The 121896-nt window shown below is 38.0% G+C and overlaps 1 protein-coding gene across 6 annotated transcripts; it reads left to right on the top strand.

Moving 5' to 3' along the window:
- The first annotated feature begins 56825 nt into the window (after nt 1-56825).
- On the top strand, nt 56826-121253 carry LOC117288268 (synaptosomal-associated protein 25-like). 6 transcript variants are annotated; one of them, XM_033769097.1, is made up of 7 exons: nt 56826-58395; nt 79672-79713; nt 96877-96925; nt 99244-99361; nt 100446-100583; nt 101057-101201; nt 104969-113064. In XM_033769097.1, exons 1-7 carry the CDS (start codon nt 58240-58242, stop codon nt 105029-105031), a joined length of 711 nt encoding a protein of 236 aa, XP_033624988.1. In that variant the 5' UTR covers nt 56826-58239; the 3' UTR covers nt 105032-113064. The 6 variants fall into 6 exon arrangements, with proteins under 6 accessions (XP_033624988.1, XP_033624980.1, XP_033624947.1 ...); XM_033769089.1 differs by lacking the exon at nt 96877-96925 and adding an exon at nt 95312-95360 and having other exon boundaries at nt 56827-58395; XM_033769056.1 differs by lacking the exons at nt 96877-96925; nt 104969-113064 and adding exons at nt 95312-95360; nt 119665-121253 and having other exon boundaries at nt 56849-58395.
- The last annotated feature ends 643 nt before the right edge of the window (nt 121254-121896 follow it).

The raw sequence follows: 121896 nt of genomic DNA on the forward strand, positions 1-121896 counted from the left end.
TCTTTTGGGACGGATGCCATGGTTGTGTACTGTACATGTATGTGCATCTCACACAAGTCATGCTACACCCAGTGTATGCCTTCAGAATAATATATTCGAAGGCTCGAACAATATGAAGTTACACGTATACGTAACTAGATGAAGGTAATTTGCTTGGGTATGTGATCAACATGGATCTATATTCAGGCCGGATACTTCACGGAGTCAACGGAGGCGATTGGCTCCAAAGCCTCTGGCCATTGCCTTGGTGCCCTTGAAATGCTTATGTAGAAATAATTACAATTTCCTCGAAGGGTGTCCTTTATCAAGGAGGAAGTTCCTTGGTGCCCTTGCCCTTTCAAAAATGAAGCATACAGGCCTGCATGTTTAATGGTAGTACAAATATTGGATTCATGTGAGTGCATTGTCGCCGTATTAAATCCTAAGCATTTTATAAGGTGGAGCGGAGTGAAATGAAAAAGCAAGAATTACACTGAGTGATTAGATAACATACACATAGTTCCTTGACATTTAAATTGTGGTTTCCACAATACAATATACACAAAATAAACACAGAACGTGTCAGAACACTTTTTAACAAACCTACATGTATCCTAAACAACTTTAGACGACTCCACGAAGACACCAACTTTGTTCGGCGCTCCGTGACACAACGTTGTTTCGTTGGGACGAATGGGTGGCACAGATTTTTGGGGAAACGATGCTACAAAGCTTGAGAAGTTTCTGGAGCAATGCGTTGCGGCAGTATATTCATGTCGAAATAAAGAATGACACATAACTTTAATACTCCAATAAAATGTCACTTGCAGATCTTTGTGTGTGATATTGTGTCAGTACTTTTAAGTTCTCAGTCTTCAATATCTAACAAACATTGATTACATTACTGTACTGAATTACTGAATACCTATCTTAAACAAATGGATTCAGCAAACCAACCTAACCTTATCAGGCTATAAATGCTACAGTATGAACCTGCCTAATTATCAAAGACTAGTCAAAGGCAAACTGATGGGTGCACACAATATGCACATTATGAAAAAAAAAATTGGAATAGTGATCTGTACAGTTGATAAATTTCCATGGTCTGGAAACCTAATTTGAAAATCCATCACAACCAAAACATTCCTTCAAGGCTTATTGCTCATCCTGAACTTGACTATTCTCTTTATTACCTTGTACATAATTCAAAGCTTTAAGCAAGAGGAACCGGGTCCTTGTAGGCAATCGACATGAATGATAGATTACTCTCTGGCAACCTGTAATACCTAAATTATTGCAAGTGCGTCAAAGTTAAGTGATTAGAATACATTGACGCGTGCAGAGTTAATTCAAGATGGAAATGGATTCAATGTTCTGTTTTGTTCGGGTCAGATTTGAAAAGAGAAATTCAAATGAGATTTGATGAAAATGGTCATACGTAGTAATTCCTTGAGATATGGACATTAAAATTCATTAGTTTTTTCCCTAACCAGTCTCAACTTGATTTGGTAACTTTTTGATCGAGTTGTCAGAGATTTTTGACCTAGTGTGACCTTTCCAATTAAAACAGTTGCGCTTCAAAGTTAAAGCAACTGGTTAAAGACAGTGGACACTATTGGTAATTGTCAAAGATTAGTCTTCACAGTTGGTGTATCTCAACATATGCATAAAATAACAAACCTGTTAAAAATTTGAGCTCAATCGGTCGTTGAATTTGCGAGATAATTATGAAAGCAAAAAACACTTTTGTCACACGAAGTTGTGTGCTTTCTGATGCTTGATTTCGAGACCTCAATTTCTAAACTTGAGGTCTCAAAAACAAATTCGTGGAAAATTACTTCTTTCTCGAAAACTATGTCACTTCAGAGGGAGCTGTTTCTCACAACGTTTTATACAATCAACCTCTCCTCATTACTCGTAATCAAGAAAGGTTTTATGATGATAATTATTTTGAGTAATTACTAAAAGTGTCCACTGCCTTTAAAGGGAAGAAATTTGTTTGGTAATCGCTCTTTAAAATAATGGCAGTGGAAAGTTTTGCGTTTAGGAGAACAGCAGCTTTCGATTGTACAAATAATCTTGAGAATCATTTCACTTTGTAGTAATGTGGTTAACAGTTTTTATCACTTAAAATTTTGAATCTGAGAAACCATTCTCAGATTGTGTATTCCAATTGGGGATTTGTATTCTTCCTGTGTTGACATAATCGCTTCAGAGTTATGACAATATCTCAAGTTAGTTTTAGTTTTTACATGTATATAGGACTAAAAAAATGTACTTTCCCTTTTAACTACCGACACCAGTGAAATTAAAGGGATTGGAGTGTATTGATTCCACGTTAATTAAGGACAGATTGGGCATGCCATGACATGGACATGCCATAAGGCTTGATTAGTTTTTTTTCCCCCTGGGAATAGATAACATGGGCACTTCAGAATGGATTTACACATTACAAGAAGCAGCTACTGCTATGGGTGGGAGCACATTTAAGCCATGGCACATGATGCTCAGACATGAACCCAAATTTCCAAGATAGTGAAATCATCCCAGTTTGAAATAACTTGGTTCAAAGTGTTTAGCAAAAAACTGTAGTGAGTCCAGGGGTCGATTTCATAAAGATAGTCGTAATTTAGGACTAGTCAGTCCTAGGGCTCTAAATGCTAGTCCTAAGTTAAAGTTAGGACGAGTAACTCATCCAAACTCGATATAAGACTAATTTAAACTCTTTTTGAAATCCACCCCAGTACCGATAAATATTGAAACTTGTTTTCATGGGCATCCCTTTGGGTGTTTTTGATCATCTACTACTTGACTCCAACTTTGAGATAATTTGATTTAGGCGGATGAAGATTTGTCTAAGTGGATTTAAGATGAATTCCCTGATGAACCCACAAATCTCAAAAACATGCCTGCCTTACACAACGTCTCAAGCCAACCGGAATATGGGGATACCAGGGTATTTATGACAACCCATAATCGGGGTTGGCCTTGTCTTCTTACTCCATGCTTGAGCATATTTGGATGGTCGGAGATAAATCCATTAAAAAACATTGAAGGCACTGGACATATTTGGTAATTGTCAGAGACCAGTGTTCTCAGTTGGTGTATCCCAAAATATGCATAAAATAACATGCCTGTGAAAATTTGGACTTGATTGGTTGGCAAGAGAATAATGAAAGAAAAACACCCTTGTTACACAAATTTGTGTGCTTTCAGATGCGTAATAAAAGACCTCAGCTGAAATATTTCATTATTTGAGTGAGAAAACTATGTTACTTCATAGGGGGCCGGTTCTCACAATGTTTTATACTATTAACAGCTTTCCATTGCTCTTAACCAAGTAAGTTTTTATGCTAACAATTGTGCTGAGTAATTACAAAAAGTGTTCAGTGCCTTTAAACAAAAACACAAACTATTCAGTTTGTTCACCCTTCCATTTAACTAGGGTGAAATCCGTCCCAGCTCTGGAATTCAATATGTGACTATCCTCTTAATTTAAGCGAGGCTGCATTAGGTATTGGCAGTCATGACAATGCACATAAGTCATGAATAATCATACATTTTAATACTGCGGAATTTGTTGTCAATGCCAGCATGCGTAATCGGATAGTACACATAGATTTTGTTTGGAAATGTCTTTGATAAATATTTTAAGTACATTCTCAAGGAAGATAAGCAATAAGCATTGATAATTTTATTCAACCCTATTAAATTAAACAAATTATACTACATGGGTTCCCCCACCACTAAACCTGGTTTTATAAATTAATTTATGCACATTTCTTGTAAACTTTGTGCATTTTATGATACATTTTTATGACCACAAAGTAAAGAATGGTGACATTGTATGTAATGAAACTATGGTGCATTTTTATACCTCAGCTTGGAAAAATCCAATATTCTTCTAGGGGAGTCCAAGCCGAAGCCCTAGTCCCAGCAGTGGTTTCGAAAAAGGCATACAGTGATTTAAAAAAAAAAAAAAGCAGTATCTGCACATTTTGTAATTTGAAATCAGCTTTATATTACAAACATGTACACTGACATTTTACATTACACACCACAACCATTCACCAGAGCCATTAGGGTGACATCTTCGTGTCTACATAATATGTATTTATGATTGTACACACGAGTACTCTCCATTAACATTATTGAATGAGGAACTTCTCCAAATACACGTCATATATGTGTACATGTACTTTATGTTAACGATACACTGTGAACACTCTTTAATTAAACGTTGAGTCCCTGTGACTCGCGCATATTATGGAGACTTAATGAAACCTTGATACGTAATGAAAATAATGGGTGGTTTATATTGTTAAGTAATCATCGTCAAACTGCATTCACTAGAATGTTGATAGTCAGAGAATAAACATTGAACAATTATCCCAGTCATAATAAATGTTTGCTAAGTAGTGCTGCCAATTATGTCGTTAATTTCTTTTGACTGTCATTCCATGGAAAATCCTTGGACGAAGACTGGATGAATTTTTTATAAATAATGCTAACAGGAAGACTATTTCATTTTTGTTACGGTCATAATACGTGCAAGCCGAGTGTAGTGAGAGAGTACGCAATACAGGGTCTGTTTATTCATTTTGACGATGGTGTGGTGTTGGGTTTGTGAAAAGTTGTCAAGCTAATGTATTCTGGCGCGGTGTGAGTTTCATTGCACTGCAAGTATGATCCGATGTGCTAAATCTAACGCTGGCAAGGTGACATCAAGCGTCTTGACCATGATTCGAGCTAGCTCTACATGCACTGAAAAGCTCTTAAATGCAATGCCTCTGTGGAATAAATTCCCTGTTAATGCACATTAATTTATTGCTAGTGTGGAATGATGTCAACCCAAAATTATTGCCTGATGGGCATAATAATTAAAGGAAAAGTAAATTTCTTTTTTTCTCATTTTTGTTTTGAAGAGCAGATTCACACCATACCACTAACCTGAGAAAATATTTGTTTCTTCTTATTTGTCAGTAAAAGTGTGATGTTTATGGATGATTGATTGTTCTTTTTACAAAAAAGGCAATCCAAATGGAAGGAAACCTTATTTGGGTTGGGATCTCAAATGGCTCTCTTCTCTTGACTGTGAAAGTTTTTCAGTAGAGGTGTAAATATTTTTTCTGGATAGTTAATACTGGACTTCTGGTTTGATCTTTATAAGAATGATTCAACTTTCAGATTGAACTCTTCATCCCCGAGGCCCTGTCCTGGCGCCTCTTCCAAAGTGGACCATGGACTTTAAGGTTTTCCATTGAAAGTGCCTATTGCCAAACGCAAATGGTCTTGCCCAAAAGATGAAATTCCAGGCCTGATAATAACCAGTTCTTTATTTGTTTAATTAGCTGAAAATATAGAATATATTGTCGCAGACTACTCACCAACTAAAAGGAACCATGATATGAGTGCAAACAAAGTAGTTACATGTAGTGTCCTGAATAAGACCCTAACAGAGTCTCTCTCAAAGGCTTGTTTTTGTGTTAAGCTTTAAAGGTTTTGAGTTGTGACATCAGGGCATTATAAAATGCAACCGCACTTCAAATGAGATAATAAAAAATCGTTTACATAATTTTTTTATAATGTACTCTATACACTAACTCGGGACAACATAATTTGGCTCATAATTATTGCTCAACATCTGTTAGCACAAATTAGAAATCTGCTGTAATGTTCACTCTCTGAATAGGAATAATTATATGCATACAAAAATACTATACTGTAGGCCTATGCCATTGGAACCTGCATGATATGTTTTCCTATCATTTCATTTGCATTATTGATGCAAAAAGTGAATTGCCAAACATTGACAGTTTTAACAATCTAATATAGCAGCAGTGCGTTTGAATTGAACTATGCAATTCACTTGATGCAATTTACTTGTTGCATAAAGGGATGACAACGTGATATCAGGGTTATTTAATTACACAAGTGGGTGGGGCTTAATTACCAGCCCTCTTGGATTTGGCGAACCTGTAGCAACTATAGGGTCATTTCACAAGATGCAGTTTGCAGGCAATAAGTTTAAGGCAATCTCCAAGCAGAAAAGCCATTCACATTTCAATGTTTAAATGTTTTTCTTGGGGACTGGAATACTTTGTTTGAAGAACAACTCGTGCTACCTAAGTGGTCATGTAGCATGCACTGCAGTGGGTTACCTTCAAGTTGTATGTAAAAGTTGCCTGGTGTGATATTAGGCCCTCTTAACGAAATTAAATAGTGTTTTAACTAAGGGAATCGATGTGTGGTGAAGAGGTTTTCAACTAGTGGTTTAATCCTAACGAGGCCTGGTTCTTGATAAATTTACCGAGACGAAGTTGAGGTAAATAATAAAAAACCAGGCCTCGTCGGGTTTAAACCACTAGTTGAAAACCGATTCAACACACTTTGATTCCCATTCATAAATACCTTTTCGGTCAAAAACATCATCACTATTTGGTCAAAAAGTAAAATAAATGCAACAATTATACTTGTTAAATGATTTCTTTCAACACAACACCCCTTCAGCTATGAAATGGTAAAGCCCTCCGCCGCCCTCGGGTAAACAACTCCTTGCTGTGCGCGTCGAGCGTATCGCGTGATGTGGAACAACTGTTTTAGCCGTTGCCCTCGACCAATAGGAATGAAGAAACTGTCTTATAAGAACAGGTGCAAGGTCGCTTGTCACGCCCATGATTTACCATGTCTGGGGTATTTATGAATTTATAATCAAATAGATTATAAATGGTTATAGGTCATTCCTGTATTGTATTTCACACACATTGCAATTTTGTCCAAGTGCACTCTAACTCTTGCATTTACCACCCCTGGTATCTTTTCTGATGTTAAGCCTTGGAAACTTGTATAGCCTGTGCATAGTGACCACATGTACCCCTAAGCGTAAGTGTTTTGGAGTAGTTTCATGAACCTAACCAACAGCTTGTCACTCCATCTTAGATGAACTTACTCCTGGGTAGCTAGAGAGGAGCCGTTTTATCTAAAGTGTCTTGCTCAAGGGCACGCTCACCATGGTCTTGGCATGGATTCAAGCAAGGCCCGCAAAAATTCTGAAGACTAGAATCGGAGCGCAAATTACAGGCACTTAAAAGCTTTACCATGATACCCTACTCATCATCCATTGCACGTGAACGCAGTTGAGAGGGATTCAGTGACATGCCCCCACGCTGCACGCTTGCAAACATTTCCTGTACATGCATGTACACGAATGAGTTAAGATGGCATCTCCTCTTCAGCAGCCTCCTACAAGTTTCCTCTCATGGTTTGGATGGTCTGTCTTGGTCGTTCAAATTTCACCGCCAAAAAAAAAAGATGATGAGCAGATACTAAACCATGTTATAGATTATGTTAAGAAGTCACTCATAGATGTGCTAATATACATATTTTAAAACTTTAGTGATGAATTAGTCTTTACAATAATAATAATAATACTGCTGATAATGGCCATTTATAATGCATCGGTATATCCATCTTAAGATGCTCATGGCGCAGCAGCACGTTAGAAGAAGGGAATATTTATGCAGTGTTGGAGAAATGTTAATACAAATTAAAGAATAATTTAAAAAAAAGCAGCTCTCTCTTTTAAGATGAACGTTTTTGTGATCGTTAAGATAATAGTTTGCAAAAAAATAGTTAATGGCCTGACGTTTCAATCCTAGCAGAGTCTTTCTCAAAGCTAATATAGTAGCTTGCAGACAGTAATCCTTCTAGATGTAAGAAAGATTGAAATTTAATCCCATTATCAGCTTTACATCATTTTTTTCCTAGTTAAATAGCAGCCCCCTGATTCCCTTGTGTAATTTACATTCTTTAAGACGAAGCCGAGGATTGCCCAAAACATTCCGAATGAGAGCTTGTTGACGCTGCATTCTTGAGTTTCAAAATTTTCCAAACCTCGACTATGGGGATTTGAAACATTCCCCCTGGACTATATCAATAACAAAACTCCATTAAAAAAATCTTCTGGATTCAACTAAAGATTCCGAAAGCCACAGAATGAGAATTACATCTCTTTGATCATCCTTTCCTTTTAGCTTTGGATTGTACTCGGAAGACAGTTAAAGTTGCATTAGATGTCTTTCTACTTGATGAGAATGTCATCCTCTTTGTCTCTGGAGAGGCGCTATACGTGTGATCATCTTGGCCCTGGGTGGATGCCACAGCAAAGGCTTTCCTCCCGAGACACACCATCTTATAAATTACTGGAATGTTTCGTGCATGGGTAGACAGTTCATCCATGTGATAAGTCTCACTGATGATGAATTGGTGTGTAATGGTGATACAAATTAGGGATGTTTGTTAAAGATAGCAGTGGTTCCGTGAAATGTCTTTTTTTTTGTTTTATTTATTTTAAGAAGCTAAAATACAAGTATCTGTGAACCAATTTTTCCATTCAGTGAGTTAGGTGAAGCTTAATAATCATCTTGAAATAGTTTGAAATTCTCAATGGAATTTTTTTATTTATTTAGGGCAAAATCTTCTGATTTATTCATTGCTTCTGTTACACTATTATACCTGGAAGTGTACGATGAGTTGTCATTTATTTAGCATCTGCTAGGGTAAAAACTAGGGTAAATTAGCAATTTTTAAAATTTATTTATTTATAACAATTTTTATAAAGGGAAGAAAGGCAAATGTTTCCTTTTTTTCATTTCATAAAATCATCCATGACTTGACTCAGCCTGATCTTTTATTTTTTTATAGATGTTATTGAACTAGAAATTGAAATGAACTGGTTTTACTGGAAGTCAATCTGTTATTATGATAGACAGAGAACACTGAGAGAATGGTGTTTGTTTATTATAACTTTCATCGTTGTGTATCTTTTAGCTGAAGCAAAAACAAACAAACTTTACAAACAAACATCCCAACAAACAATAATTTTCTAAACAGCTTGAAGGGGTTTTGTTCACATATTTGTTTTAGCGTGATGACATTTGTTTGCACATCATGAGTCTGTGATTTAATTTAAATTTCAAATGCTCTCGGTAGTAGCTTGGCTTTAAAAAAAGACAACTTTAATTATTTGCAGTTTCAACAATTTTATTCGGGAGCAAAATCATCTAATCAATTTAACACTTTCCTTAATCACATACTGGAATTGACAGCGATAACTTTTATGCAAATCTGATATCTTTTGAGAGATCTGCTAAGCTGTTAAATTATTCATTTTCCACTGTGAGAGCACACTCCTCAATTATTCATCAGCGACAGAAAGGGGCGGGGGTCGGGGAGCTTGTGTACTTCTCAACGTCTTTGCTGTTTAGTATGAGCTCTTTCTCTTACTTCACTCTAGGCATTGACCATGCGGTGTTGCATAATTAAGTTTGGAAATGTATGCTTTGGGGCCAGCCGAGGGGGGAGTGTGAAATTAGAAACTTGAATTTATCATCACCGACTTTGAAAGAAAGAGTAACTTTGTTATTTTCCTTATGTAAAACTAGCCAACGATCAAATTGCATACTTCAGAGTCTGTCCTACTTTGAATGAATTATCCAGCACATTTCTTTTTTTTTGCATAATTTTTATTTATTCCTTGTAATTCCTCATTCTAAATGACTTTGCAAGTTACAATTGCTTTTATGAGAGCTTGAGCCTTAATCAGGTACAGTTTTAGTATTAACCATACAAATATAAAACAATTTTGTGGCAAAATATTTTTTTTAAAAGAAGTTCAATCTTTTCAGAGAACAATTTCTGTGACAAGGTATGACTGTTGGATTTTTGTTTGCAGTTTGACTTTGGGTATTTTTCTGAAAATTCAGAAGGTTACAGTCTTCCAAAATACAATGTTGCTTTGTCTCTTGACTAATATGAATCTTAATTGAAAGTGCTGGGATCGGTCAGGCAGCCATATTTCTTGAAATTGATCAGAGCAGATCTGTCGTATCATTAAAGGTAATCAAGCTGTCCAACTACGGTAAAATATAGGCAACCCATCAAATGATTGAAAATGACTATGTGACGTGTACTCATGGACATTCACAATGTAGAGGGAGCCTTAAAAGGGTTGACGTACACAGATAATCTGCACCTGAGTGCAATGGCATGGTTTATCTTTCCTAATTTAATTTGTCGTCCATCTTTCCATAAAGGTTTGTATGGACTCCTCGCGTATCTGACATTTTGGTTTGAGGATAACACTCTCTCTGAATTATCCTTGGAAGCTGTCTTTATAATGGAAGTGTGAATCGTGATGGTTCAACGATTTCAGGCCAACATTATTTTAAGGATGGTTTGTCTGGCAAAGATGCGAAGGGCTTTTTTATATTTTACCAATAGAAAAATAATGTGTGTACACGTGTACATGAAACGTGTGTACATCCATAGAAAGGTAAAAGGGGGATTTAAAGTGGATTTTATGTCTTAGTCACACGCAGAAGTTCATCCAGTATATTAAAATGAAATATCAACTGATGCATGTATAAACAATTTACAAGAAATCTTTGAACGATAATAAATATATCAAAGTGAGCCAGCAATGGTAGAGTCTAAATTAAGATTGAGATGTATTATGATAGGTATTAAGTAATCCAGTATGAAACATGACAAGGATTAAATTTTTGGTCATAATTGTATGATTATGGACCCCTTGCATGTGATGTCACAAACTCAAGTAGTGCCCTCACTGAGGTCAATGCAGACTGATCATTGGCTGAGAGTTGTGCGCGCATGCATGCACGCTTCTATTGTTTGAACTCAGTCATGGCAGCCAATGCCAGTGGGGTATTGAAAACTGGAGGATGGGTATGGAGGTACACTTTAAAAACAAAGGTCATCGTACCTTTAAAAATACTAACTTACTTGATCTTCTAAAGATTATAATTTTCAACGTTTTGTAAACCAAGAAATTTTTATATTAGATGTTAAATTTGCATTGGGGATAAAGAATATTAATTTTGGTTTTTACCCATACACCGATGTGTGTTAGCACTGTATACTCAGTACTTTCCATAGTCCTGTGAAAAAATATCACCTAGGCATGTTACTCGGGTGGGATTCGCACCCACGACCCTTGCAATTTTAGCCGCAGTGTCTTACCAACTAGACTACCGAGGTTGCCCGGTAGCTAGAGGCAGAAATTTTTGTTTATTATCAATCTAGGAGAAATCAAGTTAGTTCATTGGTTTCTTTCCCTTCCTTTGACCTCTGCTGACCTGGGTTCGAATCCCGCCTGGGTGCAAGGGTTTTCTCACACTTGGGGTTTTCTCCCCGCATCTAAAACTAGTCTTCTTCATCTCCTATGCACCCAGTTATTGGGGCTTGTGCTGTTACACAAGTATGTGGGTAGTTTTACCTGTTCTCTGTTTAAAGGGGACATTTCATCACAAAGTTGTTGTACTTCAGTCTCTTTGGTCTTTTCCCATTAACTGGCAAGAGCTAACATTGTAGCCTAAGAAAAAGCACTAAAATTTGGTTTGGGGAAAGGGAAGGCGCCAGGGGTTGGTTTCAGTCGATTTTGTTGTTGTTGTGCTGCACATGATAAAGATTGGGTACACCAGAAGACGATCAGAGCATACTGATCGAAACGTTGAGTTGTAACCAACGGTTCTTATTTCAGAACCACCCAAACTCATTAGAGATAGTCATTACATGGTGTTACCGCAAACCTTTCTATATACACCAGAACAGTTTGTTAAATCGTGTATATGTAAAAGAGACAGGGCAAAAGGTGTATACAAATCTTCCTGTACATAGAAGGTGAATGTATTCGCAAATGAAGTAGGAATGAAGGAAGAAATCAAGTGTACTTCATTTACTTAGACATGTTGCTGGGCACCAAGGAATGCACAGTGTGGAGAAAGATTACATATTGGCCTTTTTTTTTTACAGGAAAAGAAGGATAAACATCTATAGGGTGAATAAAATCATTAATGATAAATGTTTGACATTTTGAGTATCCACAGTGTAATAAAATAAAGGATAAAATGTGTCATGATACTCTGAATTTGCACACTTCTGTACTTAGTTAAGAATCCAGTTCTGCATATTGACACAAGAGGGCAGCAGATAGGCTGTCAAGTGGAGTGGACAAATACATTTAGATGTACAGATGTATGTACAGTATGCAATTTTTTTTATACACATCAGGGTGAAGATTTACATGGATGTGCTGTACATTAATAATGCCACTCCGTTATTGTGTAGGGCTTATATCCTACTTGCTAGATTAAAGGCAGTGGACACTATGGTAATTACTCAAAATAATTATCGCCATAAAACCTCATTTGGCAACCAGTAATGGGGAGAGGTTGATAGTATAAAACATTGTGTGAAACGGCTCCGTCTGAAAAGACGTAGTTTTCGAGAAAGAAGTAATTTTCCACAAATTTGATTTCGAAACCTCAAGTTTAGAATTTGAGGTCTCGAAATCAAGCATCTGAAAGCACACAACTTTGAGTGATAGGGGTGTTTTTTCTTTCATTATTATCTCGCAACTTTGACGACCAATTGAGTTCAAATTTTCACAGATTTGTTATTTTATGCATGTTGAGATACACAAAGTGAGAAGACTGGTCTTCGACAATCACCAATAGTGTCCACTGTCTTTAAGGCACTTTACGACAATATACTACCCCTGTTCATTGGGCATACTTCAGACCATTCCTTAACAGTATAAGCTCTGGCAAGAAGGGGTTAATCCACCACAATACTATCTCTGCCCTGTCATGTTCCCATTTATATAAATACCTGGGTTAAGAGAAGCAATCATGGTTAATTGAAAAAATGGAATCAACATGAATCATCGTTAGAAATGTGTGAAGGAAATAAAATTGTGCATTTTTAATCTGACCCCAATATTTGAAAATGTGCGAGACCCACACAGTCTGTTGATTTAGCTAGCCTGTATTTTGTCTCAGGATGGATGCTAAGAATAGTCTTTTTACCCATATACCGATGTGTTTTTAGCTCAGTACTTTCCCGATTCTGTGAAGAAAAACATACACAGGCATTTTACTCAGATAGGATTTGAACCCTTAACCTTTGCAACTTATCACTAGACCACCCAGATTGCCCGGTAGCTAGAGGCAGTTTGAATTCTATAATTTATCAGCAAGTAACGCAATACTTTATTCAAGAATTGCAAGTGTTAAGGGGTGCATTAAACCGAGTACCTTAAAAAATAAACCTTGATCCAAGGTATGGATACTTTGTTGGATTATTTATGGAGGTGATTATTAGTGCAAGGCGCAAAACCAACTGTATTGACGTAGGACCAGGTTTACACTGGAGGCTGTTATTGTATTCTGTTGAATTCTGATGGATTTAGGAAAGGTCCTTGTACAGATAAATTATTTTTTAATGTCCCCAGGGTTTGGATTAAAGGTTGAAACTTATTAAATTGGTCCTTCCCAGAGTACTGGCCTTCGTTTCAGTCTGGGTGTGTTGCTAATATCCTGATGCTTTTTGTCATAACACTTTTTTTTGCCAGCTCCATGTTAATATAACTAATTCATGTTCACGATTTTGTTTTGATGTCACAAACAAATGTACTCTTGTTTATGAAATTCTCTCATAACAATCTACAACAACATCCCAATAATTGGAAACCTTACTTATATAGCGCCCTCTGTTGATGTAAAAAGCACCCTGCAGTCAGTCCAGATCTACTCGGCTGTTTCATTTGTGTGTTTCCGGGGACTGTTGATTTATGAAGTCAAGCCATCGTGTAAATTTTGAAGTGGAATTTTTCCCACGGCTTGTCAGGGCTTCCTATGGCCCTGGGTCAGACCATGTGCTGATCACCATCATCCCAAACATCAATTATATACGTGTATGACGCAGTTCAGCGGAAGTCTAGTTTCCCTTGAATAATTCAAAGATTTTGGAACACGTAGGGTGTTTTATCATAAGTCAAGAGCTTAGTTTGTAATCAGAACCTTTCATCGACTCCCCCTCTCACAATATCGCTAGGTAATACAATGACAAATCTTGAAGTTGTGGTTGCCTAGCAAGGAATTTATCCAAAGCTTGCGAATAATTGTTTTGTTTTGGATGGTTTTTCTTTTTCTTCTGTTACAAGAATAGGTTTCTGTAAGATAACTGCCATCAAGATGATAGTGAACACAGGAATATATTGGTTCATTTTCACGTGTTGTTGGAGGAGAATGTCAGTTCCAATTCATTATAATTCTCTACATAAGTTGTTTTCTCTCTTATCCAACTGGCCTAATAATAACTGACCCTTTGAAATTTCTCAAGAGAGTTTATATTAAGTACAATGATACAAGATGTCTCAATATTAGTGAATTTTGATGCTGAACGAAAGTGAAAAACTCAATGCCTGGCCATCGGACAATGAGAGGGGGCCATGTGTCAGCTGTCGGCCTTCATTCTTAACTCTTGAATACATTCAAACCAAATCTCTGATTCTCCCGTTCTGCAAAGATAGGGTACAACTTTGTTAATGTCAGCAAAACTCCTGTCTTGGCCGAACAACTGCCAACCTCTTGAATAAAAGAAAACACCTCACCAATCTGTGAACGTTTTCCACTCATTCTGTTGCATGCCACAGAGGCCTTAGTGCCCTTCATATGTTTCCCATTGACTTTAAGAGTTTCGAAATGCCCTTTGCAAAATGAAAACGGCCTTGCCCTTTCAACATGTCCAAAGATAAAATTCCATGCCTGCCTCTGATGTTTGGTTATTTCGGCGTGAGAAAGTAGGTTTCATTGGATTTATTGTGTTAGGCGCCAGTGACAACAATGGAAGGGATATCCTTTTCACTTAAAAAAAAAAATAATTATGGTGGGCAAGGTTTTTTATTCATTTATTATTTTTAATTTGTGGGTTGTTCAAACACATTTAATTGCTTGTGTCGACTCATGGCTTCCTTGTGAATTGACTTGACTTCTGAACATTAAAACTCAACTGAACTTGAATTCCTTTTAAAAAATTAGTGCATTTTTTAAACAAAATTTTCAAAGGGAAAATATTATCATAATAATGGTATAGTATGTGTTTTGGTTTAAAATCTTACCCTGCCTTCAAGAAAGTCGCAAGAGACAATTAATAAACCCACTGGGAAACCTTTTAAATACACTTCTTAAGTAACAAAGCACTCTCGTAAGCTTAAATTAATTTAGGATATGTCATGAATCGGGGCTGCAGTTAATATTTCCGATGAATGTTTTGTATCAAAATTGAATAAACGTTTGCAGTAGGCTAGGCCATTGTTAAGGACTGTACAGATTTACTATACCAGTAAAATTCGCAAACAAAAATGATAACAATCGCCTCTCAATTAAAAACTCAAACACACATCTCGGCGCTAAGAGAAATAAAATGCCCTCTGAGTATTGACACTGCAGCACTTCAATTAATTATGAATACTTTTTGATTAAACAAAACACAAGGTTCCATGCCTGATCATCGGGTCTGGTGACCTTCAAACTCATTGGCGCATACTCGCATTTTATTTGCATTACAGACAGTGACTTCAGTTTACAAACAACGTACTAAAGGGAGAAAGAGCGCATAGCACTTTAGGATAGTCTCTGCCCGTAGTGCATTACCAGGGGGATGTGTAATTAAAAATTGTATGACGAGGATATAATCAATTCCTGTTGACAATGCATTAACTGAATGAGACAGGTGGCTCGCCGTTAGTTGGCGGGAAATTAGTGAGTGGGCTCATTTCATACAGCTTTTCCCCCCTCATTGATCTCCTATTGAAGGGATGCAAGAAAAATGTCTTTGAGCATTGTGTGGGTCCAACATCCCCTCATCATTGCTTACCTTGGCCACTTATCCAAAAAGCTTCTGACTCTCTTTTTTGAATGGAAAGATGAGTTTTGGTAACAGTGACTTATTTTTTTAATAACAAGTCCATTATTGATTGAATGTATGAAAATGGTTTTCTGAGTTTTCCCTTGAGGAGAAATTATTCATTCAATATTATTCCCTATTTGGGGATCAGTTCCCAATTTCATGGAAATGCTTAAAAAGCACAAAAAGTAGCTAAGCATAAGAAACGTATGCATACCAGAATAACGTTACAAGCCAAACTAACATCTCACATGTACACTTTGTGACTGGTATCATGCTCATTTCTGCTCAGCAGAAATATGTTAAGCAATAGTGTATGCTCAGCAGCAGTATTAAGTTAGGCCCAGGCTGGGTCAGTGATTTCTTTCCCTGCCTTTTTACTTTTGTGGATCCTGGTTCAAATCCAACGTCAAACTGGCCTTACATGTAGATACGGTTTCCGGTCCCTACCTGATTGCGTGGGTTTTCCCAATCGGGTTTTCCTCCCACAAACTAAACAGCCGTTGATTTCACCAAACTCTTCCTAACTTAGGATTAATCTTAGGACTTAGGACTGGTCAAAATTCCGTATCCAAAGATGTTAGGATGCATTGAACACATCCAAAGTTAGGATTGGTTACTCGTCCTTAATCCTAGCGTTCTGTGAAGTCGGCTGCTGGTCTTTGGAATGATTCGTACTTGGTGTTTATCTTGGTTTTAAGAGGCCCAACTGTGCAATATGGTGCATTTGATGTTTTTAGTGCACTCATTGGCACACAAAATGTGTGATATTCTAGCCTTGTTTGGAGAAAAACCCTGATAGATGATGCTTGTACAGAATTCCAATGATGATACAAATTAAGGTTTGACGTTCATCATCGCTGCAAGGTTTCTGACTTTCCGCAGCCGTTGAGTCCTGTGAAGTTAACTCAATCAGTGATGTAGAAAAACTTTAAATTGAAAAATTTAATCAAACTTAAAAAGCAATGCTCTGTGGTTCTTTCAGTTATCTCAATTTTTTTGAGTTTTGATTAATGTATTTAGGAACCCATGGACATTCACTGTGAAATTTAGTTTTTCTTCTCCAGGATGACAGAAGAAAACAGGAAAAAAGAAAACCTGAAAGATGATGAAAGAATTAGATTCACAATTTGGCATGAGATTTAATGAGGCAGTGTTAAATATTCCATAACCGGTGATATAAAGGGACCATGTGACGTTCAGAAAAAGTCCTCTACTGAAAATTATAAGGAGAGAGTCTGAAATAGGAATATTTCATAAAAAGCAGACAGGAATATGTGATCATGCTTAGGCATTACAAAAAATGTTATGTTGGTGTAACCGACCTACCCTAAAAATAAGGCCGGCCCTGGATATTTTTATTTTTCCAAGGGAAGAAATTGAATGATTAAAATCTATTAAAGACATAAAAATAAAATAAATGTCAGTTTAAAAGTTTACTATTTGTTATGTGTAGCCTTGTTTTCTTTTGTTATCGCGCTTACTACCGGCTTAAACAATTAGAAAACATGTCATTTCCATTGCTGGGAGGGAAATTAAAAAAACTTAATAAAAAAAATAATAATAAAAAAACCTACGTACCTACCCTATTTTGGGGGGGCCTGTTACAACAACATAACATTTTTTATTGTATGCCTTAGTGTACATCACATACCTGAATTAGCCCCCCCCCCCCCCAAAAAAAAAAGAAGAATTTCTATTAATCTCAGATGAGAAAAGTACATTTTTGAAAATAGCCCAGCCGGTTTTCTTTTAAAATGTGTTGCTCGGCCATTTGGAGTGGAAAAGGAAGAGAGAAAAAATCCCTCTCCTTTTTTGAAAACGCAAGGATGCTAAACATGTTTTTATTTATTTGTCTTTGGCCTTACTACATCGCCTTCTGTTTCTGTTTTGATTTTTGTTGTTATGCCACATTTGTCACCAGCTCCCTCGATATGTAGGTTGGGTTGAACCTTTCACTACAACATCTCAGACCAGTATTTCCCAAAGAGTAAAGGTTAGAACTACATGTAAAACTGGGACATTGTCATTAGGTTTCATCCTCGCATTTGAGTTTTTGTAAAATTGATGTAATAATTTGATCATCTTCAATTTAACATGATGATGATTTGTGTGTGTGTGTGTCTGGTAAGATTACAAGACTCGACAAAATGTAAGAATTTCCATGCCCTGGATCTGAGCAGGAAGCTTTGATACATTGTATATGAGCATTAAAGAAATGTTTTTTGCTAACAAAGCAGTTGCTTGCAGTGTATAAGCTGTAAAAACACTCTATGTAATTCACCATACATATTATAATATTTTATTACTATTATTATTATTATTATTATTATTATTATTATTATTATTATTATTATTATTATTATTATTATTATTATTATTATTATTATTATTATTATTATTATTATTATTATTATTATTATTATTATTATTATTATTATTATTATTATTATTATTATTATTATTATTATTATTATTATTATTATTATAAACCGACAGACCTGTAGAAATTTGAGATTGGTTGGTCATCTGGGTAACGAGAAAATAGTAAAAAATAGATTGCACATTTTTCGTGACATTGGTTAAAAACAATTATAAAAATGAATAAAACACTCACTGAGCGATAAACTCCTAACAGGAAATTAGTTTAATTTGTTTTAATTAGTTTTATTGATTTCTCACCAAATATGACATTTTAGACAGAAATATTTCAAGGGATGTTATCTGTATCTGTCCAATACTGCAACAAACTCCCCACAGGATATTTAAGTTGCAGGTGTGGTGTGGCGAGTGGACAACAATTTGTGGTGAGCTCCCCTTGAAAGTGTTAATTTGGATTTTATCTAGACTAGTTTTGAGTGGGTCTGTTGAAGGAGCTTCTCTTATACATACTGGTAGGCGGTTCCATTCAACAAGTGTTCTTGGAACAAAGGAAATTGATGATGATTTCCTAGTGAGAGTTTGGTTTCCCTGTGGTTTGAGTTGATACTAGTCCATGTTGATAGCAGTTTTATGATGAACCGATTTTCTCCTATCTGTGTTCTTATACAAGTTTTTCTTTCTTACCGGTTCTGTAATGTTCCTTTAAAGGCAGTGGACACTATTGGTAATTGTCAAAGACTAGCCTTCACAGTTGGTGTATCTCAACATATGCATAAAATAACAAACCTGTGAAAATTTGAGCTCAATCGGTCATCGAACTTGCCAGATAATAATGAAAGAAAAAATACACTTGCCACACGAAGTTGTGTGCGTTTAGATAGTTGATTTCGAGACCTCAAGTTCTAAACTTGAGGTCTCGAAATCAAATTCGTGGAAAATTACTTCTTTCTCAAAAACTATGGCACTTCAGAGGGAGCCATTTCTCACAATGTATACCATCAACCTCTCCCCATTACTCGTCACCAAGAAAGGTTTTATGCTAATAATTACTTTGAGTAATTACCAATAGTGTCTACTGCCTTTAAACACATGCTCTCTCACCCCCCCCCCTATCAGCAAACCAAAGGGCTTATTGTCAAAAGCCTTTTCAACAATCCTTGATCCAATTATCAGGGAGTGCTAAACACCTCTAAGAGCAGGGCACCACGCCGGGGTTGTGATGTCATGCATGGTGTGGGAAAGAACTACATGTAGAAGTAATGTGTCTGAATCCCCACCTTAACATGGACAGGTTACATGAGACTAACATTTTTTTACCAAACCAGACTGAATTGGTGTGTAATCTTTTGCTACACAGTTTTGCTACACTGTTTGCCCGATGGCATGCCACATCTCCGTAACAGCATGTAATGAGCATGTCCATCTGTTCATACTGTACCAATTACAAGTAGCCTATATTAAGTTAAGCATTCACTGTAGAGTAAACCCAGTTGGGAATTTGATAATAATCACAGGGCAGAGTAATATTGATTACCCGTCTCCTTAATTGCTACCTAGGATCTATCAAGTGTTCATGATGTCTGCTGGTTTGAGGTCCTGGCACATATAAATAATGAACTCTGGTTTTTGCTGTGGTCTATCCCGTCTTTCTTTACCGAGAAGAAATTATTGCTTTATATGGGATGAAATGTTGTCCCTGGAAAGACAATAAGGCCGTGTCCTAACTGACAACTACAGCTAGGGCTAGTTTGCTCACACCTTTTTGAGGTACGGTGGACACTTTTGGAGTGCACTGTTTAGTTTGGGTGTTATGAAAGTGAATTTACCCAAACCATAGCGGTGTCATAGTATTAACACACCATATCTCAAAATAGTTAATGGCAACTCTCTATTTTTAACACACCATATCTCAAAATGGTTAATGGCAACTCTCTATTTTTAACACACCATATCTCAAAATGGTTAATGGCAACTTTCTATTTTTTAAACAAAACCAGAGTTTGACTGTGAAAAGTGATAGAACACTTCAGTCGAAAACATGAAGAAGAAGATGTTGATACTTCAAGACAAATTTACACTCAAAGATTTCACTTCCGAGACCAAAGATTTACATGTAGAGTGCCATGATCTAAGAGAAAATTTCCATTCAGTTCAATTAAATTCCATTATTCAATTCAATTCAGAAAAGGGTATATTTTGGTGTTGCCCTCACATGATAAAATACATAATTGGTGTTTCATAATTAACTGTGACAGTTATAAACAGTAGCCAACATTATTATCAAGTCAGATTGGCATAACTTAGGATTGGGTGAACCCTTGGCTTTTGTACCCTAATGATCACAGAGTTAAAATTTGTAGATGGATATTTTAATGTTATGACACTCTCAAGGAAATCGATGCTAATTGGGTAATTTAGGGTATCGTTGACACCAGACCACTCTACATGCAACACAAAGTGTGACAGTTGGCAATTAATCAACTTTGCAAGGTCAAAAGGCAATATTCTGAAGACACCATCAAGGGTGTTATATCTAGCCTCTGTCCACCAGCGGTGTTATATCTAGCCTGTGCCACCAGCATGGATAATATTCACAAGTCAAAATGTAGGTCAGGTTAGGTTTGACCATAGTTTATACAAATCACAGAACATGCCGTTGGATTCAGAACTCCGCTTGATCAATACATTAGTATACAATATGTAAGAGCATTAACCAGCCTGTGTGCTGAAACAGAAAATATTGCTTAACAAATTTCTGCTTAGCAAATTAATAGGCAGGAAACCAGTCACCACTGATTTTTCCATTACGAGTGTTTGTTATTGTTAAAATGTTGTCTTAACTTAAAAAGTATGTGTGTGTTCTAAAGATTCTGCCCTACATTAACAAACAAATAGCAAAGCACAACCTTTTAAAGGCAGTGGACACTATTGGGAATCGTTAAAGACTAGCCTTCACAGTTGGTGACATAAGCATAAATAACAAACATGTGAAATTTGAGCTCAATCGGTCATCAAAGTTGCGAGATAATAATGAAAAAAAAAATAACCCTTGTCACCTGAAGTTGTGTGCGTTTAGATGGTTTATTTCGAGACCTCAAGTTCTAAATCTGAGGTCTCGAAATCAAATTTGTGGAAAATTACTTCTTTCTCAAAAATATGGCACTTCAGAGAGAGCCGTTTCTCACAATGTTTTATACCATCAACCTCTCCCCATTACTCGTCACCAACAAAGGTTTTATGCCAATAATTATTTTGAGTAATTACCAATAGTGTCCACTGCCTTTAACAGAAAAATAACCCTTGCAACATGAAGTTGTGTGCGTTTAGATGGTTGATTTCGAGACCTCAAGTTCTAAACTTGAGGTCTCGAAATCAAATTTGTGGAAAATTACTTCTTTCTCAAAAATATGGCACTTCAGAGGGAGCCGTTTCTCACAATGTTTTGTACTATCAACCTCTCCCCATTACTCGTTACCAAGTGAGGTTTTATGCCATTAATTATTTTGAGTAATTACCAATAGTGTCCACTGCCTTTAACAGAAAGAGGTTACCAGCCAAAACACCGTCTGTGACTGGTAGTACTTTTCTCACCTGTTTGTGTAGCAGAAGCCTTTTCAGCATTATTTTCCATTGAAGTAGCTCGTTGAAATTTGGTCCTCGTTTTATGGCTGGAACTATGAGCTAAATATAATTGAAGAATAGAAACATTTAGCATAAACTATTGTCAGGAAATTTTACTTTAAAAATGGGAAAGTCCATTGTGTTATTTTTTTTTTTTTCTCTTGATGTGGAGTTATACTACTCCGTTTATTCAACAACAATTATCAGCAACAACATACATCAATACAACAAGCTCCAATACATACTGCTATTATATAACAGATTAAATGAGCTACGGGTTGTAATACATATAAATTAAATTGATAACATACAAAAACAAGAGACATAAATATTTATATATACATTTTAGTGTGATCTAATCACGGTGATCGAGAAAAACAATGGGTAGAAATTATTTTAGACAATCAAGGTTAATAAAACAAAAATAAATAAACAAAAAGGTCATAAAAAGGAACACGGCGACGGCCTTTGGTGAGAAAAGCAATTAGTAATCGAAATTGACATCATCATTAACATTGAAACACAACGCATTATTTCTAGTGTAAATAGTTTCAAAAGACTCTGGGCTCAATCTGGTCTTTTCCATACGGAGAAAGTACTTCAAGGATTTTTTTAACTGACTGATGATGTCAATTTCTGCTGGTCTGGAATAACTGTTGAACACCTTTTTGCATCTTATATTCCAGATCAGTCTGAGCAGTTTAGCTACGACAATAGCCTGAACTGGTTCTAAATTATAACCAAGAATTCTATTAGAGTCATTCAAGTAATAGTGTTTGTTACCAGTATATTTTCTGAGCAGTCTTTCCACAAAGATCCAAGCCTCCCAAGTGTGGGTACAATAAATAAAAATATGTTCGTGAGTTTCATTGTTAGTGTTACAAAGCGGGCATGTTAGTTCTTTAACGACACCTATTTTCAGCAAAACGTCTTTAGTTGGTAGAATTCTATGTATAAGTTTGTACATAAACTGTTTGTCATCCGGATCCATTAACCCATTTTTCCAATTACTCATCCAAACTGAAGCCCAAGGTAAGTCTTGTCCTAGGTGAAAAATGTGTTTCCATTTAACTTGCACCTTGGGAGAAACAAATTTACACATTATGCAGTTCATATAATTAGACTTCACATTAGTTTCACAGATAGGAACAGTTTTGCTTTGATGATCACAAATGGCAAGCCAGTTACTTGTGTGCACTGCCGGTCCTTCTCTTTTCTCATTGATTAACGTATAATCTATGTGTTTTTCAATTCTCTTCAAAATTCTACCAGCATTAATATGTTTAATTTGACATGCTTTGGCAATATCATGAAAGGAAAATAGTTCTCCGTGTCTGACAACATCACCCACATTATAACAACCCACAGATTTTAGAAGAGGGCTCTTTAAAAGTGATTCATCTCTAGTAACCTTGACATTATTCCACAATGGAACTTCCATGGCTTCCCAAATGCTGGTAAAATTGCATACAAGCTTCCCTCCTGCGTACTTAAAAGCAACGATAAGTTCATGGTAAAACGGGGTGATTTGAAGATTCTAACGAATGTTAGCAAATATGTACCATTCTAAATGATTGTCTGCTCCGGCACATTTCAACCAGTAATCAAGATACAGTTTCCATTTACCATCAGAGGATGGGTACCGAACTAACCATTGAAGCTTAAGACTCATTAATTTACTGTCTACTCTGTCTGTAGTGTTGTTTTAAGGTTATGTCAATGGCATAGCAAACACCATCTCTAGGCATTATTGAGTTCTTAAAGATGTCTCTTATGTGTCATTCATATCGTACTCAAACACATAATATGTAAAAATTTCTGAACATGTTCATGCACCAGTTCATGTAGCCTGATGCATGCCACTTTGGTCCCTCTGGAGAAAAAAAGTGTGCCCTATTTGTAAAAGCAGACGCAGTGTTTGTGAAGTCATTAAGAAACTGTACTGTTCTACTTACTGTTAAAAGTTTGACCTGAAAAAAAATGGTAGAAGCAATTCCAGTCGTTAATTTCAAACGTTATATTTTACGTTCTACTTTCCAGCTCTGCTGTAGGTGGGAATTAACACAGTAACCTAACCCATGATTTCACACTGAAACAAATTACGCCTCCAGACAAGAAAAGCTTAGTATCATAAAGAGTATCTCGAGAATTCCCTTCAGGACTTTTAATCATTTAAAGGATGTCATTGGTGAAATATCTCTATCCTGAGCATGTTGGCCTCAATTCCGATGGCACTGTTGAATTGGGTGTGCACTGCTTTGACACACTTTTAAGGCACTCGACACTATTGATTATTACCCAAAATAATTGTTAGTATTAAAAAGTACTTGGTTACGAGCTATGGAGAGCTGTTGATAGTAGTACATCCTGAGAACCGGCTCCCTCTGATGTAATGTAGTTTTTGAGAATAATAATAATAATAAAAATAAAAAAATATTTTATTAGGTATCTGAAAGCACACATATTTTGTGCAGCAATGATTTTTTCTTCTTTTATTATTCTATTGCAGTTTTGATGACCAATTGATTCAAATTTGTTCACATATTTGTTATTTTATGCGTATGTTGGGATACACAAAGTGACAATACTGGTTTTTGACAATTACTAAACGTTTCAAGTGTCATTATCGTGGAAACTGTAGGCATGGAGGTAGAAATAACTGTTAAAACCAATTTGGGTAATACTATTCTCAATCTAAGGTGGATCCAAAGCTTAATTGTTTACTCAGAAATGAATTGTTATTTTTTGTTGGTTTCATGACTGTAAAAAAGGAACCTTTTCAAATGTCAGGGCTGAGAGAGGCTTCTTATGGTTTTAAAATGAGCTTATTTTGAAAAATTAAATTTTAGGTCCTAAAAGCGCCCTGAAACATGCCACAGAAGCCATACAAGGGCAACCGTGTTTAGAAAAATCTATAAACTGATTTTTTTTTATGCAGTAAAAGGAATTGTGATTAATTTTAATGAGAAGGAAATGTCCTTGACTTTTGATGTAAATGTCATGACTGAATGTCAGCAGATCTTTGATTGAGAACTTTCTATGGCAATTGAATTTGTTCCGTTGAGCATAAATAAGCATAATCTTTTAATTTCTGTTTCAGTCACTCCTTAATAACATTACAGACTTGCGCTGAGCAATAAAAGCTGAGTACATTTTGATAACCATAACGGTGTTCAAAAGCCCAAAATGCTTCAATTTAGCAATCACGTAGCACTGTGCCACCTCTAAATGAGATTTTCCGAATGAAATCTCCAGGCATTTCTTCGAGCGTGTTAGCTGTATTTTCTTAACATTTTCAAAGCGATTTTTGAAAATTTATTTTGTTGTGATAAATGGGTTGAGTTTTTGAATATTTTGTTAATAACTGCTCCTTTTGTTAGCCAAGAACTGAAATGCGTTTGATTACTGTTAAGTTAGAGATGAATGTTCTGTAGAAAGTCTCAGTATTATTAAGCCTAGTGTTAATCATGATGTGATTTTTCTTAATTTTGTAGTTGTTTGGCATTGACTTAAACAGCTACCTGAGCGTAATGTTTTCAACAGAAATGGTATTTTAACTTGTTTATAATGCACTTGTTCACCATTTTAAGGTAATTTTGATATGTGTACACTGCTGAATTTTTCGTAATTATCAGGCCCCAACCTAAAGGTTTTGAAAAACCAAAAACACTTCTGCCGTTGACGGTGCGAGTCAAAGGAAAATGCCGCTGACGTCATGTCTGGGAGTTTGCTTTGTTATACCTCCACGCTGCAACAAAGCAGCTTTACAAGTTGGAGCTCCCAACTATGACGTTTTGAGAGTGGTTACATAACAGGGCTTTTTTGCAAATCTCTCAGAAAAGTGCTGAATAAGGGCATTCCAAAATATTGTTTTCTACACAATTGAAATGGGTTTATCATAAATACATGTATGACTCGATTTCCTTAATCATTGAAAACACTTAAGTGAAATTCAGCAAAGTTCACGACTTGACATATTCATTCAAGCATTTCTTTAATTTAAAGGCAGTGGACACTATTGGTAATTGTCAAAGACCAGTCTTTTCACTTGTTGTATCTCAACATATGCCTAAAATAACAGACCTGTGAAAATTTGAGCTCAATTGGTCATCGAACTTCCGAAATAACAGTGAAAGAAAAAAATACCCTTGTCACACGAAGTTGTGTGCATTTAGATAGTTGATTTCGAGACCTCAAGTTCTAAACTTGAGGTCTCAAAATCAAATTCGTGGAAAATTACTTCTCTCTCGAAAACTATGTCACTTCAGAGGGAGCTGTTTCTCACAACGTTTTATACAATCAACCTCTCCTCATTACTGGTCACCAAGAAAGGTTTTATGCTAATAATTATTTTGAGTGATTACCAATAGTGTCCACTGCCTTTAAGAACACTAGCGGTGGCTTGTTAAACTCAATGTGCACAGCATCTGCACTCTGCAGTATTACAATGTTCTTTTGACATCTTACTGTTCAGTGCAAAGGTTAGCATGTCCAACATATAAAATCAACAGTTGTTTGAATAGACACTGAATATCTTTCATTCTTCAAAGCAGTTACACTTATTGAAAAGTCAAGTATTTAGTCTTAAATGCACAGTGGTGGTGTTGGGGAGTTTCTCATTAAATGAAATTAAATATTTACCCCATGCTAGTATCCCACGCTAGCCTACCCCACGCCGACAGAAACTCAAGTTTGCAAGGTTTGTGGCTTACATCATGGTATCCTCTGGCAATCCAAGAAGATGACGTTCTGCATCTCAAGTTGTAGGGGTCCTCTTTATTGGAAAAGCTACTCTTAGAATGGATTATAACTCTTTTAAAACTGTTTTAAAAGAGTTGTACAATAATGGTGTTAGGAAGAGCACTGCAATTGAAACGATTGTTGTTTTGGAGTATTCTGCCTACATTCTAAAGCAGCATAGTATAGTGATTAAAAAAACAAAAAAATCTTTAGCTGAAAAGATTGTACTTGCGAAGAATGGTTCTGTTTAAAAGCATGACAGCAATGCCTGATGCGACTGGTACAACTCAATAAGAACTTAAGTTTTTGGATAAGTTAAGTTTTGAAAAATGTTTTTGACGTCCCCACATTTCGATCCACCAAAGTATTTCTCGAATTCTTTAAGAAAGACATGAACACCAATAACTTTGATGACCATTTTAGGTTGGTTTCTCTATCTTCAAACGGGTAATTGGACAAATAAGGAAATTACCACAGTCTGTCTAATTAGTAGTTTCCTGGGCATGTCACTGCAGTTTACAGTCAACTGGTATCCGGCAAACAGTTAAATTTTCTTATAATTTACTTGCGAATAGTAATACACTTAGTATAGCACAATGTCTAGCACTTCGATATAGCTTGTGCTACCGAAGTGTGTTCCTTCTGCAAATATGCAAGTGTCCTCCTGGTCGCGTGATGTGACAAGGCTCTTTTAAATTGATCTACAGTTAGTGGTTAGTCCACACTGTGTGAATCTACTACCTGTGTCATTGTCTCTCAGGAATTGATCCATCTCAACCTCCATAATGAACACACTCGATTGTTCATGCTTGAAATGAAAATCTTGCCCCAGATCGTATTGGTTTTTTGTTTCAGAGCATGGACAGTACGTGCGTTGACACCATGCACCCTTAGTTTTTTTTATCTGTCCTCTCTCACTATCGGTAATTAACAAAACGACTCTCCTTATCATGACACCGATGCAGCAGACAATGTTGAGCCCTATCCTCGCGAAAGATTGGCGTTTCTTAGAAAATAGTTTGTATTAAAACAGAGAAAGCACATGAGAGAGTACAATGATTAGTTTTTTCATCGATTACAGAATCGTGACCACATGAGTCCCCATGCATTATACATGACGCACTTATCAAACATAAATGACATGATGTTTGTGACATTATGATGTCATGGATACTGAATGAGTACAAAGGGTCAGGCTACGCTGCTCATTATGTATGTTACATTTGCAAGTAAGGTGTCATATCTTAAAGTTTGATTCCATGGAATATTTTGTTTATGGTTTCACATCAGTTTTTCAATGCTACAGTCATCTGAAAATGGTTTTTGGAACTACGTATACAGTAACTTAAAGGGTAATTGCCAAAGACCAGTGTTCTCACTTGGGGTATCCCAACATATGCATAAAATAACAAACCTGTGAAAATTTGAGCTCAATTGGTCATCGGAGTTGGGAGGAAATGATGAAAGTAAAAACACCCTTGTTGGACGAATTTGTGTGCTTTCAGATAGGAATAGTAGACTTCTAGCTAGAAGTCTTTTATTATTTTAGTGAGAAATTACCTCTATTTCAAAATCTGTGCTACTTCAGTGGGAGTCGTTTCTCACAATGTTTTATACTATCAACAGCTCTTCAATGCTCGTTACCATGTCAGTTTTTAAGTTAATATTTGTTTTGAGTAATTACCAAATGTGTACCTTCCCTTTAAGTAGGATTTGAAACTTTGCATGGTGGGAGTATAATCAGGTGAGGTATGTTGAAGCACCATGTCCAAATCTCTTGGTTGACAACTACAGTAAGGTAGCAAAATGCTACTAAGGGAATCAATGTGTGGTGAAGAGGTTTTCAACTAGTGGTTTAATCCCAACGAGGACTGGTTCTTGATAATTTTACTGAGACGAAGTCGAGGTAAATTATAAAGAACCAGGCCTCGGCGGGTTTAAACCACCAGTTGAAAACCGATTCAACACACTTTGATTCCCATTCATAAATACCTTTTCGGTTAAAAACATCATCACTCTTTGGTCAAAAAGTAAAATAGATGCAAAAATTATAATTGTTAAATGATTTATTTCAACACAACACCCCTCCAGCTATGAAATGGTAAAGCCCTTTGCTGCCCTTGGGTAAACCACTCCTTATAAATAAGGGAATGCTGTGCGCGTAGCGCATATCGCATGATGTGGCACAACTGTTTCAGCCGTTGCTCTTGACCAATAGGAATGAAGAAACTGTCTTATAAGAACAGGTGCAAGGTCGCGTGTTACTCCCATGAATTAACACTTTTTACTGGTCATAAACAAAGGTTTATACACACCCACGTGACCTCTCTCCACCAATAGGAATAGCAAAACTGTCTGAGGTATTTATGAATACTCATTTAAGCAGTACACACTGAAAATTATATGAATCTTAAAACACAAAGCCCTGTTTCATAGAGCTTCGTATCAATTTATGTCAGATGTTATGCAGAATTTTGCAGGATAGGATACCTACTTAAAATTCACTGCAATTTTGTTGGCTACTGGTTTTTGATAGCCCAACACTTGAATGTGGTTATCAGATTTCCAATTCATGACCACCACTGCACCTCTAAAATGTTCGTCACACTTCCCCATCCAGTATATCACATCATACATCGAAGCAATACATAACAATTACAGGGTATAGCGCATTAACATGAGTTTTTTGCTCTAAGGATAGTGCAATAAATTTTTGTTTTTTTTTGTAAGCAGTATAAAACTGTGGCAGACATATTTGAATAGAAGTTTCAAAGAAGTACAACTTTATGGTTATGACTAAACATTTTGTACATAAAACAACAAACCTGTAAAAATGTAGGCTCAATTGTCATCAGAGTCACAAGAGGAACGTGAGTAGCTCTGACATTTTCTCAAAAATTGTGTTTTTACTTTTAACAAATTGGAAGTTTAGTCAATTAATCATCTTGATATTAAAACAATAGTCACGGTGGGCACAAATTACAGATAAGCCTAAAACTGAATAGATTCCCACTGTTAACATTTCATTATCACTACAAACAAAAATATTAAAGATGTTCACAGGTTTGCCCAGACCTCTTTGACATGTGTTACTACAATATAGTTTTCAATGTGGAGAATGAAGTTCCCGGCCGGCTGCCGTGAATAGTAGTGGTAATAACCGTTCACACCCGTGGTGTCATTTGACGGTTAGTCGCAGGCCTCCACAGCAAAGTGGTTTTAGCTGGTGATAGCGTATGATTGAGTACAGGGTTGTTTTACATTTTATAGGCCAAGGTTCCAGCCCTGGATCAGTGTGAAAATCTGAAGGTCCAGTATAGGAGTAATTAGCATGGAATTAATCGCCTGATCTCCTGACTAAAAAGTGTCATTCTGCTGAGAAAGGCAGGCTTATGTGACACAGTGGTTGCGTAATACTTGTTTCAGACAGGCGCGCTAGAGTTATGCTGAACCAAATAGATTAAGAGCGACTCTAGGTCGACCCAAATAAATTTTGGTTCCAGACAGGCAAACTTAACATAACATTTACAATAGCTTGGCTCATGACAAGATCGACGTCTGAAACTAAGGTGCTTCAGAGTCGATCCTTTGACTTCTAGCGTGTCAGACGTCAAATTTTTCATGTACTTAATTCAGAATTTGGTTTGGTTTGACTCTGGAGCACCTGTCTGAAATGGGTGTAAAGACAACTGCACTCGTTCACAACAGCCCTACGTATTGAGTTCCCACACTGGTCCTTACCAATAACTCATTTAATCACTCAGTGCTACAGGGTTATCTCTCTTCACTTTTTGAAATCCACAACTGACCGTAGTGCCTTCAAAGCTATGATGCTATCTCCCTCGTGGTGAACAAGTCACACGAACTAGCTGGTGAGAGAGCCTTTTTCCACTCCTGCCTGTCCCCATGAAAAAGGAAAAAAAAACACGCTCGGACTGTTTTTGTCATTCAAGAAGGGTCTCAAGACTCGCCTCTTCTCCCATATTAATCTTGTATGAAAAATGAAGTAGTTAGTGAGCAATCGCCCCCAAAAACTTGGTTTCCTTTCTTTTGTAGGAGGCATTCTGCATTATTAAGTTTTGTTTCCGAATTCATTCTCAGCTGAAACAAATTCCAGGCTTCTGACCCATTTCAAATTCTACACAGGATTTTCACAAGAGTGTTCACAACACTTACACAGACAGATTGATGTCTAGGTGGGTTGGATATTATGTATTTTGCCTCCAAAGAAGTGTTTGGATTAGCGGTACCCTTGGAAATTGCCTGGATTAGTTACCAATTACCCACCATTTCATGATCCCACTCTGTCATATGCACATGTGGCTTTGTGATTGGGGATGAAAACCTTTAAACTTATTGCTTACTATAAAATAAAGACAGAGTTAAGACAGTGTTAGTCTTTAGTTGCCATAAGGACAGTTTTTAGTTTAGATGACTTTGATGAATTTGCTGACATTCCAGTGATGAATCTTTAAATTAAAAAAAGGGGGAAAAATAGCAACAGATGGACTAGGAATCTTGATATCTCTGTATTATTTTCACATGTGGCATTATCTTATCATGGTATCTATATACTACAGTACAAATGTGTATAAAACTCAACTACATGTACATATATATAAATGTTATTAGAATTTATAACTGCACACATAAATCCATGTCAGTTCATTTGTGAAACATGCCTGAGGTATCTCACAATGCAAGACCTCAAATCATATGTCATACTTCGTTTTGCTATCATGACACACCAACATTTTGTATAGAAATCCAGTATGGCTGCTTTGAAGCGTAGTTTCAAAAATAATCATTCCCGCTCAGGTTTTGGGTCTATCAGACGGTAGGGTTTACCCTTCAGAAGCATCTTTATATTCTGACAAAAATGTATTGATATCTCCATAGTAGCACACACAGCCATAACACATCATTTTGATTTCTTAGCTGTCATCATACACCATCTTCAGATCTTCCTTCCCTCCTTTTCCTCTGCTATCATTTCTTCACCACAAATATTGATTTGACATCTGTCTTCAAGTAAACAAATATCGCAATCAATGAATAATACATAAAAAAAAACTATCCTCTCATGATCATTGTTTGAAAAATCCCAGAATCTGTGTGTATTAGGATGCAATCGTTAATTCAGTGTACAGAGAGAGCCTTATGGTTATGCCCTGACTGTTGACTTATGATTAGATCTATAAAGTGCTTCGATGAAGAACGCAGTGAGCCGTAACACTCCCACGTATAACTTTTTGTACTCTGCCTCCCTACTTAATTATCCTATTAATTTACAGGGTTTTTTTTAGAGTTCAAAGGAAAACCTTTCATCTCTCCTTGGGGTTGTTTGACCCGAGATGTCTGTAGAACCCATCAAACGGATTAGCTCTTTCTGTTTTAGTGTTTTACCGCCATGCATCGTTCCTTACTTCCAACTTTTTGTTAATTACACACTGTGTGTTATATCTTTTCCCGCGTCCACCAGATCTATTAATTGACTCGGGGGTAATAACGCACGACTGATCAGCTGAGTGGTTTCTGGGGCAACAGGGGCCGGTGGAAGACTATGATATGTTTACCTGTGTGTTGGTATGCGTAACTCAGTGTTGGATGGTTTTTACACGTGCGTGCTGCCGTGTGTGATGGCAGAGGTACCCTCCCCCATGAAAGCTGTCTGGCACTGATCCATGCATTTTTAAACTCTAGAGACACAGGAAACTCAAATGCCACAACCTTTTTAGACGCTAATTTGACTAGGGTTTACTGCTGCATGCCCAAGCAACGCTTAAGTTGTGTGAAGCCAGAGGGGGAAAAGGTGACTGACTTGAGACAATCCTTAGCTTGTCTACCGGTTTCCATTTCATCTCTTTATGCTGCCATTTTTGAAATGATCATCAACAATTTAAAACTTGTAGATACCACATTTTTCTTTAAATACATGTTATTTTCCTCCCTGATTCCTCGGATTACAGTGCATGTGTTTGTGAACTACGTTCGTCGTTCATGGTTTTGCAGTGTTTATGGCGTCCCACTGCTCTGCATTTGTTTTCATTTCTTGTGCTGATCTGAAGGAAAGCATCGTGTCTCTGCTTGTTCCATTTCTGTCTGCACGGATCAAGGTTGTCTCGGTATATGCATCTTATCAGATGCTGGGTTCTTAAAAAGACATCACAACACAGATTCGCTAAGCTTGCTTATTCTGGGCTGGAATCAGAGTAAGAGGGCCTTCAGTTCAAGGATATGCAAATATTTCTCTGAAGAACTTAGTCACGCTTTAATGGCACAATCCCCTTGAAATAACTAGCCACTCAAACAAATCATCTGTAAGCTCAAACAGAGTTCAAAGTCTTTACCAGTGTTAATGCTCCTATTGACAAATAAAGGTGTGTAGAAACTTTTGAGGGGCCTTTGTTATGGTATTTAAACAAGATCACTTTCAAGTCCTTCCATGTTAATGATTTATGGCCGAATATGTAGAGAGATGTACATCATTTTTGTTGTGATCACTGATACAGACTAGTACCGTTGCTGATGTATTTGATATCAGTGTGGTGAGTTTTGCCAGCTGATGCTCAGTCAGGTGAGGGTTATCAGTACCTCCCCCTCTGTGAATGAGTAGGACCATGTCATGTGAGTGAGATTTGAAGGGTACCTTGCCTGCAGCTGGTCCCAGTGTCCTTGAGTAATTAACTTCTTCACTGCATTTCGTTAAGGATAGATTTGTTCCGAGCATGTGTTATTCAATCACCAGGGCGCAAAACATAAGTGCAAAGGGAACCCAGGTGCCGTGCTCCCTTCCCGGAAATATTTCCTCATGAATTATGAATGGATAACTGGGGGAGGGGGTTTTGCCTCATAAATAAGAAATGCCACTCAGTGATGTGTGCAGTGGACAGGAGGCCGGCGACAATGATGATGATGAGTTTTAAGAAAGGTATTAGCGTGTGACAGATGCTAATGACTCCGCCATGGTGTGTACTGTTCATAAAGAGCAGCCTTGATACCTGATTGGTTGATAGCAAAGAGCAGTCATGGAAGGGCGGGGCATCTGTCAATGACGGTACTGATGCCCATAACTTACATCATTCCAGTTTGTAATACCCAAGCACAAGATTAACCAGCGGTATATTTAATAATATCAACACGCTACATGGACCGCATGTTCTTCTCCCATGAACAACAACACCAGCGGAATTTTCTTTTCAACCGGCCACAAATGTCAAGGCCTCCTCACATGAATTAGAATTGGAAGTAGTGAGGTACGTCCACGGCTTGTTAAGGAAAAACACTCTGTTTCTTATTTTGTTGTGAGGATGAATCGGAATACAAAAGATAGATGGCTTGGAATGGAGAGTTTCTGTATCCACGTTGGAAGATGCAGGGATTTGCAGTTGATATACGCGGCAACTTCAAGCGAGCATCAACTAGCTGTAAGAGGCAACTGACCAAGGATCTAATTGGATCTAATACGATGGCTTGATGAAGTACTTGTAACACCACTTACACGAAAATTTGAGAATTTTGTATGTGTCTGAGGAAATAGGTTTCTGAACGACCTGAATCAGCTTTGTGTGTGATTTATTAGCGTTTATTGAAATGTAAATTATTTATCCATCAACAGCGTGCAACAAATGCAAGATTTACCAAAGGTGAAATAAGAAAAGAAACAACTTGCAAGTTTTTTTTTACGCTACGCAAAACTTTTGGAAAGAATTTGTGTTCATTGTCCATTGAGAAAAGTGCCTGAATCGGGAAATATATATATATAAAGTCATGCCTGAGCCAAGTGAAACAGCGTGTACGAACCCTCCGAACCTCCAGAATGGAGAGTTGCCATCCAAAGCCCAGCGGCAGCTTCACGGAGGGTCAGGACGGCGGCGGAAACAAAAACAAAAAGGGCCGACTGAAGGTGAAGCGCCGGTTGACGGTGTGGAACAAGTACAAGAATTGACGCCTATTGATATACAAACAATTGAGGTAATTAGTGATGAGTTTTGAGTTTTCTACTTCTTCTTTTTTAAAGTTCATTTGAGTATTAAATTTTATCACCAGGTAAGTATTATTTTGACCGTCTTGAGAAAATGGTTTGATTTCTACCCTTCGATGTTTTCTTTGATATTGCATTTGTATTGTATTTCTCTTCAACATGTTCTGGATTTCTTCTTAGCTTAGGCTTACGTTTCAATTTTGGTTATTGTACATGTAAATATTATTCTTTGTATTTAGCGCCATGAGCACTTTGATGGATTTGTGCGCTTTATAAGTTCTCATTATTATTATTATTATTATTATTATTATTATTATTATTAATTTGTTTTGTTTTTAAGTGGAAAGGAATTTTTGAGTGAAACGCTTTGTATGAAGTAAACTTCAATACGCTACGCATCTCTGTCCAGCGAGTTGTTACGAATAACAAGGCAAACTGTAGTGGAAGCACTTTCCGTGGGTGATTAACATATATTTGATATACAATGAATAATGAATTGAGGAGAGACAATTGAGCAGATGCAGTGGCTGTATATGTCAGCAGGGGTAAATGTCAGGCAAGTTGGTTCATCAAAAATAGCCAGGCCTCAAGGGGTTTACTGGCTGCTGACAAATGATAACCAGTCAACTGTTCTAGTATCAATATTGAGATTGTTAAATCTGTCCGGACATAATGCAATAGGAAGACTGCTATTCTCCGGGCTGGATAGTTCAATTGGAAGAGCACCGGTGTGTAAACCTTAGCGGTCATAGGTTCAATTCCCGCTCCTGTCAACTTTACTTTGGTCATCCCAAAGATGATTTATCGTTAACTCAGCCAGTTTCTTTTTTGAATAAATAGTTCATAAGGTTCAAGCCGAAATATTGCCCTCGTTTTCACTGAGCTAGAAAGCTTTAAAACAAAAACCCAACTTTGCTGGATATAGTGATTGTCAGCCAATCAGTCGTACTGGGAATGGGGTTTAGTTGTTGTCACTTAACTGTGTTCAATTACAAGGATGGGCAAATCACATGATTCCAACCTCAGGCGACTAAAAAGAGAAAGAGTTTCACATTCACACAAAATCCAACCTGTAAAAATTCCTAACCTTGTGACCAAACAGCTTCTAATAAAAACTGTCAACACTTCCAGAATTGACCAATAATCCCATATTTAAGCCTTTGGCCACTTCTGTCAGTTTTTTTGAAAGATGTTGTTTTGAAATTATGGGCCTTTACGTTTAAAGAGAGGGGGCTGTTTTTATCAAGCAACTGTTGTTGAACACTTCCAGAAGTGACCAACGGTCCCATATTTGAGCCCTCGCCCACATCTGTCAGATTTTTCACGATTATTTTGAAGTGACGCCCCTTCATGTTGACAGAGGGGGTCGGGTGTTTTTATAAAGCAACTGTTGTTTAACAAAATAGAATCACTCATGCAGCTGTAAAATGGATTATCATCCCAATTGCCATGCAGTGGTTTTTGTCTTTTGGCTGGTCTTGGGAATGTTGCAGCTCATTTAAGTGAGCAATAGTTACAATGTTGTACGTCTTTGATGTGTTTGGCCGAGATAATCACGGTGATTCCCTGATAAAAGTCTCTGTCCGGATGTGTCTAAACCCCTGCTGAGAATTCAAATCACATGCAGAGTCTGTTTACACCGTTCGAGATAGCTTGGGTTGAGAGAGAAGCTATGAGTTTGACCATTAGTATAAATTAGTTTGCCATGAAGCATTTGGACAGGTCGTTAATAGGTGATTTTGTCTCTGAAGAGTATGATGGTTATCTTCAAATGATATCTTCGAATGACATACGTATCATATTACAGTCTAGCCATCAAGCTAGCCATGGTGCTAATGTTGAATCTGGGAATAATTTCATAGAGCTGCTTAGAAAATATCTGCTCAGCAAAAATTAGCAGGACACCAGTCACAGACATCACATGGGAAAAGGTGTTTTGGCTGGTAACCTTTTTGTTGTGCTTAGCTACTTAGCAGCTTTGTGAACTTGGGCACTGCATTATAATGTCATGTTAGTGTCTAAAAAATGCAAATGTTGAATAATTTCATATTTATCTAGTTTTTCCGCCAAATTCCTAGTTTTTTAAAAATTTCATTAAAAAAACTCTTTATCTAAGAAAGTTGAAGAAAACTCTCACTATTTAAAAAGAATTTTTTTTTTTAAGGTTTTTTTTATTTTTTACTTTGTTGACCTTGTACAATTTGTTTTTAATTTTAAGTCTTTTATTTGCTAAAGTAGTTGAATATTGACGTTGACAAAAAAAGGTCAGTCACAACAGAAGCGATATTATGCACTACAGAATGTCGATATTGGCGGAAGCGGAAGTTATGGCATAATGCACTCGCTCATGAATGTTTTAAGTATGTGGCTGTGTTTAATGAGACATTGCTACACTGGTCTATACCAAGAAACACAATACAGAACTCTAAAAGTCAACAGTGTTCAAAGGGACATGTTACCCTGGATTGGGCAAGTTGGTTTATGAAAAGTGTTTAAAACTGTTATAAAATGCATTATGGTTAGAAAGATGTCTTAATTAACATGGCACGGCAACTTGTGGAGTAAAATTTTGACTGTCAAAATGGCCGACCATGTTAGTTTCGCAAAGTTAAAGGGAAAACAATGCAATTTCGAGGAATATATTTGTAGATCATACTTTAAAACATCTTTCGAATAGTATGCATTTTATAACAAATAAAACACGCTTTTCACAGACCAACTCGCCTGATCCAAGACAGCATGTCTCTTTAATAACTTGTTGACTTTAATGAGCCATGGATAAATGAGGGGGAGTAGGAGATCATTTGGGAAGTGGTGTTTTTCTTTTTATTGTCATTGTGGAAGCCAAGAGTAATTTACCAGGGCTCAAAGTTAACTCAGACTAGAGGCCTGTGGATTTAGCATTGTTCCAGTAAACTCATGACTAGAGAGTCCACCGGTATTTTTCAACTTATAGTATTTGCTTAAAGATACTGGACACTATTGGTAATTGTCAAAGACCAGTCTTCTCATTAGGTGTCTCTCAATATGTGAAAAAAATAACCAACCTGTGGGAAATTTGAGCACAATTGGTCGTCGAAGTTGCGAGATAATAATTGAAGAAAAAACACCCTTGTCAATCGAAGTTGTGTGCATTTAGATGGTTGATTTCGAGACCTCAAATTCTAAATCTGAGGTCTCTAAATCAAATTCATGGAAAATTACTTCTTTCTTCCAGAGGGAGCCGTTTCTCACAATGTTTTCTACCATCAATCTCTCCCCATTACTCGTCACCATGCAATGTTTTATGCTAATAATTATTTTGAGTAATTACCAATAGTGTCCACTGCCTTTAAAATAAAATATTTAGTTGTTGAGTTTGATCCTGGTAAATATCTTACAATTCTGCTGAGTATCAAAGTTTACTAACCCACAAGTCAAAATGAGAACTTGAATAAAGAAAGTTCAATGTCACTGTTTGTTTATGGTCTTTTCTCAATTTCGATTCTTATCTTTTTAGCAAAATTCTGGTCCAGTAAAATATTTGCACTCCCAAATTCAAGGCCTGCTTCTTTTACCATTATTACAAAACGCTTGTTTGTCTCCTCATGGCCAAAACAACACTTAAGATCAAAACAAATTCATCATTAACCGCTACTTTAGCAAATATATTTTTTACGTGGATGCTATTTGAACTTGTTTATAATTTGTTTGTTCTTCGTTTGATTGTAATTTTGTTGTTTTTACACTTCTAAATTGTTCGTAATTAGCGACAACAAATGTTGACCCTCCACATTCAAGGTTGTCATGTATTGGCTACACATCTGCGCTTGTCAGTGTTAGAATACTTTGATGTCATTTGTTAGATGTTCCAACAAAACAGTTATACATAATAGACTGCCAACAAATGACATCGCATGGATGATGACATTACATAACAAAACAGGGCTTTTCACAGGCCTTTTTTTAAAAGTATGAATTTTTTTTACATTTAAAATCTGTTTATACTCTTGTAAACTCCATTTTTGTATTGATTGAAAACATTTTGAATTAATTCCAGCGAGGATCACTTGTTGCCTTTTACGCTCAGACAAACCAGACATCAATAGTGTCACCATAAATGTGCCTTTTGTGGGCAGCTTTTATTAAAATACTTTTGTCTCGTTGTCACTGGGTAAGTTATTGCCAATAGCAACAATTTAAATTTACCAAGAATTATCATAAATTACAACATTGTGTGTTACATTTTGGGCATTTATTTATATATTTTTGAGGGCAATTCTGAGGAATATTGGTAGGTATCAGAATCTCCTACCCTGGAATAATTGTGAGGAGTGCTGCATAAATAATGAGATGTGTTTGATGGATTAATCAAGCGAAACCAGTAATCTTGCAGAGACTGCCCTAATGGAGTCACGTGTAACACTTGACATTTAGTATACCAATATCCTTATGGGTGTCAACATATTTACCATGGACGCAGTTATCCGTTAAGGAGAATGGATGAAAAAGTGTAAATTGGTGGATAGAATAGGAACGAATCTACACTTTCAAGACTATTCTCTGACTTAAACTATTTCCCCCTATTTTTGTACTATGACAAACAACATCATGTGGTCACATTTAAAATAAAATAAAAATTATAGGCTTATTATAAAGTGCGTGCGACATTATTGAGTACTATGTTTTTGTTAGAATTATGTTATTTACTAAAATAAATTGTTAAATTTAAAAATAGGTTTAGGGACATTGAAATATAACATGTTTTAAAGACCTGGACACCATTGGTAATTGTCAAAGACCAGTCTTTTCACTTGGTGTATCTCAACATGCATTAAATAACAAACCTGTGAAAAGTTGAGCTCAATCGGTCATTGAAGTTCCGAGATAATAATGAAAGAAAAATACACCCTGGTCACACAAAGTTGTATGCTTTCAGATGCTTGATTTCGAGACCTCAAATTCTAAATCTGAGGTCTCGAAATCAAATTACTTCTTTCTTGAAAACTACGTCACTTCAGAGGGAGCCGTTTCTCACAATGTTTTATACTATCCAATCATGCAACCTGTCCCATTACTTGTTACTAAATAATGTTTTATGTTACTAGTTATTTTGAGTAATTACCAACACTGTCCACTGTCTTTAAGCTAAATTTGTTACATCATTTTTGGGGGAAAAGACAGTCATTTTCAAGTTGAACTATTACTTTAGTTTGCACACTCAACTGTAGATTCGCTAGGACTCTACAGATTCGTAAAAACACACTATTATCAATAGAGTGACGTCACAGAAATAGTTTAATATCATGTAATATGGGAACGGGTTCAGAACACATTGCACAGTTCTTCATTATAGTGGCAGAAGCTAGTCATTCTGAGGGCCTTGCTTCAATATTGGGACAGAAGATAATATTTCCCTAGACAGCCCAGAATGGGGTATCGTATCAAGCTAGAAATTCTAAATTAATAATAAGAGATCTCTCGCCACAGATGGTTGAGATATGATGTAGAGTATTAGACGGAAATGTACTTCAAGATGTTATAATCAAACTGGGTCAAGCTTCTTCTTTTTAATTAGTCATTGATTCGACTTGATGTTTTGGGGGGTTTTGAAGACACATCATTCTAGCTGCATCTTTTAAATACCTGTAAATTTTCATTTCGGGGGAAATTTAGGGTGGTAAATTTTCATTTCGGGGGAAATTTAGGGTGGTTATTAGCCATAAATGTTCTTCAAGATGAAATGTACATTGTAATAATCAAACCTGGCAAAGTTTTTTTTTTTAATTATTAGTCTTTTATTAGACTTGATATTACTTGATTTTGAATCCACATAATCATAGCTGAATCCATGTCAGGGATCAAATCCTGTCCTTATTTTAAATTATTTTAAAAAGAAATACCTGTAAATTTCTGTTTACATTTTCAGGGGAACCATGCTTTTGTTAATTACTGGTATCCCTAAAGCGCAGTCTGTATGTAGCTTCCGATAAAAGATCTGGCCTTCAACATGTCCAAGTTCACACATTATCACCAATATCAGTTGAAGGCTAGCCGACGACTCCATGGCAAGTAGTTTACTCCCTTATTAATAACTGATGCAGTTAATTAAAGTGAACCATGTGAACAGTTTTGGCTCATAGAACAGTGAGAGAGAGACAGGGAGCACATGAGTAACCTTGGGTTTACCTGAGCATGACGCCTACGCCAAGTTGCCAACCAACCGCTCGCAAAAACCATGTACGTGTTTGGATGTTTGTTGTCACCTTATCGTCATGAGGGAAGGGGAGTAGCCTGGTCCCCCTGTAATGTTCTGAATGCAATCTTGCAATACAGGGAATCCAACGAAAAAGGGGAATTCTGGGTTTTTTTGGTGATGTAAAATGTTGACATAAATGAGAGGGACCTTGTAGAGTGCTTTTTGCTTTCACAAATAACATTAATAATAAGTACTTTTATAACGCACAAAGCATGGGCATCATGCAGTGCCCTTTACAAAGCAAAATTTACTGAAAATGACAAAATGTACACACACACACACCCCCACACAAGAGAAGCAATTACAGCGAAGTGCTTTGCTCCATGACACAAGTGTCATGGCTGGGATTCAAACCCACACCTTGATGACTTAACTACCAGAACTTGAATTCGGTGCTATAAAACCCCTCTGCCATTACTTCCCTTATTGTCCATTTCTAGGGCAGATAGTAACGAATGAACCACATACTTGACCAGAGTGCAGATTTTTTCTCTTTTTTTTTCCTTGTTGTAAGTTGATCCATATCTATGCCCCTCTTAAGTGTGTTTGATGATGAAATGATACTCAATCAATAACCTGTTTACTAATTCAATAAAGGACGGTCAGTAGTCGCTAATTAAAAAGCACTGTGTCAACGCTGCTAATTTAAAATGTCAACTGAAACCATTTAGCAAAGAATGCTTTCTATCTTGTGAATTTAATATGCAAAGGTGATCATATAAAAGGGTCAACCTGGGTTAGTAATGTCATGAAGAAAAATGCAAATATTAAATCGCTGACTGAGTTTGTGATGCAAGATTAGGTACTGAGAAAATTACTTTTTCTTATAGGTTTATTTCTATCATGAATTGTTGACAAAAACTGAATTGTACATGATTTACACTAAAATCTTTGATACAATTTGGGAATACTTTCCCCCCTGAAACAAGAAATTAGAGAGATGCCCGTTTTGTTCATTTTAAAAATGATTTAATATTGGTATTATTTACTTCTTTAAGAAAAAATACATACATTTAAATCATTCTGGTAATAAAACCACTGAGGGACCCTCAAAAGTGCTTTGCACTGCGACCCAGAGGCCTTAAGATACCTTTCGTAGAAGAGAAGCGTTGATACACTTTTAGATGTGGGAGTGAATCATCAAATTGAGAAAATCCACGTAATCAGAAAGGGACTGGAAACTTTGTACACATTGGAAGCTCCTTCCAAGTTGTGATTCAAACTGGGGTCCACTTAAGGGCATCAAGGCAAGATACGGCTTCTAAGTCAACCTGATCCCTCAATAATATATTTTCACAGTTTCGTCATCATGTTAGCATAAAGGCAATTTTACTTGGGAGAATTCGTTTTTCATTTCTTGTCTTTATTTGTTAATTACTGTTGAATAATAGAATTATCAAATATATCACAAACAGTCATCACATGGGCCCAATTCCATTGACCTGCTTAAGCAGAACATATTGCATAACAATTATATGCTTAGCAGAAATAATCAGGATACCAGTCTCAAGTTGCACACGTGACATGGTATTTTGGCTGACCTATTTTGGTAAGCAAAATTTTGTTATGCTTAGCTACTTTTTGTGCTTAAGCAACTCTATGAAATTGGGCCCTGGTGGCAGAATCTTATGGAGAAATTAAGCAAAGTTTAGGCGCAATCAAGGGTGTCATCTAAGGGTGTCATTGCCCTTGTGAGCGGCCAGGCATGGGTTTGATTTCTTTACACCCATGCTTGAATGACCCGTGGCTGACCCTTGCAATGAGGACATGTCTTCGCTGCAGCTGTGAAAATCATTATTAGTTCATTTTGAACTTGCAGAGCGAAGGGGGGGGGGGATACAATCTCAGTGAAAAACTATTATCACTATCAGTTTGATCAAAGATTTACTTTCTTTAAAATGAGCTTGCAGTGGATTCTGATAGAGGAGTCAGGTTTGCTTGGTGGTTTCCTTCCCTGCCCTTACTGCTGTGGACTCCGATTCAAATCTCACCTCAGACGGCCGTCTTGTACTTGACCTGACTAATGGAACTTTTCTGATTAGAATGGTAGAACTGTTTCAAGGATGATATGTTTAAATTCTCAACTCACGGGGGCCTTGCTTGTGGATTGAGAATTTAAATATCTCTCTCTAAGATGTTGGTTAATTTCCTTGGTGGGTAACTTATTTTTCAAATGCAACTACAATTCTAATCGAAAAAATTCCAATAGCCAGGTCAAGTATTAGTGAAAGTGTCAATAATTACCATAGTTTGACAATATCAACCCCCAAGTCAAGTCAACAAAACTCTAACGCTAAGAAACTAACTGACTGACTGGTAAAATTTGTTAGCTACAAAGCACAGAAATTTGAAATTCTGCAGAAATTGGTTACCAAAGTCAAAAAACACAATGGTGATGTTTGTGCATGGGTGTCTTTTGTATGAATATATGCATAGTACCAACATTTCTTGAGCAATGGACGTTCTGCAAATCACCTGTGTAGAAAACTTGGGGCTAATTATGAAAGAACTCTAACAATGGTTCTTCAGGTTAGCTGTCAGATTGGCGTAGTAGTATCTTTCTTCGCCTTCCACCTCTTGAATCCCGGTTCGAATCCTGACGGGGGCACTGTGTTGATTGGGTTTTCATACCCTACCTGACTGCGTGGGTTTTCCCTGGAATCATTCTCTGCATGAGTTTTCCTCCCACATCTCAAACTGAAACTTCTTTGTCTTCTCTCCATTGGGTTCTTGGCTAGCATAGTAAATTTAAAATTTGCTTTTTTTGAGAGTCCCTGCCGTCACAAACAGAATTATAAAATGAAAATGAAATGAAGAATGAAAAAATATCTAGTCACAATAATTACAAGGAAAACTAATTCCAGTCAACCTCTTTTTAAGCAATAATTGTTAATATTCTTGTAGACATAATAGATGTTAAATTTGCATCGGGGATAAAGAATATTAATTTTGTTTTTTGTGTAGACATTCAGTGGTTGCTACCTCATGAACCAGCTGATCAGTGTAGCACAGGATGTATATTTCTGGACGGGTTCATTCGATTTGTTTAACCCCCGCCAACCATCCTCCCCACATGATCATTATCTTAGAATGTTGTTTTATCTCTGCAGACATCAAATATAAAAGCTTTAAAACCATTGAGCATGCCCTATGGCTGTTGGCTTTTTCTTTCAATGGGGATGAATATCATTTTTCTCTTCAGATGGTTCAATAAAGGTTGTTCACTAGAGCTGCTTAATCACAAAAAGTACAAAAAGTTATGCTTACAAGATTAAGGTTACCAACTAAAATACCTTGTCACACGTACAATCAGTGATTGATATCCCGCTTGTTTGTGCTAAGCATGAATATTGTCAAGCAGTATTTTATGCTTAGTTGCTTGATGAAATTGAGCCCAGGTGTTAGTTATTGAAGGTATACACATTGAAGCTAATGGCTTTTAACAGCAGAGGACAATATAACAAAATCCCAGCATGATTTTCTATTTTGTAAAAAAAAATAAAATGCTGCTGTAGCCAGCACAACATGGACAGACATTTGGTTAAAGTATGCAGTTTTAAATTTAATTGGCTAGTCTAGCGTATATTATCATTATCGGAGCCCTAGTGTTTTCAGCTTGTAGATCCAGTGCATAAGAAGCTCACACCTTATTGTCAGGGGGAAGGGTTTCTAGACGGGCTGCAAAATAATCCAAAGTGTTTGGAGTACACGTATGTTACTGGGTATTAAGACCTTGCAAGGTTACACACGGCTACCTCCTGCCCATTGTGTGCCATTTTGGTATTCAAATGTATGGAAAGATATGGCAGGTGTCTTACTGTGAGGGTGTCGGCTAAAATGTGCACTGCACAGTATTACATGGAATCTGACTCCTACAATGGAGCATTTTAGATTCATCGTGTGATGGCGTTGAGTGAATTGGGTGAATAAGCACCTTGAGTTAACTTCGTCAACCCACAGCATGTCATGCTCATGCTTATGCTGTACCAATTTCCCCCAGTGCCATGGGTACCCATTGCTTATGCCGTGGGTACATCTTGCTTATGCCATGGGTACCCATGCTTATGCCATGGGTACAACTTTCTTATGCATTGGGTACCCCTTGCTTATCCTATGGATACCCCTTGTTGATGCCATGGGCCCTTATGTATTATGCCATGGGTACATCTTGCTTATGCCATGGGTACCCATTGCTTATGCCATGGGTACATCTTGCTTATGCCATGGGTACCCATGCTTATGCCATGGGTACATCTTGCCTATGCATTGGGTACCCCTTGCTTATCCTATGGATACCCCTTGTTGATGCCATGGGCCCTTATGTATGTCATGGTACCCCCTTGCGTGTCTCCTTTACTTGTCATGTATGCCTTTTGTGTGCCATGGGAAACCCCTTGTTGATGCCATTGGTACATTGTATTCATGCTATGAGTACCCATTGCTTTTGCCAGTAGGTATGTCATGTTTGCCTTGTTGATGCCGTGGGTACATGACCCATGGTGTCTTGAGGGATTTTCAAAAGTGCCTTACGACACAGCCGGTAGTCCTTTAGAAAACATGTAAAAACAATGAGATAAAAAAAAAGATTATGTCTTTGTTTTGTTGGGACTTATCCCCAAATTTCACGGTTTTGTCATGTATCTTTTTTCACCTAAACACAAAAATTCATCAAATTGGGAAGGTAACTTAAAGTTAAATGTACAAATTTTGTTTATGTTTTTATTTCTTAACATTGAGTTTACTTAAGTAAACCATCTGCAAGTTCAGAAGGGTTTTATCTGTAGCAACTGTTACTCAAATCTAGATTTTTCATTTTGGTATGAACACACCCCAATAATTGTTCATTGGGTAAAAAGGAAACAAATGGGAAAAAATAAAACGCCCACAGAATCAGGTAGAGGCTGCAAACCCAATCAGCATGGCAAGGTTCCAGTTCCATCCCCTGAACAGAACCATTACGACTCTTCGTTTCTCTCAAAGATGAAAACACTCCAGTTGAAAATGTCCGCCAGGATGACGTACCTCGACCAAGTGTCCATTGAGCCTTGAGTGTGCTTTGAAACACCGGGGTGTTTGTTTTTCTTGAAAAAAAAAATTGCATTTGTATCAATTTTAATACCCTTACTTTAATGTTTTGGACCTGTCTCCTTGCCAGTCAAAAGAGTCTTCATTACTTTTAGCTCATTGGGTCCAGTAATGAGTTTTGTGACAAAGTTGATTATACATATATATTAGTAACCTTCCGATGCTTTATGCCTAGAGCCATTGAACGTGGGTAAGAAGACGCAGTTAAAATACGTCTGCTTGTTTTTACCAGACACAGTCAGGAAAAACGTGAAGGTAATAATCTGCACACATCTGGCTGGAATACACACACACTTTTGAAAGTGTTACCAGACTCATTTGCCTTGTGCTAGTGGCATGGAACTTGTGAATTTTCATGTCATATACCAGGGGCCAGACTATAAGCCTCTCCTGGCAGGCCTGGGCACATTTTAAGTGTGTAGGTGCGAAAAACAGGTTGATAAAGGTGTACATTCTCAAGGGAGGTGATGTATTTCAGGAAACTGTATGGGCTTGCCAGGGGGTATTTATAGAAAAGCCTCCCCCTCACACTGAAGCAGGAATGGACTTTAGACAGGTTTCAATTGTACGTGTGCATGGTAAACATAATGTCAGATTCTTCTAAGTAAAGAGCAAGGGTTAACTCATTCTGTATGGTATCAGACCGATTCTTAGAAATAAAAATGAGAAACCGCAGTATGTTGGTTAAAGCCAAGGGACACTTTCGGATTAGAGAAAGAAGGAAAAAAGTTCACAGATTTTACAAATAACTTACAAGGCTTACAGAAGGTAATGGTGAAAGACTTCTCTTAAAATATTATTTCATGAAATGCTTTACTTTTTGAGAAAACATTAAAACAATTATCAATTCTCGATATCGAGAATTACGGATTTATTTTAAACACACGTCATGACACGGCGAAACGTGCGGAAACAATTGTGGGTTTTCCCGTTATTTTCTCCCGACTCCGTTGACCGATTGAGCCTAAATTTTCACAGGTTTGTTATTTTATAAAGTTGTGATACACGAAGTGTGGGCCTTTGGACAATTCTGTTTACCAAAAGTGTCCAATGGCTTTAAATCAAAGAGTAGGGGTTTAATTCTTTTGTATGGAATCGGACTGATTCTGCTTTCTTCCTATAAGTACTGATTCAATTACATGAGCATAAATGTATTGCGATTCTTACAGAAACAAAGACGTTAAACCTATGTGTGTTTGTCAAATCATAGAACAAGGGTTCAATCCTTTTTTATGTTTAAAGGACTGATTCTTAGAAACAAAGATGAGATATCACTGTACATGAATGTTTAGTTAGGTCTACTTCACTCTACTTACCTGTAGAGCGAATACTACAATTGCATTGTTCCCTATGCCGGCAGGCAATTAGATAAGAGTTTTACATACAATAGCGCCCTCAAGAGTCCTATCCCCTACACCCTGTGACATGCGCACCACGTCGGCGTAGAGCAAGGGTTCTGTATTAACTCCTGGTCAATGTGGATGTTCACAGGTGGTAGACCTCTCAAGATGAATATGCGAGATATAACACCAGGCCTGTACAATTGCATTGTTCCCTATGCCGGCAGGCAATTAGATAAGAGTTTTACATACAATAGCGCCCTCAAGAGTCCTATCCCCTACACCCTGTGACATGCACACCACGTCGGCGTAGAGCAAGGGTTCTGTATTAACTCCTGGTCAATGTGGATGTTCACAGGTGGTAGACCTCTCAAGATGAATATGCGAGATATAACACCAGGCCTGTACAATTGCATTGTTCCCTATGCCGGCAGGCAATTAGATAAGAGTTTTACATACAATAGCGCCCTCAAGAGTCCTATCCCCTACACCCTGTGACATGCACACCACGTCGGCGTAGAGCAAGGGTTCTGTATTAACTCCTGGTCAATGTGGATGTTCACAGGTGGTAGACCTCTCAAGATGAATATGCGAGATATAACACCAGGCCTGTATGCTTCGTTTTTAGAGCCGCAAGGGCACCACGGGACATCTTCTCTTTGGTAAAGGGCACCCTTTGAGGAAAATTGTAAATTTCTATTTGAGCAATTCAAGGGCACTAAGACAATGATCAGGGGCATGGGGGCAATAGCGCCTTCATCCTCCGTGAAGTATCAGGCCTGTACCACTATTCACTCTAATTGCTTGCTCAACCCCTACCATCTCTAGGGGATTCAAATGGCTGGACAGGACTGAAGAAATTCAGTTGATGTCATTAGCCTCGTTAATATCTCTGGAAGGAGAGAGAAGGAGGGTCATTATGTATCTTGATTGGTCATGCATGGATAATGTCAATTGTGGACGTGTGTGCGTTAAGTGCTAATAATGTATTAAATGCTTCGGCTGGGGGGGGGACCACAAAGATTGGGATGTCACAAGTTGTGGATGTGTAATTGCAATGAAAGTGGCTGCACACTTTGTTAACAATGTATGTTTTGGTAGCAGGAGATCAAGAAAATAAATGGGAATTTGTTAATGAAATTTTTGGTGATGATGAAGTAATTAACCACAGGGTAACTGAATGGGTTAATTTTTATTCAGTATAAAAAAAATGCATCCCCTTTAATGTGATCCCTAGCCTGTCTTTTCCTAGGCTGTATTGCAAACTTTGGTGTGGTCCCTTGTTTTATATGGCAGTTACAGGTTAAATGGCTTCTGACTGACACCCCTAAACAAAGATATTAGGAAAACAGCCAACATTAGGGCAATATACATGATGTGCAGTTTAGTTGGTTTGAATGCAGTCATGTTAATCTAAAGGTTGCAGGTTCAAATCCTGCTCTAGTCAATTTTGTTTTTGTCCGTCCAAAATATTTTATTACATAAATTTGATCGTTTCCTAGAAATATTATATCTGCCAAAGCAGTGTCATTGACTTCAGCATCCAGTAGATCAGTCCAAGAATTCTAGACATGTCTCAAGTGTCAAAGTGGGACAAGTTTCATGATCTCACAGGTCTGTGGTTCAATGGTATGGGCGCTTGTATGTCAAACTGCAAATCAACGACTTATGTCATGCCGTAGTCACGACTCGTACAATTAATGTAACCAGCCTCATGTACTCAGACCCCAAGTCTGGATTTTAATGGTGGTTTCCTGATCCAAATACAGTACAGCAACACACGGGTCAGACAGTCGACACATTTTTAGAAATTTCCGCATCTTAAAATAGAAAGAGATTTTACTGAAAAACAAAACAAGCATCTTTGTCTTCAAAGGGTAATAGGATTATGTCTTGTAATTCATTTGTGGTTCTTATTAATCTTCTTTACACAACTTCTCCCGGCAGCAGCTGTTTTTGGGGTTGTATTTCTTTATTGAGAAATAAACCTCCAGTTTATTCCTTTACTTTGTGATCCGTAATAAGCGACAATTTCCCCCGGGCATTTCTTCTTGTATTGGAAAATTTAAAGGTAGAGGATTGGTCAGGTTATCAAGTTTGATTGATTTCCTCCCATGGTATAATTGTACCTTTCATATTTCCTGAACAAAGATAAAAGTAGACCGATCAAGCTCAGGAAATGAGGATAAACTATAAATACTTGTTTCCAACGCTCATTCAAAAGAGATGTATTACGTACATGGTTGTGCCTGCAAGTTTACTATTATTTATAGTTTATTATTATTATTCAAACCATGAAAAGCTTCAAACATCACTTAAGCTCATGAAACTTTCTGTAGTCCAGCCACGGAGATACATGTAAGGGAGCACAGTTCGGTTGGAAAACGTAAGACGTTTTGAAGTCTGCTTGGTAATTCTTGAAGTAGCATGGGCAACACTCACTCCTATCAGATCAAACATTCATCAGTCCCCTTAAATGTCCTTTGCATTCGGCCCTCACTTTAGAGATGAGTTCATTGAGATGTAATATAATCGTAACAGCTCATGGGGGAAAAATACTTAGTGCGTCTGGCATATAATTACAATGTTAATTAGTCTGCAAGTACAACTTGCATTCTTTTTCCTTGGAAAATGTATTGAATTTCCTGAAGTGATCCTGCTTTGTTTTATTCAGTGTAGGTAAACCTGGGAATAGTTCTGGGCAAACTATGAGAACGTTGAAGTGGCTGTTGCAAATGTAGTAGATAAACTGGGCAATAATTTTAGCAGAAGGTGTGATGAAGTGTGAATTTTTCACAAAACTCTATAATAGAGGGCGATATTCAGTACACTGCAGAAGCTTTCAGATCTGCCCTTTTACTAAATAAAACGTGACTACTTTTTTCCACGGCCAAATACCATGGCTGTTTAAAGAAACACTTTGGAATAGTTATTTCACGTCAGGTCACTAACTATTTTTTCATGAATAATATGACTAGGTTCAATTTTTAGGCATATCATTCTCCATTCTTAATATGATTTCCGAATATTTGCCCTGAGTAAAATCAGCAAAATTGTTCAAGCTTAGGTCAGCCCTTGTACTCATTAATATTGTTTTACCTTTTTTTTATTGTGCCAAATATTCTGCCTGATGTTTTCTCTTTCTGTATGGTCTGATATAACATCAAAGAAATGGTAAGCCCAGGAGCATTGCACAGAAGATTTGATCAAGAATGAGCTTTGGACAAAACATGTCAATAGAGGGCAGTATTCATCCTAAAAGTAGTCCATTTAGAAAAATTCTTAATGTGAAAACAGCATCTTCTAATGGTTTGGCTCTTCATAGGTTATTTCAACTGATTCAATTTGCACATGATTATTGTGCTCATTGTTTTGTTTGATTTTCATGATAATGTAGTTATACTATACTTGAAATATCTTTGCTTAACCATTTAATGTTGGCAATTTTTGTGCCCACTTGTGGTATTTTGGGCGGGAACTTTTTAGAGCTTCTTAATTAAGTGTTTTTCATTTAAAATATAATTTACCCTGAATTGACAAAAACTGATAATTAGCTCAGGAATTTGATGTTGTCTTGTGAGAAAATATGAGCCGGCTACCCATGATTCGCAGAACATTTGCCATGAGGCATGGACACTGCCCCAGTATGCTTGAATCTTGGAACACTCTGTCTTGCCTCCCATTGAACCAAATACAATGATATACAATTGTGTGTCCATTCTTGTATGCCACATTGTGTACAACAGCAAGACCAAGGTCTGGAATAATCCGCTACACAAAAACAAACAGAAAAGGGGTATTACGAGGGATGTTTTCCAATACCTGGGCTGAGTTTGGGCCCGAGAACATGACCCGACATGAGAACATGACCCGAGAATGATTCACTCGGAACAAGATCACACACCACCTTTCATCGGGGGTTTCGAGAACAACACTTTACAAAATGGCAGCACAACATCAATGCAAATTGACTCTCAAATAGATTGTTAAAGTTAATATTGATAAGTTGAAAGTTAATAGTCATCCCAAAGAAAATAATGAAAGTGTGGTCTGTTTTGTACTGTCGGGTTTCCAACTGTTAAAAAACATCCTATTTAACTGGCGAACCCACGTTGTCACATGACCATTACCGAACCTCTTTTCGTGGCGCTTTTATCACATCATCGTTTGAGAGGATGAAACAAGAACAGCGATCCGTCTTGTTCTCGAGCATCCAAGAACACACTGCCCGAACTCTGCCCTGGTGTCCCTCTTTGTATGAGCGGAACGAAGTATAGGTGCAAGCCAGTGCACGCTACTAAATGGAATGTCAGCCGCCCGGCTGCCTGCCAAAAAATATTGTGGGCGCTCCGAACTTGTTCAGGGTGTAGGCCAGACCGTCCTAAAAAAGGCCAGTCCAGAATAGGCCCAGGCCTGTAGGCCTACATGTCAACCAACGTGAAGTGGTTTATACAAAAAAATACTATAAATTATGGGTGAAAAAATGTAATTTCGTCAACATTAAAGGCAGTGGACACTATTGGTAATTACTCCAAATATTTATTAGCATAAAACCTTTCTTGGTGACGAGTAATGGGGGGAGGTTGATGGTATAAAACATTGTGAGAATCGGCTCCCTCTGAAGTGCCTTAGTTTTCGAGAAAGAAGTAATTTTCCACGAATTTGATTTCGAGACCTCAGATTTAGAACTTGAGGTCTTCAAATTAACCATCTAAACACACACAACTTCGTGTGACAAGGGTGTTTTCTTCTTTCATTATCATCTTGCAACTTTGATGACCGATTGAGCTCAAATTTTCACAGGTTAGTTATTTTATGCACATGTTGAGATACATCAACTGTGAAGGCTAGTCTTTGACAATTACCAATAGTGTCCACTGCCTTTAACGTGGTACTAACTTGAGCGATGGCATTCACAATGATAAGGATGCCTTTTGACTACTGTAATGATGATAAGGTGATCTATTTGGGATTGTCCATGAACATGTTAGAGCGCCCTCTGTTGTCAAGATCCTACTTAGTGTGCTTCCCTTTGATCTCATCACAGTATGCAGCAGACAGAGACCTGCGTCGTGCACAGCGGATGATTGGAACCTCACTCAAGCCATACAAACAACCAATTTATTTTTTTATCGTGGGGAATATGAGAGAATTAAGATTGAATAGGCTTAAGTGAAATTGCCTTGGTTTATTTCCCCTTGACTGGAATGAGTGAAGGATGGCCAAGATTGCAGAATAGAGTCCTCTTATTGTTTTTCTTTTCTGATAATAATGACAATTCTGCGTTTGTTTTTCTGTCATATATTATTCATTCTGGATATGGGGAAAGATGCCCTACATCACTTTAAATTTAAGAGACATGGTTAGAATTTTATTTTCAGTGCAGGGTCCGAATACAGGGTAGCTCAAAATGTTTACTGGACAGGAATGTTTAAACAATTAGGAGAATATTGATCTCATTTGAATTGTGGGAATCTCACTAGACTGCAGGGCATGTAACTAAACAATCATTTAGGAGAATATTTGTGAATATATGTTATTATGTATAATTGGAAAAGATTTATCAAACTGAAAAGAAGAAAAAAACAAAGAAAACAAAAACAGACCTCTGGACTTGTCCAGTCATGAGTTAGTTTACAGACCCGAGGCTAAATGCACTGGCCTCTGGCTTGCGTTCCAGTATAAATTTTGAACTGGAAAAAAAAAACTGGATTAATTTGCAATAATTTCGTCGGGATGAAAATGAACTGTTGTAAGCATTCTCATTACTTATGGTGATACTCAGGTCTTTACAGGTAAACATTTAAATACTTCCTGGAATGTATTGTAGAAAATTCTGTCTGATTTCATTGTATCCTAACTGCTTAGGAATGCATATAGATTCGCTTTTTTGTACGAGATAAAAGAAAGAGAAATAAATAAGTTAATTTCACCCTAAAATGTGCAACATTTTTGTTTCCCAGGAACAATAAGAAGCAATCTAAATGCATTCTCACAGCTAAATGGACATTGTTTTAACAATATTTCACACATCTTTTCGTTAATAAATTTGACGTGCTGTTAAATCGTTTTCAGCGGGGATTTTGTTGAAAATGTCTTCACCAAAAACAACCAACACTCTACTCTGCCTTTAAAATAAATTCTTACTCTAAGCTGAGGGGAAAAAAAGAAAAACAAGATTCAAGCGAGAGCCAGTCAGCGCAAATAATGTATAAGAGGAAATCCATACATATGTTCTCAGAGCCCCTTACTGCCCAGTCTAAACATTTGTATTCTAACTTGAAACCCCTGCGTTCCACGTCTATTCAATTCAAAACCCTTACGAGTTGAAAATGAGTGTAGAATTATAATTATCTTTCACGGGGATTGGCAATTAACCCACATTTATTCAGCCAGGCGTTCTTGTAGACATACAATCAAGACTTGCTTGAGTATACCTACCCTGGCTGTCAATTTGTTTGTATTGCAATAAATGCATTCGCCAATGCCAGCACATATAATTAAATACAGCTAGCAGTCGCTCTCAGTGAGAGGATGTGGATCCGTTTCTATGGAGGTTTTTTTTGTCTTCTTCTTTTTCTAGTTTTTTTTTTTAATTAGGTTTTATTTTTTTGTCTTATTCTTGTATTGTGGTTTATTATTATTTTTCATATAATATATATATATATATATTTTTTTTTTTTTGGGGGGGTCCCTTTTAGTTTCTCAGATAGGGAATGTAAAGAACACTTGCATGACTTAAAGAGGAATGGTGGATGTAGAAATACACCTGTGTTTCACAGGAAATACAAAGAACCTTGTATATTCTGCCAGTTAGTTAGGATTTATAGAATGAGATACAGCAGGTAGAGAGGGTAATTAGCAGTGAAGTCTGCAATATCAAGACAGTTTTTATTGAAAAATTGTGCTTATCCAATGTGGATAATTATTGGACAGTTTACAGCGTCTTTTTTTTTCAAAATAATCCTTCCCCCTCGTTTGTCCCAAAGGTCATGACACGACAGAAAAGGTGGGTGTCCACCATGGGTGCGTTCGTTTAGCTTCCCTGGGTCGACCCCGGTGTGTGGCGTTTTTTTTCATCAGGACGAACGTGGGTAATTATCTGCACACGTTCGTCCTGGAAAAAAAAAAACACACCGGGGTCGACCCAGGGAAGCTAAACGAATGCACCCATTGTTTAGAAGGTGATTTTTTTTAAAGAATTCTCAGAGGGCAGGGTGGATGAGCTAATGCGTCTATAACGAGTTTGTCTTGCAAATAAATGTCAAATAACTCACATCTACGAGTTAAATAAAACAAATATTGAATGTGTTTTGTTTGTGCGTTGTTGCAGAACATAACAACCCGGTGAAATCTGGCATTTCCATTTTACTCGGCTTTGCTTCATGAAAAGGAATAGTCCAGATTTCACATAGGACTTTATTCTGTGACAATGCACTATAAGCATCCAATATCTGTTATAACATTTGAACTTGAGAAAGGTAAGGAATATAAAATTGGTTCCTTTTCTCAAAGAAGGATGACTGATTTTCAGACAGCACTATAAACTTATTTTATTACACATCTAATACCACGATTAGCGCCTACAACAAGATGAGTAGGAAACTAGGTGACATTTTTAGTTTAAGATATGGGATGAAAATCCCCAATGGGAAAAACCCAACTGATCAGGGCCCAATTTCATGGCAGTGCTTACCGTCAAATTCTGCGGTTACGATCACGATTCCCCGCTTGACGTGCAAGCGGCGAATTTCTGCGCTAGCGTTGTAGGCGTAGAATGCCAAGTAACGTGGAGTACGAACGCGCAGAAGCCAAAATTCCACGCTAACCCCTGGTGGGATTTGAACCAGGGTCCAAAGAAGTAATTATCAGGTACCATTCTTTTACTGGAAGGAGTGAACTAGTTCCAATGACTGTCTGCAACCATGATGAACAATAGCACAATGACATAACATTCCAATTCACCACTGATTACTTTAATAAGTCGACATATGAAATACTGATCCTTAAAGACAGTGGACACTATTGGTAATTGTCAAAGACTAGTCTTCACGCTTGGTGTATCTCAACATATGCATAAAATACCAAACCTGTGAAAATTTGAGCTCAATCGGTCGTCGAAGTTGCGAGATATTAATGAAAGAAAAAAAACCCTTGTCACACGAAGTTGTGTGCGTTTAGATGGTTGATTTTGAGACCTCAAATTCTAAATCTGAGGTCTCGAAACAAAATTCGTGGAAAATTACTTCTTTCTCGAAAACTATGTCACTTCAGAGGGAGCCGTTTCTCACAATGTTTTATACCATCAACCTCGCCCCATTACTCGGCAAGAAAGGTTTTATGCTAATAATTATTTTGAGTACTTACAAATAGTGTCCACTGCCTTTAATGTGATGTTTTAGGAAGATTGTGTTTTTCAGATATTCTTTTGAATTGTTTTCTCCTAGTTGCATTAGTAGAAAGGCATATTGGACTTTCTCAATAGACTGTGCAAGCCTCGCGCTCATCGGAGCGAGAAACACCACAAACGAAGAACTCATTTTGATTAGTCAAACCTTCGCTTTAAATTATTCTTTATGCCAAGTATTTATTTTTACTTTTAAATATGTCGTTAATTAGTATACAAATTTTGTTGAATTTATTTTTACTTTTAAAAATGTTGTTAATTAGTATACATTTTCAACAACATATGTAATTTTTATGGTCATCAGTTACGTTAAAGTAAAAAAATGGCAGAAACAAAATCTCCCCAATGTAAAACTCCATAAGGTTGGGACCAAATTGGTCCAGGAAGTACCAATTTCTCGCGAGACTTGCACAGTCTATGTCAAATAAAATGGGTAAAAACTGCTGATAAAATTAAGGTTTTTGTTACTACAGTGAAAGTGATTCAATTGTCACATTAGTTGTGAGCATTGACTGCATCTACTTAGTCATCTTGAGCGGTGTGTGCATGAAAGCGCATTTGTATAAAGCCACAGGCTCAGCAAAGAGACTGACTCCCCTCCAGCCCCCCCCCCCCCCCCCTGCAAAGGATCAAACCATACCCCTGAATATCTGGCGTAGTGTGGAAATTATAATAACGTTACTGAACATTGCGATTAGCCTGATGTATCGTAGAGAACAGACACAGATCCCTTCTCTACATCCTTAAGGGGTTTTATTCCACCGGATGAAGACGAACTATCGACCGGTATCTCATTAAGTCTACGTTCAGACCCCGTTGGAATTCTTCACCATAAAGATGTCACCCGCTAGCATGGACGTAATTCCCTTAGAATCTTCCACTTTTACGGCCGCTGTTGATCCATTATGCATGTACAAGGGGATTTGTTTTCCTTCTTTATCAGAAACTGCAGGTGTGCTGCTAGGCTTTTTTTCCTTCTCACCCCCCCCCCCCCCCCACAGCATTGTAACTGAAAAATCTTTACTTTGAATTATTCAAGTTCAGCGGACGTTAATGGACCATTGAAATCCGGACTGGGGGAGTGGGTTGCTGTTGTCAGTTTATCTATGTTAAACAGAGCATTAGGTAATAAGAGTCCAGACCTCGCCACAAAGCAGGTTGGCAGCATTTGGGGTGGATCTATTTTTAGGAAGGTACCAGGTTTACCCCCTATATTCCTTTGCTACCACTATTGACCTGTGTGTACACACTGCAGCTGACAGACGACAGGCTGATATGTTTATGTACTGGACTGAATCAATTGGCATGTCTTTTACCTACTTCTGAAGCTCCAGTCACTTTGAACACGAACCAGCCGTTGAAGACGGATTTTTGAATACGCTGAGAGACGAATCGCTTCTTCCGCGGTTCCCCGGGAATTCATCAAGACCATCTTCCTCCCTGCACTCAATTGACCATGGACCAACAAAAGATGATGGACGTGTGTGCTTTAATGCAATTTAGGTAACAATGTCTGAGCCAGATGGGTTGCCATGGCAATCCACAGATTTTGTGTGTGTGACAGTCCGTGCAGTAATACAGCGCAGTCAAGGATAGCCGGGGTTGTAATCGGAAAGGCTTCATATCTTGTCATTTTCATTCAGGTTTGGACTGTTCACCTTTTACGTTCCGTGGTGGTATGAAGAGCTACTATCGGATGCTGTAATTATCTAGTTTCTTCTCTTGGAGCAACCAGCTGTGCGTGTGTGTGGTCTCACAGTTTACTCTCTGACTCGAAGGTTTCTTCTCTTTTTTTATGAATGATTTTCAAGTTGCGTGTAGCTCATCAGCATCACTCCGGTGTGTGGCTGCCTCACACTGTGAGAGAGCAGTTGTTACTGTAACCAGTACTATGTGCACTTGCTGTGAATGCAAGTGAGGCGACCAAGCTTTGTCGCACTCTGGATTTACCAGCTGATGGACAAAATTGTCTTGAGGAGAAGGAGGAAGAGAGGCGTACTAGGTCAGAGGTAGAGTGCTTGCATTACTCTATCTTGGTGATTTTATATTACACCAACTGCAACCTGAGTGTAATTGCTTTATTTGATCAAGTGGAATTACAAGACGACTTCCAGTGTTGTACTTTTTTTTAAAGTGCTTTGCTTGCTGGCAAGCTTTATAAAAGACACTCTTTCTCATTCAAGAAGCCGGTGGACAATCTCTGATTTCTTTGTACTGCAAAATTGAACCATAAGAGAATATCGCTGTGATTCAACGTGAAGTTTGAAAGGATTTTCAGAAAACAATATTTTGTTGCCATCCCAAAAGTGACTCTTGGAGTGAAATCATATGAAGTCATTTCATCATCAAACGTTCTAGGAACTACGGTTGTGGTTTTTCACAGCGAAGAAAGTGGATAAAGGTTTTGTGATTTCTGAATATTTATGCAGCACAGACTCATTGTTTTTGCACTTATACTTTGCATACCGGATCAAGTGGCCTGCCAGCTGTGAGCAATCAGTGTTTCCACCAGTAGCAACCAGGTTCCCTTCTCGTGAACTCCATCCTGTAGGGGGGATATATAAATTGTTCACAGTGCGTGTGTGGTGTTGCCAGCACAGGGCTTGCCGGCGATAGGCCCGGCCTCAATGCATGCAAGTACCTGCACCCATCGTCTGTCATCTGTCCAGGCATCTTGTCACTGTACTTTAGCAACATGCCGTCCCCGTCCACGTATCCGAGTCAGGTTGTCATCCCCGAGGTGCAGGTGGAATTCATGCCAGATAATGATTTCAAAGATGCGGCCCTGTCAGATGCAGAGTCTGAAGACTCTGCCTACATTCAGGAACATATTAGGAAGTATTCAATATGTGTAAGTATCCCCCAAAACGCCAGGGTTTAGAATCAAATGACACCAACCTCCCCCCCCCCCCCCTCCCCCAGTGTGGTTGGCCACTGTAACCCCCCTTTCTGGAACTCACCATTGTTACACATGATATATCAAATGATATGTCACATGATATGTCACATGGTATGTCACATGATAGTCATCTCTAATCAGTTATTTGCATCCAGTTTGTGTCAGTGATGCATTCATTCATGGTATTTCCAGAGTACATTGATCAATGCCTGACGACAGCATGTTATTATACTGCAAAGGAATGAACACATTGATGATTTATTGTTGCGCAGTAGTTTTGCCAATTGCAGGGGTTGAGTTCTCCGATGAAATTTGGATAGTAAATTATTATGATTGACTGTACAAATAAGATGGGTAGCATTACCTTTCCCCATGTCTGCGTAATGCACTAGTCATGTAACTAGGCTAAACACTGTATCAAATTGGCACTGATGGACAAATTACATTAGACTAAAAGGGGTACTGAAATTGAGTAACATGTTTGCATACATGTATACATGTAATTCAAAGTTATTATCATTATCAGGTATTGCACTGAACTGTGTTGTAACATGATTTAAAGTGAGATGAGCTGCTCATGTAGGAACATTACCTAATGGACTTCAGTGTTGTTAACGCCCACGTGGTTCATGTAGTGCGATGCTACTGTGACAAGTACAGTGGGGCCACTCTTTAACAGTCACTTTAACTGATTACTTTTCATATTGATTGGTAACTTAAGTAGTGATTTGAACACAGCCGAGGGCCAGATCATAGAAAGCATTGCGCCCACAGTGGTGCTATGAGGGGTAACACTTTAGACCAATCCAATACAGTACCTGAGTCAGCAGAAGGTTAAAAAGGTGACCAACTGATGAAAGAGACTTTTTGTATAAATTTCTAAATTGTGTGTTGGGTTAGTTAGATGCCTTAAGGGAATCTGGCTTGTCAATCCTAACCAGCTGCAGATCAATGAACATTGAAAGCAGATCGACTGATGAACTTGGTAAATACGGGTTGTCAACCCCTGTGTAGATGGTGGTAGGGTTGTCACCCCTGAGGTGTGCCTGATTGGGGGACCAAATATACCCTGATCCGGCACAAGGAAGGTCTAATAAGGGTTAAGTATACCCAAATGTGGATAATATGATGGTTTTTTTTTTTCGTCCAAGGTATTTTCTGATTTGAAATCATTGATAGGGTACCAATCAAGTAAAAGGATAGGTATAGGATATTTATGAGTTGGGATCATTGATGACTCCTTGTTGGCAAAGAGGGTACCAGTTGAGTTATTGTATCCAAACTTGAATAAGCCACTTCGGAATGTCAGTGGCGCATGTCTGTTACTGCTGACAACGGATTTTGTCTATCTCCCGTAACCTTTGACAATACCCGCTGGTACAGACATGCGCAGCTGGAACTCCGAAGTGGCTTATACTTTTATAGAAGATTTCTGAGGGTCTATATTGCCCACTGCTAATTTGCTGCCATTAAAATGTTGTATCTGCTAAGGTTGCAGGTTCAAGTCCAACCCATCCCAGCTAGGTTTTTTTATATTATTAACAAACTTGTTTAAAATCTACCCAGTCAGTTTCGTTTGTGGGTTACTAGTTTGTTAGAAAATAATTGCGGCGTTAGGTCTTGCATGAGAAAGTATACATGCAAGAAATTTGGTTTTCTGTTGTAGGTCTTCTACACGTAATCTTGACCCAAAAGTACATTGTACTCTGAGAGTATGTATTCCTATACAGATGATGCTCTCAAGTACTTATACCATTATTACAGCGAGTGTGCAAATATACACAGCGACAAAACAACACCCTTCATGGCCATGCCTGCGAGCAGATGCCAACAAATATATTGATCTTTATTTTCAAGTACCGTTTTTTTTCCCTCTTCTTATTTGTATTTTTTTGCGGAAACACGTCTCATGCACACTTTTTTCTAGAGTCATTGAATATCACAATTACCAAGGGTTATCACGTAGATGCCGCAAGAAATTAAGACAGGTAACCTGGTCTTCCACTCAATCTGTGGAACCAGATAGTGTAACGCCAAGCTTGGAGCCTGGCTTGCGTTGCGGTTTATCTATTCTCAGAATGCTTTAAAAAGCTGACATAGAGACATGCTTTAAAACAGAACAATGGTGAATAACAGAAAAACATAGCTCTAGGCAGATTTTCTGACAACGATGGCTTGCTTGTTAATTTTCCAACTTTTTATTTGTGGATATCTCAGCTTGATTGAAAGACGTACGTAGCGTTTTAATGGTGACTGTGTGACAATTGCTATCTCAGTGAATGATTTCCCATGTGTAGCTCAGCAAAATGCTCCACAAAATGACTGGGTTGCTACTCAAAAAATAATTCACTGCTTCTCAATACTTTCATTCAGTCTGCACAAAACATGTCTAGTCTAAATCGTTTCCTGCATCTTTAAATCAATTTTGCCTCACTCATAATCTATATTATGTTCTATGGAAAATCTCACTCAAGCAACAGATACAAATTAAGCCCCACACAATAAAGTAAATACACAGTTTTAATTCAAACCAATTGTTCACAATATCTAAAGAGTATAAAGAGACAAATGTCAAAACACTTTCTGGCATCAGAAAATAATGTATTACACATGTAGGGGATTGAAAATAATGTGTTACATTTGTGGGGGATTGAAAATAGTGTATTACATTTGTAGGGGATTAAGACAAGACAGTTTGGCCAACAAAAGGGATGTCAATCATTCTCCCTGGATAGTGTCTGGGGCCAACATTTTAAAGAAAAGGAAGGTCCCTTTTTTCCCCTTGTATGTCAAAGCATGTTTAAAGTGTGGACTTCGTTTTTTGTTCTGCTGTCCGCTTCAACCATCAAGACAGTTAAGAAACTAAATAATAAAACACAAGGCAATTTAGAAATAGATTTTAACATTGTTCTAGCTGGGTTAAATGGTTAACAGGTGAAATGTCCCAACCCTAATTCCATTAGGCCCTAGGGTACTAAGAAAGCCTTGTTCTTAAAATTCTTCTTTGGTTCAATCTTCAGAATTAATATTTACTTTTAAGATAAAGTCACCAGAATTTCACTTGAAAGAACACTTAATGTATGTGTCACCCACTAACTGCACTTATCCCTTCAACAAGATCCTTATCGCTGTATGCATATATCCAATCTTCAAACATGAACTTGTTAAATAGCCACAATAAGTCTTCTCCTTTTCTTTTGCCTTGATGTACGGGTCGAGAGAATCTTAATTATATTACATGGATACGAAGCACAGCGTTTTGAAGGACAGGGCCATGGCCTCTTCAATGTTATCGAAGAAATTGTGCAAAGCTGCTGCAAAATGGTTTGTCATCAGCGGTCATTCGATCTCTTGCTTTTTGTCACTAACGGTCTTGTTATCTTACAGTTTGTCTTGAAGATGCTTCGCATCAATAAATTATATTGTGTTAGGATAGGAGGATGTTGGGATGCACTTCTAAAATGCTTGTTTGTACTGATGCGCTTGGAGTTGGTGCAATAATGGGCTGAGGAACAGCCTTGCAGAGTTGATAAAAATGAAGTGTTAATGGTTGTCTTTTGCAAGAATAATCAAATTTGACCTTCCATATTTAGCACATAGGTATGTGCCAATTGAAGAAACCCAACAACCTCCAAATAATATGTTTCTTAGATTAGTGTTTTTTAGCCTTTGTTTTTTAAGTTATTTCTCTGTGGAGCGCCTTAAGCGTCTTTTAGGCGGACTTTGGTGCTAAATAAGTTTTCGTTATTATTATTATTATTTCATTTTATCACAGCATGCAAAAGAAAGATCTCATTTTCCTTTGTGCCGGTAACTCCTCGAGTCGGGCTACGTCCCGTAGCCTTAGATCTCAAGGGTCTTTCTCAGGATCCTTGCTGTTCCCAAAAGCGCTGCCTTCTGTAACAGATCTACCCTCACATTTGTCCCTATTTCATCTAGATGTTTCCCCAGTGCTTTGGGAATGGTGCCAAGTGCTCCAACCACCACGGGGACTACTTTTACCTTTACCTGCCAAATCTTACGAAGTTCCCTGGCCAGGTCCTGGTACTTCTCGATCTTTTCCATCTCCTTCGAAGCTACCCTTGTATCACCTGGCACAGCTATGTCAATGAGATGACACATCTTCTTCGTCTTATCTAATAGCACAACATCCGGACGCCTATGTTGTATAACATGATCGGTCTGAATGTTAAAGTCCCATAGGATCTTGACCTGGTCGGTCTCTACAACTTTCTCCGGAACATGGTTGTACCATTTCGCAAGCACTTTGACACCATACTTCTTACACAGATCCCAGTGAATCACCTTGGCCAGCTTGTCATGTCTTCCTTTGTACTCCGTCTGGGCCATCTTACTGCATTCGCTAACAATATGAAATACAGTCTCCTCTGCTTTATTGCACATTCTACACATAGGAGAGACGTTTGCTTTCTCTATCCTTGCCTTCATTACATTTGTCCTTAGAGACTGGTCTTGCGCCGCAGTAATCAAGCCCTCTGTTTCCTTCTTTAGTTCTCCACTCTTTAACCAATTCCATGACTTGCTGCTGGCCACTTCCTCAGTACACCTCAAGAACCGGCCATGAAGTGGTTTGTTCCTCCAATCTTGATGTCTTTCCTCCTTCCTTTCCCTCTTGTACTCCTTCGGCCCAACTTCGTCTGCCCTCGTGTACCTTTGTGCAACTTTCAACAAGCTCTCCTCGGTCCTTCTGACATGACAATGCAAGCTTCTGCGCTCGATGTTAACACTGTCCGCCACGCTAAGCAACCCCCTTCCGCCCTCTGACCTCGGAAGATAGAGTCTACTAACATTTGACCGCGGGTGTAGCATGCCATGCATGGTCATTAGTTTTCTTGTCCTCCTGTCAGTGACATCTAGATCTTCCTTAGTCCACTCGACAATACCCGCACTGTACCTCATCAAAGACACGGCCCATGTGTTAATCGCCTTAATCATGTTCCCCCCGTTTAGTTTAGACTTCAAACATTTCTTTACACGCCTGATGTATTCTGCCTTCAGCCTTACCTTTGATTCCTTGTGAAGGACATGGTCCGATTCAAGTACACCAAGATACCGATAACTCTCCTCCTCACCCAAAGCCCTCAACTGTGTACCATCTGGCAGAGCAATGCCATCGGAATGTACCCTCTTCCCCCTCTTCATGGTCATTGAAGCACATTTCTCCAGACCGAACTGCATCCCAATGTCATCACTGAAAATCCTGACGGTCTGCACCAAAGAGTCGATCTCGGCCTCATTCTTCGCAAACAACTTCAAATCGTCCATAAAAAGCAGATGGTTGATCTTACATCCGTCCTTCTTCATTACATAACCTGCACTCACCTTCCTTAGAATCATCGACAGGGGCATCAGTGCAAGAACAAACAGCAGCGGAGACAGAGAGTCACCTTGGAAAATACCTCTTCTTATGCATACCTTGCCCAGATTATCATCGTTGGCTGTCAGATTTGTTCGCCACGTCTTCATGCTCTCACCTAAAAGACGTTTTACTGCATCAGCCACTCCAACCATATCCAGACATTCCATTATCCATGTGTGCGATACCATGTCATACGCCTTCTTGTAGTCAATCCACGCCATTGCCAAATTAGTCTTTCTGCTCCTGCAGTCCTTCAGTACAGCCTTATCGATGATAAGTTGATCCTTCGTACCTCTGGACCGCTTCTTACAGCCTTTCTGCTCCTCCGGAAACAACTGCTGGTCATCCATATGGCGATATAGGTCTTCTGCAATCATACTGGTCAAGAGTTTATACATCACAGGTAAGCACGTGATTGGTCTATAATTACTGGCAACGTTACCTTTCTTGACATCCTTCATGATCAGCACTGTTTTTGCCTCAGTCATCCAAGATAGGACCTTACCCTGTACTAGACAGTCTTGCAATTGTAGGGCCATTCACTCATGCAAACTACGGAAGTTCTTCAACCAGTACCCATGCACATGGTCCATACCCGGGGCTTTCCAATTTGGCACCTTCTTTATCTGTCTCCTAACCTTGTCCACGTCAATCTGGAACCCTTCTTGCTGTTGTACCCCTCTCAATTCATCTTTCACATCTGTTAGCCATTCCGCTTGTCGGTTGTGTTTTACTGGTTTGTCCCAAATACCACCCCAGAAAGTTTTTGCCTCTGTTGGTCTCGGGCTCGCTTGCGTGCTGTCAGCCTTCCCATCCAATTCCTTAAACAACTGACGCTGATTGGTATTAAATAATCTATTCTGGTGAAATTGCCTAACCCTGTCGTCATACCTCTTCACTTTTGCAGCCTTAGCCTTAACCCTTTGCTTAATCTCCTCTATTACAACACTCACACCCTTACGTTTGACGTTGTACTTTGTCATAATTGTATTCCTTAAGTCTGAACTATTCAATAAACCCTTATTCATTTGTTCTATTCTACTGAGATCTCTTCGCAAATCTTTAATTTGACCCTCCAGGCGACGTTTCCACCATGGTGTACTGTTCCCTTGTTGAGACACCTCTACCCCTAACTTTTCCCCTACTACAACTGCCCCTGCAAAAATAAGACGGTTAGTTTCCGATAAATTATCCGTACTTACCGACCCAAGGACTTTACTTACCACGGCTGACATTTCTGTCAGCCTTTTCCTTGGGACCCGGCGCAAAGCTGGAATACTCCACCCGTTTGACCCCTTCGCCGCTTCCATCACCTCTTGAAGCCTATGCTTAATCTGCACTTCCTCCTCCGTGAACTCTACGCCCTCCTCATCGTCGATGCCATCATCATCCTGACCATTTCGCAACCCTGGCTGGTTCACCTCATCTTCACTCTGTGAGCTAGCAGCAGCCGCCTCCTCCGGATCCGGTATTTGGTGGTTAACAATATCTGTTCCATCACTTTCAGCTTGTACTATCCTCCTCATCTCCTCAATTTCCACATTGGTTAACCACTGGTTCCGTTTGATAGTACTTATCTGGTCTGCAAGACGCTGCTCACTAATCTCAAACATTCCTTTATCTTGCCATAGGCTTATCATTCTCCTTCTGTATCCTCTCTTGTCCGGTTCACTCTTAATATAACAGTCCATCGCAATTTTGTTATCGTTCTTACTCCATTTTCTCCTGGTTCCACCACGAATCCCGTTGTGAGCAGTTTGGATACGATCTGGTAGCACCTGCTCAGGCATACCAACCAGATCGGGTGAAGGACTTCCTCTCTGGGAGTTTGTCACTCTTTCACCGTTGAATTGATGCTCCGTAGCACTCATTATTAACATCACAAAATTGTGAGAAAGTTTATAGTTTCAGGGAGAATTACATACAGCAACGCTATAGAATATCCAACCCTACGAAGACTTAACACTGGTTGTAATCAAGATGTTCCAAAGGACGCGGATGATGCGCGCGTCCGTTCACTGATTCAATGCACACGGTGCGGTCTACGTTGTAGAAAGTTTTCCGAACACGAAAAAAATCCAACCTTTTTGCACCAAAAATAGCAACAAGGTGTTGACTAGTTGCCTTCAAACTTACCCTGTGGTGTCTACCAAGTAGTACCAACAAGGAGTTAACTTTTGGTGCAAAACAAACAGCGGGAAACAATATTTATCTTCTATAGAATCGAGAGCCGATCTGAAGCAGTGTTCCTTGTCTCGTCGCCATTTATTATTATTATTTTTATTATTATTATTATTATTATTATTATTATTATTATTATTATTATTATTATTATTATTATTATAACATTATTATCATATTTTTATATTTTTATATCTTTTTGGTAATGATATTAAGGAACCCTCAAAAGTGCCTTGGACTGTAACATGTAGGCCTGAAGATATCTGTGTAGAGAAAATGTTGAACAAGTTTCAGTTATATACTTAAAAACACACTTTATAATGCCAACTGGGTAACAGAAACTCCATGCAATCAGATAAGGACTCAGTCTAGTCAGGGTCCACAGAGGTGAAAAGCATGAAAGAAACCATTAATCCCTTAATTTGTCCACCATGATATTAGTTTCAAAATGTCTACTGATTTGTGGTTAGACACTGAACAATTGATTAGCAATATATCCCTAACATTGGGGGTCACCAGCAGTTTTAAGTAATGTAACTTCTGATTGGCACCCCTGAACAAACAAATAAATAGGAATCTGCCATCATAGGGCTAGGTACTTCAGTTGGTAGAGCGCTGGTACTTTAATCTGGAAGCAGCAGGTTCAAATTCTGTTCTTGTCAAATTGTCTTTTGTTTAACTCGAAATTGAGTTAACTTCACCCAGCCAGTTTCCATCGTGGTTTGTTACTTGATTAATATTTTAATTATAAAAGCAATATGTAATTGTAAAAGGGTATACACAGAGTTGGATAATTCACTCTAAAATTGTGACTGGCTATTGATTTTGTTCAAGGATTCAAATATGTAATCTTCCTTTCCATTTTAATTAAAGAAAATTGATGGAAAGACCATGTGTAGTGGAAGCCTAGCCTGGTTAACTGTCTTATTGCCAATGGCTGTGCATGGCTACCCCTCTATAAAGGGGTCACCAGGCTTGATTGGTCGTGGATACAATGATGTCAAATCCTCACCCCGTATGTACTGTGTTCCACAAGTGAGTCTTGTAGGGCATACTGATCACACCGTCAGGAAAATGCTTTGTAAAGAGGAATTTATTGACATGTTTTTTTCTCTATATAAATAGAATAGAAATACAGAACAAAAACAAGTTTTTGAAAATACGTTTTTAAATATAGGATTTTAAATATAATTTTATTTGTAATAAAAAGAAGTATGTTTTAGTGTATATGAGTACACTATCTCAGAATATAATAGCTATAATGTGTGCTGTCACACTACCTTTACGCAGGTGCTAATAATGCATATAACGCAATCAATACATGCATTGCTCAATGTAAAATCTGTTAGTACGCAGGTAGCATAGCTGTGAAGTATCCCAAGCATCCAATATTTATCAGGGATAGTCCTGTATTTATCAATACAGGACTCCTATATTAAATTTTTGGAATGTCGGAACAGTATACATGCATGGCAAAATAAAAGTATTCCACATGCGCGTGTTCCACCAATCAAAAAGACAAGTGCAGTACTTTTATACAGTAGTCTTTATGCCTGACATGATGAGTACATCAATTAAATATATCGGTTGCATTCGATTTGATTATTGACTCAACCTAAAACTTGATTCAGTGTGTTGCAATTTGCGTTTACTTTTTACTTTGGACGGACAGTGCACATAAAAAAATTCATATATTGGTCTAAACTTTTCAAAGGGTTTTAATATTTTACAGTAGAATTTCTTAGATCAACTAATCACAAAGTCGCTGCGGGGCATTGAACCCCTGTTGGGTAGGATGTGATTAAGTTTTCACTCCCTGTGGATTGACGCATCAGAGACAAAATAAAACAGAAGTCTCCCTCCAAAGAAAAAAGTTTGGAAAGACTTATTCTTTGCCCTAGATTTCATTATAATGAAGTCAGATGATTTAAAATTAGCTTGATTTCAAAGTTAAACAAGCGTATCAGTTTTTCTCAATGAGGCCATTTTCCTGTGGATAAATTGGATAGGTTTCTATGTTTATTAAAAGCAGTCTCTTGACATTGTTTTGTAGATATTTTTTGATCGGTAATCAAACTAGTTAAAGGTCAGATTTTTTGCCAATTTGACCTGACCTGAAAATTTAGATGAACATTTTCAAAAGCTGTTTTAATAGGTTCAAGAAAGTTAAAAGTTTTCATTTAAGGATAAGTGAACAAACCTGCCAATGATAAGTAGTTTATGAAAGTAAAATAATAAACATGAATTATTGTCAGGTTGTAATATATCAAACATTGAGGTTCTTGATTCGGCAGTGCTAGGTTCCTGTGATGTTGGCAAACTGTTTATACTTGACCGATACCTTTGTAGCCATTCAGAGATCTTGAAGATTGATGTCTTCACTTTAACAGGAAGTTGGAAGATAATGATGCTCTATGAAGATCGCCGCTGCGCTGCTGCATAAGAGAGGAGAGAGAGACCATGGGGGGGGGGGGAGATGACCAATGTTTAAACCGACCTAGTTATGGTCTGGCGTCGGGGTCATCTGACAGTTGGTGTACGTCAGCATATGGTGGTCGTGTGGTCACTAGACCCTGAAGGCAAACGAGGATCCTGTTCTTGTCTCCCAGGCTTGTTGAGGGAAAGAAAAACTTTGCCCCCGGAGGAGGCTGAATTTTATTTGCGTTTCTCTTCATTTATTAGAGTTGAATTTGCGCGCCAGGGTTATTTGGACAGGTGAGGAGAAGGTGATCATTTGGGGGCTGAGGTGAGAGTCAGCTGTCTGCCAGTCCCTGAAACTGTTCTGCATGGAAAGCTAAATATCCACGGTCGGGTTGCGCAAGGTGCCTGGGTGCATAGCTTGCAATAGGTGTTTGCTACTGTTGGTTGGTCAGGCTGTTTCATTGTGGCAAATTGTAGGGTACAAAAATATATAGATTAACATGAGATGTCGGTTTGTTTGTTAGTTCAAGTGAAGTTTGTAAATCTAATCATCTGATAAAGGAAAACATCATCATCCTTTCTTACCCCACATCCCCCAAAAATCCATTGTTGGTGTTAATGGATGCAGCTTTGCACAGCCAAACTCATTGTATAATTTGTTGATACCCTGACAGCGATGTATATTATGCACTGCATACTCGAACCTCTCCCGACTCGTGCAAAAAAAATCCCACTGGTGTGGGATTCGAACCCATGACCTTTGCATTGCTAAAGCAGATGTCTAGTTGGTAAGACACTGCTCTAGAATTGCAAGGGTCGTTGGTTCGAATCCCACCCGAGTAACATGCCCGTGATATTTTTTTCACAGGACTCGGGAAAGTACTGAGTATACAGTGCTATTAACACACATCGGTGTATGGGTTAAAACAAAAAATAATAATAATAATAATAATATTCTTTATCCCCGATGCAAATTTAACATCTCTTACAGATGTCTTCAGATCAAGCTTATCAGCTGAAGGGGAAGAGTATACAAACATGCCACAATTTTCTAGACATAATATGCCATTATCATCCAAGGTCCAAGTCTAACAATCATTGACCGGAGAAACAAACTGTCTCAACAGTTCAAATTAACTATAAAATGGCATCACCTTACAACATACAGGCATGTCTTTAGAAGATGAGTACTCTTCCCTAGATTTCTGTCTCAGTTAATTGATTTAATAATTTACCAGTGACCGATTGAAGTTCAAGTGTTACATACATCTTCTCAAACTATGTTGTCATCCTGAAAAGAACAAAATTGAAATGCAATTGGGATTAAATGTTTACACGTAATTTAGTAGATTGGAGATAGTTGAAAGCGCCGACTCCCCCCAGCCCTCCTCCCTCCCTCCCAGCCCTCCTCCCTCCCCCAGCCCTCCTCCCTCCCTCCCAGCCCTCCTCCCTCCCCCCTCCCTCCCAGCCCTCCTCCCTCCCCCAGCCCTCCTCCCTCCCTCCCAGCCCTCCTCCCTCCCTCCCACGCAGTCTTTCTTTATTTTCATCATTTTGATTTATCTTGGAAATCCTCTGAGAGCAAGAGTCTGATTTTAAGGAACAGCTTTGAAGGTCTATAGTCTCTGATTTGTATTCATCATTCCGTTTGGTCGCTGTGTGTAAAGGCAGTCTGGAGTGCTTATTTAATACATCCGATGCTTGCTTTGGCCAAACAATTTGGGTTAGTTCCTGGCCAATACGGGATTTAGACAGCTGATTGCTTGTTTGTGCACGATGATAAAAACCTTAAGGATTGAAAAATCATTCATTTGACGTGGCCCTTCCAGGAAAGGGCAGTGTTATTGTTTTTGTGGAGCTCCTTAAATGACTGAAATGAGGTTATTGGGTCAAAATACAGTATGGATGGTTCATAACACTAACACCACCCTTACGAGCAACTTGGGTTTTGGCTTTGAGCTGCGGCAAGCACCCCCAATTCTCCACATAGCAAAGTGGTTCATTGACCAATCATGCAAGGAATTTGAGAAAGCTTGTGCATGCCACATATAAAGAATAATTAATTTGCCCTTAATTGCCCTCGTACCTTATTTATGGTCAAAGTAAATACTTCTATAGGGCACTAAGTAAGTTTGCCTTAGACACTATACTGTGACTCCAATGTGTTTGAAAGAGACTCCCAAATCCTAGACCTGTATACATTGGAATAAAACGTAAAAATCCCTTTGTATTCTTTAAGATAGAAATTTGGGGGCACATCTCAGTGTTTATTTGGGGGCACATCTCAAAGCAATTCATCTGTTACGTTGTTTTATGTAAATTTTCAGTACAATACTTGATTGAGGTGGACATTTCACATCATAAACAACGTAATATCTTGACTGCACTAGAAGAACTACACTGTGTTGCTTAGGTTCACTCTTGTGTCAACAAGGCGGCGACCGTTCATTTTTTTCTTTTTCTTTTTCTTTTTCCTTTTTTTCTTTCATTATTATTCCGCAAGTTCGATGACCGATGGAGCTCAAATTTTCACAGGTTTGTTATTTTATGCATATGTTGAGATACACCAACTGTGAAGGCTACTCTTTGACAACTACCAATAGTGTCCACTGCCTTTAATTCAGAAACATTCATACATTGTGTTGAAAGCCTTGTATCTCTTTAATATCTCGATAGGACAAACACCAGTGCACATAATGTAATGCAACTCCTGGGTCTTATAGGGGATTTTGAATATATGTGACATAAATGAGAGACGGGAAATGATAAAAATGGATCAGCAATAATCCTATTGAATGAACAGACATCTCTGATTCAGCGATGTTGCATTCACTGTCTGTAACACGATCCCATGCCATTATATATAACAATAGGCACGCAAATAATTGCACCCTATCAAATCTCCGTGGCAACGGAAGCTTATATTGTGCCTGTTTTTCGGCGGAAATGGGATCCAGGTCTTTTGGAAATATTTCATAAGCTTGGTTCCATATTCCTTGGTTTGTTTATTTGACAAAGCATTATTGCAATGCTGATGTTTTGTAGCATGAATATTTAATTAGGTGTAAATCAATTGTATACTGGGGCCAATTGTGGATTTTTTTTTTTAAAGGTAGAATTCTGCATTTGACAATGAGCATTGGATTTGTCACACAGTCGAAAAGTATGTCACAAAAAAGATACTGGATATAGGGCCACCGTAGGATTAGTAACAGTACAACAACAAAATGTAGGTAAAATAATAAGCAATTTTCAAGATCACAAAATGGCTGTCATTGCTTGTTATTCTACATATATTTTTAAAGGACTAAATTGCGATGGCCCTATAGCCAAATTTCTTTCTCATGACATGTACTCTGCCTGTGTGCCAAATTCAATTCTTGTATTATTTAAGCTTAATTCCATTGCCTACCTGCCATACTATTACAGGCAGTGTGTTGATTTCACGTTGCCTGGTTGTATTGAGTGTGTCTACACATGAAACATTGTAATCAAAATATAAGCACCAGGCAAGGAGATTAATGCCAACCAAAGGTGTATAAATTCAGCGGGGAAGTCTCCACTAATCAAGTAATTTGCTATCTATTTGGCCTAACGGTGTACCTGGGGGTCATAAATCTATTGAGTGATTCGATGGACAAACTGGACTTTCACTCTCCCCGCCTGTATGCATTGCACATGATTCATTCTGTATGCACTGTGAATGACCAAAGTACAGTGTCATCCTCACCAATGTAACAATGCGCGACCTCTGTAATATGTGACAGAGCAGACAGCTCTCTCTGATACTGCAGAAAATTCCTTGACTTTAAACCAATTTTACATATTCTGATGAACAAATTTGAAATCTGTCTGATTGTGGAAACTTTTCCCTTGTTGTTAGGCCTATTGAATATATCTTCCTGGTTGTTGTAAACAAAATCTCCCTGATTTCAAGATGCTAATGTTCTGATGTGAAAGTCTTGGACTTCCCTGAACCCCTGTATGGGCTTACTCATTATGTAATGTATCAACCTCAATTAGGGTTATGTTCTGTGGCAAAATACAGATGGTTGGAAAAAACAAACGGAGAAGATTTTTAACACAGGCGGAAAAATTTTCATGTTTAATTATTAACTGTAGTTTCGACAGCAAGTGGTCACTTACAACTGCGAATTTCCTTGCAACACAATTATGGTTTTATCTTATTGTGTCTGTTGGTTTCTTGCAAAATGAAATAATAATAACAACAAAACAGAGGGAAATTCATTTGACTGATTTCATTTGACTGATTTCATTCTGTTCATTTGACTAATTTCATAGAACGTAAATTTGGTATGCCAACAGGTTGACAATTGCTCACGAAAAACAGAAATTGGCAAATGATAGAATAGTTACGATTTTCGAAATATTTTCTGATAACCTTTGCCAAAAATAAACCTTGAGAGTCCAGCACATTTTCAAAATAATTATGTAGATAGGAGACCTTTGGTTCCTTGGTGCATTATACATTGCTTTAACGTGTGAAAACAAACCAATATAAACCTCATGCAACGTTGGAATATGGTACATGTATGCACAAGAATTGCCAAGCCTAGGCGTATTACATTATTTAATGATTTAGCAATATCTTCGTAGCATTACACTGTGTATTAAAAAAGGTTGGGCCCCAAGGTCAAATTTAGTTTTGTGATGAATTAATTTTTCCCTGATAGAGTCCTCGTCAAAGCGGCGAGGGGGGGGGGGGATGACGCGCCTCTACTTCTCAAAAGAGATTTTAACATGGTGTTACCGAAAAACCTCTTCTTAGTTAACCTCCAGCTAAAATGCTGTAGAATTTAATGCTATTTGATTCTCTTTTTGAGCGAAATTTGAAAAAATGATGTCAGCAGACATAAAAAACCAATGTGTTATTCCAAAGAGGAATTTTGACTAGTCAAAAGGTCAAACTCAAGGCTGTTTTGAATAGAAACCTATGGCTGTTAAAGACCTGCAAAATGATTTCAAAGAATAAGGAAATCCAGTCATATGATTATTAATAGGTTTCAATTGTGTAAAAAAAAACAATCATTTTGTATGCCCTTGTCCAGAGCTTTTCTGCGAGATTTGCGAAAAGCCCCGTTACGTAATCACTCTCAAAATGTAGATAAAGCCGCTTTGTTGCAGCGTGGATGTATAACAAAGCAAACTCCCACAAATGACGTCAGCGGCATTGTCCTTTGACGCCCGCTCTCAACGGCAGAAGTGTTTTTAGTTTTTCAAAAAACCTTTAGGTAGGGGCCTGATTTTGTACTCGATAATTACGAAAAGTTCAGAAGTGTACACATATCAAAATTACATTAAAATGGTGAACAAGTGCATTATAAACAAGTAAAAATACCATTTCTGTTGAAAACATTCCGCTTAGGTAGCTGTTTAAGGTTTCCTGAGATTATATTATGGGTTTTCCCGGCTATTTTTGCCAAAAAGGCAGCATATGTCGCTTTCAGGAGTTTGTATAAAAGCGTTTAGCCTCTTCAGTTGAAACCTGTCATTCAACTTCACTTGAGGTATGCAAATTTAGGCAGCATATTCAATGAAACTTAAAATACGTTGTTTTTTTTTAGCCTTGGCAAACTGACATTCTATATTCGTACTGTAGGCGCACTGAGAGCTTTATGTGAAAGCTGCTAGGAATTTAAATGCTGTTCGAGTGGATTGTTAAATCACATGGTTATCTTCTCCTTCTTAGCACCTGGGATACGTAAGAACACTTGCTTGAATGACTCATGAAGAGCTTTTCAATTTCTACTTGAAATAGAATAAACATGATGTTTAAAACTGGCCGCAAAATAACCGGGAAAAGACTCTAAACTCTTCAGAGCTGCCAATTCTCCCTGATTCTGCAAAAATTCCCTGAAAGTAAACCAATCTTTTCCTGTACTGATGAACAAATAAACAAAAACTCTTATTTTGAGGAAAATGAGTCTTATAGTGTTGAATATAATTCTTAAAATCTCCCAGATTTTTTGCATAAATGTTGGCAGCTCTGGTAAAGCAGCCTCAACTTATTAGAGATAGTCATTACATGGTGTTACCGCAAACCTTTCTATATCTTAAAATCTCCCTGATTTTTGTATAAATGTTGGCAGCTCTGGTAAAGCGGCCTCAAAAAGCAAATTGACTTAAGCGATGTTTTTTTTGGTCCTAAATGCTCATTTTGCTTCAATATATATGTGTATAATAATGTCTCTAATAAAGGATGCTGGAACAGCTATATTAAATATGTATAGAGTTGAACCATCTCAAACAGAAATGCTTTCTCCTGAGCACTTTGTATGTTCAAGTAAGCCACTCTTGCCAGGGGCCCATTTTAGAGAAAGAGAACCTGTGTTTGAATTGCTGCTAAGGCTACAGCTATGGCTAGATCAACTCATCATTATGCATTGAAGTATAGGACGACCTTAACAACACCCTTAGCAACAGCCGTAGCCGTTCTTGTAGCTGTCAATGTAGATACAGCCAAACTTCCAGATTAAACAATTTCACCCAGCATAGAGAACAAAGTTTCACTTTCGGTAATAATGGCTTTAAGGCATGGACACTATTGTTAGCATACCAACTTACTTAGTAACGAGCAATGGAGAGTTGTTGAAAGTATAAAACATTGCGAAAAACGGCTCCCTCATCTGAAGTAACATAGTTTTTGAGAAAGAGGTAAATTTTCACTCAAATATTTAAAGACTTCAGGCCTGAAGCTTTTTTAATGCATCTGAATGAACACAATTGTGTAACATGGGTGTTTTTTCTTGCATTATTCTCTTGCTACTTAGATGGCCAATTCAGTCAAAATTTTCACAGATTTTTTATTTTATGCATATGTAGGGATACACCAAGTGAGAGTAATAATAATATATTTGATTTATATAGTGCCTTATATAAATTATCTCTAGGCGCTTTACAAATATCTCAAACAAACAAATAACCTGTTAAATTATAAAACAATTGACTAAATGATCTAATTCTAAGATTAACACACAAGCAAGGAATACTGGTCTGATTAGACCAAAGGTGTCCAGTGCCTTTAATGTTATGCCAGCAATCGTGTGTGAAGGTGAACCGGTTTGTCAATAGAGTCAGGAGGCGCGTCCCTGGCCACTCTCTTGATCTCTCACAATATTGCAGTTGAAGCAAGTTAAATAAATATCAATTGTATGGGTTGTTGAGATTGACTGCCCAACTGAGGTGGAGGTGACCTCATCCTCACATCTTGTAACTGCTCAACATAAAGCACAGATTGGGATGAGGTGTGCTGCTTTCAGAAAAGATAAATAGGAGTGTTTTTTTCTTTCATTGTATATACAAATTTGTTTTGTTAAGGTTTGTTACATTGAATGTTGTGAAGTCTAAAATACCTTATAAATTCAAGCATTAGGTGCCAAGTTTCCGTCGTAACCTGAGCCAAGATTTCATACAGCTGCTCAAACACAAAATATTGCTTAAAAACTCCCTGCTTAGCAATAATGAGCAGGATACCAGTCACAAATTTGCTTTAAGCACTCAAACAAATAAGCATAATAATAAAATTATACTAACCAGAATAAAGGTTACCAGCTAAACTACCATGTCACATGTACAGTTTGTCGACTGATGTCCTGCTTATTTTTACTAAGCAAGCAATGGTTAAGCAATAGTTTCTGCTAAAGCAGCTTTATGAAATTGGACAGTTGCCATTATTTCTTGTAATAAATTTATGACTCCCCTTTGAAGATTCCAGCGTCTCGTCTTGAAGACAAATAACCCAATTCTTTACATGTACGCGGAGACCTCTCATGCTACATTAATGATTATGCAGGAATGAGCAAACTAACCTTTTTTCCATAATGAAATGTAGTAGCCATCTCAAAAGCCTAATACTTTGAAAGAATCCATACCTAGACAGGGTTCGAAGCTGTATCTGTTTTCTGGTTCTAATGGGGGCGGGGATAGAGTATTAGTGAGCTGGAAATCAGCGCGGAGCTTGGTAAGTGGTTAGACTTGCGCCAAAAGCACTTGTCGACATTTGATGGGGGGGTCAGGGTGAGGTTACTGCCGGGGTTTAGAGGGGAACTTGACTCATCTTGTGTACCTAAACACGTACCCTTAGGAGACTCTGGGACCAAGGAATCTATTATCCCATTGAAGCGGCCATCATAGCTTTCTTCATAATGTCATTAAAGGGAATTGCACTCAAATGTAGAAAAGCACACAGCATTTGTTATACATTGGCATGGTGCAAATTGTAATATACATGAAATATAAAGTCAAAGAAATTCAAACTCTCCCTGATTCTGCAGAATGTACCATGAAAATAAATCAATCTTTCTATGTTCTCATGAATAAATTTGAAAAAAAAATCTCCCTATCATTTTGAATGTAGTTCTAAATGTGTCCCTGATTGTTGCACAAAATCTCCCTGATAGCAAGATGCAAATGTTGGCAGCTCTATAACAATGTTTTTGAGTGTAAAGTGTTAACAACAAAAGCTACCTTTGTGAATTCCATCAATTTCCCCGGTGACTGTACCCACAAAGCAAGAACAAAATAAACTTACCAACCATCTTGGTAATCCGTTGTTAATATTGTTGGTTTGCTAATAACCTCTGTGTAGAAGGGGAAACTTAGCCCCAGGCAATACGCTGAAGGTAAAGGTCAACGGTTTACCGTTCGCTGACATTTCAAGATTGTAATCCTTAGCTATTGACTCTATAAGTGCTGCTTCGCATCCATGTAATTCATTTAGGAAGCTTCTCGGAGCAATGTGTTTTAGATTCAATTTCATCCATTTGGATTCACTTCCCACCTTGTGTATTTCCGTTTACGTCATTTGGACGCAGAAATATTTTAAGTAATTTTGGGGGAAAGATTATTGATGTATTGGGAGTGATAGACCGCAAGGGAAGATGAGCTTGTTGTGTTTAATAGGCATGAACTGCTCCTTATTTAAATTTAAATGTGTGATAAATGTGCACACAGTTTTCAGTGAGATGCTGTCAGTAACATGTTTGGTGAACATGGTGAATGTACCCGACTCTTCATCCAAGTTAGTTAATGTTCAAAGCCCTTTGAGATTCCCGTTGGGTGTGTTAAGCGTAATATTAAAAACCGAGTATTATTATTTTTATAACTTAAGTTTACAAATTAAGATAGTATTCGCTGTCAGTTCGGGAAAGTTGTTCAGACTTTTAAGGTTCCAAACTGCCTGTGCAGTGCCGAGTTGCTTGTGTGATTGGTTCAATAAGTTGATCGCTTTTGGTGAAACTGGCCTTTCCAGGGGTAAACTGCAGAGGGCACACTCCATTGTATTGCACGGTGTATTAATAATTCAAGTTGTCGTTTCTTGGGTTTGAATAATCACCCATATTGCAAGGTGTATTAATAATTTAAGTTGTTTTGTTGGGCTCACATTTCATGAACTTTACTAAAGCCCTGTACCATAAAGCCTTCTGATTGCAATCATTGAATTTTTAAATAATTTTTCGTTTGGCACATGTGGTGCAGAGATGGTTTTTGATATATGAATTTGGTGAAAATCCAGCCCTGATACTTCACGACGGCAACGACGGCAATTGCCGTCGTTGCCCCTACCGATTGCCGCAATGCCCTTCAAAAAACCAATTTTTCACGGCAATGATTGCCGTGCCCTTTTCTTATCATTGCCGCCGTGCCCTTCCTCCCGAAAACAAATTATATTCAACGTTGTCAAAGTTCGAAAATAAGCCAAAAAGTCCCGATGTCTGTGTAAATTTCACGCAATGAAATATACCCCAATTTCACGCACGTAAGGCACAACAGCAGATTTCAGGCCCGTTAGTCGTTGTTCTTTGCGTGCGATAAAAAAATACTCGAAACATCGAACGCTAGAGGGCGTTTCGGAACAGAGCGATAGCGTGAGAGTAAACGCCCTCTAGTGGTAAAATTACGCGAACCAACGCTAAACGCCTTGAGAAAAAGACTCGACGTGCCTTTGCATGCTGGGATAGTGGTTTTCCCCATGCTTGGTACATGTGATGTACCATCATGTACAGCATAGTCGTCGCGCACCGCATGCATTTATTCTGTCAACATCGTGTCAAAATGGAGCAGTTACGTGGGAATTTTAGCGTCTCTACGAAAAACTACACAACGTGCATGACCAATAGTAGGATTACGTATGAACAAAAATTATTTAGGAATTGTGTATTGTAAGTAGTTGTTCTTTATTTTGTTGAATTAGAAGAATGCTTTCTTTTTTCATTGGGTAACAGTTAGAAAATGGAAAAATTGGAAGAACTATTTTTTATAGGCAACTCGGAGGTTTTTTTTCAAACTGCCGTCGTGCCCTTCGCAACTTTTTATGATTGCCGTGATGCCCTTCCAAATTTTTGAAAATTGCCTTGGTGCCCTAAATTTTTACAAAAAGTCGAGGCAAAACTGCCGTGCCCCTTAAAAGCCGAAGTATCAGGGCTGAAAATCACTAGAGTGGACATGGTTTTCATGGTTGGACCATGGAGGTACTACCTCCATGGTTGGACAACCCTAGTTTTTTTTTTAGTTTTTTTTTCAGTATCAAAGGTCCATTCCTATTTTAAGGACAATGAAAGATACTGCATTTTTCCTCCAAATTTGTCTTAACATTGCTATGTGTTAAAACAATTTGACCCACTTAAAGGGTTGGGTACTTTTTGTATGACACAAATCACAAACGCCCACAGATTTACATTAGACTTAAACAGTTTAAAGATAATGATAGTAAAAAGCTTCCCTTGAAATATAACTAGCTAAGGTGCTGTAGTTTTTGAGAATCAAGTAAAATAATGTCACAAAAATAGTTTTCTTCTCAGTGAGAAGAAAATTATTTTAGCATGAACAATGGATTTATGCGACTCTCCTGAAAACATTGCCCTGTGGTTTTAATGAAGCTGAAACATTTACAGGTACATTTTATTACTTGCATCTTCATTCACAGTGAGTCAGTAAGTAGAGGTCTATGTCATGGCTGAAAACTTTCTCTACAAAAGGTTCAAAAACGCTTTAAAGAAGGAAGTGCCTCTTCAGCTGGAGGGGCCTTATTGGAATCTCCTTTTCTAGTACTTTCATCATCTTAGACTTCACCAAATCCCCAAGCCCTCTTTGAAAGTCAACAAGAGTTAGTTTGTCTGTTGGATCAATTGAAGTACTTCTTTCACTTAATTGTCATCAACTTTGTGAACTTTAACTGTAAACAATTATTTATTTATCTCTTTTTTGTTTCCTTTTTTCTCTTTTAACAGTCCTTGGAGAGTACGCGGCGAATGCTGCAAATGTCAGAGGAGGTATGTGAGGGCTTTCTGTAGTTGTCATTTTTATTAAGTTGTTGTTGTACATGTATAAACCCCTTGCACAATGCGCAACGCACCTACACGCACCCATCCTGTCCACCATTTTTGGGCGTCAATCTGGGAGTCAAAATGTGTTCAAAGGAGTTGACTCCCTCTAAAGCGAAAATGGTAGACGCACATTGTTTGGAGGTGCGCTTCGCCTTGTGCGAGGGGTCTATTTAGCTAGTTGTATGAATGTTCCTCTTATTTGCATGCTTGCTCACTTTGTGCACATCATTTGACAGAGCCAAACTTCGCTGGTGTAATAAGCAGCGAGTGTTTATAAAAAACTTGGGGGGTTCTGATGATTATGAAAAGAATCATCAGGGCACAATTTCATAGAGCCTGTAAGCATAAAAGTTTGCTAAGCACAGAACAATCTTGCTTAAATGAAACCGGTTACCAGCTAACGATCCATTAAGTTTACAAAGTTGCAACTGGTGCCCCAGGCTTTTTTTTGCTTAGCAAAGAATTTTGTCCAGCGGTATTTTCTGCTTAAAACAGCTTTATGAAATTGGGCCCTGGGCCAGACCTTTGTTAAGCTGAAGCCATCCTGGTCAAGTCTCCTGTGTGCAATTTTAATAATGTATACTGGCTCAAAACTGTACCAGAAAAGGACCAGACTATTTGCCTGCACTGATTTCAATAGGAGAAATACAAGATGGACACCCCTTTGATAAAGGTCTATTGTATGGCACTAATTACCATAGAGTTCTGACTAACGGGACCCTGCCAAATGCATAATTTGACTAGCAATAAAGCAATGCCGTGAAATAGGGAAAATTTTGAATCGAGCAACTTAACAAATGAAAGCAATTTCAAATTTGACTGATAACAACTTGCTCATCTGCAATCAATTCAGTGAGAACACTTGAACAAGTCTATTTCTCACGGGCATGTTCTGAGGCTCGGTTGTCATTGTGTCATTTGGCCGAGTACAAATTCAGTGTTTGTGGCTACGGCTATTGCTGGCGGCTTCAGATGCAGTGCTATAGTATATGCCAAGTTTGCTGTCCAGCCACCGCCTTTTAAACCCAAAGTCACTTCTTTAGACACTTCCTTGATTGGATGTTTGCTTGTGTACACAGGGCTTTCAACTGATGTGCACAAAGTGACGTGTTTCCAGTGTAGTTAATTAAGGGCACTTGTCCTATCGATTCACACTATGTCCTGTGCGTTAATTCTGTGTGTTCCTGTGCGTTGATTTTGTGATTGATTTGTTTGTTTGTGTTATGGTGATTTTTTTTTCACTTTCTGTCTTTTCAAAACAAATTCTGGGTGCCAATTTATTTTAAAGGGGCTCCTTTCCTGATTTATGGATTAGAGAATTTTTATTAAAGACACTGGACACTATTGGTAATTGTCAAAGACCAGTCTTCCCACTTGGTGTATCTCAACATATGCATAAAATAACAAACCTGTGAAAATTTGAGCTCAATTGGTTGTCGAAAATGCGAGATAATAATGAAAGAAAAAACACCCTTGTCACACGAAGTTGTGTGCGTTTAGATGGTTGATTTCGAGACTTCTAAATCTAAGGTCTCAAAATCAAATTCGTGGAAAATTACTTCTTTCTCGAAAACTAAGTCACTGTAGAGGGAGCCGTTTCTCACAATGTTTTATACCATCAACCTCTCCCCATTACTCGTCACCAAGTGAGGTTGTTTGCTAATAATTATTTTGAGTAATTACCAATAGTGTCCACGGCCTGTAAGCGGGTGGGGGGTTCCTTAGAATAGAGAGAAGTTTCAGTGGGTTGCTTGAGAGTTTTACAACCAGTACCACTTTAAAATCCATATATGGCCACCAGCTATCAACCATTGTAAATGCAGTGTACCATGATCATGAATGAGTCTTCTAGCACACTGGCCATGACGAAAAGAAAACTATTGAAAAGTGTTGATATCCACTGTGGTACATGTTCACATTAAGCTATTTGGTGTTTATATTGCTGATACAGTTATGTATAATTGGGCATGGCAAAGAGTATACAACGACCACGAAGGCCTTGGCCTATGTTGCCCTGGTATTGGCCTTGGTGCCCCTTCAAAAGTTTTGACTTTATAAGCTATATTGAATTGCCCTTTCCAAAATAAAGTGACTTTTCTCTCTCAAAGAAGAAACTCCAGACCTGAGTCCCTGTCTTGTACAACAGTCATGTGAATAAACATCAAAGTGATTTCCCCTTTGTTGACAAACACCTGTAACACTGAACAGCTTTATAGTCAACTTCATCATGAACACATCCTTCTAGTATATGAAGAACGAAGTGCGCCCTCAATGTGAATACAAACAGTGCCAGCCTCTGCGACTGTGATTGTAGCACCGCGCCGTGCCCGTACAAATTCGTATTTGATCTTGACCGTCCTACCGTCTGATGTTCAAAGTCTGCAAACAAGCCAAAAGTAGACGACAGTAACATCGAGAAAATAACCCGGAAGATGGACCAGTCGTATTCGCAGACAATCAAAATGCCTGTTAGAAACAGCGGAATGGCGAGGCCGTGGGTGTGAGTTAGGGATGCTCAACTGGGATTACAGAAAGGAGAAATACTCAGAGTTTATAATAAAAAAAAAAGATACTAGTCGTCGGATTGGTCTGGATACTGCCTTCTGGCGGTGGGACCACAAAGTGTGGATGTACCGGTATTCCTCAATTGATACGCTGCATTAATGAAACGGAACTGATCCTGCAAACATTTCTGATGATTTCTGCATTTCCGGGAGCCACTGGGGAATATAGATTTATCCTGTGGTGGAAATCAAATTCCTTTAAAAAAAAAAAGGAGCAGGTTTGCGCTGCAATGAAGTTCGTCATCAATTTACAGGGTCGTTAGTGTGTGAGAATATTCTTTAACTTTATCAAATTGTTGTGGGAGCCACGTCAAGTGGTAAACATGTCTGATTGTTTAGGAGAAAAAAACTTGATGACTAAGGCCGTCTGAAGGGACACATTGTCCTCTTAATTATCCCACTCACGAGGCTATGGTTGATGGTCGTTACAAAAACACCACGTCAATGTGTGGGCAAAAAATTGCAAAAATTACATAACCTTATATGTTGCTATGCGCAACAGGTCATCAAACTGAGTTTATTTTGCGTCATACCGCCTCAAGGGAGGGGAGCTTTTTTCTTTTATAGCGGTGCAGCAGGAAGTGTCCCTGAACCACAATTGGCGAAGACCAAAAAGGATTACAGATTGGATTTGGTCAAAGTATACGGACAAGAGGATTGTACTCTTTAGAAAAATGACATTAGTCCGGCTAAGGAAATGACGTACGTGGTTCTGGTGACATAGGAGTTTTCAATCAGTCTTTGGAAGAGGAAAATACTCCGTGGACTGACATGTGCACGTGTCTGAGTGGCGTGCAGCATGTGGCAGGGGCTTTGTGTAACTGACCTGTAAACACGGCAATCAAGCCGACTGAATGATGATCGTTAAGGAATTAATGGGCGATGATCACTCCTCACTTTACAGGGGAAAACAACAAAATGGCCAGGTGATCTCTGTCCACGTGGTGCACTTGGGCATCGTACTAGTGGGAAGGAGTTATCAGTGCTCTGAACCGCCCGGGGATTGACTTTTTGGTTTTGATCCTGAGAAAATTACTAGGGGGGTATGTTCAGTGTTGAAAAACATGCAGTTTTGGCATCGTGTACAAGTTAACCATAATGTTTTGTGTAAACAACACAAATGGTGATCAAAGTTTATTACAGTTAATGAACAACAATGTAACCTGTTTTTTTACACTAAAATGTCTTTAAAAGAAATATACTTCAAGCAAGGATTTTTGTATTATCTATGTACGACCCTTGAAGAAAATCATATCAGTGCTCTGACCCCACCAAGGATGTGGTTTCAATGTTGATTTAAAAGAGAGTCAACAGCCTTTGAAATGAGATGGAGGGCAATGTGCTTGAGATGGAGGGCAATGCATTACAGCAATATTTCATGGCATTACCAGAAAAGGTGGTTATAGCTCCTCATTAATAAACACTAAAATAAACTGTAAACTTGCAGTCATCATTTCAGAATGTGTGACTATTGTAGATAATGAAGTGCTTGGAAGACTTTCTTCCCATGCTGGGTAATCTGGATACTTCTCATGAAGTTGCGAAGCTCCCTGGGATAACCCCCCCCCCCCCCCAATCCATTTACTCAACGCTGAGATTATACATGGTCACTTTGACCACTAAAGATGTAAACAGCGATCATTTTCTTGCCTTTTTGTGCTGTCTCTACTGCCCGGCTATAAATCATCCTACTAGAGTAGGTTCAGTCCAACAACTGTTTTCTCCTGAGGTACTGGCAATTGGGTGATAGTTTTGGCATGGGGGACAACAATCGTGGGAGGAAAGGACGACAGAAGTTCAAAGAAGAAACAGAGATGGGCCCGAGACATCTGACCCGGGAGGCATAATGGAAGACTTCTTCTGGACTGAAACCCAAGAGCACACACATCGGAGAGGAGAGGCAACGCAGAAGATGGAGAGATGACACCAGGGGAATACATTGAGAATAATATGGGACAGAGAGCACGAGGTGCCTGGCAGTCAAAGATTGATGGAGAAATCGTCCCGCTGTGGGTAAATAGGCTAGACAAACACAAGGACAGACAGACAAATGTCTTGTTTCAACTCGTACACCGTGACAAAAGAAAAGATTAACAACAGTTTAGCGGAGATCAGGTCCCCTAGTATACTGAATGAGTAAACCTTAATAAAGTTGTCTTAGAGGGTTACTTGGTGTAGAAGAATATTTTCAATGATTTAAGAGATACCATTCTGCTTGAGCTGTGAGTTACTAAAAAAGTAACTTCTTTGTTCAACCCCAAATCACTATAAAAAAAGTGTGATTTTTTTTCATCAGAGATCTGTTGTGAACTCAATTCATTTAACATTTATTTCCATCTCGGACAGAACATAAAAAAATGTTATAGAAAAAATATTGTGGGGGTACAATCCTAATTAGCCAATGCTTGTAGGTGGAGTACCTTAAGAATAAAACAGAATGAACAAACTCATTTAAATTTGAAAAAAAACTTACGGAGCCAACTTATTTGAACAATACAAAGATGTACATAGGGACGATAATCTGGCATGAAAGAAGTTGAGATAAGTGACGACTAAAAACTGCAATGGAGGAAACAACTCTGGAGAATAAATCAAATTGAAAAATCTATGCTACATAACTGGAGATATATGTTTTATTGCTGCACGATCCCTTTAAGGTCCTTCTGAGGTTGTGTTATTGTAGATGCGCTTGTGGCATTTTCTCACTGACTATCTGCTCCATGTCTGGTGACGGCCTCTGGTGATTGAACATTAACACATGATAGAGGAAAGGTGATGGTCTGCCCGCAACGCTCTTCAAGCATGTCTGTTTTGACAGCCAAAGATTTTTATTCCTTCAAGGAAGTAGGTATAGTCAGCCCTCTCCACATCGACTTGGATTACATTGCGAGGGGACAATGCAGAGAATACACTATTTTCCCATGGAATAGGCGCTGTAGAATCTCAAAAATACCGCGGCATATAAATATAGATTTTTGTTTTTTCTTTTTTTCTTTTTTTTCTAAGTGCAGGAAGTGGATCTTTCTTTCTTTTTTTTCTAAAAAGAAAATCGCAGATGAAACTGTTTTTGCAATTGATGAGCACCCTTGTCCTTGCAAATTTTTAAGTAAACAGTAATGGTTTATGACAGTTTCTAATTTGGGCTCATGATTTTGAATATGAGAATGATGGTAACATCAGGGCACAGGTCTAGTTTCGTAGTGCCATTTACCGCTGCAGTAAGGACTGCCATTCTCTACTCGGAGGGTATCATCTTCTTCGATTCTGCAGTGGTTAATTAAGCGAGGAAACCTCAGTTATACTATCACATGAAATGCCATGGCATTATGCACGTTTTCCCCCCTCTCTCTGCCATCGGTAAGTCCTGAGTTTCCGCCAGCGGTGGGCAGTGCCATTGCAACACAATACTAACAAATGAAATGGTGGAAGCATACATGACCTATTTGCAATAACTGAGAACTACGAGTATCTATTTTGTCCGTAAATGGTTTCATTTTTCAAGGAGGTTATTTTGCAGTAACCAAACTAACTTAATTCATTTATTGTGACTCAAGTGACAGTAGAGAAGAAGGGCTGTATATGGATTGATGACTTTGGAAGTGGCTACTGTTGGATCGCCGAAAAGACCTACTCTGTAGTGGTATGTCACTAAGAAGAGCCTTAGCCATAGCCAGTCCTGTGGTTTGGACAAGAGTGGACAGGTTTGCATGTCATCGACGTCCCACCTCTAGGACCTTGGTTTGAATCATGCCATGGGCCCGATGTGTATTCGGTTTTTCAGTCTTTACCAGAATGTATGGGTTTTTCTGGGAACTCCCTGGGCTTTTCGTCCAACATCTAAAGCTGAAAGTGCTTTCCTTGTCTTCTCTTCATTTGGGTTCTTGGTTATAGCGATTAAGTTCACTTTTTCTGAGAGTTTTTGGCTTCAAATAAATGAACTGAAATGAAAGGAGCCTACTTGAGCAGAATTTATGAAACAATTTATTATTAGCCAACCTCCCCCCACCCCTCCCTTCAGGATTTATTCTTCAAATCTTGAATTTATTTTGAGTCAAAAACAAAAGGCAACATTTCACTTAATATATTGTGGGGGAAAAAAATCATCAATTGGAGATATTGACTCAAGGTAAATTGGCCCTTAAATTGATCCCAGGCCCCTGTGGAATCCACTAGGTCATTAATCACGATGGCCGGGCCCATCACTCCCGATCCTTACTGATAGCCCCTCTGTACGACTCCCTCGCTCTTATTTGATCGTCATATCTAATGGATTATTGTACGTGATGGTTTATCAAAGATGGTGTGCTAGCTTTAACCAACCGACCTCACACACAGGTCTAGTGCAAAGAGAACACACTGGTAATTGTATACGGCGAGGAACGTTTCCAGTGCATAGTTAACAGCGGGGGAGGTGAGGTGGGGGTGGGGGCTGCTTGTTCCCCCCCTCCCTGTGGGGACACACAGGTTGAGGAGCTTGATGTCTTGGTAGATTCTGTGTATAGATGAATCCATCACTGTCCGAAGCATGGAGATATATGCATCACTCATCATTTTTACAGAAAAAAAGGATAACACTTATTGGTAATTTTTATGAGAGAAAATTCACATTATAGTAAAATATTTTCTTCATACATTTATTCATATTATGAAGTGTCCCCTACCTTTAAGGCAAACTATACCTTTGGCTTTTTAAACCTGTATGATTCCGTTAATCCTTTAATGTAGATGTATACAATATAATTTTATATTAATTTTGGTGTTACCCATACACCGATGTGTGTGTGTTAGCACTGTATGCTCAGTACTTTCCCGAGTCCTGTGAAAAAATATCACAGGCATGTTACTCGGGTGGGATTCGAACCCACGACCCTTGCAATTCTAGAGCAGTGTCTTGCAAGCAGAATTGCAAGGGTTGTGGGTTCGAATCCCACCCGAGTAACATGCCTGTGATATTTTTTCACAGGACTCGGGAAAGTGCTGAGTATACAGTGATTACACAAATCGGTGTATGGGTAAAAACCAAAATTAATATTCTTTATCCCCAATGCAAATTTAACATCTATTAATATAATTTTAAAGAGGTGGTAGAGTTTCTAGGATATCGCTAAAAAATCATATGTTCATGCAAGAGAATAATCCCCCGTTGGGAAACACAATCTGAGAAGCACTACTGCAGTAATGTTTTTCAGATTCAAACTTTGGGGCATAGAAACTGATATCTTTTAACATAACCACATTACTTCAAAATAAAAATATATTCTCAAAATGCTTTTTACTATAGAAAGCCACTACAGGCTTCAAACCAAGTACATTGTTGTTGCCATTAGTTCTAAGGGTGATTACCTCTCCTTTAAAGGCAGTGGACACTATTGGTAATTACATAAAATAATTATTAGCATAAAACCTTTCTTGGTGAAGAGTAAAGCCCGGTTCATACTTCCTGCGAATGCGAAGTGAATGTTGACGTCACAAATTTGCAACTACTAATTCGCAGCAGTTCAACTTTGCTCAACTCACTTGCGAATATCGCTGCGAAAGGAGGGTTATGACGTCAAATTTACGTCAAATTCGCTTCGCATTCGCAGGAAGTATGAACCGGGCTTTATGGGGAGAGGTTGGTAGTATAAAACATTGTGAGAAACGGCTCCTTCTGAAGTGCCATAGTTTTCGAGAAAGAAGTAATTTTCCACGAATTTGATTTAGAGACCTCAGATTTAGAACTTGAGGTCTCGAAATCAACCATCTAAATGCACACAACTTTGCGTGACAAGGGTGTTTTTTTCTTTCATTATTGTCTCGCAAATTCGATGACCAATTGAGCTCAAATTTTCACAGGTTTGTTATTTTATGTATATGTTGAGATACACCAAGTGAGAAGACTAGTCTTTGACAATTACCAATAGTGTCCACTGCCTTTAAGTAAGCAAGCCACTCCTATGACCAAAGTAGCAAATGAGCTCATCCGTGGGTTTTCACAAATTAATGTAACCCTACAAGACCTCTCGAGACACTCTGTCAGGAAATAATAAAACAAATCCAATCCTAAAAAAAATCCCCAATCCGGGACTTGTGCTTTTTGAAGTATTGTCAACTTCCCCGGGGGGCGTATGTAGATGTAGGATTTGCAACAACATTTGATAAGTGCCTCAAGTTGGGATGTACTCGGATTTGTTTTGCAGAAAAAAAGATGTAGAAAAAAGAAAAAAAATCCCTTGATGTCTGCACTGCAGAAGTACTTGGCTGAGAATGAGCTAGAAATCTTTTTGTGAGAGCAACTCACAAAGGACCGAGGCTGGCACTCTCTTTGAATTGCCATCACAATTTGTAACACAAATTCCCATCGTTCAAAGTACATCATTGTCACCAGAGCTTCCCTTCATCGTTTATTCTCTTCATTTGAGATGGTGCGAGGAGGAGGAGGGGGGGGGGGGTCGCAAGGCAATGTGTAACACATGAATATTCATTAATTATCATCAGCCACGCTGCATCTGTGTTTGTACTGGCGAGAAAGCTCTTCAAATTTTGTTTGAGAATGAGGGCATGATTAGGAATCCATCAAAGTGCCGTGGTGCCTGGGATATGCCTGATATGATTAAGCGGGGTACGAAGCAAGGAAATAGTGCAGCCAGGGAGTGGAAATGGACAATACCCGATGAATAAAATTAAAAAAAACTAGCAACATCGGATGACAGGTTCATCGTTTGGCTTTTCTTCTGGCCTGTAAATGATAAAATAGATATGCTTTGTTCGATCCAAGATGTAGTCGATGGTCGATGGTTTTTTGTTCATTTTTAGAACAAGGCAATGTGGTGCATTTTGTAACCTCTACATTTTCTACTGATTCTGGCTAAATCTTTGGGTTTTTTTTAAGTTCAAGATTCTTTTACAAGAAAAGAATCCTTTTATCGGGGATACAAATGGATAGGCCTATCTTTGAAGGGAACAGTTTCTCAAAATGCATTTAACTCATAACCAAAGCTGCTGTACGAGTTTTTATTGCCATTAATTTTCAGAGTCATTCAGGTATTCGGACCCTTAAAAGAATAGTGTAAAATGTAAACAGAAAGGAAGGTAAAATAGTAAAAGAAGTGGGGGGAGCCACCTATTAATAATTGACACTATGAGACTGTTGCTAAGTTACATTCCTGAGCTCATGTATATCCTTATATTGTAACACTCTCTTAGCGCAGAGTATGGTAGAAAATATCATCTAGAATCAGGACGCATTGTAGCGAAGTCTACCTCATCAGGACACCTGGACAAAGCTTCAGCACCTGCTGTTAATACACCCCTAGTCTAATCAAACCTGGCATGTTAAGCTGACAGTTGACAGATATTATACTTTACTCTCATCGCACCATCTTTTCACATTTCCTTGATAAAACGAACGCAGGTTCTTATTTCCAGAGAGAGTGAGTGGAGTCTTCTTCATTTCATTTTTTGAAGTTTCATTATGGACTTGATACTTTGTGAAAAATGTCAAACCCTGACAAGATATTTTGCCGGGGGAAAAATAAAAATGTTTGCCTATTGAGATGGTGAGCGCTTTATCATGTGTCTGGCAACAGACATACTGATTAGAATAATAGACTGATCCACTAAGCTCCGCCCCATTGCGTATTGACCCATCACAACGCAATGAAGGTCCAACAAATAAGGTCCGACATGCTTGTGCGTATCTTGGCGCGCGAGGCAGAGTTGTGCAGAAAGGCATTGGAGAGCCCCACGTGTTCTTGCTCACAAGTGCAGCGTGGGCGGAGCCTACTTGATCGGTCTATTCTGACACCTCAAGCAGCACCCCATGGCGGGACCCATGACGTACCCCAATGCGGCACCCCATCAATTACGTAACTTTATCAGAAAGCTTAGTTGTTAAAAAGATAGTCATGGTGGTACCTAAGCATCCTGCATAATTTTGTCTGAAATGCTCCAGCTGTAACGATTGCACAAAGAACAAACAACAAAAAATGCAAGATTTATGCACCTTTAAGGTGAATTGCTGATATAGAAAAAACACACCCCATTGTATAGATTAAGAAGGTGAATAACTCTTCCCTGGTAATCATTCCTAATTGAATGTAAACTGAATCAACAGCACTTACTTACCAGTGATATATGCATTCTACCCTGAAGATAAAAGTTGTGGCCTCATGAACCTGACAATCATCACGCTGCAAATTCTGGTTTAGTTCCCTGACTTATATTGGAAAAGGGTACTGAAACAAGGTGACTGATGTAGACTACTAATAGTGGTGGCTTCTTATATATAGCACTCAAATCCATCAATCAGTGATGCTTATTGTGCTTTGACACTATTGGATACTTTCGGGTTTTTTGCCTGTATTTGTTTGCGTTTTCAACCTAAAAACAGTCTTTCTTACTTACCAAACAAAATGCATCTTGCTGATTTGTGTTGCATTGGTACATTCATGGAGCAATTGCTCCATGGTACATTCCAAATTCAGTAGTAATTCTTGGGTGAAAGCCCTCTCTTGATAACATGTATTTTATGGGTTGTATATATATGCACAATTTGATAACACTTCTTGGGTACATAAAATAGACTGTTACTTGTTTGATAATGGCGCTTTCAGAATACATAAAATAGATTGCACATGTATGACTTAGGCACTGAAAGAGTCAATTGTTGTCATTGAACAATGCAATGATTCAAAACGTTGAGGAAGTGACAGAATACTTTCAGTAATTCTCTTTCTGCTCAATCATTACTCTTCACTTTTTAGTGTTCTTTAATTTTCAAGCTATGTCAAACTTTGTAAAAACTGCTCCAAAATGAGAATATTTAAAACTTACCTCTTTAATTAAATGCCATCTTGTTTGTAGGACGGTTGTGTGAGATGCTATATAAGTAAAGTTTGTTAGGGATGCTTGCTAGAAAAATGTGAGTTAAATATTATCAACTCAAAGTAAACTGGCCATTTTGTTTTTCGGCCGTAAGTCTTGTCCCCCGTTTCTGCTCAAAATCCCTTTGCACACAAAAAAGTACAACATGCACAGATGGCTCATACTCCAAGTAGTATTTAAGTGTGTATGAATTCATCCTGAACGAAAGAGCAAAAAAAGAGAAACAAATTATGACAACACCTGTAAAGAAAGCATGGCGCATTGGAAAAAAATGGGATCAACATCACGTATTGACACAAAATCCTGTAACGGATATACTTCCCTCGAATTGGACCGTCTAAATTTAACCAAATGTGCTTTTAAAAAGACGAGGAGGGAAGAAGAAGAGAAGAAAAACTCTTAAAATAGACGGAGCGGCTTGAATCTCACTCTGATCGATAGGATCATTCTCAATACTCTGTCCCTCTCCGAAGCTTTGAAAACCCGAAGCTTTGAAAACCGCACGCAGAAACACTACTTAAAATGCCATTTGAGTGTATGCTTAAGGCACTTGCATATCCTCCTCTGACTGTAGAAAATAATAAAAGATGCTATGGTTCATGTGTTTAAACACAGTGCATGTGGTCCTCGACAGGGGGGTTTAGTTTTGAAGGCTGTGATGCATGGAAGCTCTAATCGAACGCTGCAGTCATCATGAAGTCTTGTAGCTAAATAATAATTGACAAGATTGGGATTTCGAGGTTTTTGTTCTTTCTTTTCTTGTTCTCTCCCTACGTTCGGTTCATGCGAGGGAACGGTTTAGTCTAACTGTGTTTGGGTTGCGTTTTTTAAATATTTGTTTATACCATTTATTATGAAATAAATTGAATAATCAACGTGGAATTCGTAAGACCTAATATATATGCGCGTTTTGATAACTGTGAAGGAAAGTGTAAGGAGGACAAAATATAAGAGCTTGCCTCAATTAAAAAACTTTGTCTAGCGTTCTGATTTAATCTGAAGTATTTGGCAATCAACAAATGTATGATATCCAGTACAATTTGGCCGCATAGCATCATTTATTCAAGACAGGAGCCTTCTACTTTAAAAGAAACAAAAAGACCCTCAAGAGATTAAAGGAAAAAGGCTGCAGGATTGAAAATAAGAAAAAGGAAGAAGGGTATATTCGATCATCAGACAAAAGCTAACACACACTCCAAATAGTGCTGGCTGGATGTATTTAGAATCCAGTCTTAGGTGAATTCAGCGTTATTTGTGTGCGTCCATCAAAGGACAATACCCAAGTGAGGAAGTGCTATGCACATAGGCCACCAGAGACCCTGGATGCTGTGATGAATGTAAACCTAAGATGGCTTCAGGTTATTATGGCTCTTTGTCTCCATGCATTCAACGTAACCATCTTCCTCGCAAACATCCCCCTTGGATGCATTTCTTATCCCGTGGAATGTTTTTCACTGTGGTGAATTCTCCCCTATTTCTTATGTTTTTTTTTCTTGAACATTCAAACCCTGGTTGATATCGATAGATGATGTTGACTTTCTGTAAAAATGTTCCCAGGTAAAAATACCTTTTAGACAAGAATATTATAACTTCTTGTCTTGTGCAATGTTTTTCGCTGAGCCAATTTCTCCCCTATTTCATGGTGTGTTTTTTTGTGTTTTTTTGCATTGGTTGATAACGAGGGATGATTTTAGTTAGTGGGGAGAGAGTCTGCATCTTTCTGTAAAATGTTCCAGGTACCTTTTTCTCAAAAGAATAATATATCTTATCATGTGCAGCGTTTCAACGGAGCTATTTCATGTGGTGGGATGGATATTAGGGGGAGTGTTTTTTTATATAACTTTCTGCAAAAGACTTCTGTGTGAATCTTTCAACAAGAAAGACAGAATACTGTACTGCTCTAGGATGTCTCTCTTCTCACTCATCTACCGGTGACGTTTACTAATGAAACGCTAGTAACAGCATTTGAGCTGGGTTCGAGGTGCGGAAAATACGCTTGGCTGATGATAGCCCTAGTGACCAGACGTCAGAGCAACTTAATAAGAAAAACTGACGAGTCAATTGTTTCATGCTCAAAGCTTCTTCATGTGACAGGAGTGTCATCTCTGCAAAGACCTCTGTATTTTGTTACACCTGTGTCATGGGCTTTTATTTCTCAAGCTTTTGAAGCTGCCGATTCAGTCAATTTTGTAAAACTCTCAAGCAACGGACCATAGACTTCACTATCCCTGGACAGTTTTCAGAATTTTTTTTAGAATTGGGGGAGGGGGGGGGGTGTGCACTATGCAAATTTACAACTCTTCAGTAATTTATGCACATGGGGATTATTTGAAATCATGGCTTACTTTGGCTTGGAAAAGAATATGTGACTTGTAAAGTCAAGTCAAAGCCTTAGCTGATGATGGGAGCCATGGTCTGAAAAAGTACCATGTGTCTTTCATTTTTTATGTTACTTAAATTCATTTTGAAGTTTTCAAGGTGTTGTTTGTTTTCACTATATTTTTTGTATTGGTTTTTCTTTCTTTTTGTGTGTGTTTCTTGATTTATTTTCTGTATTTAATTAGATTTTGACATTGCATGGTTTAGTTGTTACCTGAACACACATCAACCCCCCATGATAAAATCCTTGATTTAACAATGCCCTGGGAAAAATCCACAATTACTTAACCACAGCGAGAATCACGCAACCATGGGGTTTCTGTACACATTGGGAATCAAGTACAGCCGCATGCAGACCCACACAATCGTACTAATGCGATTTGCTCGCTGATTTTCGTCCCTATTCCCACCACAATTATGCCCGTAAATTTGATTTCGGAAATGTTTTTAATTTGCCAGAGCTGGTATATATTGGTAACAATGGCTGGTGATTAAACATGCACGGGGGAAATCAAATGTTATTTCAGGATTCTTCTTTTTGTTTCCTTCTTTTTTGGTGGGAAAGATGAAGAGCAAAACAAAAATGAAATCAATCGTTAAATCTAATTTGTACCGATCGAGGGCACAGTTTTGGGGAATTTTCAGGATTTCAAATTTGTCATAGATTCTGCCCTGTGATACTTTGTCCCTTGTGCTTTTTATGATTTCACCAGCATTTGGGGATTCATCTTTTAAGGCAAACAAGTGAAAAGAAGCAATTAAAGATTTCAAAAGCTTGACTTAAATATGCTTAAATAACATTCAATATAATGAGGCCATTAAATCATTGATAAAATCAAATGCATCTGCTTTCTGCCAATGGGAGATTTTGGAATGCTAGGTGACAGCAGACTTACCAGGTATATTTGTGCTTTTTTTAATATGTAGTTTTGAGCATTTGACATTACCAAGAACAATGTATTTTACCTGGTTAGTCTGCTGCCACCTAGAGTCATAAAACGTTTCCACTAAAAGTAGTAAGTGATTCCTTTTTGCTGACCCCCCCCCCCCCGAACAAAGAAATGCGATCTGAATTTTTCACAAATATAAACAGTATATACAGAAAAAAATCAAAATATGTCGGGCATTGTAACATGCAGACATGAATTCTGTACACAATTTTTGAGAAATCAGAATACATTTGTGGACCTAGGGGGACAAAAATGCATACATTTAAAATAAGACGAGAAACTGCATCATTAGTGTATTGTCTCCTGTTGAATGGGGTAATTACTGGCTATTTTCAGCCATTTCAATGTCATAGTGAACGGCATGCATAGAGGTGATGCTTGCATGTACATGAGATGTGTGGTGGGGGTGGGGAGGGGGTTCCCTCGGGGGCTTTTTTAAATCCAAGGCCAATTTCAAAGAGCTAATATGATATTTGTTATCCCCCAATGCTTCTATTACATCTGATAAATATTATTGATGTTTTTGTTTTGAGTTGTTTACAGTTGACAATTACAGTTTATTTATTTTCATTTATGTTGTTTTGTTTACCTTATTTTAATAAGCCATTTTGAGTTATGGCGGGCACACTACTAGAACACTATAAGGTTCGGGTACACTCCTATCACGCCCGCCAGCCATACCTCAAGAAGGCTTAATGAAATATTGTTCTAGTGTGTAATTTGTTGTTGATGATTTATTGTCATGCCTTTGTTACATATTGTATGTGTGCTTGTGTGTAAACATAGAGTCAGGATGTTGGTATCAAGACACTCGTTATGCTGGACGAGCAAGGAGGTATGTATCACACGAGGGCGGTGTTGTATTGATGCACTCTCTGATTGAATTAATTGAACTATTTTTGCTAGTTCAGATTGATTGTGCTCACGATTTTTCTGCGCTGTATTTGATCATGCAGTGTGGTTTTAACTACTTCTAAAGAAAAGGAGCAATTTATAAAAGGAGGTACTACCAAAGTTTTTCAAATAGCAAAAAAAAAAAATTCCTGAGTGATTGCAGTGCGGATAAATTAAAGTGGAATTAATCTGAACTAACAAAAGCCACTGTAGGTTGACATCTGTTTATGAGACGTGTGAGAACTGTCTGCACCAGGGAGAAAGGGTTTAACGTCCGCAGAGCTCTTGCAACTCATGGAATCACCAACAACCATCTGGACCGTTCTCTCTCTCTCTCTCTGCCTGGTGTGCGGATCTTACACAGATCACAACACGATGGCCTAATTACGAAACTGTATATATGATGACTTCATTTATTATAATGTTATTGGTATCTTCTTCTCCCTTTTTATCTCTTTTCAATATTTGCTACTCATGGTGATGGATCTTCACTCCCCTCCCCCCCCCCCTTTACACTGTACCTCCGTCCCCATGTACCATCTGGAACGTTTAATATTTGTCACCGTTTTGTGTTGAACGTTTGAATGCTTCATTTTTCAAACCGGTTCCATTTCTGAACAACTTTCTTTTGGTGTCTTTATCATGCTTCCCCTATGTTTGCCAACTTGTTCATTTCCATTCTGTTTGTCATTGCCTGCCCTCTCCCCCCCCCCCCCCATCGATTTGATTTATTTTGACCAATCGCTCACTCCTCCTCATCCCAACTGTCTCATCGTGATGTTCTTTTATCTATTAATCTTTTGACTTGATGCCTTGGTACAACCATTGCACCATATCCATTCCCTCAACCCTGTTTTCCCTTGTTCACTTCCTCTATTAACTTCTTTTCTTACTCACTTTTCAAATCCTGTTTCAAAATCTATGTCCACATCTTCTCATCCTTGCTGTCCAATGTCTCCAACTCATTGTCACTCCCTCATTACTGTCTTTCTTTTTCTTCTTGTCACTCGTTTAATTTGCATGCTTACACTTTCCCCTCCGCCAATCTTTACCCTTCCTCATATCCGTTGTACATCCTCCACCCCACAAACCTGCACCCCATCCCCATGTCTGTACCCCATTCTGTATTCCATTCTGTACTCCATTCTGTGTCCCATTCTGTGTCCCATTCTGTGTTCCATTCTGTACTCCATTCTGTGTTCCATTCTGTATCCCGTTCTGTGTTCCATTCTGTGTTCCATTCTGTGTTCCATTCTGTACTCCATTCTGTGTACCATTCTGTACCCCGTTCTGTGTCCCATTCTGTGTTCAATTCGGTGTCCCATTCTGTGTTCCATTCTGTGTTCCATTCTGTGTTCCATTCTGTGTTCCATTCTGTACTCCATTCTGTACTCCATTCTGTACCCCGTTCTGTACCCCGTTCTGTGTTCCATTCTGTGTACTCCATCAATCTATAGAGTAAAGAAGCTGGGATCCGGACTCTTGTTATGTTGGATGAACAAGGAGGTGACATCTTGACTCATTTCATTCTCTAGACAATGTGACATCGCTTGTTTACAATTAGAGCGCCCTCTGTTGATCTGTGGGCCAAATTTCATAAAGCTGTTTTGCAGAAAATACAACTTAGCCTATTTTTTTTCCTATGCAAAGGAATTATTAGGGCACCAGTTGCAACAATTTAAAATGTATTGAATTTTGGCTGGTAAACAGTTTCTGGGTTTAAGGAAAATTTTTCTGTGCTTGGCAAGTTTTAATGCTTAGAGGCTTTATGAAATTGGGCCTTGGTGGCAAGCGCATTATGCATAGCATTTTTAAAACGATTATACAGGGTAGTACTGAAAACCCAGTCTACTTCTTCGCCTATATATAATTTTGATTAACTTGTGCTCGCCAGACCCCACCACATGTAAGATTCCAACAGAGGGCGCTTTGCTTGTGAACAGCTGATGCGCAGTCTAATAGGTGTCGTTTCGTGGTGGCATGTGTCCTTCATTAACCCTGGTTGTCTTGGTGATGGTGTAAATAACTTATTTGCTGATTGTATTATGTAATCCCTAGTACACCCACCCCCCTTATACCAAATTAAACATATTATTTGACACTCATTCAGTGACCATAGAAAGCATTTGTTCCAATAAATAAAAAAAGTTGGAGGAAAAAACTTCACGATTTTCTCGTAATGAAAGATTATTGGGTAAGTTCTGCAAACTCGGAGCTTTCAAAACCAATTAATGTACAATGTGTTTACTGGCACAAGTGTATTCTCTTTACTGACATGTATTATTGTAAAACTTCTATGTGTAGAACAGCATACCGCGAACTAAAGTTGTGATGCAAAAGTGGTTCGCTAAAAAAAAAAAGAAAATTAAGAGTTTTTGCCAAACTTAGAAAGACTTTTGATCATTCCATCTGAAACAATAGTACCGCTGATTTGATTCTATCATCAAAAGCATGGTAGTTTCTTTCTTCAATGCATTTACTGTTAATTATTCATGAAACCAAATTGCTTCAATGAATAATTTACTCCAGATAAGATAAGCCTGTTGTGAAAAATATTTCCTCTGCAGCAAGGGGCTTAAATTTTTGATGTCGGCAGATAGGTCGCCATTGAGTTCCTGACATTTTCATTGGTTGCCAGTCTACTAATTTCCAAAATGCTGGTATAGAATACACGTCGCACTTTTGGTGTTTTTTTTTCTTCTTCAGATTTAGTGAGTGTTAGCAATAATCCCTTGACAAACTTAGTAAAAATTGTAATTTTGCATATGAAAAAAAATTATTTATGTCATTTTTGTATGAGTAGAATAGATACTTGAATGTCGTAACTTTGTGTCAGTTTTAAAATAACAAAGTTGTGTCGTAAACTTTTGTTGTAAAAGTGGATTGAGGCCCGACTGGTGCAGAGCAAAAAGTCAAACGATTGTAATTCTTTTGGAGTCAACCAATTTGACTTAATAAATGAAATACTTTTCTAAAAATTACTTTGATAATATCAGAAGCATGCTTTGCATCATATCATCTGAACTGACAGAAACTAAAAAACAAAATCTTCTTACAGGAATGAGAAATTTCAGACTTTTATCAAAAATCCATCTTTTTTTAATGGTGAAAAACAGTAGCTGATTTTTTCTTCAGATATAAACAAATTATGCACTTTGATGTACTTCTCTAGCGCTAAGGATATTGTTTCCAGAAACAAAGGATACCAAAGGGTGAAAATGTTATCATTTCAACATCAATTCCTGTTCACTCATGCATAACAGTTTGGTTTAATAAACCATAAAATTCACTCAACAAACCCACACTGATCGTATTAATCATAAGTTTATCACATCACCCTCAACTTTGTAAGCTCTGAAGGACTTACCTCTCACAAATAGTAAGGCTAATTCCTGCGCAACCTAATTTTCATACTCTTTTCAAAAAAGGAGCAGTGCTCACCCAAGCATGAATTAGTTTCTGACTTTTTGGTGTCATTTGAAACTTTGGTCCAGAAGCTATATATACATATAAACCTTTCCCCCCAGAATCATACATTTTGTATTTGGCAGCCATTTTAAAAGCGTATACAGTTTTTTTTTTAGACACCCTGTTTAAAGCCCAAATCATACATACTTCATCCGACGTGAATAATGATGGCACATCTCTATTCGCAGCGTATATTTTGAAGGAGTTGAGCACAACTCAACTGTTGCGAATTGTTCATTGCGAATTTGTGTCGTCAAAATTCATATCACATTTGTAGGAAGCATGAATCAGGCTTTACCGCTCATGATGATTGGAAGGTGTTTTTTAACTGTTTGATTTGTTGTATTGTTTGACAGAGCAACTTGATCGAATTGAGGAAGGAATGGACCAGATTAACGCTGACATGCGAGAAGCAGAGAAGAATCTCACTGGATTGGAGAAATGCTGCGGACTGTGCGTCTGCCCATGGAAGAAGTAAGAAAAGCACCCCACACATAATGACCTCACTTTTGCTTAAAATACCCGGCTGCTACACCACCTACGCAATCAATGTGTCATCGACGCATCAAACTGCGCCAGTAGTGTAGTAAGTCACGGGTAAACAATTTGGACGTACGCACGCGTACATTTTTCACTTTTTCTGAGGTCCGGTTACTTTGCTTTTACTTTTAGCACTAGTGTGGATTTTATTAAGGAGTAGAAATTAAAAACAGTGTTAACTCTAGTCTTGGTTTCAAGACGCTCGAGTGATTTAGTCATGAAAGACCTAACCGCTATCTAAATCGCTATCACCAGCGAACAGCTTGCCACTAGAGGGCGCTATCATTCTTGTAATTGCTATCACGCCACAAACTGCTATAGGTGATTAAGCGGTTACAGTAATGATAACGCCCTCTAGTGATGAGTGGTTTAGATGGCGATTTTGTGTCTACATTACTGGAGCGTCTTGGAACCAAGACTAGGTCAACTCTTACAATTACAATGTCATCATAATTGATGTTCAGAGCATCGCTGGTTCAATGTTCACATTTAATGTTGTGGACGAAAAGTATTGTGCATAGACCGATCCATTAAGCTCCGACATGAGTGCGCGTATATTGGCGTGCGCGACAGAGTTGTGCAGAAAAGCATTGGAGAGCCCCACGTGTTCTTGCTCACACGTGCGTCGTGGGCGGAGCTTACTGGATCGGTCTATTGGTCTCAAGTTCTGGTGGCCAAGTCACCAGGATGTAGGTTCGGATCCCTGTCATGACACTTGTGTCCTTGGGCAAGACACTTAACTATAATTGCTTCTCTTTACCAAGGGGTATACAGGGTACCTGTGAGGGCTTACATGTAGATGGTTCTTGTGATTGATTTAGCTTGGTGCACTAAAATTTTAGCAGCACAGGCTGTGTACTCTTTAACTCCCAAGGGAGGTGAGATGGTTTAAGGAATGAAATAAATTGCCCAGTGACCAGGGGTAATATTATTGGATCGCCATGCCATGAGCATCAGATTTGTGTGCCATCTGAGAAGCCACTATTATTATTTATCATTATTTACCCACTCTTTTAAGATTCATGGGTTTTGAGAAGGGAGACGACTACAAGAAAACATGGAAGTCTTCTGAGGACGGCAAAGTCAACTCCAATCAGCCGATGCGGATGGAGGACAACCGCGATGGCAGTGGGATGCCCTCAACCTACATTACAAGGTATATAACATATCTTGATTCTTCCTGCAGCCCTGTTCACACTGTATCTCTTATCCCCGTGGAATGCAGCCCTGGGGGGAGGCCTGTGAGTTGTTTTTTTTCAACCCATGGTTACCCTGGCGCACTTGCCTGGAGAGATCAGGGGTATAGTGTGAAAGAGCCAGCCATTATTCCCACGGGGTTGGCCCCAGGGAATAGAAAAATGACACTGTTAAGGGAGCAGGCATAAGCTATCTGTTTCCTTTTTTTTTCTTCTTTTCAAAAAGCTTAATGACCTCACGTTTCAAATCTAGAAGAGTCTTTCTCAGAATGAAAAATCCGTTGAGAAGGGCTGTGCTGTGGTCAAAACGCCTGGACACAAAAGATATGTGCACTCAAACAACCGATCATTTTTATTACTAAGCAATTTTCAACATCCGATTCACCCTTTTTTCCTCTCTCCCAATTTTTCTTTCTGGCATTTCATGATACAGGATAACAAATGATGCTCGCGAAGACGAGATGGACGAGAACCTGCAACAGGTTAGCGGTATTGTGGGTAATCTACGCCACATGGCCATCGACATGCAGAGCGAGATCGGATCTCAGAATCGACAGGTGGATCGCATCATTGATAAGGTAGGGGTCATTATAAATGGAGTAGCTCGTAAAGTTCTCCGGCCAATCAAACAAGGAGTCATTCTAAATAGAATAGCTTGTAAAGTTCTCCGCCAGTCAAACAAGGGGGTCATTCAAAATAGACTAGCTCGTAAAGGTATCCGACAATCAAACAAAGAATCCAGATAACATTCAGTCCAGGCTCCTTACAGCAGATGAGTTGGGGGATTTATCATATTGGGAGGGGAGTTTCCGAGGAACTCTGAAGGGGAGGTACAACATTGGCCTTGTCAACGACGAGTTTCAAGTTATCAAAGACTCATCAAAATTGGTTTGCTTCCGGTGCTTCAAATTTTTTAAGAAAATAAAAAATGGAAACAATTTCTTACTGAGGTTCCAGAGTGTAGTGTCTCAAACTTTGAGGTAAACCTCAGCCCTGGTTATTTTTTCAAAACCTTGCCTTGTGTTTTTTTTTTAAACCACTTTCTTAACAAACTTGATTTGATTAAAATATTATTACCATCTATGTATGGCAGCCAACTCTGACATCAGTTCAAAAGGATTTTTTTTATTCAAAGCTAAACAGAACAAAAGATCCAAAATTTCATTTTAAAAAACAAAACCCAAAGCCAATGTTGTGTACTCCAATTGAACTGTTCACTGGCTCCTTCATATTCTGGATGTGATACAAACCTCCTTGCTGCTACCCTCCGCTTTAATAATGGGGTTTTAGCTCTGACCTCATTAAACTACATCAAAGGATCTTCTCGTAAATTGAAAAACAAATGGGATCCAATTTCAAAGGGTTGATGACAACTGCAGCTGTGGTTCAAGTAATTGGACTGTTGGGAGTTAAAAGTCCCGACCAAGTATAAAATTACCAATGTGATTAATTTGTAACTTATTGTGAGATATCTGTATATATTTATGCATCAGTTACTGTGCCAAGCACCTTGTAAAGTGAACTTGTTTTTAAATGTCAGCCATATAGTGTATGCCTGTCGTCAGGAATGATTGTTTTGGGTTTTTTTTTATTTGTTTAGTATAAATGTCTGCATGTTGTCTTTCATGTGCATCATTTTTACCTCTGAGTGTTCTATGTTAGGACTCCATTTTTTTTTTTTTTTTTTACTGAATCGAAGGTAAGTGGGTTTTTTCTTCGTTGGTTGACTTTTTTTATTTGTAATATGTAACTCTCACTGCTAAAAGGGAAGCTGGATGGCTAATTTGATCAATAATTTGGGGTTGAACAAAGAAAAGTTAACTTGAGCATGACTTGAATCCGCGGCCTAAAGATTAACATGTAGGCGCTCAATCCACTGAGCTATCTAGCGTAGTGGTCTACCCCCACAAAGATATTGACATAGTAGGGAGACCGTTCAACATTACCGCTAGATAGTGCAGTTAGTCAAGTGCTGGAATGTGTTTCAAAATTCGAGTTAATTCTAAAAATTAGAACAATGTCATTAGTGGGAACAAGTCTAGGCCTCCCTCGAAATGCTGGCATGCTGGGTGTGCGCAGACATTCTGCAATTTTCATTGTATATTTCATTTGGGAAAATAACAAATGTACCTGGTAAGTCTGCTGCCGCCTAGCGTCCCCAAGAGTCTCTCCAAAAGTTGCATATAAAATACCTTGGCCCAATTTCATGGAGCCCCTTATGCTCGAAAAGGTATGCTAACCAGAATGAGGTTACCTGAGTTAAATACAATGTCATAAGTATTGATTGGTATCCTACTTATTTTGTTTAGCAGGAATTTTTTAAAGCAATAGTTGCTCGAGCAGCTCTATGGAATCGGGCCCTGTTTTAATATTGAGAGTTTTTCGCTCCTTTAGATTTCTTGATTTTATTTTGTTTCTTCTTTGATGTAATCTTTGATGTAATGTGATGTAAACTTAGCAGCCAGGGTTGGTCTCTAATCCCATAATCACCAAATATCTCTTTAAAGGCAGTGGACACTATTGGTAATTACTCAAAATAATTATCAGCATAAAACCTCACTTGGTAATAAGTAATGGGGAGAAGTTGATAGTATAAAACATTGTGAGAAACGGCTTCCTCTATAGTGACGTAGTTTTCAAGAAAGAAGTAATTTTCCACGAATTTGATTGCGAGACCTCAGATTTAGAATTTGAGGTCTCGAAATCAAGCATCTGAAAGCACACAACTTTGTGTGACAAGGGTGTTTTTTTCTTTCATAGTTATCTCGCAACTCCGACTACCAATTAAGCTCAAATTTTCACAGGTTTGTTTTATGCATATGTTGAGATACACCAAGTGAGAAGACTGGTCTTTGATAATTACCAATAGTGTCCACTGTCTTTAAAACAAAACAAAAACAGGAAAAATCTTGTCATGAATGTTGAATTTCTTGGAGAGATAAACCTCAAACAGAGCCACTGGAAGCGATAAACTAAGAAAACGTACCAAGATCTAGCAAGATAATAATAATAAGAATAAAGACTTGTAATGCGCACCTGTCCACCCTGCTGTGTGTTCTAGGCGCAGTAAAAACCAAAAACAAAACGAAAGAAAACAGACACAACAAAGTTAGTCCATGAAAAACCTGTGACATAAGATAATTTTTGAGAAGAGATTTGAATTTTGTGGTACAAAGACAAGATCTAATATTAAGTGGAAGAGAGTTCCAGATGCGTGGCGCAGCTGAGGAAAAGAACCTGTCACCCGATGTGTGTTGAGACTTGGGTTCAATGAGACGCCGATTGAGGCTGATGATGAGCAAGGAGTTTCATGATGAAAGAAAATGAGATAGCTCACCGATTGCGTCAGGATGTGAGCCTCCCCACCCCCATGGAAGGACTCTCATCAGACACCCCTACCCCTACGATGATCCAATCTTCCTGACCAACCAAGACACGTAATATAATACCAATTAGTTGTCTCTGTATGCAATCTGATCAAGGTAATAAAAGCCAGACAGCAACAGCATACTCGCACCACAAGATTGAAACTTCCGAGTCAGAAAAGCTGGAGGGGGGGGGGGATTATTGCCACAAATTTATCGCCAGTGTCAAATGAGCAATCACTTTACACACTTTCCTAATATAACCGTTAGATTAATCCTCACTGTTTTGTGTGGAGATCGGTAGTGGCTAATATTACCGCAGAGGGAAGATACTATGGTGGCCTATTTCGTTGGGTTATATTATTCCGAGAAGAGAAAACAGAAATAGGCAGACTGGCTACTAGGTTGTTGTGGGGTTTTATTTTGTGGTTAATATTTAAATGTAGTGAAGTGCTACTTGTTTTTGCCTGATGAAAAGTAATGTGTCGGTAAAGTGGATTTGTAGATTGGAAAGTAATGCATGTTGCTGTTGTGGTCTGTGTGGGTAACTGGATTAATTTCAGACTGCATGGGTGTTTATTTCGATAGCCATATCACTCTTGCTTGTTGTGTATCATATATGTTTATATTTTCCAAATAACTGATTTGAGGTGTTGATTTTGATATGGTGTGGGCTTTTATTCATCATTTGTCTTTAATAACACTTTTCTTACTTCCATCTCATGGTTTTTTTGTACTTTTTTATTTCATTTGTTTTCCATTCCATCCTTTCCACCTATCATCCTCTCATGCAATAAATCTATTGCTAAATCACAAAATCTTGCATCACCCCTCTCCTCCTGACAAAAAAAACTTTCCTAAAAACACACTCATATGAAACATTTCTTGACATTCACCTTGTCAAACACCCACCTCTGGTCTTTCACCTCTGACCTGACCTTTGACCTCCGGTCACACCATGCATACCTCTATACCTATAGGGTGGATCCAATGTTGATCGTCTTTCTGCTGCTAACGAGCGTGCCAGTAAGCTGCTGAAGTGAGCAGGTTCAAGCTCTGGGGGCTTCATCCTTAATACCTACGTCTATTCATCATACCAGCACTCGCTTCCATCTCTGCATGGGTTCATCTTCATCTACTGAGGGTTTTTTTCTTTTTAAATTTTGTTTCTCCATCGTTATTATTTGTTATCGTGATTTAAAAAAGGGTTGGTTAAACGTGGTACTACTCATAACCACTAACTAAATGAACATTTAGTTTATTTTATACCTCTTTTTTTTCATTGTATGTGTGGGTTTTTTTTTAGTGTAAGATGAATTTCTTGCAAATTGATCAACACTCCTCTTCAGTATGGAAACCATCTTTTGGAGATTCTGGGGAAAAAATTCCCCTCAATTTCTTGATGTTATTAATAAAAATGTTGTCAAGTAGTCAAAACGGTTTCCATCTGTAAGAAATTAATGGAGAGATTTATGCTAGAATTTCTATACAGAAAAGGGGGGGGGAAATTCACTAAGAAAAGGAATATTGATGACCAAAAATAGGAGCAGATTTTAAATTGATTTGACGTGAAATTCAATACAGGAAGCATTAAGGTAGCAGGAAGGAACGCCAAGTTATATCGGTTAATTTGCTCCAATTGTGTTGAAAATGCTGGTGACCCAGATAATGCAGCTTTTAGTTGCACCTATTTATTCGCCAAATCGGGAACATGGTTTTATGCCATAATATACTCGCGATTTATCCGGGAGTTTGGTTTATCCACAAATTTCTTTTGGTGTCTGTGGGTTTTCTCCTGGTCTTTTTCTCCTTCTCACTATTAAGTGCACACAAGCCATCTTCTGTAATACTTCACACGCTGCAATTATCCTAGCAAGTACTTTCAAAAATAAATTGCTGAAGATCTATTTTTGATGCATAGTACCAGGCTGAGAGAATAACGGAGTAATGGTATATTATAAAGCAGTAGGCAGTTGGCGTCACCCTGCATTAGGTTATCATTGCAGAGAACAGTATCTAATACCACTGCTACAGTTGGACGGGAAACAACAATTAGGCTTGTTAAGTACAGCCTCAATTTAATATGCAAGTTTTATCTCATACTGCGCTTAATTTGTAGAGAAACTTAAAATGGTTTTTGGGGTTGGTTTATATTGAAAACTTAAAATGGGACAAAAAGTGGGACAAAATTCACTTGGTCTTTTTTTCCCTCTGCATTTTCTCCATATGCAACTCGCTCTGAGAGTACGTTCCCAAAGTGTTAGCTACCACCGGGGGGAAAAGAACCAAACTCTTTTCCAAATAATATTCTTATAAAAGAAGAAAACAAGTTGACTTTTGTATTGGAGCACATCTCTTATCTCTTTGCAATGGAGAGAAATCAGTATGGTTGAGCTGTGGGGCTGGACCAAGAAGTTTTTTTTACTTACACGCGTTCCTTTACACTCAGCTGCCATTTGCAAAAATGAACCAAAATGTTAAAGTCAAGACAACCATTATTTTGGTTTCATAATAAATGTTCCCCACTTGACATCACACAGTGTAAAATCTGTCATTTATTACAGGCAATGATACATTATTTTTTTATTGGAGAATTATCCAATAACTATGCATAAATACCATGTGCGGCACAAGGAAGTTTCATTAAGTTCAACGCATGATTTGGTTGGAGAATCAAAACCAAAACCCAAATTTACGGTCAGAGAGATGACATTCAATTTAATAGCAAAAAAGTTACTGTGAATATTTTGGATGTAGTTCTCACATGATATAATAATGCTGGGTGGCTAGCGCAGTTTTTTTCCACTCGGCAGACCAATTGAATATTATTATCAAAATCATCATTCAGTTTGTACTAATCAATAATAACCCATTCCCAAACATCCATAGTAGTGTGTGGAAGCTCCAAGTCTCTCATACTTGTCACGGCCGGGGGGGGCAATGTCAAAAAGAATTTGAGCAGAAAATACACTTGTCGACAAGCGGCTAATGGGCACGAGATTTAATTAAAAGCGGGTTTACTAAAATCAAAACACAATGAAGAACTTGATTAGCAAAACAACAAATTGCTCATTAACCTTATCAGTGAAATTGCCTGCTGGCTTTGAAGGTGTAATGGTTTTATTTGGAACGTTCATTAAGAATTTCACAATTCTGAATCATTTAGAGGAAATGTATTAGTGTATTACTTGACTCACTGCAGATTGTAAGCAGAGAGTACAAAATATCAGTCAACTTAAAACAAAATAACTGTAAATGGTTTTTTTTTTTCTAACAAATTGTGAATTTTTTGTTGTCATTTGTGGTAGCATGTTGCCAGCACAGCTCTTTTTCCCATTTCATGTTTCTTTAATTAAATCTAGCTATCTTGTAATGGTAAATGCTGTATCAAATAATTGTAATGCGGGTATGGCTTGCGATCTGTTTTTTCCTCATGGCACTTAAAATGGTGGTGGTCTAAAGCTAATTATGTGTCTGCTCTGAGCACTGTTTTCATAAGACTGCGGCAGGTATTGTCATGGCAACGCATCTTTCTCTGTCTTTTTATTATTTTTTTCTCCTTTTCTGGACAATTATGGATCCAATCTCTGTCATGAACATATTTCATTGGCGCACTTTCAAGGGGTTAGGTTTGAGTGGCTGAAATTAAAAATGGATTTTAGGAATTGAATGGCAGCATTTCTGTGTATTCGTGGAGATATTTTGTATTCACTACTGGTAGAGTGTCAGTTTTCTGGTAGAATTTCATTGTTTGGTCAAACGTAGCAATTTGGGGATTATTGTTTGAATTCCTGACTGAATCCAAGTCGGCCACAAGAGGTAGAATTTTCCAAATATCTCCCTGTTTTTTGCATGGTTGTTTTCACCTTTTCACATTTCACATTGTCCGTCGTTTGGTTTCATTTCTTCATGTCAAAGAGCAGGGTTTACACTGGATTGAAAATCATGAATACAGAGGATATTTTTGGGGTTGGCAACAAAGCAGTTACATCAAACAGTATCCAAATTGTTAGATATATATCAGAAATATCCCAATGAAAAACCTAAATCTAGTTCTCGTCAAATAATCAAATCAATACAAGCGTTTGGGTGTTTTACCCATACACCAATGTGTGTTTGCACTGTGCTCTGTGGGAAAAAATCACAGGCATATTTCTGGGGTGGGATTCGAACCCACAACCATGTCATTACACACTTTACAGTTGATTCATAAAGTCGGCCACCCAGTTCTTGTCAAATGACTTTTGTCTTTTCTCTCCACTTGCATGGTTTCGTTTTCGTTTCGTTTTAATATCATTTCTGTACTTCAGCCAGAAGTTTGATGCAAATACTCTCCTTTGTCTCACATACTATAATGGTTGTATGATGATGTATAATTTATTCTCCCGTACTAACCAATTTGTTTTTGTTCCTAACAAGATTACAATAATGACCCCAGCACAAGTTTTTCCACCCACAAACACGATTTGTTGTTATCTTGTTATCGTTGAATCCTTTTTGTTGTGATGTTTCCAAAACCATGCTTCCAAAATGTATTATGAAAACACCAGACTAGATACAGTGGGGATTCCAGGGTCTGAAATATAGTTCTGCACATTGTTTGAATTCAAAGAACAGGAAAAAAGCTCATTGGATCCTTAGAGACAATTTGTTTGAAGTCTGGTACCTAGACCTTTCAAAAGAATTACTTTAATATTTTTGAATGTACACTATTTGTGAGGTTTTCCAATAACTTTCACTGATACCAGTGAGCAGGTGTTTTCACAGAAGAATTCCACCAAGCAATTGCGTCATATTTGAATCTCAAATTGCTTTCTTAACATCCAGAGACATCGCTCACATTAGATTCACAAATATGCTCTAACAATGTTGCTATACTTTGGTTTTGATAACTGATGTATGACCGATATGATAGATATTCACATGGTGATAATGCAAATCTCTCTTAGTTAGTAATACCTGTGGCAGTTGAAATGAAGCTGCCGTGTTTATTTTGATCCAATGATACCCATAGCCTTTGTCAGTGTTGGGCCAATGTTGCCAGAGGGAAAGGAAACCGTTGATTATGGCTTATGGCTTACTCTCAAATGGAAGCCCTGATTTATTCAGAATGTCCAAGATGTTGTAATGTTACATGTACAGCCGAGATGATAAGAAAACACTTGAGTTGATTTCAAGCTCACAAGAACTAATAATTAACTAGTCACCTTGCATAAATTAATCCACATGTTTGACAAAGCCGTTCCTCCTACTAATGCTTGTTGTGTGATGGATTGCTCACTCCTGATTATGTATTTCTCTTTTCTCCCTCTACCTCCCCCACAAATCGCTAACCAACACCACCTCCTCCTCTTTCTTTGTTGATGTCCCGCCCCTCATCACCAACCCCCAAACAGGCTGATAGCAACAAAGATCGCATTGGGATCGCTAACAAGCGTGCTGAGACCATACTGAATAAGTGATGCGCTTGAAAACAAAGTGCCCCATCCCTGCGCCATGTGTGTGTGTGTATGTTTCAACCTGTGTCTGCCCACCTGCAAAACAAAAACCAAAAATATACCTAATACCTGTCATGAGTTGTGCACTTGAGTGTCACCTTTGACCTGTTCTCCCATTGGTTGGTTTGTTGTTTATCTTTAACCCCATTGGTTGATTGCTGAGTTTGTTCATCACAGGGGTGCTTGGGTATATTAATGGGATGGTGTTCAAATGAATCACAACCACGTATCACAAAAAAGCACCTCTTCTCAATTGGTGAAGTGACAATGCCATTCATGTATGTTCGTTGAGTTAACACAATTGATGTTACACCATCCACAAAATGTTTCAAACAATTTGAACTGACTACACTACTGCTTAACATCCACCGTATAATTAACATCTGCCATAAATGACATCCATCTTATTCGACATTCCACCGTTTGAAAGGTAAAATTGACACAAAAGTTATTAACATAATGCAAGGGTTTGGGATCACTGGAGATGTTACAGTTTTCTGGCCAATTTGAAAGTCTCCAGAAATAAAACGTTCATAAAGGGATCTTTAAATTGGCATTAGAAGTAATTTTGAAAACTGAGACATTCATCCCATGTACAGGAATAACTGCTATATAATTGTGTGTTTTTTAAAGTATTACTGTTTCATCATCATTTTAAACTGACAAGTACTTCAACTCACTTTACAATTTTGAACATATCACATTCTGTAGTAAAATGTAGATTTGTTACAACTATTTATTTCTATAAACTTAAAGAGTTGTGCTCGCTGGTCCATGCTACCACTTTTATTCTTACTGACAAAAAGGCTGCTTCACTAGATTAATTGATATTTCATATAAAATGTGGAACACTGTACCCTGTTTCTTATATTAGGTATTTTAGATTATTACTGCATCCAATTAAAGCCAATAGGTAACCCTTGATAAGGCAACACTTGTTGAGTCACTGGGACATTAGCCCCGTTCACACAAGACCAATTTATCAAGGGTTCCTTGCTAAATTGTAGCAAGATTGTACAATTTTACAAAATGTACCTCATGTGAAAAGACAACAATTTGTGAACTGTCCAAGGTCCCTTGTAAAATCTTGACCAACATTGCTTCATTTTGTCCGGGGTCCGGACCCACGTAAAAATCTTCCGCAAATGGAAGTTTTGACGAAGGACGTGCGCAAAATCATCGTGTGAATGATAGACTATCCGTATCCACAATCAGAGATGGAACCTATGGGAAATTTTAGTCTCAACAGATTTTCTTACCCATCCTCTTTTGAAGTTTTATAAATGGTTTCAAAAATATAAGAACAAGAATAAAATGAATGATGAACTCAGATTAAGAAAATATGGAGTATTTCTTGGCTGGGTTGAAATGGCTGATAGAACGCTCAAACCAAGTCTCCACAGAATTGCTTTTAGGGAGAGCACTGGGTCAAAATGACAGTTGAGAGTACCTGAGATACAATTCCGCGTACCTGGACACTCACACAACCCAGATGTGATGAAAGATATTCTGTCTGTCGTACAGGAGAAAACCTGTTTTTATTATAACGAGTTGTGGTTTTTTTATACATCGAGTCACGATTTGCCAGTTAGCCTATTTGTTTACGCTTTATGATCACTCACTCAGAGTTGTACGAAGAACGTCGAGACAGCTACATCTTGGCAGCTTAATAGCGCAAAACCAGACCAGTTTGGCTCCCCGCTCTCCAATGGTAATTGAATTACAGCTAAGAGTCTGCAACCAGACAGTTGGGATCGTAGTGCTGTGTAGCCATGTGTGTAATACACATACACATGTGCAAGTTTCCAAAAGACTGGTGAGGGGGGGGGGGTCAATGTCTATGCGCGATGTACCAGTACATTACACTGTTTACAACAACATTAAAACCCTGAGTAATTTGCAACCGCTCAAAAGGATACAAAGGTTGTACACAAATGTTTTTTATGGGACAGATGATGGTTACCAATAGCATCCAGTCATCCGCGATACTTACACTGTACCTGTGCTTATATCAATAAAAATTCTGAACCAAAATTTTTAAAACACAATTTGTTCAATTGAAAATGCTGAACAAGGTGTAAGGAAACAATTTTTGTTAACACCATTATTAAGTTGAATGTATAGATGTTTACATAAACTATGTCTGTTTTTACATGTACAACAGACTTCACCCCGTGTTAAGGCACAGTCTCAGCACTCGCAACACAATGAACATTCTAAGACTGCAATTATAATGGGCTTTTACACAGCATCCTTCTATCAACAGCGTAGCGTGTTGAGCATGATGACATTGTGGCCCCCCAGCTGCAGTGTATTTGCATAGCCAACTGACCCGGTTTTTTTTTTTGATCTGCCAAGACTGCTGCCATCTACTGTGGATATCTTTCGCAACTCTTAAAGATTGCCTCTAAAAGGAAATTAAAAGGTGGCGGTCATAAAAAAAAACTTCGCTCCACAGCAAAGGAGCTGGGGTTTGTTCCCGGTGGATTTATCTTTTGTTTGAACTCAGAAATGATTCAAGCACAAATGATTTGTCACATTTGTGAGGGTTGGTGTCCGTTTGCGAATGCGGCCAGAGATGTGGTTGATACCTCCGTTACCTCGCTGAACTTAGATGGATTTGATGTTCTTGTAAAAACACCAGGACAGTTGATACTGTTTTCTCAGAAGGGGACACTGTCACAGGTGACTTCAATTGTAGATTGGATTACAATAGTGCCAATTTGAGACAATCCGCTTTCCTAGTCTATGACCCTTACTTTTAAAAGGAAAACTTAGCTGACTTAAAAAATGTCATCAAAAAAATACCTTCCTTTGCTGTGTCAAAATATTTGCACCAATTGATGGATTCGCAAGAGGAAGTGTCCATTGAGAATTATTTATAGAATTGGCACAACAATTGAGACAACTGTTTTCGGAAAAGTAGAGCAATCTTTTTATATCCACCCAGGGTCCCCTACTAACCAAGTAGGTCAAGCCAAGGCCGACTCTCCAGGTAGTTTTCTTTACATGGTCTCGCATTGCCGATCTCTTTTGATGAGCATCAATTTGCCACGTTTATTACACAATGAGCGGAATTAATGCAGACGGACCCTCCTGTTGGCACACGCTTCAATACGTGCTACAGTGTTGGTTGTTATTATCCAGGAATTAAATTGATGATTCTTGATGGAGAAGTTTGCATGAAGTGATGGTAACGGTTGTACAATACACCAAATGGCCGCAGCAATCTTGTTTAACATTATGAACTTGCTTATTAGCAAGGAAAATATTAGCATTTTACTTGTACAAATTTCAGGTCTTACAAATGATCCCTCCCCCCCCCAAAAAAAAAAAAAAACACAACAACAACAACAACAACAACAACAACAACAACAACAACAACACCTTGCACCTACTACACACCCTCCAGTGAAGTTTTTACCTGTTGTTTATTTTTTGAAAGGAATAGGCTCATTCCAAAAACCAACATGGCACCCTCTGTACAACTGTTTCAATGCATATTGAAATACTAATGGCATTGCTCTCAGGAAGATGAGCCATCAGCATTTGGTTTTGCAAAAAAAAACGTTTCTATTACAAGTAAATGAAGAGTGAAGATGCACATCAACCATTTTGGTGAGGATATTTTAAAATGAGGAAATCTTTGTTCAATATATACCCCCAAAATGTTTTTTTTTTTTATCAGTACATTTCTAACAATGAAGGCAGCTTTTTGTCATCATAATGGAATATTTCCTATTTACTATGATAGTTTCTCCTTTGACAAAAAAATAATAATACAGAATATTTAAAAAGGAGTTGATTGATGTCACAGCCAGCGTCTAGTATTGATTTCAGGCAACTGGAACAGACACATTTCAGCATCCCAACAAGACCCTGGGAATCACCCAAATTTGACCCACTTGGTCAAACATCTCTGCAAGGAGTGTTTCAATAAGAAGGAAAAAAAATGATATAAAAATATAAAAAACCTGTGTACATCAAATACCCAGCATCAATGACAGTCAAATGCAAACACATAATTCACATTGTTGCCATGGCAACGGGTACAATGTGTGCTCACTTCAAGTGCGGTCTTTGACAGTTTTTTTTTTTACTGTCTAAAATGAGAGCATCTTCGCGGTGTTGGATTAAGAGAGTGCAAGGAATTAAGGGAATGTGGTTCCAGATCTATGCACACTTCCCTCCCCCCGCCCCGCCCCGATGAGAATGAAAATAAACTGCGTAACAAGTACACAGCCCATAAATGCCAATCCAAACATGCCTTGCCGTGGTTGTTCGTATTAAACTTGATTAGGGATTGACTCCATTGGATTTTCCTTTTGGACATTAATTCCTTTAATCAGGGCCCCAGTTTCATAGAGCTGCCTAAGCACAAAAAGTAGCTAAGCGCAACAAATGTATGCTTGGCAGAGTAAGGTTACCAGCCAAATTGCCATTTCGCATATAGCAGCCAAAATGTCATATCACATGTCGATGTGACTGGTATCCTGCTTATTTTTGGTGAGCAGAAAATATTTTTTGCTGAAGCAATTCTATGAAATTGGGCTCAGTTTGAACTTAAATCCCCCCCCCACCTCCAATCCCCCCCACCAGTAAATCCCCCCCACCTCCATTCCCTCCCATGGATTGCAGTAATTTTCAAAATTAAACGCAAAATTATGTATGATTAGTGTTTGAGTCTGGTGAAGCAGCCTTTGCGTCAAGCATGTAAAATAGTTCAAACCATAACACTAATAATGTGAGATAGAAAATGTTGTCTTTACTAATGACTAGTCGTTAACATCGATCTCAACTTGGAGGTCCTTGTGGTTTCTTGCGAGTGGGGATCATTTATTTCATTCGGAACACTCAAATTCCACTCAAATTTTGTATCAATTTATCTTATCATTGCTTGAGTCACAACTAATAGTGTTGTGAAATGGGTTATATTCCCATGCCTTTTTGAAATGCCCCAAAAACTATTTTAAAAACCCAAACAAATTAGTACTTTTTGGTATCAAGTACTGTAAAAATACGATTGGGAAAACATTTATAATTAATGGCGAATGCATTCCCCACTGAGTAGATTCATTGGCATTATTATTGTTATTTTTTTATGTTGTTGGGAAACAGAAGAAGTGGAGATCTTGTTACACTTTTTGTTCTCTGTTTTTTTTCTTAACATCCTGATGTGCAATATCTTATCTTTTTCATCTTTCAGTATATGCAATAGTTATTCATTGTAGATAGACAATCACAAATGTTTTTAAGGTAGGTGTTCCTAGAATGGCACTTTCAGGGCTTTCTCTTGAAGGAAGATCGATATCAAAGATGTTGTAACAGAAACGGTTTGACCTTTAAGCATCTGCTATTGGACATTCCAAACTCGACACTCGAGTTTGAAAGTAGACTACTTTTTGTCTCTGTTTTAGTTACACTCCATGGAGTTTCATTCGACACCAGTAATGTTTCTCTTGAATCATTCAAGTCAAACTAAGAAAAAATAACGGGTCCTGTAAAGGTTAAAGAGTCCGAAAGATGTTGGTCAATGATCCGGTGTGTAAATGGGTTCGATTTCACAAAGCAATAAAGTTCATCGCAAGACAAATTGTCAGTATTACCGTAGTTATTTGTATTTTGACTTCACACTTGATTTAGCAACTACGATTGATTTGCAATTTAAGATCAATCTCAGCTCTTTGTGAAATCAATCCCTGGTTATGTAATCATCAAAGTCGTTTTTACAATTGTTCTTAGTTTGAAACAGCTAAGAAAAGACTTGAGGGGAAAAGTCTTACTAAAAAGAAAACCGTTCCACATCCGCCATTTACTCGTGGATATCACAAACATGCGCCTGTCACAACTTGCCTTGATCAAAATGATCGTTGTGTAAATTTCCATTCACATTTCTTTCTTGTATTTCAGTCCAAATCCCCATGAGCTCTCAGTTTCTCAAAGGTTAACCGTTTCTGGTGCATCTATGTTTGGTTTTAGTGGAATCCACCTGGAAGACATTAACAGAACATGTACCTTATCAGCATATTTCACTTATCTTTTTAAATCTTCAATATTCATTGTCAGCTTGTATTTTGTAGACTTAGAGAGAAACAAATACTTTAAAAGTGGTTGGAGAAAAGTTAGTGTAAACAAAATAATAATGCATTATCTTGATATTATTGTAGAAGATTTACTGATTGTTATTGGAGATTTTAGTCATTCATTTTTTCAGCTTACTATGTGTGTATTCATGAATCTATAAATAGTATAAATATTACTGTTGTATATTTTAAACATTTTGATGAGCTAAGGTATATTATCTAGCCACAACTCACAGTATTTACTTAACCGTGATTGTACATTTTTCATAGTCAATTCATTTGTATTATATCAGATTTAATGCAGTACTACTAACAAAGTGTGCATGTATAGTTAGTTTTATGTACTTATTAGTTTTATTTCACATTTTTGTAGGCTCTCAGCAGTCAGCTTTTTAGTAATTTTTGTATGGAGTTTTGCTGAGTTTGAATCGAAAGTGTTAGCTGTGGCTAAGACTCAGGCTAGATACAGCCAAGCGGTAGCCAACTGACCCTCAATTCAGGACCTGGCGTTTTTTATTGCATTCTGAGTCGGAGCACATTCCTGAACGGTGTGAAAAGGTTGCTGAAATAGAGTGACAGGCCATAAAGATGCATTTCCGCGACACTAGCGGGTGTAGCGGTGATATAAATACGATGGACTGCTAGAAGTCACTGTCCATCTTAAGGTCAAATGGAACATTATCCTCAAACAAAACACAAATCTATCAGAAACTTTTCACACTTTCAAACTCCCTTCCTCTGCTCAACAACATCACCAGCTTCAATTTCATGGGACTACTCATTTTACTGCAAGCAATTTCATTCTGCAAACAAAATTTGAAATGTCTGCCAGATTGCACCATTAATAAGGAAGTGCATTTGACAATAAAGTGAAGGCACAGACAAAGGTGTGTAAACTCGGGCTGTAGTCATACCGTAGTGTCGCTCATAGGCTGGGAATTAAAAAAACTTAAAAAAACTATGAGGTTGTCGCTTTTCTACTTTTTCAAAATGGGTTCTTGCTTTGTGTGTGAATTTGAAATTTGGGAAACTGAAGATGACTGTAGGAAACTTGGAATGCCCATGTTTTTGACATCATCAAGACTAATTGTCAATGTCAGAATGGAATTTGCAACAAACCCTCTCAATATTAAATGGAACAACATATTTATTCCAGCAGCTAAATATAACACGGCTTTTCACTTTGTTATCAATTTTGACGGAAATCGGAGTATAATTACAGATGTTGTCATTTAGAGTCAAAAAGGCCAATAATTAGAGCTGTTTTTGATAAACATGTTAGGAACATAATTTATTATGTTATATTTATGTTTAATATTAAGTTTTGTTTGTACTCGAGTCAATATTCATTGGCTTGATCTTTAAAAGGTTATTTCGTGGGCTTTGGGCTCAGGTTTTTTTTATGTGCTAAATCACAGAGTGGATATTGGTTATGGTGATTAATTTTTTTTGTAGTTTTTATGTTAACAAACTACCATTAAATGTATTGTCCATTCCACCTGGTTTTACATTCTAGGGTCAGTGGCAATAAAATTCTTTCGTAGCTACTTTTTCAACTCGATGTCAAACTAATTGTGGTTAGATATAACATTGAAAACAAAAATGGCAATATTGAAGACACTTGTTTATTTGTACTATCTTTTTTTGAATTTTTATTGGAGGCCATATGAAAGTAACGTTGTTGATGATTAAAATCAGCTGTACTGGAACTAACACATATCATGACTTGTCATTATCATCCGTGCAGTTTCTGCTTCCATTGTTCCAGTGTTTAATGTTTGTACCGGTTCTTGTGACAATTGTTACGTGTTGAGTGCTGGGGGGAAAAACAAAACCTGACAAAATTTTCGAACCTGACGAAGTTTCCAACTTCTGGAAGGCTGCGCCCGGTCTTTTAGGTGTGTGTTGCATCGCAGAGCGAGACAGCACGCATATGCATTTCCCTCGCTTTGGTAGGCGGGGCTGAATGGATTGGTCTATTTTTATTAGCCTTGTTCGAATTGATAGATGCAGTTATTGCTGGTGCCGTACAGTGCTTTAGGCATCCAATGTTTCACATGATGTTCAGACATGGTCTGAGGAAAATCGTCACTTATATGGAAGCAGTATAGACTTTTTGTTGGGGTTTTCTTAGAAACAATAAGAGTATCAGGGGAGATGCAAAGCTGCCAACTCCTCCTGATTCTTCAGACATTAACTTGCGTACCATAGAACTGATCAGCACAGAAAACATTTGCTTAGAGGATACAGGTTACCAGCCAAGGTAACATGTTTTATATGTTGTACAACAATGGTCCCCAGTTTTATTTGCTCAGACAGACGATTTGCTTAGCGATATTTTGTTCACAAAGCAGCTGTATTACAAACGACTTGTCAAGTTTTGCCTAATTCACAACTGCAATGTGCCTCACATGAATTTTGCTGAAAATCATAATGCAGTCATGCTACATCATAATTTCATGAGCCTGTCAGTAACAACCTACATCTTAGACGCAAAGCTCTTGTCCCTTGGTACCCACATAAGGTCCACCGAAAAGATGTTTTCAAGATGACTGTAGTCATGCATTTTTTGTAGTACTGTATTACATTAGGAGGTTCGGTGTATTGTTTGGATTGTAACAGTAAAGAATGTAATTTGTATGTTGTAGTGTGTTTGTGAGGGTCTCGCCATTTTGATAAACCCCCTTGCATTGGTGCCATTGCAGAGGTCAAACAATGGAAGCATATATGGGCTGTGCACATCTCTCATTCATGTCTTCATTGACCTCAGTGAGGGCGCTGTTTGCAACTTGTGACATCATATATATGCAAGGGGTGTGTGGGAATGTGCCCTTACACATGCCAACTTACCGAAAGCTGTTTTCAAGATGACTGTAGCCAACTTACGGGGTAATACTACCCCACAAAGGTTTTTTGTTCTAGTGGTACCCAACAGATATTTTTTTTAGAAAAGAGAAATAATAGCACATCAAAGTAAGTGCCAAACATACCTAATCCAAAGGGTGTGTGTGTGTGTGTTTGTTACTAGACTTGCCGCTAGTCTAGAGGAGGGATTCATTTTGTCTCCCTAATTTGAGTGTCCATTCATTCCGTCCGTACCATTTGAGTCTTTCCTGGTGTCGTGTTTTGTTCAAGCTGCTTTTGTTTGTCCTTAATAAACATATGGGGTGGGTTTTTTTTTGTCTGTCAGTGTTTTTGTCTGTTGCTGTCTGTCGGGCTGTCTGTTGCAGCATGTCTGTATGAACAGAAGTGTCTGTCCAGTTATCTGTCAGTGTATTTGTCTGTTGCTGTAATGTCCAATTGTCTGTTAGTGTTTTTGTCTGTTGTTGTACATGTACTGTCCAGTTGTCTGTTGCTACCTGTCCAGACAAACAGAATTGTCTGTTCAGTTGTCTGTCAGTGTTTTGGGTTTTTTGCTGCCTGTTCAGTTTTCTGTCATACTTTCTGTCTTTGTTAGTCTATAAACTTGCAGGTCACATATTGTTGTTGCTGATTGTCCTGTTTTAGGGTTTTTTGGGGGGTGTTTTTTTTAGGGGGGGGGTAGTCGTTTGTTTTGAGGTGGGTTCGCTGTGTTTGTGTTTGTGTTTTTTTGTGGGTTGGATTTTTTTTTTTTGGGGGGGTGTTCAACCTGTAGAGTTAATCTTTTAATCTAATCTGTCCCAGTACTCTTTAACAAAGTTTTCATTAGATTGCCATTTATTCACCATCTACAAGTAGTTTATGTAAGTCTTGCTGTACTCTCTTACTTGTCATTTATCTGAAAAGTCCATTCTTAAAAACAAATTTAAGATTTTTAAAATGCTTGATGATCCCAGATAAAATAATAAAATAAACAAAATACTGGACTTAATACATGTAAATAAGGAGAAAACATTGTATAGCGTACCCACTTAATAATAAACTTTAAAATATACAATGATATTTAACATAAAGTACAATATGCAGTATTTAAATGCACAAAGTCATGAAAAGTGGCCAAGCCAGTACCTCTATGGACAAAGATTACATTATATTATGCTTTGCTTTTTTCTAAAGCAACTTCTTGCACATAAAATTTCTCATTGTAATTTATCTATATTTGCTTCTTATTTTCAGGCCGAGTCAAATGAGGAGAGAATTTCCCAAGCTGATAAGAGAGCAAAGAACCTCTTAAGGAACAAATAGAACAGTTGACCCCTGACCCTTCCCCGCCCCTGCCCCCCCTTCCTGTCGTCTCTCCACTGATGGCTACGATCAGAATTTGCTTCAGTCACTAGATTTAGGTTTGTTATTTTATGCATATGTTGAGATACACCAACTGTGAAGGCTAGCCTTTGACAATGACCTATAGTGTCCACTGCCTTTAAAGGAAAATATTTCAAATCCAACTGACTTTTTGTCATTCATGATGACCACAGTAAGTAGCTTATTTACCCTCCCTCATAAAAATACTTTTGGGAGGTCATATTAAGTGAAAGGGGCAATTTAATACAATATATTTCCCTTTAATTAGTGTCTTTTTAAAAATTGTTTCATCAAAACTTAAATCAATCTGGGATCAAATGAATGACACAAATCTAGAGAACTAGACTATACCTTAATCTCCCCTTTGACAACTGTGTCCAAGTTTAGGGTTTCGCCAATGTCGTCCCATATTATTTGGAGAGATGGAGAAACATTCCCATTAAGTATAATACCTTAAAAAACGACCCTTAGCATTCCATTATAACAACCTTATAACTGCAGAAAGTTCATTTACAGCAATAATGTCTCAACAACTTTGTGTTGGTATTTTGTTTGTAATTCTCTGGCCGATTTCACAAAGGGCTAAGATTGATCTTTACTGCAAATCGAACACAATACGAATCACTATGGTAAAACTGACAATTTGTCATGTGATAAATGTTATTGCTTTGTGAAATCGAGCCCTACAGTTATTATTATTTTTCTGAACTTTTCAGAGCTTCATAAGTAGTTTTCTTTCTTTGGAAAGTTCATTGCCACAATGAAATCTTGACTTGAAAAAGGAAAGAAAACAAAGGTTCTCATAATTAGTTCAGAGATTTTATGTTGTCATCTAAGGTATGAATAGAGTTATACAATGAAATGCAAGTCAACTTATCTGCATATGCCGGTACAACAAAAACTGCAAGATTTCATACTTCATCCAAAGGCTTTTTGGTTTGTTTTGGCCTAACACATATTTCCATCTTATTTAATATTGAAAAATAATATAAATTATTTTGTATTATTGCCTATATGACATGAAGGTAGTAAAAACTAAACAGTTAAAATGTGTTTTCTGTAAAATATTTAACTTGCATTTGTGTGCTCTACCCAGAAAGCAATTCCTTTAATGCAGTTTATATAATAACTGTTCATGTATCAGTTTTTCATAACATATTCAGCAGAAATGTAATTAAGTAAACATTACTGTCAAATTTGGTAATGGCATCCATGCTATCATTTCATTATTTGTTTTCTACCAAAATGACACTTTGCAAACATTGCAAAAGGGTTTAGTTGCACAGTAAATTCAGCATCCAAAGTTTCTGAGAACTTTCTGACTATGTGCTTACTGGTTGACGGAGTTGGTTTTGCTCAAATTCCTTTTTCAATTTGAATACAGTAAGCATTTTCCTGTTTTCTATAAAGTTATTATTATAGTTATTGTTAAAAGTATTGGCTCTCATATTAGTTTTTTTTTTTAAAAGACTTTAGATACATCTAATCAACTGTTTGCTTATTACTAAAGCTCTCAATCAGTATACGGTTTATTAGTTCTGTAAAGGAAAATTTTTCTTATATTTATCTGGACTTGTTATCCTAACTTCCTTCTTGTTACAATTTTTCAACAACAAGCTCAAATTATTCCAAACATTGGGCATGTAAATACAGATGTTCAAATGTACATTTTGATAGAGAAACTGACGGATGTGTTTTAGAAAGTGACGGATGTATTTTACGCAAACACTAATGAACTTTTTTACAGAAAAATGTTAACAGCAAAAATGAAATCTCTAAAGTATATATTTGCAACCTATTTGTAAATTGGTTAATTAAATAATGTAAAATTGATAAACATTATTTTAAAAAGCCAAGCTTAATGATTTCTTGGTGTTGCTTAGCACGTTATAGCAATTTACCACTGGTTCCATTTTACCACGTTAATCTCAGTCTGAATTAGGTTAATTAAAAGGTTTGGAACCATTCAGAATTATGAATGTTTTTAAATCATTTGTTCCTAAATTCTTAATCCACTCACATACTCTAGTTTAAAAATTGGTTTAATCACAAATTTGTGACCCAGAGTGCACTTACATGCACCTGTCCTATTCGACAATTTGA

This window comes from Asterias rubens, chromosome 1 (genome assembly GCF_902459465.1).
Source record: "Asterias rubens chromosome 1, eAstRub1.3, whole genome shotgun sequence".
NCBI lineage: Eukaryota > Metazoa > Echinodermata > Asteroidea > Forcipulatida > Asteriidae > Asterias > Asterias rubens.

Bases quoted from the DNA above. Each gene is read 5' to 3' on its own strand.
- LOC117288268 (XM_033769056.1), top strand. From the start codon at position 58,240: ATGCCGTCCCCGTCCACGTATCCGAGTCAGGTTGTCATCCCCGAGGTG. The intron at 58,396-79,671 runs GTAAGTATCCCC...CTCTTTTAACAG, and splicing joins TTAGGAAGTATTCAATATGT to TCCTTGGAGAGTACGCGGCG. The intron at 79,714-95,311 runs GTATGTGAGGGC...GTGTAAACATAG, and splicing joins TGCTGCAAATGTCAGAGGAG to AGTCAGGATGTTGGTATCAA.